The sequence below is a fragment of the Perna viridis genome, chromosome 4, assembly GCF_037379345.1.
Source record: "Perna viridis isolate PV_CMFRI_1.1 ecotype Kerala chromosome 4, ASM3737934v1, whole genome shotgun sequence".
Lineage (NCBI taxonomy): Eukaryota > Metazoa > Mollusca > Bivalvia > Mytilida > Mytilidae > Perna > Perna viridis.
The window spans coordinates 9,224,247-9,348,919 of record NC_142448.1 but is presented as its reverse complement, the minus strand read 5'-3'; the positions used below and the strand labels follow the sequence as shown (position 1 = coordinate 9,348,919).

The window sequence follows — 124,673 nt, the reverse complement described above, 5'->3', positions numbered from 1 at the left end:
AGCCAAAAAGACCAATTTTCCATAATTTGGACCTATAACTTAACAAAATGCATATTTTGAAGGATTTTTGTAGTGTTTTCCTCTCATGGCAAAGTTAACAAGATCTTCAAGTAGTTTAAAGCTATTTCAAGAAACTTTTCATTTTGCCATGGCTTCAGCTTAAGGCTAAAAACCACTAATTCCACTTCCCATAGGCTTCTATGCTAATTTCACAATATTCAATGGCTTCTCTGGACTTTACCTTAACTTTAACCTGCAGAGGACTATATATCAGCATGATTCTACATATGTCAGCTCACAATCCTCAGAATGGCATGTGGGGTTAGCAGACTTGCAGTACAGTACTGACCACCGGAAGTGAAGGGTCTATAAATAGCATGGGAAATCCCAGTGTTTTCACAAGATAGGGGTATATTTAAAAATCATTATGGAGATTAGGCTTCACATCACAAGAAGCAAAATGCACCTATAAAATGTACAGAAATGTTTTTCCTTTCAGAAACTGTTTAAATTTTTTAAATAAGATGAGAACTTTTTTCACAGCACTATGAGGAACAGGGGTAATTTCTGCGTAGGACTATTTTTGCGTACATTCCAAATGCTCATTGGTTGAATTGGTGGTCTGTAACCTATAGAGGTCTAAGGCGTTGGACTTAGTTCAGGCGATGTTGCCATAGATGTCGAAGCGTTCGAATCCCGAGGAAGTTACGACCGAAAATTTGCGTTCGCAAATTTGACATATCTAACATCGATGAAAATTTTTTAGGCCCATATACGCTTACATTATCTTCCCTGTACCAAACAGGATCTGAAATGTTTACTTACGGGGAGTAAAGGCTTGTTTGTAAGGTCGCTACTGTGCTCTTTCTAAACGTTTGTGAAAAAATTTGTTTGGATTCGCCAACAAATTTTAGGTCAAAGACGGAACAACAGAACAGTTATATCACATTTGCATTCTTGTGGTACACGTTACAAAATATTTTGTAACGTTTCCCCTTGACCGTACTGGTGAATTTTGACGACTGGTTCATCTGTTTGCAGCATTTGTCACACCTGTTGTCACCACAGGAAAGACTCGTATCTTGGGTGAAGCTAGGTTAAGATATTTTTGCCCGTACTACATGTAACAGATAATTTAAAATGTCTGGCTGTCTGAAAGCAATCATAAGTGGCCCAGGAAAGATTTTGGATGTGGAGTTTTTGTCCAATGGTACTCTGTTGTTTAACCAAGGTAGCAATGTTATTACACAATGAGTTCTTTTTTGTATACTTTGGATTTGTCTAGTACTGTTTAACAGGCTACTCCTAGGAATATTGTGATTTTTTTTTGGAAACCTTTGATGGTATTGTTACTTTCTTAAATTGTTTTAGTTCACCCAATTGTTTTTAAAGAATGTTCATTTGGATAAATGCGCCTTAAGTCTAAGAGCTTGACTAAATAATGGTTATAGTCTTAGTCAAGTGGGTGGAGGACAACTCTTTGGCATAAGGTATTGGTTGGTGTCTGTTGGTTTTGAATATAGGTCTGTGGACTACTCACCCTCTAATAATGTTCTTAAAGTATCGAGAAATGAGATGGCTGTCATAGATGTTTCATGAATGAACCTGATAGAAGAATGTTGATTTTTGGCACGCGTGAAATAATTATTTAGTTCTACTTTGTCATTGGTCTACTTCATCAATAAAACTATACCAGGACAGAGGTTTTTCTATTGAAGATTCAAGAAATTCCTTTTTCCAAAGTTCCCATGAAAATATATGAATAAGATGGAGTCGTTTTGATACCATAAACTGTGCCATTTATTTGTAAATAATGGTCTTCATTTAAAGTTGTTCCTTTTGGGAACCATTGTCAGCAAAGAGACTAGGCAGTCGATAGGTGGAAGTTTTACCTACCGAGAATCCAACGCCTCTCCACAAGGGTGCACTATACAGTAATATTTACACGCATTGTTTCACACACAAAGTTGATAAGGTCTAATTTGTTAAACTTAAAATTAAGTGGATATATTAAATAAATGTAGTTAAGCTTTTATACGTAGATAGATGTATTATATGTAATGGTAAATAGGTGTATTTAAATGTATCCGGAACGTTTGCCTCCCCTGCCGTATTAGGTTCTCTACCCAGCATTACCTGGCTGATTTTCAAAATACCTTATTTCGCACGAACTTTAGGAACTAAACTTGCGAGAAAATGAATCGAAGGGTGTCATCATTTTTACGTTTTTCCATCTCCTCTATGTATGCTTTCATCCTGTGTTAGTTTCTAAGTGCTTGATATTTTATGAAACTAGTATTTTTCTGTTATTTTTGAGAAGGCACCCCTGATTTATATTCAAACTCAGTGACGTCTAAGGTGGTGTTAGGAGTAAGAGGACTAGAGTCTGCATCTTTTGTAAATAGTCAGTGCTATCTTTTATTAAGGATAGAAAGTTTTCAACATGTGGATGTAGCTGGCCATTTGCAGACTAAAATAAGCTAATAATACAGAGTGTTGAGTGTTCACAGTATGAGACAGACTCATTCATTCATTATATTATATACCATACGGGTTTACGTTTTCATACTATTTAATGCTGTCTAAGAATGGTCAGTTATGGTATTGATACATCATATAAAGAAATAAGTTTAGTCTTTTCATTGGTTATTAATATGTTTTTCATTGGATGTTTAAATGGATTGAATTTAATAATTATCCAACATTTTTATAAATTTTATTTCATTACTATTTTTTTTTTTTTTTTTTTTTTTTTGGCAATTTGTGATACTTTTGACGAAGACCAAAACTGTGAGTAATTTTCTATATCAGCTTTTTGGTTTTTTGTTTTTTGTTTTTGTTTTGTTTTTGTTTTTGTTTTTTTTTACGGGGAACTTAAACATGATTGTCTACACTTAGCTCACTAACACAACTATGTACACTGCATGATAGTTGATTTGGTACAGACACGATGATTGAAAATATGGGAAGCAAATAAATAGAACAATTTTCTTATCATTCCAATAATTGCATGAACATTGTAGCTTTAATTATATGAAGGGGTTCAGTTTACACACTACTAATTCAACCTATAAGATTTTAAAACGTACGCAATAAAGAGCTTCACAAGGGCAAGTGTGGATAGTTTTTAAGTAAAAGGACTTCTAGTTCATTATGGATATAAAACCTGGTTTGGACACAAAATAGCACAACAATTAAAATTCAATTAAATATGAGAAAGTTCAGCTTAAAGAGTGCTCCTCAAACACCTTTGCCTTTCACTGCTATAAATGGAAAACCTGTAAGAGATGTAAATCTATTAGAAAAACAAGGCAGGGATTCTCATGAATAAAAATAAAAATAATTCTAAATCGGACCAAATGTTGTTTTTAAAGTTGACTTTTGGTGTGACCCTATTTCGTCCCTTTTTACTCGAAAAATGTAAGTAGATACATGTATAGCCGAAATCTCATTTAAAACGCAGGCATAAACGCAGGCATGGATTTAAATAAAGAATCAAATCAACAGACATTTCAAAATAAGACAAAAAAAGACAATAAGTTGGGACGTGGTCCCCTTTAGTTCTCTTGTATCTCGAAATCCGTAAGAGAAATCTGAATATTGACTAAAAAACGCAGGCGAGAATTTTCATGAGAAATCTAATAAAAAATCAAAAACTGAAACACTTCGCAGAGGTCGAATCTTGAACAGCTGGGGCAAGTATGGATACGTTACACAACTCTGAATGTTGATTGGGATTAAGACAGACCATGTTATTTTCCAATCAGCATAATCAACCCAAGCCTTCCTTCAGTCGTATAGCACCTTGATACAATTACAATGAGACCATTTACTTTCACTCGTTATTATCAGTACATCACAAAATGATTTTCTTGTCCTTATTTTATATTTTTTTGGGGGGCTTTTCATTCTTAATCGGTTAAAGTAAAAACACCAGAAATCCAATTTCAAAGAGGTCCATTCACTCAGAGTCAAGTTACTGTCCCGATATCGCTTGTTTCTGCCCACTTTCGGGGCCATAATTTATAAACGTTTCAGGTAATAGCCTTAAAAATCACATTCTTCCCTTAATCGTATGATACGATGTCAAAGATAGGAAAGTTATTGTTTCTAGCCCATTTTTGGACCTTTATTTCTTAAGTCCCAAAATCAATCCTTTTACGAGAATAGGTATGGTGTATATGTCAACAAGACAACAACCCCACCGGGATGGAAATGTCAGTCCACGGCCACCCATCGGTCTTCAATAATCGACGAGGAAGTCCTCATACAACAGGGCAGGCTGCAACTGACCCTAGGCTTCCTTGACCTTTTGTGGTACAATTTAAAAGAGATCCATTCACATTTACCCAAATTAGTTTCTGGGCATCATGAAAATGCTTGTTTTATGGTGGTTTTTTTTTCGCCCTTCTTCCCGCTTCGACGCTAATTCCTAAACAAGTTTCCTTTAGCACCTTGTGGTATAATTTCATGAAGATCTACACACTTATACTCAAGTTATTTTCCCGACATGAAATATCTGATATCTAATTGAATAAAAAGCTTCGCCGAGTGCATCATGATACATGTTCACTTGAGTAGAGTGTGGACGTAAACGTACTTCTGCAAGCTTTTTTTATTATGGCTGGGATATTTATATGAGATCCAATAAAAAGTCTCAAAAGTGCACCAAAAAATAAAAAAAAGTCCATTTTGGACGTGGTCATCTTTGGCTCGTTAACTCGAATACAGTAAGAGATATCTGAAATCTGATTGAAAAACGCTAGAAAGATTTTCATGAGGAATCTTATGATTTAATATTCAAAATTTGACCTTAAAAATAAGCTATCAAGAAATCAGAAAAAAATACTTGTTTCTGGCCCCTTTGTGGCAAGCCCCATATTCTTACTTGGTTCAAGTCACAACCCCAAAAATAATCCAAGTCTTCCTTTTGTGGTGTTACCTTGTAAAACATTAAAAAAGAATCATTCACTAATAGTCAAGCGATTGTCTTGGTATCAGGAAAATGTATATTCCCGGTCCCTTATTTCTGAAAAGTTCAAGCCTTTACCCAAAATTCAATCTAAGTCTGACCATCGTGGTATAGAATTTCGTGGAACAATATCATTGACATGCCTATATTTTTATTGGAGTTATAAAGTTAAATTCTATAAAAAAAAAAATCTTGTTTTAGGCCCCTTGTTGTTCCCAAATTATAAAACGGTTGGGGCCATAAATCTACCGAAAATCAATACCAACCATCTTTTTGTGGTTTCGAAACTCGTTACAAAATTTTATAAAGACCAACCAATAATCAAGTTACAATGTATTGCATGGAAAACAACGGATGACGACGACAGCGCCATACCAATATAGAACCGCATTTTTTCCGGTCGTATAAGAACACAGGCAGTGAATTTCATGAGGAATTCAAGAAACAAATCAAATTTGGACCACAAATAAAATTTCGATTTTTTTTGGGGTATGGCCCCTTATAACTTGAAAAAAGTAAGAGATATTTGAATTGAACGCGAGTAAGGATTTCACATGGAATCGAACAAAACAAATATTTAAAATTGGACCCCAAAATACCAAGAGGCTCCCAGAAGCCTGAATCGCTCACCTGGTTATTTGTTTGCCTTTCAAGGGCCATTATTCTATCAAGGAGTTGTCCGACAATTTTGACTCAAAGAAGACTTTGGTAAGACTTATCATAAGGATCATTTCATCAAATTTGAAGGTTTCATTCCATCTATTATAGTTTTCAAGATATTGAGTGAAAATTGCTCAAAACATGTAATTTTTTTTGCCTGTCAAGGGCAATAACTCTAACAAGGAGTCATCCGAAAACTTTGATCCCCACAAACTTTTGTAGGCCTTATCATAAGAACCATTTCAGCAACTTAAAGTTTTTCTTTCTATCATAGTTTTCAAGATATTGGCTGAAAACTGAAAAAAAAACGTGATTTTTCATCTTTCAACTTTGATCCCTAGACACTTTTGTTGGCATTATAATAAGGATCATTACAGCAATTGAATGATATTGGCCAAACTTAATGGTTTTGGAGATATATCCGAAAAAGTACTGTCTGACCCCATCTTCTATTTTTAGTAACAGCGGCCATGTTTTTGACTCATCATAAATCCCCACATTAGTTCTATACAAGATAGCCCAGGGAACATTCATACCAAGTTTGGTTCCAATTAGTCAAATAGTGTCAGAAGAGAAGATTTTTGAAGGAGACAACATTAAAAATAGCAAAAAAACATAAAAAGGACAATAACTCCAACATGGCTAAACAGAATAAAACACAAATTTCAACACAGATAGATCTCTTTTACTCCAACAGTTTTGGAGATATAAGCAAAAAATTACTGCCTGACCCGTTTTATTTTTAGTAACAGCGGCAATGTTTTTTTAGCAGATAAAAAAATCCCCACATCAGTTATATGCAGGATATCCCAAGGAACATACATACAAAGTTTGGTTCCAATTGGTCAAGTAGTGTCAGAGGAGAAAAGTTTTAAAAAATTGTTAACGACGACGACGGACGACGAGCGATGGCAATAGCTTACATGGCCTTTGACAAGGTGAGCTAATAAATCGATTATTTGGAGTATAGTCTCTTTGGTCTCATCTGACTCGAAAAAACGTTAGGTATCTGAAATATGCTTGAAAATTTTTATGAGAAATATTTTTTAAAATCAAAATCCGAACAAATATGTAAAAAAAAAAAACACTTTTGGCATGGCCAAATATCATATAGAAAAAAAATATGACCAGAATGGAAGTGGCCACTATGTGGACCCCTAGCTTCTTAATGGTTCCAGTCAAAACCTCCAAAACAAATCTGGACCTTCTTTTGTGAGAATGGCACCTTGTACAATTTAAAAAGGGTTCATTACCTTTTACTCAAGTTGTCATCCTCAAATCAGAAAAAATAAATTGCTTCTTGCTCCTTACTCTTGGCTCGGGTCACAACCCCAATTACAGACACCTTTAGTGGTATGGCAACTTGTAGTAAAATCTTAAAGAGGTGCATTCACTTTTACTAAAGTTAATATCGGGACACTCGGAAAATGCTGGTTTCTTGCCCTTTAATCCTAATATTTTGAACCCTCTAAATCAATCCAATTTTGCGATATGACACCTTGTATTTCAGTTAAGTTTCAAAAAGATCAATTCACGTATAGTCAAGTTATTTTATGGACATAAGTAAAATGATGCATGTTTCTGGTCCCTAATTTCGAAAATGTCCAAGTCTTCATCCAAAATCAATTTTCACAGAATATTGTGGATAACATAAAAAAACATCCATAAGCTTTACTGGAGTTACATGCATATAGTTAAATTCTTTGAAATGCTTGTTTTTGGCCCCTTTGGGTCATAACCCCGAAAATCAATACCGATCGTGTTTATCAGGTTTTGAACCATGTTTTAAAATTTTATAAAGATCAACTAATATCAAAATTATTGCATGAAAACCCGCACCATTATATCACAGCAAAATAGTTCCGACCATGTGAAAACTGTAAAAAAAAAACATAATTCCAAAAGGAACACATTGACAATTGGATAAACAATAAACCTTTTTTCTTACTATTCTAATTAGAACACCTACTTCCCTTTCTTTAAATGATTTGGGTAAAAACCTCCATGAACTGTAGTGCTCATGACCCTTCGCCATACCCTTAGGAAGAGTCTCGTCAAGATTCCAAAAAAATTGGATAAGTTTACTCAATTTATCATAAATAAATGCAGTATTTTGCATAATGTTTTTGATATGTTGAGTGAATTTTACTCATTTGACCAATATTTGTGAGTGAATCTCAGGAAAAGATGAAAAAAAAACCAATCAACAGCTACTGACGAGTGACATTACAGTAATTTGCACACTTTTGCTAGAAGCATGCTATAAATATAAAATATTTAGGTTTTTTTGTAGTATGGTTAATTTTCTGTTAAGTGTTGTATTTGTCTTGATCCTTTAACATGAATATTTAGTGTAAAGTTCCTTCCATTATTGCTTTGATTAGTTTTACTTCAAGTTCCAATTAAGTTAACAGACTCCACGACGACAGGGTGACACCATTATAAGGCCCAATTTTGTTTGCGATCGTAAAATATATTTCTACACAATGTCTGAAACATATATAATACCAACTGTATTATATGTCCCCGTCAATGTTAAGAGCACTTGTGTTATGTCAGTGTGGAAAAAGTCCACAATCATTTTTTGTCTAATTTGTACATAAAGTGGTCAGTGACTGAATTTATTTTTTAATATATTTTCAGATTTTAAGTGTATACATATGGCATTTTAATGATGCATAGATTGATTCAGGTTAAACTTAAGGAGACGATCATAATACATGTATGTTGAAGTTGAAAAAAATGGAATTTGAGCCTATGCAAAATGACACAAGTAGTATGTGGTGTGCAGATTAGTGTCTAATCATCATGTGCACACCGTAATTCTAATTTGGATACACCGAGGGAGTTTGTATCACATCCTGTATGTGGAGAAAGGGTAATACTGTTACTCATACATATCAGTTTAGTCAGATCCACACTTTTGTTAGATAAGGATATGAAGTACAGGTTTATAATATTGTGTAAAAATCTAACCAAGCTATTCTAACAAAAAGAGGAAAAATATTGGTTCTGAAAAATGAACTACTACTCTTTATCATCTACATGTAGTTTGCATGCAAAAGAGTACGTCTTCACAGATACATGTTCCCATGATAAAGGACCGAGCATTTGAAACTGATGAGGACCTGGTACACATTTACTTGAAAGTTTTTGCCTACCAAGATAAGATAAGTATGAACAAAACATTAAATACTTGATATTTTCCGTAACTTGGATTGTGATAAGGTGTTTGACATAGTATATAATTTATATCAATCGGTCTTAATCCAGGAAAATGGTCCAAATGTAAATACATGTACCATTAATATTACATTTAGCCTTAAATTTATGATATGGAACACTGTGGTACAAAATCTTAAAGAAATCAACACACTTCTACTCAAGTTAATGTACAAAAACCAGAAAAATGACTGTTTAATGATAGGTAATTGACCAACCTGACAAATGCAATAGGAAAGCTTGTAATACAATTTCATAGAGATTCTTACTAAATGTGCGTCAGCTAAAATAGAATTGTGTGCACATTCCAGCCACTCATTCTTAAACATTTAGAATTATAACCCCTAAAACCAAAATTCAATTGGCGTTTATTCAATGGGATCGAATTGTGCTCCTTTACTTGCTGACCTATTCCTTCACTCTTATGAGGCTGACTTTATAGCTGATCTGATTAGAAAGAGATACCGTTTGGCTAGATCCTTCAATCTCAGTTTCCGCCATATACATGACGTATTATCTTTAAACAATCCTAATTTCGGGGATTTGATACATCGCATCTACCCAAAAGAACTTGAGATAAAGGATACTACAGACAGCCTCATATATTGACCTACACTTAGAAATCGATGGTAATGGAAAACTATTGACCAAACTTTACGACAAACGTGATGACTTTTCATTCAGAATTGTCAATTTTCATTTCATCTGTGACAACATCCCTTCGGCACCTGCGTATGGAGTGTTCATATCACAACTCATACGTTATGCCAGAGCTTGCCGAAACTACGCAGACTTTTTGTATCGCGCTAGATAACAAGTATTTTAACAAATTTTAACAAATAGGCTTCTGGAACAGGGTTATGTTGCTACAAGATTGAAGTCATCACTACAGAAGTTCTATGGTCGTCATCATGAACTCGTGGATCGTTATGGTGTATCCATCTGTACCATGAAAACTGATTTATTCAACGAGTCATAGTTTTCCTTTCCTCTTTTGTCTACCCCGGACTTGACTTTTTATGAGCAACTCGGCGGGTGTTTCTAGAAAAGCTGAGGACGCTTACCCTACCGGTGCACCTGGTCCATGCTCCCAGTTTTTAGTGGAGTCCGAGTTGCTCATTTGCTTTTGTTACTTTGTATGTATGATTTTAGTTACTTTATGTTCTTTGTTGTGTATGACTGTTTTCCATGTCTGGTCTTTGTCCCTGGATTACATTCTTTCAATTACCGCTATAACCTTGGTTCCCTTGATTACTCTTTCAAACATTTAGTTTTAAAATTATAACCCTAAACCCAATCATAGTCTGACTTTTGTGGTTTGGATACTTGTACTATTTAATTAGAGATTCATTCACTTATTTATTTATAGGCAAACCAAATTTCTACAATCAATGATGATAGCTTCAGCACTTAGAAGATTGTTGAATGTTGTGTTTGTATGAAATTTCAAATACAGAAGTTACAACAATAGCATGTGGATTATGAAATTTATGAAATTTCTCAATATGTAAGAAATTTAGTAATCAATGAACTAAAGACATAGATTCTGTTTCTCTTAATTTTTCAAAACAAAAACAGAGGCATAATTCAGCATCTTGTCATGGCAGAAATTCTTGCTATCATCTGTCTATGACATCACAAGTTGTTATGGGAGAGCAATGTCAGAACCATCAAAATGTTGCTTTCCATGAAAGAGATTTCATAAACAACAACAGACAGCATCTGAGAACTCATATTTCCCTGGAGCCTAGAAGTATTTTTCCAACATTGTTTAGGAGGTATAAAAATCCATTTAAAATCAGAGAGCATAATTTACTGTTATCTGATTTGCATCAGAGAAAACAAACAGGCACTGCCAGGAAAAAATAAAAATAAACACATTACAAAATAGGTGAATACAGTTTAAAACTGGATATGCACAAGAAACAAGAAAATGAAAGCTTAATTAATAACAAAATACATTGAACTCAATTATACATGTACATATCCAAGTTTATCAATTATTAGTCTAGAATATGAATCAATATTTTCTCCAATTCTAAGAAGCTGATTAAAAATGCATACATGTGACTTTTTAAACACAGGACAGTGATTAAATTTCTGTGAGACTTTTCCTGCCATTCTCCATAAAAAATGCATGTTTTCTACAGATTTCACGGTGGAAAACAATTCTGCTTCAGCCTATTCTTTAATTTTTTTTTCACTCTTTATGGTAAAATTATGATTTTAACATACTCTCCAAAGCTTGGATGTTGAAAATCTTCATTTTACCAAATCCAGAGGAGAAATATTTTACACTTATGACTGAAGAAGAATTTATATAAATCTTTTTAAACATGACTATTTAGCATAAAAAGGTAATTATGAGATGACTAAAACAGTGCAAAGATTAACAATCAGTATTCATTGCTTAACATCGAATTTGAACAAACATTATGATTCTTTACATTAGGCACTGACCATTTTCTTCTCAAGGCGGCCTGAGATGCTTTTCTTTTCAAAAAGAATTTTTTTCACTCAAGCAGCAGTTTGAGTTCAAATTTTATTAAAAGTTTACATTGTCAAGTAATGAAGGCAATATTGAATTATTTTTTTATCCATAGTTGATTTACAAAAAATCCCAGGCTCCTTGGTAAGAAAATGATTAGTGTCCATGTACATGGTGTAAAACTATTTTATCTAAAATTTATCTAATTTTATTTGAGAAAAAAACGTCTAATTGCCATAAAACACATGTACATGTATGTTCTGTTATTCAAAGAACTGTTTTATCTAAACACATTTCAATCCACAGTGTACTTGAAGTCTTAAGTTAAGCAGTTATTTTGGCAAACATTTTAACCCTATTTAAACATGTAAAAAGTTATACATTTACCTTATGATACTAACTGAGAAGTAAGTATTACTTAAAAGTAATGATGCAACTTTATTGACATTCCATTTAAGGACTTAAAGCTATCATAGGGTAAAGTTGGAAAAGAGAGACATGGAGCACTGTAAAACAAAAGCAAATCACATATAAAAATATTAAAACACAGTTACTTCCCCTTCACCCAAGCTCTCAGTCCAGGTCCTCCTCCTCCACTCAGCGAAGGAAAGTCTGATGTGTTATCATGTACAATTGTATGCTCAGATACATCTGAAGAAAGGAGCACCTGTCGACATGTCGGACATGATTGAAATGTAGAACTCCATGGAGCTTGAGCACTTTTACCACTAATTCTGATTACTTTATCACTTTTTGATTTGTCCTGATGTGTCCTGTATGTAGATAATAGTTCTTGCTGTTTATTGATGTTAGGAAGAAGGACTAGAAGTTCTGGGAATATATTGTTGAAATTATCTTTCCCAATGAGCTTCTCACATGTATTATAATAAGTCATGGCATCAGTGTCTCCTTGTCGGAATGCTGCTGAGACTGACTTAAATTCATCAAAACTTTCCTGACTATCACCAAGGTGGCTTAAAATGTCTTGAATTAGCTGTTTATTTCTTACATTTGAATTCTGAACAGACACATATTCAAAATTATTTATTTCACTCATCATTGGCATAATATTCTTCAAAGTAAAGGTACATTTCTTCTCTTCAGGATCCACATGACCATTTTCCTGAGAAGTCTGAGGCATGCTGCTGAAGCCAGGAGGAGGTCTCTTCCCTGATGATCCATCAGGAAAACCTGGGGGATTTTTAGTGTCAGATGTAACAACTAAAGGCTTAGCAAACCCAGGAGGTGGTGCTTGGCTAGACTTGGTTGAACCTAAGGCAGGGAAATCATCAGGTTTTAATGTCATGCTTTTCTTTTTAGAAGGTTTAAAGTGCTCTGGTTCTGGTACCAAGCAAGTTTCGGTTTCAACATCATCATTGAGCACTGAAAATTTGTTATCTATTGATGGTACAGGACAAGATTTTGCCTTTTTGTCAACAGTCTGAAATGTGACAGGACTCTCAGTCCTTTCTACCACTACTTTCTTTTCAGGTTTTGGACTGTCTACTTTAACAGGTTTCTTGTCAGAATTGTTACCCAACAAACTACTAGCAATACTATCTAAACTAGAACCACTGACTAATGATATTGTTGGTGATGAGTTATCAGACGATTTATTTGTGTCTTTCTTCTTCTTTTTCTTTTTACTATCATTATTATTACTTGTTTTTTTCTCATCCTTAGACTTATTTTGAGATATTTTAGTCACATTGTCAATACTATACTTAAAGCCATCATCAGCATCAAACCAATCAATAGACTTCTTCTCGGATTTAGATTTTCCCTTTTCTTTAGCAGACTTCTGTAACCAATTAATATTAGTGTCTAGAGGTTGAGTAGGCTTACCTCCTAAAGCAGGGAAATCATTGGTGTCATTAAAGGCCTTTAATATCTTACTACCTTTAGTTTTTGTATTGTTATTGGTTTTATTGACAGTAGCTTGTATAGGCATTGCAGCAGCTTGTTTAGATTCTTTCTTTGGTTGTTTTGAAACCCATGAAGCAGAACCAATAGCAGGTTGTGTTGATGATTTTGTAGGTAAACCAGGAAAATCTTCACTGTGCAATGAACCTTTACTAACAGTGCTGGTATACTTAGGTGTTGGCTTTGTTGTAGTTTTTGATACTACCTGTGAGCTTGTAACAGGAACAGAGGATGGTTTGTCTTTTTGATCTTTTATTTCTGTAGGCCTTGACATTGATGGAGTATCCCCGGATAATGTTGGGAATTCATTTGATATCAATCTACCATACTGAACAGACCTCTTGTTTTTCAGAGCTATTTGCTTTGCCATATTGAAGTCTTCTTGTCCTGAACCTCCATCTTTATACTCAGACTCAGCAGGGCAGTTGGAGCATTGTTCAGGTTTGACTGCACCTAAAGATGGAAAATTATCCTGATCTCGAACCACTTTGTCTACTGTTTTTTCTTCTTTTAAAGCCTTGTCCTCTTTTTCTTTTTCTTTCATAACATCCAGTGAAGCATTAATTGCTCTGTTCATATCTTCTTCACTGCAAAAAGTTATAACTGATTCATTAATTCATATATAATTTAAATTAATGTGCAATTAAAAAAAAATTATGTGTAATTTCAAAAATCCTATTTTAGTGTAATAAAAAGCATTTTTTGAAAAAGAAAATTGTAAACATTGATAGTTCAGGGCTGTTCCAGCAAAACATACATGGGACAAGAGCAAGACAAATCAAAAATAAAATGCTTCATGGGCATTGAACAGTTGGTGAGTGAAACACCTTTCAATTTGTTATTTGACATAGTATAAGAATTATTTTATTTTATTTTTTTTTTTTTTTTTTGGGGGGGGGGGGGGGGGGGGGGATAACACGTTGTGGTAGAATTTCAAAGTGATACGTTCCCTTTTACTCTAGTTTTCACCAAGAAATCAAAATAAATTTTTGTTTCTGGTCCAATTGTACTCCTCGATTCCAATTAGCTCAAAAACAATCCCAGTCTCCTTCTAAGGTATGACATCTTGCAAGTAATATAATTTAAGATATCCATTTTTTTAACTAACTTATAGTCCGGACATCTGGAAAACACTTGTAAAATGCTTTGCGGGCGCAGCCTGACATGACCGCAGATGTCAAGCCCTGAACAGTTGGGGCCCCATGCGGGTCTGAGTGTCAAAAGAATAGGCCTGCAGCAGCGCTAAGCTTCTTGTAAAAGGTGACTAAATAGTGCTCAGAACCCTGGCCAGGGGCTAGGGTGCACTGCCCATAGAGCAACTGGGTTGTGTGCCTCAGGTGGTAGAATGGGGTAACCCTGGCATGTTACATGCTGGAGTCGTCAGGCCATAATATGGAAAACCTGACCGCAAACTGTGGTGGTGCACGTGTTGGGAAACATGCCAGGTTCCTCGCACATTAAAAAACCCTTCTGTGGTATTCTCCAGGAGTAGAAACCATAGGGCTCTGTCACTGGAGGCTAAATTGCCGGATTCTACCCACCGCTCTATTTCCAGTGGCAATCAAAATTTTGTCGACCCCATTATCCTTGTGTCCCATCCCATATTTCATTTCATCATCATTTGTTCGTTTTATCATCTATTTCATGTTCATTGCCTAAATGTAGCTGAAATACTGCTGCTCAGGCGTTAAACCCCAACAATTAATCAATCTGAACAGTTGGGACAAGTGACAAAGACAACAACACCATATCAATATACAACAACAAAAAACTTAACAAGTTATGACATTGTTTACTATTGCAAATAGATATTGCTTAAGTCTAGTACTAAATTTACCATCTTTAAGTTTGATTAATATTACCTAAAGTTGGCTTTACTAAATCCCCTCTTATCATCTGATCTTTGTCTTCCTCCACGACTATTGTGATACACCTGAGTTTGTACTGGTCTAACATCTTCATAATCACCAGCATTTATTACTCCTGTGACAAAAATGTATAACTATCAGACAAAACAAAACAAAATTTGCACAAACATTATTAGGTATACATGGTACATTGTGCAGGCCTTTCATTAAGAGGCAGTACATTTTTATTAAACAAAATGAAGAAAAGTACCTCCTACAAAAACCAAAGGTACCTGCACTGCAAACAAATAATGAAATCCCTGATTGTGATTGTATTGAATAGTGAACAATGATTAACTTCTTAAGGTACAAAATATGCTCTGAATCATTCTTCAGGATTTCAGGATAAAGCACCTGGCAAATAAATTACAGTTATACAAATGTACCGAGTTATACTGCAGACCTGTTTATGCTACTTCAAAACCAACCATACTTTTAGTCATAATTTATGAAGATGAATCATAATATCTAGAACTTTGTGTCATTTTTTCATGAGTGTTATGGAAGAGTAATCAAGGGAACCAATGTTATAGCCATGGAGAGATTAACAATCTATAGATCGTAATTTGCAGTTTAATTTCGTAATTCTAAATGATGTGAAATCTTCATGGTAAACACTTCTGATACTGCAATCTTTCTATTTGAGCAACCAAACTGCATTGACAGTATATTCACTGAAGAGATACAGTCACTGACAGTATAATACACTTTGGTTGCGCCTACTTTCATACCCTTGCATGAACTACCTTTTCTCTCTTTAAGGGTGGTAACAGACTTTTATTGTGACAAATTTACAAATCTTTTAGGTACATGTGAGATGACAGTCATGTTCATTTCTATCTTAATTAAAAAAAAATACATAATACTGTCTGATCCATTTTCTAAACAAACATATCTCTACCTCTATCCCTGCGTCTATCTCTTCTTGGCAGTTGATAGTCAATATCAATAGTTCTAAGTTGTTTAGCCTGGGCTTTAGTTAGATTACTAGCATGTTCAGCTGTAGTATGGGCCTGAAGATCTATCTTGGAACGAAAAGCATGGGTCAGGCGAATTTCTGGTCCAGAACAAGCTCCTTCCTGGCATAGGTAATGTTTTTCTCGGAAATGATTCTTCAAATCTGGATAGTCGCTGTAGATAGATGTAAGTAAAAACTTTTATCATGATACAATGTAGTTCCTTTCAAACTGAAATAAAATCCATTACAATTTTATTTGTTTTTTCATAATTTCCTTAATAACATCATTAAAAAGACTAACAAGGGGTGTTTAAATCAATCGATTGGACCGTGATTTTAAGTTTTTTTCTAAAGATTGTAGCATTATTTAAAATTAAGTACACAATTTGTATTAGAAATGCATATCATTATATAAGTCTTAACATGAAAACTGATTTTTTATCATTAAACCTATATGGTTTTAATAAATTCTACATACAGTTACATGTACATATTTTTATTGTATTTGTCAGTTAAGAGAAGTCCTTTGGTGACTACAATGTACAATTCCGTCACACGTTTCACAACAATAAAAGCAAGCAATTACCTCTTATTTTACAGTAGTGAAATAGTGTTAAACGTGTATTTGACACACTAAACATAGGGACTTACAGTACATCATGGACACAACAATTCATTGGATACAATATTGCACAATTTTTTTAAAGTCATTCTAAGTACAAAATTCCGTTCAGACTGCGTTCATGGATCACTTTGCACCTTATTTTTTTTTCAAAAACACTAAATGATAGAGTAAATTTTCTATTGAAAGCATACTTCTTACAGTCCTTGTCTTCAGTATGGGACTTCCATCAGGAATCCAGTAAAAACAGATTGTTCGTGGGGTATTTAATAAAAAAAAAAAAAAAAAAAAAAAATCAAAATCAGACCAAACATAAAAGAGACAATTTTTTTTTTTTTATTTATTTTATTTTTATTTTTTTTTGTGAGGCCCCCTTCGGATCCTTATAACTCAAAGACTGTAACAGACACCAAAAATCTGTTTGATGACTCTTAAAAAAATCAGACAAGAAATAAAAAAGTTAATTTTCTTAAGGTGTAGCCCCATTTTGGACCCCACAGACTGACAATGTTACATGTAAATGCTATTTAAACTGTTAATTATTATTAAAAAAATAATAAACAAATGATTCTCATGATTGAATGAAAATAAACCTTCTGCATCAATTCTAAATGAACACCTATTTTACCCCTTTTGGCTCTATCTTTGCATATCGCATCAACTCCATTTTAAGTAGCAAGTTTTCTCAAGCAGCAAGTAACAATATATCAACATTCAATGACATCTGGTTCACTACAACTAATGTTACCACACAGACAAAAAAATTTTACGAACAACAACTGACGATGACAACATCATAACATATCATGACCACATTTTTTTGCATTTGTAAGAATAGAACATGAAATACCGTATTTTGGTATGTACAAATGTATATTACGCATTTATGCATTAAATGCAGTGCAATTTTGAAGCTCAATGTGTGTGAAAACTAGTTTTTTTAGACTTACAAAAATACATACTGCAGTAAAATTTTGTAAGTCTTTAAAAGATCTATATTTTGCACTTGATTGGTCGATTGTTTCACCTTGAGGCGGCATTTTCTACAGTCAATGTGAAGGAAAGAAACTAATATTCAGACTTAAACAAAGTGAAAGATCAGTAGCTACATAAATTGGATAATTTTAATTTTGAAGCATGATAAAATTGGACACAGGATAAATGAAATGGCTTATAAAGCAAAATCAAAAGTCAGGCCTAAAAAAAATATGTGTTGCCAGTAACTCAACCAACCTTAACTTTTTTATGGCGTCGGCAAAAGAAAAAACAATATCCAGAATTTCGTCGCTGATTTGCATTTTATTGTATTTCAACAACTCTTCGGTGTGGAGACCCATTATCACAGTAAGAATGCTATGGCAAACGCCAGTGCGAGTTCAGTTTTGCAATCAAAATTGCCAAAAGTCAGCACTTGGAGAGTAAAAACCTACTACACATCACATTTTTTAAGTTCTCATTTGACATTTCTACTTTCGGTTGTACGTGTAACTCAAATTTCACAATTTTTCATATTAAAACATACTTTTAAGGAGGAAAATTGTAAGAAGCAATCAGAAAAAGTTTCAAAATAATAATTTTCAGCTGCAAAAGCATTTAATAAGGAGGGTTTGACAAAAATGTTACTTTTTGGTTTTTAGATGTTTTATTTTAATCTCTGTGTTTTTATACAAAAATATTGAAAACCTTTCTCTGAAACATGTATTAAGACATCTGAACATGATTTGAAGAAAATATCGTTGAAAATTCAATACTAAGATGTATTTGATGGTAAGATAAACTTTCTTTCAGTAACATTTCACTTTCAGTTTGTTTACATTACAACTCTTTTATTTTGTGGCCAATTCTTATGTATTGATGCATAATATGCACCCCTATAATCTGGAAATGATGTCAATGTAAAAATGTGCACATAAATTAATACATTCCAAAATACGGTAGGTCTTGGTCTCTTGGAAAATAAAACATGTCAATTTAATAATAAAATGCACTTGCTTCTTCAATTTAAGATTCCCATACAAAATGTTCAGTAATACCTCAACCAGACTGGTTTTTTCAAGTAATAATTTTGCAATATATTTACTAGTCAACCGAAACTTCATAAACCTATTTGAACTGCAGTATTCTCTTTTTTGATTAAATGTATCTAATTGAATTTTAGTAACTTACTTGTAGAACTCACTGGAACCTTCAGGATCACAGAAATGGCAAAAAAAGTGTTCTTTTCTTAAATGTCTATACAACTCATCCTTGTCCAGGAATCTATCATCACAAAATTCACACAATGGGTGACCTTTATATGAACTGTCATCTTTATCTCCCTGACGGCGATGCTGTGCCAAATCATGTCGGTTATAATATTTGCGTTCAGAAGGGAATAACTGCAGTAGAAATTCAACAATATCAATATCTTGTAATGGCAAGATGCATACATGTACATACAGCATTTGTACAATGTATATACAAAATATACAATGTAATGCATAATATTATCAATTCATGACCTCAAATTTTATAAATGCTAACAAAAATAATCTAGTAAGGAGAAGAATACACCTAATACTTGGAATTACTAAAGGCAACAACATTACTAGCTAAAATTGAAAATTACATGTACATGTACAGTACGTTGTACAATGTATAACAGTATAAAAAAAACATGAAGACAGGTTTTGTCTATAAAAGTGAAAGTTGAAATTATCTTGAACTTGTCAAATGACCACCTCCTGACATGATGTTTGTTTTTTATTTTTAAGACTGCACAGAAGTAACAACCTATGATCAAATTAAATATACACATGTAAGCCTTTTTTTTTTAATTTGTTTTTATTTCAATACAAATACAAAAAATGTACATGTAGAAGAATAAAATCAGTACACTGTACATGTTAGTCATTTGGTTCCTTCTTACCTTCAAGTGTTCTACACATAGATTACAGTAAAAAAGAGTGTGCTCTTTTCTCATGTGCTTTTCCAAATCCTTAAATGTTCGCTCTGGTCTAGCATGGGTACACAACTTACATCGATTCTCCAATAGTTTATCAAACGCATGCTTGATTGTATCATTCTCATAAAAAACTTTGTTTTTCCTATTTGCAATGTACCCATACCTAGGAATATCTTCAAATTTCTTGGTCTGTTTCACAAAATAGACCTATAATTATAACAAAAAGTTAAAGAGATTGGATAATTGTAATCATTAACTGCAAACTCCAAGTAATCAATGTAATCATTAATCACCCCACAATCTGATTACATGTAATTAAATTTAATAAATTACTTTTCAAAATACCCTGTCAACCCTATTACACGTACTTAATATGACTACATTCTGAACACAACAGAAATAAATATAAGCAATGCATTAATACTGAGTAAAACTTCGTTAAAGCTTATTTTTATGAATTTTCTATGATTTCATTGTCGCATTGCCACATGTACGTGTACAATGTATAATGTTCATTATATAGTATACTCAATGATATTTAATGCTACTAATTAATTCACCACTTAATTTTGTCTTAACCTTTAAACATTCAATAACAGACTAGTTTTGCACATGTCAAATGTACATTATGTAGTTTACCCCTGATGACCATCATTATCTGCTAAAAGCAAATTGATCTTCTTTACCAAAATGCACATCAATATTTTTTTGTGAATGCGCTACATGTCAATGAAAAATAGCATGCATGTACATGTATGCAGTTACAGGACATGTAAAATAAATGTCACATACATGTACTTGTACAGATGTACATATCCATCCTCACAGTGACTGCTGTCACTCGGAAAGATTACGTGTGACTGTCTTCTGTCAACAAATTGACTGTATATGCACTTAAGATTAGCCATACTTGTATATGTACATTATTTAACCCAACAGAGAAGATGGTTAAACCACAGAAATTCGGAATTTCACCCTTACGGCTTGGTGACTGCTCTCGCAAAATCACTTCAAACAGTGACAGCTGTTTATTATTACACTCAATATCATTTGGACTGACCTGTGGAAGATCTGTACGACAAATCGGACAGTAAAATTGTTCACACAATACTCGCATCCGACATGAACACTTGTAACAGATGACATGGTCACAACAACCCACGGCATATATTTCGATGCCCTCGTGGCAGACTGGACAGGAATTGTTTGACTCCATTTCTCATCAGATTAAAAAGGACTCAGATATCAATGCAATATTTTATCAAATAATTCTAATTTCTGTTTCGATTTCTTAAAAAGAACATGAGTTCAGGGTAGAAGTTGCGTAACTTTATAGAAAACTGGAATCCAAAAATAGAATTTGTCGGTCCATATCTCAGTCGCTTGTGCAATATCCCTTCTACGTCATCAAAGTTTGTGTTCCTTGCTTAATCTCGACCGAAGAAATGTTACAATCTTTGAAAACAAAGACGTTAAAGGCAACCTCAACCAGTCAGTGAAATGCATAAAATTGAGTAGAAATTAATTCTACACACATTTATCCATTGAACATCTCGGCACCAAAGTTAGTTTTGAGACTAAATACCTAAGATAATGAAATCAGTCCCGAGACAAAATTTTGTTTTTGTTTTTTATTTTGTTCAAGGATCTTTATATATTTAACTCCTTGTTTTGTTGCTTGTTTGCCGTGTTTTTTTATCCAGTAGGTTTCTGCTATTTTGCCGGCTATAAAAAATTTACATAAAATGAAGAATGTCCAGGACTTTCAGGAAGTTGAATCCCATAAATATCTTGGTATCATTTTTTCAAATAATGGTTCTTGGCATGACCACATTGACTACATAGTTAAAAAGTCTCATAGTAGGATTAATATTTTACGAAAGATGCGTTTCATTCTTGACAGAATCACCTTAGAGAAAATGTATTTTTCATTTATTCGGCCAATTTTAGAATATGGTGATGTTATTTGGGACAATTCGACAATGTCTTTAGTTAACAAGCTAGAAAATGTTCAGATAGAAGCTATGCGAATTGTGACCAAATTAACATCTATCAAGGAACTGTATAAGGAAACGGGATGGGAAAAACTTTCGGACAGAAGGGAAAAACATATTATTATATCAGATTATCAACAAGGAAACTCCAGAGTATTTGCAATCGTTAATTCCTAACTCGGTTGATTCCTTGCATGAACATTATACTAGACAATCACAAAATATTTTAGAAATTCGCACGAGAACTAACTTCTATTCTGAATACTTTCTGCCATCAACAGTTAAACTGTGGGACAAACTTCCTCAGAATACCAGGAGTTCTAGTTCCACTAACATTTTTAGAAATAAGATTAAGGAACATTTGATAGAATGTCCGAATCTTTACTTTATTGGTACACGACTAGGGCAAATATAACATTTTTTTATACTTTATTACGAAATCAAATCACATTTTCTATGGCACTTGATGTACCTATTACTGTAAATGTATTGTTGTATGGCTCAAATATTCTAAATGCTGAACAAAATGTAGAAGTTTTTCTTAAAGTTCAGAAGTTTATTATCAAAAGTAAAAGGTTTATAAATGCATGACTTCCATATACTGCATCTCTACACTAATTTTGTAATTCCATTTTTGTTTTTCTATTCGTTTGTCTTATTTACTAGTCAATTATGAAAATCATTCCACATGCATCTTATTTATAGGAATATTCCTGCAAGTTTACTCTTAAGGACACGGAACTTTGTATAAGCTATCTAGCTTCTTTCCGAATCCTACCATGATTTTGTATGTAAATGTGTATACAGTATTTGCTTGTGCTTATATTTGAATAAATATGTTTAAACTAAAATAAAGATCAATAATTTATTTTAAGTAATTACTTTTTATGATAAAATACACAATTAAATCATAGTTACACACTAATTTACTTTTTATTTTAACTTTCAAATCGATATGTCAGTTTAATAGGCCTTATTATTCATAATTGTTATCAATGATTTTTATAGTAGATTAAACTCCTAGATACAGATAATACCAAAGTGTGGGGGAGGGCAATGAAAATGGGGGTATCATATTGTAAATCCATGGACAAACAACGTTCGAGAACATACATTTATAAATTGACAAAGACAAAAACAAAATAGACACCCTCAAAAAAATATAACAAGTACTCACGGGCATGTAGGACGTTTAGGTTATCGGTGTAGTGACCGGTTATTGGATACTTGAATGGCCGTTGAAACACCGAGTATGCCTTCAAGATCGTGTTTTTAGTTATATATATAGATATATCTGTTTTATAAAATAGCCAAGATAAAAAATATTATTTCAGGTACAAGTATAATATATAGAAATATAGTGAATGTACCCCCATGATTCTCGAACTACACATTTGGGTATGACTTTTCACTATACATATTAGCTCAAGTGTATTTCTTTATACTATTAATGCTGCTTTGATTTGAACATGTATACATTGTACATTGTGCTTTTAACTGTTTGAAATTCTGTGCACGTGTATTTTTGCTTGTTGTGATTAAAGCGTATTTCAATAATCATTGATGGAAGTTTTATTTATCATGTTATCTACTTTGCATGACTTTTAATTAATTGCTGCTGAAAAATGCTGGTTTTTTTTTCATTCGGGTAATTCTCACACATAGCTTTCATCAAATTCGAACTACCAAAATTTATCCATTCTTCAAGGTCAAATCAATACCGATTATTTCATATTCCTATACTTCACCTAATGCATCCAAAATTTTCAATTATAAAAGGCTACTGCAGACCCTCGAGATGGAGGACGTCAAGGCTAAACCACCTGACTGTTCTTGTAAAAACTCCATTCAAATATGGTCCTTACGGGAGATTTAAGCATCATCGAAAACGAATCTCTGCGTAAGGTCCTTTATAAAGGTCCCAAGTACCGTGAACCACGCTCCATGAATTGAAATTATAATTTTAAAGTTCTTATGGATGCCGTTGAGCACTACGCAAGAAAACGGATAAAACGAGAACAAGAAGACATGGATTCTCTGTCAGAGTGGGTTAAGGCCGTGAGGTCTTAATTTTTAAACGAATGAAAGTTTTAAGTAGGTCAATGAGTGTCAATGTTATATATAAATCAGTTTTCAAAGACCCCGATGTAGCAAAAACGTTGTCTATTATACATGACAAATATGTTGTCGTACCAGCAGACAAAGCCCAAAACAACATTGTTAATGTCTGCAGAACGTATTACATCCAATGTTTTCAGAGGAAGACGTGGAAAATAATAGCAGTGATAAGATCTATACTGCCACTACACTCTCCAAAAAAGAGATAGTGGAAAACCATAGATCTGTGCTATCCTCTTTTGGTCATTCTACCAAGGACGATTATTATGATTTACTGTCTATGTACTGGATTCCTAAACTTCGCAAGAATCCATACCAACAACGTTACATAGCTGGAGCTGCAAAATGTACCACCAAACTTCTTTCAAAACTTTTAACGTCTATACTCACAGCTGTCAGAGAGGGTCTCCAGTACGTCCTACCACAACACTTGTTACTCCCGTAGTGGTATTAATTCAAAGTAGATCCTGGAAAATTCGAAAGATCTTCTGGAGACCCTCAATTCAAGATTATTATCAGAATTCAATAGCATTAAAACTTATGATCTTTCAACACTGTATACTTCTATTCCCCATGCATACTCAGTTAAAACTCCGACTCAAAAACATTATATATACATCGTCCAAAAAAGATGGTACACCTAGATACAAATATACAGTTCTTGGTAGAAATTCCCCATACTTTGCAAAAAATAATTCAAAATCATCTTCCAAATATACAAAAGAATATGTTTTCAAAATGATGGAATTTTTTATCGACAACATATTTGTCCAATATGATGGACGCGTTTTTCAACAAACGGTCGGCATTCCAATGGAAACAAATTGTGCTCCTCTACTTGCTGACCTATTCCTTCACTTTTATAAGGCTGACTTTATAAATGATCGGATCCGAAAGAAAGAACATCGTTTAGCTAGATCCTTAAATCTCAGTTTCCGCCATATACATGACGTATTATCTTTAAACAATACTAGTTTCGGGGATTTGATACATCGCATCTACCCCAAAGAACTTGAGATAATGGATACTACAGACACTCTAGAGGCAGCCTCATATCTAGACCTACACTTAGAGATCGATGGTAAAGGAAAACTATCGACAACACTTTACGACAAACGTAATGACTTTTCATTTAGAATTGTCAACTTTCCTTTCATCTATGGCAACATCCCTTCAGCACTTTTTCATATCACAACTTATACGTTATACGTTGGTACGTTATACCAGAGCTTGCTGTAACTGAGCAGACTTATTGTATCGCGCTAGACTTCTTACAATTGGGCTTCTTGAACAGGGTTATGTTGCTACAACATTGAAGTCGTTACTACAGAAGCTTTATCGTCGTCATCATGAACTCGTGGATCGTTACAGTGTATCCATCTGCACAATGAAAACTGATTTATTCAACGTGTTATAATTTTTCTTTCCTCTTTCATCTAACCCAGACTTGACTATATATGAACAGCTCAGCGGTTGTTTCTATAAAAGCAGAGGACGCTTACCCGACCGGTGCACCTGGTCCATGCTCCCAGTTTTTAGTTGAGTCCAAGTTGCTCATTTGCTTTTGTTACTTTGTATGTATAATTTTAGTTACTTTATGTTCTTTGTTGTGTATATCTGTTTTCCATGTCTGGTCTTTGTCCCTGGATTACATTCTTTTGATTTCCGCTAGAATCTTGGTTCTCTTGATTACTCTTTCATAATATTTCCCTTCTATTTCAAATAGATGTATATATATTTTATTCCAGGACAATAATATCAGAACAACTTTTTTCATATCCCAACCTTTTGGTGAGGAAAATTTTAAATACTACAAGCCTTCATTCAAAGCAAATGTTTCGTTACGGAAGAATCAAGCATTGAAAATACCATACTATTTCCTTTCCTCAAACATTCATAACCATATCAGATTTGATAGGAATATTTTGCACACAATTATTCATTCAATTAGAAATGAATTTATTTTTTTCACACAAAAAATAGCTTCTAATGCCAAACTTAAATGAGATTGGCCGACAAGCATGTTTGTCCTGAATGCATAATATAACACATTTAGTAATAAACAGTTCTTTACCATGTCAATATTTTCGTTGATTTTCAACAGAGACACATATTATGTATGTCCAGTCTCTGATTTCAACAAGTATAGTTTTATAGTCTATAAAAATCCTTTGATTTCAACATCGATTAAAATAAGAGATTCCTTCGATTATTTGGTTTTAGTTGGCAAAAAAAATCCACGCAGTGACATATATATTGGGCATCAACTTTTAAAATTTTGAAATAAATAAATACTTTGAAAAAATGGATCTCTAAATTATCCATGGAATTTTTTTTTTCTGTGGTTGGTCTTTATGAACTCAAATTTGAACAAAATGTTAGATGAAAATAGAGGTTTAAATTTTGATTTTACCACTGACACATTTAGTAATACCAAGGATTTATATATATTTAACTCCTTGGTAACGCAAAGTGATAACAATATCGGAATGCCATCTAGGTTTTGTCTTTAATCCTTCTATTTATGCCGGTGACGTCATTTCCTCGTGATATTGTGTAGACTTTTCAAGGGAGATGTCGTCGGCACAGGGAAGCGGGGGTGCGTATGGTGCTGGAAAGGCTGGGACCCCCTTTGATCCAGTTGAATTTATCAAAAAACCTCAAGTCATTTTACGTGCTGTCAGTTTGGTACGGTGAATTTATATCAAGTATCTCTATTTTTGCACAAGTAGGACCAGATTTTTACAGGATTCTGAAACAAGTCGTTCCCAAAGGGCAAACTATTCTGTAAGACATGTTAGGGTTCAGTCAATCAGATCAAATGGTTGAATCATTCTAACCTAATGTGATATAAGGATTTGCATATAAGGAGTGGATGTATAATGCACTCATTTATTTAGGACTTGCATGTGGTTGATCATTGAGTTGTCTCATTATCATGGGTGATACGTGCATCTCGACCAAGGGGAAATGTTAAACTACATTGGAGTCCCACTCTGCACTTGCATTAAACATTCAAACAATCACTTCCAAATCACCAGTCATTTCCTACAAGAATAATAAACCATGTATGATGCCACTGATGCTCCATCCCTATCAATTTTCAAAATTGGACAGAAGCCCGACGCCTATGGCTATTAAATAAGGCTGTAAAGGCCTGTAAAATGTATTCTGTTGAAGCCTGGTGGGCTTGTTAAAAGTTCTAGTAATTTAAAATTGTTTATTGCGAGATTTCAGCAATTGGTGGAAACACGTGTACTATGGAAAGCTAAAGGGGTCAAAATTCTTGATGCTTACATGTACATGTTGTATTTGTTTATTTTTAATACTTATTTCTAAATTCTTAATGCTTAATTGTTAATTGTTAATGCTTTCTTCTAAATTCTACATGCTTAGTTCCAAACTATTAATTCCATAATCTGATTTGTACATCAGAGTCCACGAAAACTTTTTTTGCGTTGTCGGTCTGATTGGATAGATTGTTCTGTAAGTCCCACAGATATTTAGCCAGTTCCACTCTTTTTGGTTAATTTCACTGTTAGCGAATCAAAGTTCTTAATTGGACACCAAGTTGCTTTTCATTTTTAGAGTATTGACTTAGTTGTGGAGTTTTTTCTCAATCTACTTTAAAAATTTCTATTAATACAGTTTGATTTATTTCCCATTTTGCATGTGATTAGTTTAGTAACTTTAGTTTGTATCAATATGATTGTCTGAATATCAATAATTTTACTTTATCATAATCATTCATCAGCAGCATATTTTATAATCAAAGAAAAATTGTCTTCTTCAGTCTGCTCAAAGTTAAACTCATCACCACTGTATTTCCCCATTAGCTGCGAAGTCATATCTCTCGATCTTTTCTTTTTTTCTGATTTTACAATCTAACGTTAAAATCACAAAAAAATATCTACCTTTCGCAGCTATTTCCCCATCATCATCTTTTATAGCAGCAGTCTATACGAAATTCGTCGGACCTTCGGTCAAATCCGATAAAATTGCTGCCGGTCCGATAAAGATCGCTCCGCTATCCGGACCAAAAGTCCGACATCGTTTTCGAGTTTTATTGTACATTCGTCATGGAGTTGTTTCCCCTGAAAAATACAAATGGCCGGTCATGTACGAAACTGTTGAAAAATGTCCTTTTTAAGGTAAACAGAGGGTGCAGTACCCGGCAAAGCAGTTAAGATTAAAAGAAAATTGACTGAGAAGCAGAAACAGTATGAGGAAAACGTGTTCAGACTTTCAACAAAAAATATATCAGCACATTTCAAAGTTATTTTAGATAAAACAATCAATGTGTAAAAATCTATTTTATTTATATTGCTAAAAGACTGGAATATGTGCCTTCTCTCATCCCCATGAATCATTACATATAGACTAGAACAGTTCAGCTTAAAACTTTCTGTGGAACTTCATCTCATGATCGGACATCACAGACACTACTAGTACAAAAAATGTACATGTCAAAGGCTTAAAAATAAAACACACATATTGGGATATATCTTTTCAATTTTTTACTAATCATCACAAAAGCTTAAACAAAACGTTAAAGACTATTAAAGGAGAATATTCAGTAACCATGAAATAACCAATTTCTTATCACTTAAATGAATAAAAGTTTTTTTGGACCAGAAAAACTTCATGCTGTCCAGTAAAACATTAAGCTTTACAGGTCCGAATGACCAGTAAAAAAAGTTTCGCATAGACTCTAGCAGTTGTATTCATTAGTCTGAACATACATGTAGAACAGTTCTGTCACACTATTATCATGAACCTGATTCAGATTCATTTTTTGCCTCTTGCTTAGCTGGCCTTTGCCAAGAACAGCACCATTAAAGTGTTGAATAGGCCACATCAACATGTCAAAAATACGGTACCCAATGTTAAACCAGAAATGGAATTCAGGGCTGAAGCTAGTGCTACTTGAGGATAACAGGGAGAAGTGACTTCTCTATCAAAGAGACACTAAGGGGGAAGTGGGGAGTGGTCAGGGAGAAGTGAATGTGTATGCACAGTATTCACTAATGATTTTTTTAATTATATGCATTATACTTACATGCACTTTATGCACTTTATGGATCATGGGGGATGTCTGAAAATGAGAGGGCAAATTCACTTCGCTTTTTGTGTTGTCTGAGGGTGAAGTAAGCGACCCCAGCGCTACTATTTCACCTGAATCGTCCTGTAGCATGAGCCCTGGGAATTACGCAAACCAGTCAACATCTAATAACCAAAAATCAAACCAACAAAACACCATGATGGCCATTTTTTAACGGTGGTCCTCAGACTGTCACTCCTGATAAAAACATTGGACAAACCTGTTTTTTAACGGGCAGGACCAGCAGGACTGACAAATTTCGCGAACTCTGCTACATTTGAAATTCATAAATGTTCCTCCTTATTTCGAAATTTGTAATTTTGTATCCCTTCTTCATTCTTCTTGTGATTTTTTTTCATTTTGAATTCTTATTTAATGCTTTCATAGTTTGGAAGTTATAATTCCTAAATTATAGTTTTGGAAATAGAATTCAGAAATAAAAAAAAATAGAAGCTACATATACATAGAATAATGAAACAAGCATAATATGTCATAGTAACCTGAATATTTTCTGTTTTGATCGCAAAGGCACTTGAAACATGATTGAAAAGAAAGGGTTGTAGGTGAAGAGCTTACCGAAAAGGTCTCTCAAAAAGGAAAAGATTTGTACATTGTAGTAGGGCATTGTTTAAGTTTTAGCCTTGTTCATGGAAGATATAAATGACAAGTATGCTCAACATTTCTCGTTAGCCTCTCTCATTTCCCAAAGACAATATTCTGTAACCAGTGTTCTCTTTAATGGTAATGTAAACAAAAAGCAGCCATTTCCTTTTTCTTTTTAAAGTATTTAGAAAGTGTCTGATTTTTATTTTGGAATTTTATACGTTTTTTTTATAAACCAGTTTCTAAATATTGAAAACATCTTGTGATTGTGCAACATTCAACTTTTAAGTTAATGGTAGAATTAAATTCATACAACCATTTGATGTATCAGACAAAATTTGTTATGAATCTGACCAACAGACATTTTCATTTATGATTAGAAAACACTTAAGCAGTCTTAGATAATTTTTTGTGCATGGTCTAGCCAAGCAGCATTGAGTATCATGACTCAAAATTACTTGTACCAGTTTGGCTCTAACTGGTCCCCCTTAGAAAGATTACAGTGCTGTACAAAGTTATTAATCATACATGAAAAACTCAATATAATTAAAATAAAACTAAAGCAGTGTTGAGATTTTTACCCTGTTTATCGCCAAGACTACACATGTACTTTATAGCACTCAAAAATTAGTTTGTGACTAACTTGGTTTGAATATCACATTTGACTTACATGTATTGTGCTGTTTGTGAAATACATTTTATTTTTCAGATATGGTCAATTATTGTATTTGGATGTATTATAGCAGAGGGTTGGCATGGTGACCAATGTCAGATGCATGGAGATAATAATGCATGTGGTTATGGTACAGGAATTGGTATCCTGGCTTTCATATTCTGTCTGGTGTTCCTTGTTTTAGATGCTATGTTTGAGAATATCAGCAGTATTCAACATAGAAAATATGTAGTTCTAGCTGACCTTGGGATCTCAGGTATGTTTATCAATAACAGAGTAAAGTAAACTTCATAGCCACATATCAACAATACAGTGTACATGTATGTCCATACTTTGTCAACAAGTTGGCCATTACATAATATCTTAGATTGGTATTCTGAAATAAAGTGGTGGTTTTTTTATTGCCTACAAGGTCTCAGTGATAGGGGTTGAATCACATTATTTTATTTGTAAAAAAAGGGTCAAAATACAAAAAAATAGTCCAAACTTATCCCTGAAGCCACAAGAAAAAATCCCACCAATGCATATTTGGAAATCCAGATAATGTGCATGTATCATTTTTTTGCTTATAGAAGGAAACAGAACTTTTTTTGGCTTAGATATATTAAAGGTAAATGTTGATATGATAACCAGTCTATCTTGTTCCAAATTATTTGAATGCAGTTTCAAAACAAACCACAATTGATTTTTCCTACATATATAAATTATTTTATAAAAGTAGTGTACACAGTTCATGAATTCCCATTTCCTAGGACCCAAGGCTATTGAAATTTTGTTAATTTAACCCACATTTGACAAGTGGGAAACTTCAATTTATTATATATACTGATTGGTTTGACATCAAGGAAAGTTTCTGATTTGATTTTGGGAGAACTGATTTTTGTATGTCTGTCTTCTAGACTGGTCATATTATGATAAATTGGTGCCTGTCCATTCTTTGTTCCCACTTCACATACTTGCTATAATGCTGCCGCCAATTTCTGTGAAACTTTGGTACCTTGATTTTTTTTCTATTGCTGTGAGCTTTCCTTAGGTCTTACAGGCTTGAAAAATATTTTTGTAACATTTTCTCAGCCACTAGATATTTGTTATGCATCTTCAATATGGGGTCCAACATACATTGTTATGGGATGGGATTTCATTTCTGTCGTACATCTACTTCCTGTTTACCAACTGTAAGGCAACTTGTCAATTTCTGTCTTGTACCCATTTTTAAACATTTTTAATTACTTGTTTTTGAGTAAAAGTCTACACTGTATAGTGTAAACAACTGAGTACGAAAATGGTGTATTTTTTGTTTTGGGGCTAGTATGATTTTAGGCTTTGTCTATTAGGGACAGAGCTTTTATTTTTCTCAAATAGCATTGCTAATATATTTTATTGCTGATTCCTTGACCAATGGGAATATGTAATACTTCCTGTAACACACTCTGTATGTCTGTGTTCAAAGTTCTGTTTAAACTGTCACTTTCAGATTCTAACTGCATATGTCACTTCTGAAAACAATATTTTGAACCATTCACGTCTCAGAGTGTCTACAGGATATATTTATAACTCAAAACTCCCTGCAGCAATGTCCACGAAATGTTGGTGAATAATGATGGTAGCTTCCTTTTCATTTTTATAAATTTTGAATTTTATAATTTAGAGTTTTGGGGTTTTATTCATAAAAATGGGGAGACTTTGCAGTTTTGTACTACATGTATAAATTAGTCATTGGTTTCATCCATTTTCATAAAAATAGTTTAGTTCTGTTGGTGTAAATGTACATGTAACCTCCCATTTTTATATGGCTGCAAAACAATTTGCAGTCATATAATGTCAACGGCAGCATCATTGTCTTCATGAGGGGACACTTCGTGTATTGTATCAGCGGCAGCTTCACTGTCTTCATCAGGGGACACTTTGATTGCTGTTCAGTAACTTAAGTTGTGGTTGATTGTTCTGAAACTGTTATTAGTTGAACCAACCCCTAAAGGAAAGTTCCTAAATAATTTGAACTTTGAGGTCCCTACTGTTTTAGAAAAAGGGACCGAAAAGGGTAAAAATAGGTGTTTAATTAAACCCCATGGAGAATGTTTCGGTTTTTTTTTTTTTTTTTTTTTTTTTTTTTTTTTTATTTTAATTATTCTTTTTTTTTTATTGTGCTCCTTATTTTATTCTTGTGAAGAAATGTATCAGCAGATTTATCTGATTTGGACCATTTTCAAGTTATAGCAGTCAAAGATGGGCAACGCCCAAAAAATCAACTTTTTTATATTTGGTCTGATTTTAAAAAAATATATATTGGATTCCTCTTAAAAATTCCTACCTTCATGTTTCTATCATATTTCAGATATCTCTTACGGTTTTCAAGTTATAAGGGGCAACATCTGAAAAAATCAACTTGTTTATTTTTTTGTCCTATTTATTTAATGGATTCCTGTTAAAAATCCTTGCTTGTATCTTTCAATCCAATTTCAGGTATTTCATACGGTTTTTGAGTTATAAGCAGATAAGCATATCCAAAGTGGGGTTGGGTGTTATCTGTTTGCAAAATTTATGAAAATAGTGTATTTTTGTGTGTAAATTTCAAGAATTTTTTTTTGTGGGGCCCCTGGTACACCCGCCCTTTTTAGGTGACTCTCTGGATCCTCCACTGATGATATGTATCCTCCATGCAATACACTTATTAACACATATCCTGGTACTGTTTCAGTTTAGAGTGATAATCAGATCAATAAGTAGTTGACCATGATTTGATGTTTTTTTTTTCTCTATTACATAGTGGAATAAAGGTCGATCATTAACATTGTTTTTTTTTTTGTATAAAGGTCATTCATTGAATTCTGTAGTCTGAAGGTTAGTGGGAAATACCAAAATTTGTCAATATTTGCCATAATTTGGATTTAGATATGAGTATCTTGGTCAGAATCTTTACAAACATATTGATTTTGTTTATTGACGAGGTTGTACTACCATTGATTTTCTTCCTGACGTTAGTTACAGATATTCTTTTCTGTCTATCATTTCTGATTGATTGCTATGCTTTATGCATCTCTCAGGAAACATTGGATATCAATACTACATTAATTGTTGAAGCATTTACTTTGAATAAAAATTACTGTTTATTCAATCCAGTGTGTGTGTGTTTTAAGATACATTGTACTCCGTAAAGATTTTTTTTTTTTTCAATTAAAAACCATTCAATGTAATTTAGTAAATATAATTAAATATGGTGTGCTACTATATGTACATGTATCTTATTCTATCCATAATTCCATATATACATGTATTTATGAAAAGTATCTTGATGATAAAAGGGGTAAAGCCCATTACTACATGTAGTTTTATCATAAATCTAACCAACTTAGATTAGAAATGTTCAGGTCTTTTATCAGTTAACAAACTTACTCTTGTATAATGGGCCTTGAGAATAAAGGTACATATAGATCATACCTATTGAATGCAACATCTTTTTTTTGTCATCTTACACAATCATAGAGAAGGACATATTTTCATTGAGAAGATAGCAATTTATAACATTGAAACAAATTTCATAAAATTGTTTAAGAAGAATTATAATTATAAAACTATGTATAAAGTAAAATCATTAACATTTACTTGTTAAAAAATCTGTTTCAAGGGAAGGTACATTGTAATTGGCAGGAAAATATCGAATAAAATGTAGTTTTATTTTAAATATTCATTTGTATAACAGTATCATGTTGTTGCTGACCAGTGTCTGTAGACAATTTGGTTTCCAGACAATAAAGTGACATTTAGTATGGATGCCTTTGGAATTGTACAGTTAGGTGCAATACTACATTTGAAACTGCATCAAAGAATTCCATATCCAAAAGGAAGATAAGGATTGATTTTCGAGGTAGTGATGGAAATGAGTAAAAAAGTGTCCAGTTCTATTCTGGTCATATTCTATTCTGTGTCAAATATATGAACACAATCAAAATTCAGACCTGTATAAAGCTTGAATGATGTGTCCATACTTGCTTTAACTGTTTGGTCTCTACAGCCATATCAAGCTGCACCTTATGAAGCATGTTATTGAAAAGTGTGATAATTTATGTACCCATACAGTTGTGTATTGCCATCACATGGCGTCTGTTGTTATCTGATTCGTTGTTTTAAAAACTCTTCTCCTCTGACACTACTTGACCAATTGGAACCAAACTTGCTATGTGTGTTCCTTGGGGTATCCTGCATAGAACTGATGTAGGGATTTTTGGTTTGTTGAATAAAAATGGCTGCCGTTGCAGTCCTTTCCTTCAAAAATTCTCTACAACTAGCCCAAAAAATAGAGGACTGTATAGGATTTAACACTAGCCTGGAATAAGAAAAGTACACATCATTTCACTTGCCCGAATCATTTTTAACTAGCTTCGGGCTAGTGGCTAAAGGCAAGCACTGCTGTTACTAAAAATAGAACATAGGGGTCAGATAGTAGTTTTTCACATATATCTCCAAAACCATTAGGTTAAGCCAAATTCTGACATGGGTAAAAGTGTTCAGCATGACGAGATCTATCGTGGTTAAATTTTTATCTGTTAAGCCATGTTGGAGTTATTGCCCTTTTTCGGCATTTTTTTTTTTGCTATTTTTAATGTTATTTCTTTCAAAAATCTTCTCTGACACCCTGATCAATTTGAACCAAACTTGGTATGAATGTTCCTTGGCGTATCCTACATTGTACATAGACCTGATGTAGGGATTTTTGATCCATTGAAAAAACATGGTCGCCAATACTAAAAATAGAACAAACTTTGCCATTTGAACCTATGTTGGGATTCAATATTTTTTTTGTACTTTCAAAGATTTCAGGTGATGAAATGAGACTCGATTATTTTCGTCATTCTGAAAAATCCTTTGTCATTGGCGAAAATGACGAGTGCTAGAAAAATCACTGACAAAGGGTTCAGATAGTAGTTTTTAGCATATTTCTCCAAAACCGTTAGGTTTAGCCAAATTCTTTCAATCGTTGAAATGATCCTTATGATAAGCCCTCCCAAAGTCTTCTCGAGTCAAAATTGTTGGACAACTCCTTGTTAAATTTATTGCCTTTGAAAGACAAACTTCAGCAAGGTGAGCGATTCAGGCTCCTTGGAGCCTCTTGTTTAATGAGCTAATTGTGGTAAATTGGAGTCCATATGTACACAATTACATTGTGTAATCAAAAATGCTTTTCTGTTGGTCATATTGTATATAGCTGTTGAAAGTTATATTTTTCACTCACAAACCAATTTAGCATATCAATAACTTTTTTTGATTTAGGACTGTGGACATTTCTTTGGTTTGTTGGATTCTGTTATATGACAGACGCATGGAGAAAAACACCAGTCGTAGCACCATATCTAGCACCAGGAGGTCATGGGAAGGATCATATTCAAGCGGCTATAGCATTCTCTTTCTTCTCAATCATAACTTGGGCAAGTTTTTTAATCAAAACTTCAGAGAAAGATTTTTTTTTATCAGGGTGTTATTAAAGGTATTATTATGAAGTTGTTTAAGAAATCATGATGAATTTAATTAACACAATCCAAGGGAGACAACTAGACCAGAAAAATAGATTACAAATGTACTAACAACAAAGAACACTAAAATGGTAACTTCTGCCACTTGAAGCATTTGAGGGCCTACAGGCATAAACATTTCTGTACTTTCAAAAAAGTGTCTGTCAGTAACAAATCATGTTCTGGTTGGAACAATTTTGTCTTTTCATGTAAGATTTTGATATTTGGAATGTGGGTAGATAAGCCCTAGACAGTGTATAGAACACTACGGTTGGTGACCTTTGACCTTGTACTTTGACTTCAATGTAAATCAATTATTTTTGTTTGACTAATTTGTGTCCAGGCAGTAACTTTTTTTGTCTTTTGATGTATGCTTTTTATATTTTGCATGAGAGTAGGTCAGTTTACAGCAATATGTCCCATATCATGGTTGTTGTAATCTTACAAAAACATATATATCTTCAATTAACTTAATTAAGTGTTTAAAATGATGTGAAAATGATATGTTATGTTAAGCTAAAATTGGTTTTATTAGAGTATAATTCTTTGTAAGAATTGGGCAATTAGATCTTTCTTGCCTCAAATACATTCAATACACCAGAAAAACAACCAAAAAAAAAACATTTATATTCATCCTGAAGCATCTGTGATGAAGATATTGTTTGACTGCTTAGGCCACATTTACTTAATTTGTAGATTTTCATGTGCATGTTTACAGAATATCTTGATATTTTTTGGTAGATCTCAGGATGGTTTTCCTTTGTTTGTCACATTATCAGGGGAATTAAAGAAGTAAAGCCTTGGTGTGGCACAAACATCACTGAAAGTACACATTTCCAGGATTTCTTTATAGAATTTGTCAGCAGAAATAAGATTTTACAAATCTTGGAAAAATAAGAAATACAATCCTCCCATCCCCATTTTTTTTTAGTTGCTGGTGGGTGAGAATCTACAAATTAATATGATGTGGCCTTATATAAGGGAAATGTGAGGGGAAATTTTCCCACCATTTTCCATAATGCATTTCAACTAAATTTGACCAATATCTTAAGAGGCAAACTTAACAAACATGGTTAATTCTGGATGTTATTTGGTAAAAATACTTGGAGAAGGCAACAAAATCTTTGCATTTTTTCTTTATGTGCCACACCTTTATACACATTTTGCCAGATCTTAAACAAAGAAGTACTTAAAATAGTTTTTGAATGCAAATTAACTTTTGGACAGGTTTAATGATTGGGAAATAGGTGAAATGGAACAAAATTTGTAAATTTGTGTGAATACTGTCTAACTTTCATTTAGAATTTATACTTCAGAGATTAGTTGTAATGATTGACATTCAATTTATTCATAAATGAAAACAGTTCTAGATAACATGGGAAATGCAAATGTTTATATAATTACAGTTTTATTTTACATCATGTAATTTTTAAATTTTTTTTTAAAGCTTTAATTTTCACAAGAAAAAGAAACCTGCAGTGCAAACAGCTTTTTGATTTAATAATACATGTATATGAAAAAGAGTTCAGTGACCCCAAATTTTTTTTTTTTTTGAAATATTAAAGAATATCAGTTTAGTGTTCTTTATATACATGTAAATTAATAAGAAATTCTATATACATTTTTTTTTATAGTTTGCAAAATAATGAAAATTCTCTACAGGGTCCATATAAAATGTAATAATTTGCCTTATTAAAGCTCAGTTGTCTTGGAATGAAGTTCAAGTTCAAATCAAGTTATATTTTTATGCCCGCACAACAAACTGTTGTAGGGCATATTAATTTACTCCTGTCCGTCCGTCCATCCGGATTACACATGATCATGGCTTCTCCAGCTATCTCCTCGTACGGTTTTTGAACTACATCTTAAATATTTTACAGGATATTTCTACACATGATGAAGGTGTGCAGGGCCAAAGGATTTTGATTTTCATGAAATATTACAGAAATTGGTGAAAGTTAACTTACTTATTTTGGTCAAAAATAGGGCTATATGGCTTGTATGGCTATCTCTTTCTGTAGTTTTTGAACTACATCTAAAATATTTTTTGCAGGATGTTTGTACACATAATGATGGTGTGTGCAAGGTCATAGGATGTCGATTTTTCATGAAATATTATGGAAATTGGTGAAAGTTAGACTTTGTCATTTTCATCAGAAATAGGGCTATATGGCTTGTATGGCTATCTCTTCATCTAAAATATTTTTTGCAGATGTTTCTACACATAATGATGGTGTGCAAGGTCGTAGGATTTTGATTTTCATGAAATATTATGGAACTGGGTGATAATTTAGACTGTTATTTTTGTCAGAAATATATCCCAAGCAACGAAGGTCGGGATTTGTTATGGGGGTGTTAACATTTTTTATGTGTCCATTAATACGTCCATCGGTCCTCTTTCTCATCGCAACTAGTCTGACACTACCAAACAGAATTTTATGACACTACAATAATGTATGTGGCCAGGATACAATATGTAGATATGCATATATTTAGGAATTTCTGATCCTCACATTGATCCCCAGACCATGAGTAACACAAGTCTTGGAAGGATTTCTGAATCTGCAAACCATGTCTTCATACGAAAATAAACATGTTCCAAATTTGGCAATCTAGTGAGTGGGGCCATCATCTTACAGACACATTTGATTTACTAAAAAAAAAAATCACTACATGTACTAGCAAATGAGGCGGAAGCTCTTGTAATATACAGGGCTTCTAGTTTTATATTAAAAATCTGAAGTATGTTCATAGAAGGTCATCATAGAGAAAAGCAAGAAAATCTATGTATTTGAAATACATGGAATGATCTACCTTGATATTTTTTTCTTTCAAAGTTCTGGGAAAATTGGGTCAACTGATATGTAAACCATCAAACTGAAATACTACAATCTGATTGGTTCTTTGTTACATGTGTCATTTAGGTCATGTTTCTTGATTTTGATGTATTGGAATCATACTGCTGAGGCTTTAGAATTTTTTTTTTTTTTTTTTTTTTTTTTGCCAACATTTGAAAATCAAAACTAACATTTATAGTAAAACCCTAAAAGTACAATTTATTCCTTTTTCCAAATTATTACTATTTTTTTTTTCCATAGGCTGCATTGACTTTCTTTGCTGTGAGGAGATACCGATCAGGCATATCTGAAAACTTCCAAGGGGAGGCCTTTCCCCAAGATGTTAACCAATCATCTCCATACTCATCTTTCCCTGGAAGTGACACTGGGGATCCTTACCAAGCTCCATTTGGTGGCCAAAAAGATGTTCCTGAATACCAAGCTCCAACTTATTAGTACAATATAGACCTTAGTAATGATTGTAGTGCACCAGATTATATAAATGTATGCAATGGTTCTAACAGGGATCACCACAGGCTATGACAGTACTCCCTTACTGGCAGAGATTATTATATTATAGACTCCAAAATCATCATTCTTTTTTCAAATAATTTCCCACTTACTTCTGTTTGGTATCCTGCATTTTTTGTTTCTAAGTATAATCATGAGGTTGGCATAAAGATTAGGAAAATTTTTGAATATCATTTCTTCGGTGGAACCATTTAAAAATTGATGAAATCAAATCTTTGTGAATGCATTATTTTTTTATTTTTTTTTCATTTGAAAGAAGAGTTTTTTTTTCAGTTTTGTACTTCTTCTATTGTACTTAAGCACTTATATTGTGTTCTGTGGTGAACCATGTCTTATCATGTATGATTTGGTGCTGTTGTATTCTTATTTATTTGTGTGTAAGTTAGGTTGTGAAGAGTTATTTACCTTAGAGACTGAAAATTTGAAATCTATTTGTGGTCATTGGTGTGAAAAACCACTCTTTAAAAGCCACCAAAACATGTTAAAAAGATCAAATACATCACAGACCATAGCTTTCAGTTTTAGATAGAACATGTAGTTGTTTATTTGTTTTCTTACTCTGTTGAACAATACTAGGATGATTAATAATTCTTGAAATATCTACATTCACACCTAGAAACTTAAATGATAACGTGTACAAATGAAATTGCCAATTGGTACTCTTATATTATTATACGGCTTGGCAGTGGATTATTTATGATAACACAGTACAAGACAAAGACTGTCATACTAGAGAAGTGATATTAGTGAAATTAGTAAAGACCTATATGTTATAAAAAAAAAATTAACATTCAATGCAGAAAATCAGCTATATGTGTAGTATGTCCATTTGTATATAGTGGTAGAATCATTACTATAGAAAAGTCAGCTTATGTTTTGTGATCACTTACTGTGCAATATGTACCACATAGCAGTGTTGTATTTAGAACAGATGCATGATTGTAGGGTAAAGGTTAAACCATGATACGTAGCATATTATCTTGACAATACATTCATAAAATATTCTTATAAGCACCAACAGCTTTACTGTGTTTTAAACTGTGCTAAAATTCAGAGAGAAAAAAATGGCTTGTAGTTATAGCCTTTTAATGTAACATTAACTCATTAGAAAAAATGCATTTATGAACAGATGAATCATGTGGTATGCTTTTGAAATTTAATAGTGATATGTGTTGAGATTTAGAATATTATCAAAGGTGTTTCAGATCAAAGATGCAACTGCTGGCCAGAAAAAGAGGAAATCCCAATTTACAACATTGTTAACATTTTTTTTTTATTTACCATAGAGGGTTTGTTTGTTGGGTTTTGAGTATGAAGTGAACCATATTTTTGTAGATAAAGCATTCCATTTTTTTTCTTTTTTTGGTGAGATTGACATTCCATTATGTGAATTGTTTCTGTTAGTGTCTGTTGTTTCTCACTTTTTTCAAAAGTTATGTATAGAGAAGTATGTACATGAAAGTTTTTTATTGACTTACAACTAGAATTTAAGTTAATATGGACAAAAATCCTTCAATATTTTTCACACCATTATAAACTGCACCAAATGCATAATATTTGTTTGCAAAGAAGTATCATTGATGAAATATTTTATAGTTTTAGAAAAGAAAGCAATTTTTCCAAAGATGAAAACAGTGCATTTAAATATTATCATCTAGTATGACTTGCATTACTTGATTTAACAGTCTTTGCCAAAAAGGTAATGTAAATGTCTGAAAACTTTCATCAGTGTTTGGTTTATTGGAAGTCTTAGTTTTCAGTTCCATTTTTTTTTGCTTTCTTTTTACATTGAGCAATGAAGAAATGAAAAAAATAAATGTTCATTATTAAATAGAATCCTCTCCATTTATCAACAAGAAGTTTACAAAGCTTAAACATGGCATAATTTTCATTTACTTAAACTTACTTAAATGTACTGCATATTTGTGAATTATTTTTATGTTTATAGATATACCATATCTAAACTTAATATTGATATCACCTCATAATTGTTGTCTCCCAAATATTTAAGGACATTTTTTTTCATTTCTGTATGGCTTTTCTTGTTTAGAAAAGGAATCAATACTTCATAAACTGAACAGGTACAATCTTTTTGTTCTTTTTACTTACCTACATTTCATTAAAAAATTATCCATCAGAAGACACAACTTTAATTTTTGATGCAGTTTTTTTAACAGCACTTAGTTATCAGTATTTTGACCAATTGGGAAACAGAACTACAATCAGTTGACTTGCAGTTCCATAGAAGAGTATTTAAGGTCAAAGGGTAAAAAGTAAAACTATACCAGCTATATTAGAAAAAGTATTACCTAATATGGTAAATCATTTTTTATAAATTGAGGTGAATCATTTGATAATATATGTGAACATTTACCTTGAAAAAAAATGGTATCACGAAGTAAACGTGGGGAGAGTTTCTTAAACTTACCTTGATTAGTTTCTAATATTATTTATGTTTATTTTTTTCTTTGTTTTTGTTTTGTGAAATCATAGCATATTTATTATCATAGGTTTTCTATGTCTACTAAGTTTGCTAATAAAAAGTTAGACTATTTGTTGTTTTTGTTTCTCCAACGTTTATTTTTACCACTTAATGTATTTTTTCCCTTACAAGTGGTAACATGACTTAATTCTTCAGGGCAAAGGTCTTGAAACTTTAATTATCAGCTCAGAATAAGATTATTGTTAATGACATTATATCAAGCTAAAATTCTTTTAGCATTTATTTCTGAACAAATGTATTGAAGTAGAGTTTATTTGCAAGGATGTTTCCCAATCCTGTTTATTAAACAGTACATAGATCTGCCTTTTGAACATAATATTGTGTGTAAGTATTAATAGTCCTTATTCATATGTTGTTTTACTGTTTGTTACATTCGTATAAATATATACATAAATATACACGGTAAATATGCAGCGTTTTGTTAAGTGTGCCATGTCAGTTTTTTGAGCAAGCATTTAGAGAAAGAGTCCTTTTAAGGCTTATGACAATGTCAAAAGATTATTGGAGTTGCATGAAACATTAACATGATTCGCAACCTGTCAAAACTTTCACTTCCATATCAAACAAAATGGTCCAGAAAACTCATTAAAGTTCTAGCAGACTTCTGAAATAAAAATCACAAATAAAGTGTGTCAATTTACAGTACGAGCATAAACACGGAAAGTTATTAGATTTCAAGAGGGTTCACAGTGTAATGAAAAGGAGGAACTTTATAAAATAAAGAAATGATAAGGCACCTACCATTTTAATCCCGAAGGAGGCCTGGAATTCGATGTCAAATTAAGAATTTTTTTTTCGAGCAACGGAAAGAGCGATCAAGGGACCAAGATTCAATGTTGTAGCAATATAACCCTGTTTCAGAAGCCTAACTAAGAAGTTTAGAGGATACAAAAAGTTACGGTAAGCTTTGGCATAACGTACAAGTTGTGATATGAAAACTCCATACGCAGATGTTGAAAGGATGTTGCCACAGATGAAAGGAGTTGACAATTCTGAATGAAACGTCATCACGTTTGTCGTAAAGTTTGGTCAATAGTTTTCTTTTACCATCGATCTCTAAGTGTAGATCAAGATACGAGGCTGACTTTACAGTGTCTGTACTATCTTTTACCTCAAGTTCTTCGGGTAAATGCGATGTATCAAATTCCCGACACTTAGGATTGTTTAACAATAATACGTCATTTATATAGCGGAAACTGAGATTAAAGGATTTAGCTAAACGGTGTTCTTTCTTTCGGATCAGATCAGCTATAAAGTCAGCCTAATTAGAGTGAAGGAATAGATGGGCAAGTAGGGGAGCCCTATTTGTTCCCATTGGAATGCCGACCGTTTGTTGAAAAACGCGTCCACCACACTGGACAAATATGTTGTCGATAAAAAATTTCAGCATTGTGAAAACACCTGTATATTTGGCAGATAGTTTGGAATTATTTTTTTACAAAGTATGAAACCAATATTGTTATTTGAAAGTATGCCTTCCTAAGTAATGTGGAAAATATAGACTCATTATTTTATTTTAGTTCTTGAAATTTTGGACTTTTTAAAAAATGAATCTATTAATCTATTATTTGCCAGAGAACTTAACTACAAACAATCATATACTGATATATTGTATTGTTAGTTTACAATCCTAGGGTCGAAGCTGTTGGTATTGGGACTTCATGAAAGGCTATCATTAACTCTCTAATGTGGAGTTTGTGTAAAATTTGTTCGCCTTGTGGAAGAGGAGGTGCATGCAAGGTTTTGGCATAACAGAACAGGGGACGGAAACATTTCCTTTTATCAAAACATCTGCATGTAGTGTGTTTGGAAACTACACAGCCAATTACTTTTGTCCAGCATATTTTTCTCTCATTTATGACCTCCATATAAATTATTTAAAAAATATAAAAAAATGTACATAATATGTGTTTGAAATACTTTTGGATTTGGTGTATTAGTACGGACTTATTGGGGGCGGAGGGGTCCGAGAACAATAATTTTATTACATTCCTTGAAATCCAAGACAACTCACTATAACATAAATACTACATTTTGTATTGACTATTATTGTCTTTTTTTAATGATGTGCAAGAAAGACAAGGGGACCTGCTGCCAATACCAGTCATTCCGATATAAGATAGATTTATTATGGTTTAACGAACCTATGGGAGAAATTTTATGACCCTGCTTTGTTCCAGTCTGACATGCTTAGCTGGAATTTTATTCTAACTCACAAATAATAGTCTACAGGTAGAGGTAGGCATGCAACCCCTCTCGGACCCATTATTCTGACCGAGCCTACCAGCAGGTTTAGCAGTGACCAATTTTAAGTCTTTGGTGTAATCCGGCGTGATCGATCCCGCGAAACAAGTCTCAAATTCGCAGTGATTGTGAGAAATTATTTGATACATCTCCAAGAATACTTAGTTACAGCATAAGTACATTAACAAAATGACCGAACTCATAATCATTCCGAGTATGAGAGGGAAGGGAGATACTTAATGGTACATGAACTGGTAAGTAAAATCAGGGATAAACTGGAGAAATGAAATTAATTAATGTCCGGACTTGGTACAGGCATTTTAAAATGAACAGGTTTTATGTCTGGCCAAACCCCTGCTTCCGTAATGTAAAATAGTTTGTGTTGTGTGCAGATGATTCAAAATGGGTGAAAGAGTAGTCAACTTAGCGTTATACGGTATCAGACGACTGGTCTGCAATTACTTATTAAGTATATGTTTTTACGAAGTACATTTTACATCGATAGATTTTTTATAGGAGAGGAGAAGGCCATTTTCGTGAATTTTTTTATTTCCGATGGATTAAACCAAGTTTGTTATTAACATCATCCTTTCAATATGACCAATTACTTCCCGTATATAACAATATAAAACGGCAGCCTAAAACTGCCATCTGTAAAATCGGTAAAATTAGTATTCAAAGTAACCGTACTTAAGATTTAATAAACAAATGAGTTAACATAAAAGGTACCAGATAAATTAAAATACAAGTAATGCATAGGGGACACCAACTGCCGACGCAGCAGAAGAAAAATAATGCCTTCAAAATTAATCCTGAACGTTTTGGGGGAAGCGCGCCTTTAGTTCAAGATGAAAATGTATTTGTTAATATTGAAAAAGTTAACAATCAAAGTACTGTTTGTTATAAATAGTATATTTCTCAATAAGATCATGATACCGGTATTTTTAAACACTGATCCAAATGCCCGTCTTTTATAATATGAAAATCGTCTCGTTTGTCCTATATTTTATAACTATATAACTTCTGTCGTCGCGAGGTGAAGGTGTAACAATGACACAGAGGAAAAGTTTCAGATGTCTCCTAAGTTTATAGTATTGGTGAATGAATTAACAGTAGCCATTCTCCAAATTTAAGATAATTACTAGAGAGAACATTGTCAGTATTTCGATGTATGAAAATATAAGTCTTCTGTAACCTACTTGCCTTTCACAAGATTTTGAAGAAACCACTATTCATATGAATGAATGAAACAGATTTGCTAAGAGAGTGCCACAACTAAAATCCATTGATTTGCCGATGATATGTTGAAAAGGGGCAAGTATTTTTAAAGGAGAAACTTGATTACACTGATCACCTGTTCTACGGTATAGCCACTTTTGTCTTGATAAAATATGGGGAATCGTAGCCAAAAAAAATAATAATAATTAATAGTTCTATAAACCTGTACAACAATTGAAGATGCTCATCTTAAATGAAAACAAAATTGTTGTTCTATTTTAGAACAGAATTAGAACAAAACACACAGTTTACAGCAGTATAATATTGTAAGATAATAGGAATAAAATATAGTTAAACTAAAGTAAATGTATAACAATAGACGCACAACTAATGAAGAAATAACTGAATAAAAGATATATCATTGATATCTTGTATTTTACCTACCTTTATGTACAAAACTTTATTGTTTATATATATCAAGGATACAACATAGTATTATTTACGTATACTTATAGTAAAGGTTATCAAAAAGTATCAGCTAATCTATTAACTATTGTCGCAGGAAGAAAACGTCAACAGTCGTATCACACACAAAGTGGACGGAATACAACATATCTCTACAGTGTTAGTGAACGGAATACAACATATCTCTACAGCTTTAGTTTACAGGTAATACGTTATTAAATAACCAAGCAAAGAATCAAACATCAAAGAAACATATTAAATAATAATTATCATATTACACTCATACCATATACTAGATACACATAGCATATATTAAATTGCTTAAAACAATCTTCTAACGGTATTCAGTATGTTTATGTAAGTTGTAGAAAATGATATAGACAGAATATATGCATTTAAAAAAAATCATATTTGAAGATTTTAATCCTAATGTAAACATTTGCATGTCTGTGTCATCAATTTCAAACAAAACTACGGTACCAATCATAAATATTGCAAATTTCGATGTGCTGTACACTTGCTTCAAGGAGTGACATCTCATCAAAGAGAAAACAATTCACAGTTTCACGCATAGAGTAGAAAGCAGCGATTTGTTTATAGAGACACGTTATCATTCAGAGTAGAAAATAAACCACTGTCACTGATAGCTCTTATATAAATATAAAACTTCAGAGTAGACTTTGTCTTCAGTTTTTCTGTGACCTTTACATCAATAAAATGATTGGTTGTTTCCTGCCACTGTATGACATCAGCTCCGCCCAGAAACGTTCCAACCGATACTTCATACACCAAACGTCCGCTGTGTGTAAAACAGCCCTGCCAGTCAACATTTATTACATCACCTGATCTTTCAATTTTCATTGATGACTCTTGAAAAAATAAATATTGCAATATTAAGTCGAGCATGAGTGGAAACCAATACACTCAAGAAACTGCTCATGTGACAACTTTTATGAAACCAATACACTCAAGAAACTGCTCATGTGACAACTTTTATTTCGATAAAGGGATAGGAAGCATATAATTAGAAATCATCAGCTACCTCTAAATTGCCAGAATAAACGTTTAGAAATGAATTTCAGTTTAAAGGGAGAACGATGACAAAAGAAAAACATTGATTTTTGGTATGTAAACTTCAAAATCAGAGTACTAGAATACAAGTACAGACTGTAAAGTTCTTCTATTAAGAAATCAACACAAACTCGCCATTAACCATTGCCCACATCACAATGACCTATTCTTTTTTATATTCTTTCCTTCACATTGATGCAAGCTTTTCAATGGATGTAAGGGCAGAACACTTGCACAACAAGATATAATTGTGTTTCATCCATTGTACATTAGCAGCCACATTATTTTTTCTTTTAGCTTAATTGGTGTGGTACAAATGGGCTTCTTGGTTTTCTTTTTCAATAACGATAAAGGAAAGAGTAAACAAGGGAACCAAGGTTACAGCGGTTATCAAAAGAATGTAATCCAGGGACAAAGACCCGAAATGGAAAACAGACATACACAACAAAGTAACTAAAATCATACATACAAAGTAACAAAAGCAAATGGGCAACTCGGACTCCACTAAAAACTGGGAGCATGGACCAGGTGCACCGGGGGGGGGGTAAGCGTCCACTGCTTTTCTCCTACCACAACACTTGTTATTCCCGTAGTGTTATTAATTCAATGTGGATCCTGAAAAATTCGAAAGATCTTTTGGAGACAATCAGTTCAAGACTATTATCTGAATATAATAGCATTAAAACCTATGATTTTTCAACATGTATACTTCTATTCCCCATACTCAGTTAAAATCCCGACTTCAAAACATCATACATCGTTGTTTTTCCAAAAAAGATGGTACACCTAGATACAAATATATAGTTCTTGGTAGAGATTCCTCATACTTTGTAAGAAATAATTCTAAATCATCTTCCAAATATACAGAGCAGGTGCACCGGTAGGGTAAGCGTCCTCTGCTTTTCTAGAAACACCCACCGAGTTGCTCATAAAAAGTCAAGTCCGGGCTAGACAAACGAGGAAAGGTGCAGATGGATACACCATAACAATCCACGAGTTCATGATGACGACCATAAAACTTCTGTAGTGATGTCTTCAATCTTGTAGCAACATAACCCTGTTCCAGAAGCTTATTTGTTAGATGTAGTATAAAAAAACAGTTTTCATGGAACATTACAAAACTATTTTGTTTCTCAACAACACCATAAAGAACAGTTAAACGAATAAAATTAAGAAGTAGAGTAAAGAAATTTGAAAACATCAAAGAATAATTTTTGATTCAATCTATTGAAATATGCATTACAGGAACACAAATGTAAAAGTATAACCTTTTCCCCTAGGGAGCGGGGGAACACAAATAAAGAATGAAGAATAACAACAACGATATATCCCTTATACAATTAATGTTAATTGATTTTTATTGATAACATACAATTTCATGTATTTTTTAATATATAATTTTAATAACCTTTAACTGAAGGTGACGATTGGTTGACAGTAATATTAGTATAGACTTGGCTACTTCTGATGTACATATAGTTGGTTGCAGCAACGCTCGCTGTATAAACATCATTCGTCAGCTGTAATCCCTGGACGGACATGTATGTTACACCTTCATTTACATTTAAGATATTATTCTTGAAATGAAGACCTCCGCCATCCAATTTAACCTCAAAATACAAAACTAATTGTACTTGTAAAAACCAAAATTAATGTATTGTTTTGTATTTTCAGCTGTTTATACATGTACAGTTAAGAATTTCAACTTGTTAAGAGAAATATAAAACAAAAAACAAGAGCAAAAACAAGACTATTTTAATTAATGCATTTAGTAAAATGAATAATTCCATAAAGATGACATTCTGACCAAACATGTACGAAGATCTAGGATATTTACCACAAATGACAGTATTTTAAATTGGTCGGTAAAACCAGTCCATTTCATTCTAATTGTAGCAGTATCTCCTTGGTCAAAATCACCCGGACTGTATTCCGTCACATGTAACGGAACTATAGTTATCTCAGCATTGTCAATAGATGGCGGTTTTTCTGATACAGCCACACCGTCAGATGTCGATGTAGTGTATAACCCTCCTTTGTTATGACATCTGATGGTAGAGTAAATAGTTTTTTGTGAAACTGATGCTACTTCTAAGTCAACAGATGCAGAATCGAGATCAGTGGTCCGTGTGAAAGATTGAAGCTCATTACCAAGTGGTTGTAGACCTTAAATAGAATTATATGTACTCAAATCTTGATCCACTAAAAAAACATGTACTCCAAATGATAGTTCATTTAATTTTTCATCACCAGTTGTAAATAGAAATAGAAGCGGTTTTCCGGTTAACCATTACAACCTTATATGTTGTTTAAATACTTATTAAAATCGATTATTCAGATTGGTTATCAGAATTGTCGTTATACTCTTTTTGGGCTCTTAAATGGCCAAAGCAACTAGACGTGAAAATACCGCCGTTTAAAGCTTGGTCTTAATTTAAGAACAAATGAAAAACACGTTAAATGCTACTATGTGACTTGGGAAATATCCGTGTTGCATTGGTAACAAAATCTAACGGTTAACCGGTTAACCGATCAAAAATTCTAACGTTTAACCGATTATAAATTTCAGATGATTTTGACAAACCGCAGTACAATTCAATGCTTTTTTAATTAAACTATCCTTAGATAAAACATAACATCATATGATCATCCAAGGACATGTCTGACACTGTACGTTAGAGCTAAGAATCTTAAAGCTATCTGGGTAAAGATGGTCTCCAAGCCAACAGAATATTTTTCATTCACTTATATATATATAGCATGTAAAATGTATTGTATATCACTTATGGCATCACTGCTTTTGACAATAAAAAAGAAATTTAATTTACAAAAGTTAAAGACACTGCAAAAGTAATTATTTAAACGTTTAAACACAGGAAGGTAGATCATTCAAATTGCAGGCCCGGGTGTCACAAGAATAGTACTGCAGCAGCGATATGCTTGTTGTATAAGACGAATAAATAATGCTCAGAACCCACGGAACAATTGGGTTGTCCGCCCCAAGTGGTGGAATTGGGTACCCCTGTCATGTTACATGTTGGGAAAACCTGATCACAAACCATAATGGAGCAACTTGTTGGGAAAGATGCGAAGTTCATCGCACTTTAAAGAACCCTTCTGTGGTATTTTATCGGAGTAGGAGGCTAAATTGCCCGACCCCACCCACCTCTCCCTATTTCCAGTGGCAATCCATATTTGTCAACCCATACTTGTTTCCAATCCTTTTATTTTTATTTCATCGTCATTTCAGGTCCATCGCCTGAATATAGCTGAACTATGGCTGCTCGGGCGTTAAACCTAAGCAATCAATTAATCAACCAATCGATTTCACATTTTTTTTTTTGTTTCATCTTGTAAATTCATAAAAGAGTTTGTATTTCAATAATTAGACTGTTTATTAATGTTGTACAACGTTTGTACATAAACTATTTCATAGAATGTCTGACATAACTCTAAATATAGTAAAAGAACAAACCTTTCATCTTTACATCTTTATTTACCCTAGAAAGCTGTCAAACTCAAACTGTTTATATATTAGGAAATACCCTTAATTTTGTAATACGCCATAAGTGAAATCTATGTCCTTCGAACTTCGTAATTTTCCCAAATATACTACGTTAAAGTAGTCTGTTCATGGAAAATCTCTTCAGATCTTGTCATTACACTGTCTGTATTCATGTAGTCAGTACAGAATATATAATTGAAAAGGTTTACTCAGTCATTTTTTAGAATAGTGTCACGAGTTGAGGAGTAGGATAAGATAGCTTCGTTTAACAGTCCCCTGAATTATAACTTTTCGACACAAAAATAACATAACTAATTCTCAGGGAATAAGCTTACTACTGTACTTACTATAATACATCCTTCGGGTTAAGTTTATCATACATAATTTAATTTGCAGTATTATGAAATTCTCTGTGTATGCTTCATTAGACTAGCCGATCTGGTTTGATTTGGTACGGGATGGAATAGAATTTCACTTACATTAGTATTTTCCTTTTCATTGGCTATACGCTATTTTGTTTATTTTTTTTTTATTAAATTGGGACTTTATTTATAATTAATATTTACTGTCTTCACATTTCATCCCTGATAATTTTACTTTCTAGCAGGTATGACAACGTAAATTAGTAAGATATAATTTTGTCGGTTAGGATAAGTTTATGTGCCTAAACATGATCAATCCATTTAAACTAAAAAAAATACTTATGATTTCTCAATAAATAGTTCGTATATACTAATACAGATTCCCTCACCTATTGACCATTCACAGAAGCTTATTCCTGATTCTGGGTCCGACACTTTCCAGTTAACAGCTATAGTGTTAGTTGTCTGACCATCTATATCAACACCTAATAAAATAATATATAGTTTCATCACTCGTATGGGAGTAGTTGCTTGCGTTGATCGTCAGCTAATCATGTAAATGTTTTGTTTTTTTTATATTATTTAACGTGCTTCGATAAATACTGACTGAGGTAAAGATTTTTTAAATACAGTTTTGTTGAGAAGTATAAATGAAATATATCATTTAGTGTTTAAAATGTCTTTCATTACTGAACTCCCTGCCAATGTATACATTCTCCAGTAAAACTACATACAAATAATCAAATTGACAGCATTAGGTGTATTTCAAAAAATTACATTGTAAAATTTAAATATTGGTTTGTTCTAAAGAATGACTTTTCAGTGCCACAGACCTGTTCCATCATGAACCTCCTCCAGAACTGGTGGAGTTTTGTCTATGTCTATTGCTGTTGAGTACGCTACATTTGTCAAACCAGCACCGTTGATAGCTACTACTGTTACGTATACTTGTGAAGCATGGACTAATGTCAGGTCATAATTATAGGCAAATGTATTAACACCAACACTCACAAAATCTTGTAATTCTGCACTTCCCTCTGTGTTTCCTAAATCGAATTAAGGAATATAGCAATTTATTTTGCCAAAATTTTTTAACTTCCAATGTAATAACTTGATAGGTTTTTGGACAAAAATAGAAGACAATGCAAAACAATGAATCAAACTTGATAGTAGAACAACAACTATTGGTAATCTTTTTGTTTGTAGGAGAGCCTTTTCCATAATTCATGTCGGTAAAATTTGAGTATTCGTAGCTCAATCCCTCAAAAGAAAAGCCTAAAATCATATTACACATTTTGCAGTCGAAAATATCTTAGCTTACCAATTGCCCAAAGATATTCCTTAATGGAACTCTCGGGATCTACAAAAAGCCAGGATGCGTGAATAGAAGACCATCTGTGTAGTTCTACTGTATGGACCTTTATAGCTGTATCATCGCCGGACTTTCTTTTAACTTCCTCTATCCGGATGTCATCAACCAGAAAACCCACGTGATTATCTAAACTACTGAATTTGATCAATGACATATTCTCTTCTAATTTCGTATAGAACACGTGCCGATGCCATACTATATCAGACTGGTTTGACTTGGTGTACATTTGAAACACGTTTTCCCCTTGACCAAAGCTGACTGATCCTTCTAAATTAGAGATCAGAGCTTCTTGGATTGGTAGGTGTGCTGTCACGAACGAAAGTCTGTAAATAGATCCGATATTCAGTTGTGTAACATTCTGTTGAATCACGCCTTTTAGAAATATCAAGGACCGTCCTTCATATGCTGCATTGACGTCAGAACGGATAATGATAGCACATCCCTCTAACGACCATGAAACAGGATGATAACAATTGTCGAATCCACAAATGTTTGTTGATGACATATCTGTTATGTTCATGAAACATCCATTATTATCTTCAAATGATGGATTGTTTACATAATTATGGTCTTTATGTATAAAGTTGACGGGTATTGGAGCTGTTGTGTCTACCTCAACTCCATTTGATGTCATGACATCTGACACGTGACCGACACCATCAGTTGCCTTGACTTTGCAGTATACAGTTGCTCCTGTACATAATAAAAACAAGTACTCAAGTCAAAATCTAATTATTATACATGTGAAATACCTATGGATGAAATAAGATTGTTTGCTTTACAACGATTTTTTAATTTTGATTCAACTCTTTAAATAGGAGAGAAAAATACAATTTCAATACAAAAAAATATTGAAAATTAATTTAAGAGGTTTTTTTCAAGCTAATTTCCTTACCATTTTTCAAAGGTGTCTGTAAATTGAATGAAACAGAAGTCTGCATTCCATTATTTTTCCAGGCAGAAATATCACAGTTGTCGGCATTCGTATTGCTACCAGTGCACCAGGAGTATTTTATGATGCCAGATTCCAGGTCCGTGTATCCGTGCCATCGAGATGCTGTTATATCTGATCTATTTTGGTATTCCACATCATTTAAACCTGTTGTTTTGATAAAGATTGTTATTACCTATAGTCACTTTTACGTTTTTTTTTAGTGAATCATACAATAGACATTTGAATAACAAGGTTCGTATAGTAGAAGATAATTTATTTGATTTTTGAAGACAATAAATATGGTAATTTGTTTATTCATGACATTCATTAATTAAATATGAAACAATAACAAGCTTTAATGCTTATATGTTACGTTTTTATCTTACCGATTCCATCATAAACTAAACCACACACAGGTTTATTAACATCCACCATTACACCATCGGAAGACGCTGTTGTCTGGAGTCCCGAGTGTGTTCTAGCAACAACATTACTATAGTAACGCACACTAGGGATCATGGCAAGGCGGCTGATGTTTAAAGCTGTTATTGAAGGGTCTAGATTTACATTTACGGTGTGTAAATCTGTACCTTTATAAATAATATATTATAACAAACAAATTAGAATGTTATCAATTCTTATATGAAGCAAATACGTAATTACTAAAGAGTACATAAATCATTCTTAATTCAACATTGTTCATATAAGGTGGAACCATATCAATCACAATAAAAATAAATAAAAATCGAATACTAGTATTATGATAAAACACATTTAAGCAATAAAGTCATTCTTACTTTTTACCTTACAGTATACATAATTTTTTAATTAAAACGGAATAAAAACAGCATTGAACGATCGGTATTCAAAACGATTTAAATATGAATTGAGTTTTTCCTTGTCTGAGATTTCGACATTTTAAAGAAAAATAGTTACCCTCGGGGTAGGAACTCAGGTACACGTTGAACATTTTTATACTTCCAGGTGATGACACGAAAACGTTCTTCCAATCAACCGTGTATAAAGATCCTTGTTTAATGAAATCTATATCTGTCTTCCAAAAGTTTGGAATCTTTTCTGAGACCTTCATTAAAAAGGGAAATCAAGGCAAACATAATTCGAAGGGTAATTGAAAATAGAATAATCAAACAATAACTACTAGGCAAGGGAGATGGACACTCACAACAAAGAACATGCATCACTAAATTTAACCGTCACTAGAAACAAAGTAAATCCGGACTCCACTGGGACCGATAAAAACATGAACCAATATTTACTTGTAAAAGTATTTTGATAGATACTTTTAACAATTCTTAGAATCGTAAATGATAAATGATTTCTAGATATTTGATAATAAAGGTCGCTTGGTATGTTTGTTATTACACAATGAAGAGCTTCGCAAAGCGCAGCGTGATACGACCACAGCATGTCGAACACTGTTGACCCGGAGTAAGTGTGGACACAATATTAGTTACTGACACACTAAAGCATAGGGATACCAACAACAATTTTGTTTCGATATTGGACAAACAATTTTTTTAAAAGTCGATTTTTGGAGTTGTGGCGCCTTAGAACCTTTATAACTCAAAAACCGTAGGACACAACTGAAATTTGATTTAAAAATGCAGACAGGGATTTTCAAAGGAAACTCAATACAAAACACTTTTGAAATCGGACCAAAAACCTTTTTTGGGGGGTGGGGAGGGATGGCCCCTTCCGCGCCTTATAACTCACAAACCGTATGATATATCTGAAATCTGATTGAAAAATGCAAGCATTAATTATTATTATAGACATAGAACGGATATGGTGAAGACCAGACATGGAAAAAGACACACACAACAAAGAATATAAAATAACCAAAATAATACATACAAAGTAACAAAATTGAATGAACAACATGGACTCCACTAAAACCTGGCAGCATGAATCAGGTGCACCGGTAGGGTAAGCGTCCTCTGCTTTTCAAAAGACATCCGCCAAGTGGTTCATAAAAATAAAGTCCAGGGTAGCCGATAGAGTAAAGGAAAACTATGACAAGTTGAAAAAATCATTTTCTATGATGCAGATGGATACACAATAACGATCAACGAGTTCATGATAACAACCATGCAACTAGTGAAGCCTACCCTGTAAGAGTTTTTAAAACATAATTTCAAAAAGAACAGATTGACAATCGGATCAACAATACGCTTATTCTATAAATTCTAGTGGTAACACCCATTTTCCATTTTTAATTCCCTAATTTCCAAAAAGGTTTTGGGGAAAAAATCAAACAACTAAAAAAATATCAAAAAACTATAGGGTCTTCCGCGATGTATTAAAATTTTAAAAAAAACATCTGATAAGTTATCAAAAATAAACTGAAGTTATCGGACGATGAAGACCACCACGACAGGGCGGTAACATTGTACGGCCGAAACAAAATTGTGGTCGTATAAAAAAGGCGGCATCATAAAATAAAATGATGATTATAGACCATTGGACAGCATGAGCCCCCGTTTCCCCTCTCTCCTAGAGGGATTTTTGTATACCGAATAACATCCCCACGGGACAGGATACACCAACAACTCCTTAAGATATTTTTCGCAAGCAAGCAATGTATTTACGCGTGATTGCAGTGGAACAAAGTCGTACTTATTTGCCCAAATATAACAGCAGCGTTCCACTTTTAATGGAGGTTGACACCCCCCCCCCCATTTCAGGAAATATGAGCGTATCGTATATATATTTTTAGTTATTTATTTAAGACGCTGAAGAAGGTCATTTGTTGACTGAAAATTTTGCCCATTATATATTTTATTGTAGTGTGTTAACATCTTTATCGGTATCGCTGTACAATCCTGTAGACTTATATGTATATCATATATATATAAATGTAATTCGCCAATGTTTTAATGTTTATCATGATAAGACTATAAAACACATTTCGGTACGTGTGTATTTAAAATGTAATCCGTTTGCCTAATAGGTTTTTTTTAGAAAAAGGTATGCTAGAAACATATGGGATTGAAGACCTGAGCCCTTCAATTTTTCACCTAATAACAGTTAAGCCGTTACAAATTCCCATGAATATACTATAATCGCAAAATCATTAATTGTTAGGATAAACTTGGCATGCAATTACAATTACAAAGAGAGGTTAAACTAATATTTCATTCGAAATGAGAACTTGATGACGAAAAATGGGAAATTTGAAAGTTTTACTTTTCAATCTTTTTAGTTATGTTATGTTACTGTATGCATATTGAATCCATCAAGTCAATTCTTTTCCCAAAATATACATAGTGTTGGTTGTAATAAAATATTTTAAACTATTTCTAATCATGAATACAGACGAATACGAGACAACATTCCAGTAGACTTTCAGTAGGGTAAGATCAACTAAAATATGTTGCCACTTTTAGGACAGCTTAATTACATATAATCAAAGGCATCTGAAACTGAACTAACGTAAAATAGTCTAGCAAATATTTATGACTAAAATAAATCCCACATGTATGCTAACAGCAACATTTCCTTTATATTTTACATTTCAATATAATTGGTCTATTGGTTTTCATTGTATTATTGTTAAATGTTATTTAATGCCTACATATTTTGAGCTTGTACTCAATGATATGACGATATGACAAATATTAAACAAAGAGGTATTACTCATCATTGTGGTTTGCTAGTAATGATACACAGCTTATTAAGTTATGTTTTATTTCAAATTTTCTCAGTTTTCAATCTGAAACGCAGGGAAATGTTGTTTGAAATAGATGATATATTGTTACAGCTATGATGCTTTTATTTTTTTTATTTCCTGAACTTATATTAGTGATTTTATCAATTACATTCAAGGACAACGTATTTAGATCTTTGCAGTATTCCTCCCTTTCATTTGTTTTTTAATTTGCAAGAAACCAAATTATTTTTGTAAATTGTTTCTTTAAGATGAACAATGTTGAGATAAAAATCAATTATTTAATATGAATGTTATAATTTTTATCACTTATTTAATTTTTCAACATGAAGCTTGGTTGTTTCTTCTGGACTACAGTTTAGTATGCACATAAGAAGTCAGTAGAATATTGTTTACTTTTCATATACAAATAGGAAAGCTTTATTTAATGTCGATCGTTTAAGCAGTACAACAAAAGCTCCTTGGATCAAAGGAGCTTTTAAAATCGACATACATGCATTATATAAATAACATTTACATCATAAGCACAATACATGCCATCAATCTAGCTAAAGTCGTGGACATCTACACAAATTATAAGTCAACATATAAAGCAATATGGAAACAAATGCCGATAAAAGCAAAATTGAGAACCAACACTAAGAATAGTCAACAATGTAAAAGCATATACGAAAAACTGTTATCAACAACAAGCAGAACAATGGCATGACTTGCCTTTACATGAGTTCATAATATTCTTAAATTGAGTAGAACAGGATTTTTGTCTAGTAATTCTTGATAAGTCGATGTTTTTTTTTATATAAAAAAAATCACAGTAACACATTTTGCAGTTATAATTAAAAAATTCAAATACTGCTGTTTTATCAATTGGTAACACAGAAACCTTCAAAACTTGCTCCAATGTTTTGTCTTATAAAGGATGACTGCATATCCAATATTGGAATCTGCCTTGTGGCGAAAATGTGAAGATTAGTGTTATGCAATTTAGAAGTCTAAGTGTTGGGGAACAAATACTTATTATAACATGCAACGTTTTGTGATCATTTCTCAATATTTTGATAGTAACGTACGATGAGCTTATGAACTGTTAATTTTTCATTGTTTTGTTTTTAAAGTTTGTGTTTATCTCGAAAATGAGGGAAAACTATAACGATAATGACTAATCAATATATGAGATATTTATATGCGTGTCAGGACTATCATTTAAACAGGTATTCAAGTGAGTTTCAGGAGAAGAAGACAAAATCATTTCGTGGATACCATATTTTTAAAAATATGTCGCTTAAAAAAACAGAAATATTTGTGTCAAAAAAACGAGTGTCGGCTGTATATGGTAAAGGTTATCATATAAGACTGAAATGGGTTGATTATTGTATGCTTCATAATCATTTATGGAGATAAATTGATTGTTTTGTTGCAACAGATGGATGCAAAGAAAAACGTTCACTAATTATAGGATTTTGACAGACGTTCTCCCTTCTTTTATTTGTTTTAATACCTTCCAGAGTATTTAGAATTCACTGCAGATGCTCCTGGATGGAACCTGGTGATTATCAATCATGTTTCCTCAATTATTTGCATTGAAATATGTTAACCAACAGAGAAATTTTATTTTGGAGAATTTCAGAAAATTTATAAAATCCGAAATTTCCTATTCGATGAGGATTCCTTAAAAACCGAAAAATAACAAGAACCTTATGGCAAATTTTAAAGGTTCAAATTGATAGCTGTATAAAAATAAACTTAAAACCTTTAATAAAGGAGTTGGATTACATTGTCGTGTATATTTGAGACAGTCAATAATGTTGTGTAGAAAAAATAATGTTATCGTCAGATATTTATCAAAAATGAGTGATGAAATTTGTACTGTTGTATCAAAATATATATGTTTATAGTGTATTTTGTGCTTTTTGTTCATTGTAAAAAAAATTAACAAAATTGGCGGCAAAACAAAGAAAATAAGCCATTTCATTGAAAAATTTTAAAATCTGAAAATTTTTCAGGTTTTTTACTACAAATAAATTCAACGGGAAATAAGGTATTTTCTGCCTTCGCAACATTTTTATTAAACCTGACTGTATCATAATCATTAATTTTTGTTCACTTTTAGCATACAGTACCCAAATAAACCAGGCTGTTTGGTCTCTGCTAGTCGACGTTCCATTTTTTTAAAGGAATAACAACTTTTTTTATATCCTTATAGTAAATAAGAATGTTTTGGCTTTCTTTAGATGCCTTTGGAATTACCAAAAAGAAATTGTTTTACTTGAATGGAAGCAAAATGTTTCAAAGACGAATACTCTGAAATGACCTTGTGGCTCATTCTAGACTATGGTTGCCATGACAACACTGCACTTATTTTTTTGGCAAAAGGCGGTTTACGTTTCTAATTAGCCTATATATGTCTGCAAAACTCCCTCCAAGGGGGTCGTTAACTGGCCTATGGACTATTATGTATTGTGACTCACTGCGGATCCACGTTGGTCATTTACAAGTATAGAGCGAGATTGAACTGTGATACCATTGGATTTAAACACAGCATATACACTATCACTATACCAAACTCTAACGAAGACGGAATATGTATATAATTCTGCTAATTTTTGTCCTGAAAAAAAAAAAAACGATTCAGTAATACAGTTAACATTCATGTAGTTTCGTCGAATGAATTAGCAAGCGGAATCGGAAGCAGAATTAAAGTTTAACTACGTTTTATACTTCTGTGTCAGCCAAAGATAAATTACTGGATTGAGTCCTCGGTACCTAATATCCTAATAAGATATTATTGGTCTTTACTTAAAGTGCTATTATCATTATGAAAATTTATTTACGTGAGCAAATTTGCACAAGTGCAGATTTACCTGAAATTTTCATTTGTGTGTAAAAGTAAGTTTGCTTTGCAAATTTATTGATGATCTTATGTGTTTTATGGTTTACAAGTGAGTTATTTAGAGAGGACCCTCAACTCTGTTATACTACTATAATATTATCTTTCATTAGGTTACTATTCATATATTGGTTAGTTATAGTTAATATCCGTAAACGTAGCGAGTATTAATTATCTTCAATGCTTACCCCAGTTAACAGACCCCAAGAAATGATTAAATTTTGAAGAAAGGAAAATTTTAACGTTTAACGGCTTATGCAATGTACAATATCTACAGCTATAAAATAAAACCTACGTTTTTAAATGTACACATATGGCGTATCCAGGTAAAAGTTCCAGGTTTGGAACCCTTCCATTTTGTTGGAAAACTTCGTTAATTTTGTGATATATCTTGGCAAAACTGCAACCCCGGAGTCTTTATTCTAATATACCTTCTTATAACGAGTTCAAATTTGTTCGTTTGAATGGTAACAGCATTTACTTGTACATGTTTCAACCGCAACATATGTACACGCAGAAAAAAAATCTTTCAATTGCACATAGCAGGCATATGTTTGGTATTTATATAATCACAACACAAGATGATAAATGTATACGTGTAAATGTACTTATATGCAACTTGATTAACTCTTGTGCTTTAAAACAGGGATTGCTGATTTTTAATATAAAAAAACACCTTGTTCGGACATAATTTAAAAACTTAATTACTTAGAAAACCAAACCTGGCTTTAAATAGAATATTGCTTCTGTTTTCTGTCCCGAATGTCTCCACAGTGGATCGGTTGATGTATCTATAACACCTTCTGGAGAACCTTGAGAAGACAGTCCAACACTCCACTCATACCTTTGGAAGAATGAAAGTTTACAAAAGACAATTACTTCGATATAGTTTTTATGCTACAAGTTTATATTTCCATAAATATGTGTAAATTTGATTTGGGAGATATTGTCTACAATATCATTGTTAGCGAGCAATAAAACGTGGTTTAAACCGCTTTTTAATTGAAAATGCCTGCAGAAAGTCAGATCGAACCATTGGATTCATTTAACATACTGTTTTAGACTTAACATTGTCATGTGTTATATTCTTTTGACTTTTGTCTGGATTTTGCATATCAGTTTGATAATATTATTATTCCTTTTTGTATGTTTTCCCATAGATACTTTATTCAAATGATTCTATCTTTACCATTGAGGTACCAAGCCTTTCTGTTTTGTGATCTTCCATTTCGCTGCCAGTAAAGAATTGCTAGGTGTAAACTTTACATCAGATTGAGGAGATCCAGACAGATCTAGAATGTCACTGACAGTAATCATTGTGTTCTTGTTGTCTAACAACAAAAAAGCAAATTATGTAACATCGTACACGACATAGTAAAAGTAATAGAAGGGTTGTCTTTTTTTCTAATTCAAGTTTTAAGATTCATGACATCTTGTGAAAACAGTTTTTCCCTATGAATACCTTTATATAATGAGGGAAAAATATGCCAGGAAAATGTAAATCACATTTTAATTGTTGTAAAATCTTTGAATCGCAAGCTGCCATTGTAATGTATTTACATGAACAGATAAAACGATGTCGTTATAATTCTACAGCAGTGCGTCATATAAAAAAATATGAAATTGATAATTTCAACAGATAAACAGTTTAACTAACAAACTTCGATCGGTCTCACATATATGTAGTAATAAATTTACAATTATTGAAACCACTGACCTACAGTTACATCTCTGCAGCTCTGTCCATTTATATGACAACGTTGGTCTTTTGGAGAACAAACACAATGTCCTAAACAAGTTAGAGAATCACATCTTCTGATCAGATCCAAATATCCTCCCAATATTAAACGAAATTGATAATGAATCATGTGACTTCTCAGACCAACCTAGGTGGCGTATATTAAATAAAAATAATAAGATTTGTTAGCTTTTACAGTTTAAGTTGAAGAAAATTTATAAGGAAAGGTTTTTTGTTAATGATCACATTATTTTATTTTTAATTGAAGTGACCTTCCATGAATAAAGTCTTGAGAAGAGTGTAGTGTAATCTTTTTATACAACTTTAAAGAGAGTGAATCGGTATGTGTATTTTCACACTTTTCTATAGTTGTCACTAATGCAGAGTCATAAGCAAGATGTTATGGGGGTTTTAAGATAGAAAATAAATTCTGCAGAGATATGTGTTCATGTGTAGATGTACCTTCATTGAGGTGTTTTTTTTATATTTTAGTTGTTTTTTTTTATTAAGAACGATTTCGTACATGTTAACAAAAGTAAATTTCACATTTTATAGTCAATTTAAATCTGTGCCAACTTATCTTAAAATGCTTCCTGACAAAAATTTTACTATACGTTTAGCTAAAAAAAGGAATTCAGTTTGTACCATTCGTCAACTTTTTGATAGAATAATTCGATATTTACCAATATATCATTATCATCTATGGTCAATATTAGGCTTAAAAAACTACTCAAAGTCGTGCAGAAGGTTGAAAATTTAGGGGTATTGTTTATGAAATGATCTGTGGTGGGAAAAATAAATAAAGAAAATAAATTTCCATGAATGTGAACCAACTATTTTGACTTCAATTTTACTTTCTCAATTTTCGATAAAATTCACAGTTTGTGTTTTTGTCATAAATGTGATTCTTTCAGATTCCAGATTGATAAGAAGGAAACTAAATGTTGAACTCGTTTTCAAGAATTATGGGTGAACTCGTGAAAATGATGGTGATTTCAATGCGCTCTCAACTTTGTGTTAAATGGTATTGAATAAAATTACCTTATTATATATGATTACCTTGTTGGTTGCCCATACACTAATGAAAACATGTTCATAATTAACTAGATGCTGAGTTGAGACTACAAAATACTGTAAAGGGCCTTCGTCTTTATATTCTACAGAAGAATCATTATGCGACAGTTCTGTAGGGATTCCTGGTACCTATTACAACAAAATAATACTACATATTCTGACATAATTTCATATTAATCCGACATTTCATCCAGCTACCAACACATAACAAAAATGACTTAATTGTATGGAAGTCTTTTATTAGTTTGCTTCTGTACTCAACATGACTGTAAAAAATCAATGAAACTTGTTCTAATAATACGTATTGACAATAACCATAAAAAAGTTGAATAAATCTTACAATATGTGATGCATTGAGTGATATACAATTTTGTGCACACAAATGTACATGTGTTTCACATTATACCTTGTTCAAGTAATTTCTCATGAATTGACTGCCAACAAATAAAATGTATGTCTATTCAATTGTGTATATCATACCTTGTTTAAATCAGTTCCCATGTTCTGACTTCAAACAGATACATAGTATTTATCTATACCAGTATGTATATCATACCTTGTTTAAGTCATTTCACATTGCCTGACTTCCAACAGATATATAGTATTTGTCTATAGCAGTGTGTATGTTATGCCTTGTTTAAATCAATTCCCATTAACTGACTCCCAAAAGATAGATATTATGTCTATACCAGTATGCATATCACACCTTGTTCAAGTCATTTCCCATGTTCTGACTTTCAACAGATATATAGTATTTGTCTATACCAGGGTGTATATCATACCTTGTTTACAACACTTCCCATGAATCCCAATAGATACATAATATGCAAGTGTGTTTAGATCATACCTTGTATACATAAGTTTCCATGAATTGACTCTCAACAGGTACATAGTATTTTTCTATACCAGTGTGTATATTATACCTGAATTATGTCACTTCCCCCGAACTGACTCCCAACAGATTCATAGTATTTGTCTATACCAGGGTGTATTTCATACCTTGTTTAAGTCATTTTCCATGCATTGACTTTCAAAAGGTACATAGTATTTGCCTATACCAGTGTGTATGTCATACCTTGTTTAAGTCATTTCCCATGAACTGACTCCCAACAGATACATAGTATTTGTCTATACCAGTATGAAGATCAGAAAATCCAACCCAGGATAAGTTCAGTCTATAGTCAGACCAAGTCATCCATCCTTCTGTATGTCTCGTGAGTTCAGCAGCGTGATAAGTACCAATAGCAAACATACCTTGAAACAAAATGATAAAAAAGATATTTTTTTATTTATCTGTTTAAATTTCAACCGTAAAGTTAACATGGTGCAGATCACATTCGGGAAAAAAACATAAATTTATATTTCATGCAAGCAAAAATAGACAAAGAGAAAAAAAGAGAAACTGTTGTTGAAAGAACAAATTTAAACAAATGACACTTTGACAATCCCAGTTTTTCTGTTATATACTGAATATTACATGTCAAAATCTATATCACATGCAGTTTTAACCCGAGACTTCTATGTCAAACCAAGGGCCACCATCCCGAGGGATGATATAGGTCGAGGGTTGATATATCATGTGATACCGATTTTGAAATATCATGTTCATTATATCCTACATATTAACCATACTTCAGGTATGCGATACAGTGTAGACGATAGAATAAACAAATTCTTATAACTTACTGTATATACAAAACAGTTATATTTTAATCTGAATATATGATATATTGTGATATCAACTATTCGATGTTGATCGTTTTAAAATAGTTTACCTGACGTAGGTGGGGTTGTATCTATCAGTATTCCTTCAGATTCTGTCTCTATACAGATCTTAGCTCCGTTACAAACTATCAGTTTGAAGTAGTAGGTTCCTCCGTCATGTAAATCTAGATCAGTCAGTGTATATTCTCTAAGTATTCCATTTATCTAAAATAATTTGACATGCACAATGTGTTAGGGAGATACCATTTGATTTTTAGGATGAAACTTTATATTCTGTTTTTCCATTTTTATTTGTAATGCCAATTTCCTCTTGGAGTAGAGCATGCTTATCTTCATAATAAACGACATAAGGCTCATTTGTTTTGTACTCGTGTTAATCCCAAAAATGTCACAATTCGTGTTAATTATTTTCATATATTACAGCACGTACTACGAAATAAAAATTACCATCTTTGACGACGAATTAAATTCTCCATTTTGGTGTGAAACAAAAGATATATATTGTCTGAGTATAGATGATTGTTTATCTTCAACATCCCATTTGAACCTAATTGCAGATCGCAAGACCGACGTGTCTTCGGTTATTGAGCCAATATCACGTGACAGTTTTGGATACTCCAAAGCATCTGGGGGTGAAACATCAACAATAAATCCATTTGATGTAGATTCTGTGTATATACCTGAGGTCAGAAACATGACTATATAAACTGAATTGAATATTTTATGTCAAAATGAAATTTATTCATTTAAAAAAAATAGGCAACACCAAATTTATTTTGTCATTGAATCAAGCCAAAATACTCAACACCAAGAATATGAATATTTTTAAATAAATACTTTATTAATGTGTTATTGCTTTGTTTGTTCTGTTTTTATTTTTATTTTTGGGGGAATTTCTTTAGCTGTTTTGAAGAAAGTTTTGTATGAAAAGATGGTTGTATTTATATGTCTCGAGTTACCTGCTTTGTTGTAAGCACGGACGGTGGTATAAATACGTCTCCCAGGTGGTAGAGGTGTTGGCAGGTCTGTTATAATCACCATATCTGTTTCACTGATAATACGTGGGGGATAAATATCAGCTGATCCTGGAGACGTACCAACTCGAACCACAATGTAATCTATATTAGACTGCACATCATTAAACCCAAACCATTTCGCCGGTATATAATCCCTGGAATATATTGAAAAGATATACACGAAATAAACCTTTAAGACGGAATCTTTTAGAGATATTATTACATAATTCTCCTGTTTAAAATATATTCACACATTTTTAATTATATCTGAACAAAAAGTAACTATCTACTACAACGTAGAATGACCGTCCAGCCACAAATGTAACACAATTTTTAAAATATCGGAAGTTTAATAAATACAAAGAAAAGGTTATTCACCTTACTGAGAGAAATTCAATGTCATAATCACCAGAACCATCTTGAACAATACCTGGTACAGGTGGGCTATTGTCAATGGTAACACCGTCTGATGTAACGCATGTACACATATTTCCGGTATTACATGCTGTTATTGTAGAAAAATATCTACGACCAGCCTCCAGATCCACATTAGACAAGGTAAAATCTGCAAACAGTTTTGAAAACCATTGCTAAATCTGTACTTAAAATACAGAACTTTTTTGTCTCGCTTAAACTATAAAAGTCCATGTTTTGACATTTTTCAACCAAATTTGAGATAGAAACATTCTTTTTTTTTGGTGTGAATTCACTCGTACGATCAATTATTTTACACATGACAACTCACTGTGAAATTCTTGAACGGGATGGAAATACTCACATGTATGAGCACCTACAACTTGTTCATCTATGATGTCATAACACCCAGCACAAGTTCCGATATAAACGCGATAATATTTAATAACTGAATGAGGATCATGAAAGCCTTCCCAGTAAACAGAGAGTTGTGTTGTATCTGCTTGGTAATCAATGTCTTTAGCGTGTGGCGGAGCAGTGTGTGATCTTCCATCATAGACATGACCAGCAACAGGAGATGAAATGTCAAAAATGTGCGCAAGTGATGATTTACTGGCCGAAAGTCCGGCCCTGTTGTATGCCTAAATTTAATATAAACAATATCATATTATATCCATATTACCAGGAAGTTGTCTTGTTATTCAATCATCAAAAATAGCGCATTGTTACGTACAGACAGTAGTTCCAAACGAAAGTAATTCTTATGTAGTAATCTACGTATTATTTTACATTATTACTACATGCCTTTGATATATTCACACTGAACATTGAACATATAAAATATGAGAAGTAAATACGAATTCTAGTTGAGTTTAATAATAGTGCTTACATGTCGATTTATTTAAACAATGTTTCATGTCATGTGGTATTATCTCTAACATCAAACCGTCGATGTGAACAAAGAAAACGACCATTGTTTAATTCAGTTGTATGGTTGACATACTGCTTTTATGACTCATGTATTACCTTCACAGTAACAAAATAAGGATGGCCTTCCATCAGTTGATGATTATGGTCTGGTTTCAAGTTGCCACATTCCTGGTCGATTCTAGAAAATTCTATTTGATCATCCTGGCCGGATAATGAACCTAATCCAACCATGTAATGGTCGATACCACTTTCAATATCAAAGAATATATTTTTCCAACTACAAAATAAAAGAAAACATAATTCCTATTTTTTCTTAGATATTTTAAATAGTTCGTTTCAAGAATGAAATTACAATTGCAATGTTACTAGGCTCATCTTGGGCATTCTTGAGAGCTCAATTATTGTGCATTAAAAACATTTCCATTACTTGCAGTACAGTATCGTTCAAAAGCAAAGTACAAAGAAACATGATCAGCATATATAATATAACAGCCGTCTTTTGATTATAGTTTGCAATACAATTTCCACTAGTTTTAAAGTATAGTAAAGGAGCTAGTTAATAATGACATTTTGATCCATTTGTCAACATCTGTGATTGATACGGTTATGGAAATGAGTAAAGAATAGCCAAAGCAACAAAAGATGTCGGATAGTCCTGACAAAAAACAATTTGTAGTGTTCTTAAATACAGAAGCTCCTGATCTTATCTAAATAGACAAAAATATAAAAGAATATACATCTTTAATTTTGGATCTCCATAATGTTAGGAATTGACAAATGTTTACTTTTTGCATGAACAATTTGTTGAATGTGCTTGCTTTCGTGTTTCAATAAAGCAATATTTCAACAAATTGTCATACAATTATCTGCAGTGATCTATCTATAGAGTGGGACATGAGACACAACATAATATAAGGCCACGGAAACTACACATCGAGAAAAAAAATACGGAAGTTCGTTCAACTATGATCTGAATAGAGATGTTGCAAAAACATTTCTATTTATTTCTTTCTGTAATATAATTATCCGTTTAGTTTGTTTAACCGAGTAACGTTAGTAATCGCCGTTTAACGCAATAGTCGATGATACGCTGATTTCCTATATGATATTATGTATTGAACGTTGAACAAGGTATTAAGGTAAAACAAAAAACGTGAAACTGAAAAAATGTCTTCAACGATTTTATTCAACATAAATTCGTAACAGAGCAATTATCAAATCTTGAAAACTGATTTATTCAACGGGTCATGGTTTTCCTTTCTTCGTTTGTCTACCCCGGACTTGATTTTTTATGAGCAACTCGGTGAGTTTTTCTAGAAAAGCAAAGGACGCTTACCCTACCGGTGCACCTGGTCCAAGCTCCCAGTTCTTAGTGGAGTCCGAGTTGCTCATTTGCTTTTGTTACTTTGTATGTATGAATTTAGTTACTTTATGTTCTTTGTTGTGTGTGTCTGTTTTCCATGTCTGGTCTTTGTCCCCGGATTGCATTCTTTTGATTACCGCTATAACGTTGGTTCCCTTGATTACTCCTTCATATTAATGATTAAGATAGATACCATCTTTTTAATGTTCTTTTGTTATAATTATATTTCAATCACATAGACTGGCTACCCGAAACCAATATCCATTTGAAAACACTTTATTCATGAACTATTAAACTGTCATATGATAAAAACTATTTCATATTCATTTACTGAAGTTTTCTGCACCTTCTGGAACCTTATAAAGTTATGTTTAGATGTATGTATGTATGTATATTTTGTACTGAGGAGGGGACTTCATATCTTGTGTTATATTACTAGTAAAATAGTTTTAAAGCAACGTGGTCTATGTAATCGCAGTAGACACTTGAAATAAATTTACCAAATCTCAGTCTGACTTAAATTTGTAAATATTCTTCCACCAATATATATGGACTCTGATGACACTTCCGGGGGTGTTGTATCTACTGTTACGGGATCTGCATGGACTTTCGTGTTTCGACTGATAAAATCTACACCTGTTGAAAAAAATGTGCGAATTAAGTGGAAGCATATTATATTAAACAATTTGATATTTATTTAACCATTAGAACCAGCTACTTACATGAACTTGAGTACTTTAGTTACTGAAATGACAGTTTTACCTCATCGCAATTAAATATTTAATTCCATACAAGTAGCTGTTATGCGGAGATTTATTCTGATTAATTTAAGACTGTGCAATCGAATTAATAATCTGTTGATTCAACATCACCTGATACAGAAACGTAATATGTATGTCCGTCTTGCAAGGTAAGGTCATGGAAAGACACGTGATTGGTAACGCCAACGTTTCGTTTGTCAATTACATCAACTCCATCTTCGACAGAACCTTCAAACATAATATAAAAATCGATATATGTTTTTGCGTTTGTTTTATTGTTTAAATATCGGCAGAAAAAAATGCAGACTCGTGCGAAAGGGGTTCTTCCCGCTTTCTTCTCTTTAATTTTATCTTTTGTATTGATTTTGTTTTCTTTGTTTCTGTTGTTTGATGCTTGTTTGTTTTTTTTTCAGTTTTTTTAAGGGATTTTACTTATCCAAATGCATGACCGTGGTTCTGATGGTAATGTTTATACAAAATAATTTTGAAAAACATAGCGCTCTTAACCTTTTCTGAAAATATATGTGCTAAGTATTATAACATTTAATTGTATAATGGTGTTCGATACATTTACATTTACATTAACCAATTATTGACAAACTTTTTTTCTTCGTCTGCATCGTTTATATATCATTTCTTAAAAAAACAGACATTAATAAAACGAGCTCCAGATTTCAATGAAAAAGACTTCGATGAAAAATAATTATGACGATAAAAAGATACATAGCATTTTAATATAATTTTGTCTTAATTTCTGCATTAAACGATACTTGCCAACAGACACCAGGTAATGAGATATTCCGGATGAGTGCATGGAATACCCTTCTTCTTCAACATCAACAAAAGAATCCCATGTAACGTAAATATCTGAGGAGGATGTCTGCGACAAAAATGAAAACTCTTTACAACATGTGATATTCGTTGTAAAGACAAATAAAAGGGGTATGGTTATGCGTGCATATGATTACAATACGACACTGATATGACAATGTAACCATTAACCAGATCAATGCTCCTAGTCTTTCGGAAAAGTCTCGTCACTCACACGAGTTAAGGATCCCCTTTTTTCACCTTTTAATTGCAAAACATTTCGTTTGATATTTCGTTTTATTCTCTTTTACAAAAAAAAATACGATTTCCGACGATTACATTTCTAAGTGAATTCGCATTAATTGTGATATAGGATGCTTAGGTTTTACGTTTTTAAGAAATATAATTTGTAAATGTTTTGATTTTATTAGGAACATCGTAACGACCTACGACTGATGCACTGGAGTATTAGAGTAATCAAGGGAACCAAGGTTATAGCGGTAATCAAAAGAACGTAATCCAGGGACAAAGACCAGACATGGAAAACAGACATTCACAACAAATAACATAAAGTAACCAAAATAATACATACAAAGTAAAAAAGCAAATGAGCAACTCGGACTGATTTGTATGTTATCCAAAGCCAGGGCTGGGTAACTTGAGTTTGATCACAAAGCAATTCAATATATGTCATGATGTTTCTCTCTGTGATGGGTACATTGAGTTTTACTATCAAGATAGTTACCAGATGTAGAGATCTATAAGTTATTCCACGTGAGACTCCGTTTTTGGTGTTGTTTTATGAGTTCAATTATCAAGCTTTTTACCTGATATAACAATTTCGTTGTTGTTCCAACCCAGACATTGCCTCCTATTGGAGCTGTAAGATCAACTACTACACCATCACTGCAGGATGATACTGCAGTCAATACTTCAGTCCATTTTTCATGTTGAATTTCTTTCCTTTCAGAATGGACACATACAGAGTATCTTTTCCCATGAATTAGTTCCTCAGAATCATTGAAATGAACATTGATGTATCTGTTTTCTTAAATGTATATGTATTTTACATCAAAACTAAGATGCTTGGATTGTAATGAGGAAATTTTACATTCCAGACGTTCTTACAATCTTGTGGCTTTATTATTATTTTTTTTAACGAAAGATTATGAACATATTAATATATGATTCAAATAAGACAATTAATATGAAAAGTACGTTTTTCATTATCATCTTAACACTGGCTTCTCTTTTAGGGTAAAAACTGTCAAATAGCCAAAATGACTTAAAGGAATATAGGTTTTACGTTTGATTTAAAATCATAACAACCTTGACAAGTTATTTTTATTACTATACATATAACAATAATATCACACAATCTTAAACTAGAGAGGCCAGGATTCTAAACCAAAACAATTTAGACAGTAAAATGTACCTTTATGAACACTTTGATTATTTGTTTATACAATTGTATCATTAAATTTACCCAAATTTTTCCAATACTGTGAGTAACATTTTAGGTCTCATCTGATAAGCAACTCAGTATCACTACATTTAATGATACTACTTGTAGTACTTGTAATAACGTTTGACTATTCTTTAACCCGAGTTTAATCTTATTGAACAAATTTAATGAAGATGCCTAGTGCCAGTAACCTGTTCTGTTACAATTATGGCCTCGTTAGATCAACGAATACTATCATTAAACCTATATAATAATTTGTGATGACACACGCAGTATTGAATATGGCTTTATTTGAGTGTTATTTTTCACTTGTTGATATCATATTGACTTAATGACCATACGAGATGATACTTCAGATATCACTGTACCATGTTTACCACACTTGATGAATTTTATCTCCATGACCACATTAGATAATACTTCTGGTAGCATTTAACTTTATGATCACAATACTATTCTTATAGTAATAACTTACCTGTATGACCACATTTGATGATATCTGGATGAGAGCAAGGATCGGTGATAACAAGATCAGTATAGTTTCTGTAAAATGTCAGAGCATCGTTTGGTCGAACTTCTAAAACACCCCATTGATATGAATCATGGCGTAAAGATGGCCATACTGCCGACAATACATGTTTCGTTGGTATATAGTCTACATCAGGTAAAGTCCATGGTGTGTTTAGTTCTAACAAAACATCTTCTGAGGATCCGTCTTCTTTGGAAGACATTATAAAATACATTAACATGACTTAAATGAAGTACAAATGTGCCTCTATATTAAATGTATTGATCATTGATATACTTTCTCTTATTTTCATCCATCTAAAGTTTAAAATAAGATACAGTTATTTTTTTTACAACTAACAGTACTTGTTTATTAGGATACATGAAGGTTTTTGACACAATGGAATACATAAAAACATCATTCACTTTTCTTTTTCGTGCAGACGCGAGTATCACTTTGAAGAAATTTATGTATCTTTTAACGAATTGCAACGTCCTTTTATCAACAAATGTGTCTATATATATATCCTATAATGCAGAAAACTTATGGTTTCTTATCTAGTTTTTAACTTTCTTTTTTAGTTACTTTCTGTTTTGTTTTTCTTCTAAGTACCCTGTCATTACTTTGTATTTAAATAGTTCTAACTACTAATTACAATTTTGTCAAAATTTTAGTTATACCTACCATTTCTATTTGTAGTGTCAATAACTGCCCTTGGGATGACCTGGCTATGTCCATCTTCGACGTTACATTTCTTTATTTCTGTCTGAACTTCACTGCATACGGCAACTTTATTGTATCCTCGTAAAGCAATTCTTTTACACTTGGTTAAATCTATATTATCTTCGAGAATGACGTCAAACTTAAACTAGATATTTAAACCGTTAATGTGTATTTTTTTATGATAAATCTAAATGTCAGACATTTCTTTTTACTTTGGCTTTTGATTATTTAAATGCAAATATATAGCTACTTTGACCTTCATTAATAACGGAAAAGAGTTATTGATTGAATGATAAACACATGTTTACACTTAAAACCAGCTATAAATATCTATTTTTAACACCCCCGAGTTGTCCATAAAACGTCAGGTCTTGGGTAGACGAAGAAATCGTTTTCAAAATGCTGAAATTTTTTATGTGTTGGAAACATTTTTTCAACAAATGGTCGACATTGGCATTCCAATAGGAACATATTGTAATCCTCTATTTGCTGACCAATTCCTTCACTCTTATGAGGCTGACTTTATAGCTAATCTGATCCAAAAGAAGTAACAATGTTTAGCTAGATCCTTTAATCTCAGTTTCCATTATACAGATGACGTATTATCTTTAAACAATCCTGATTTCGGGGATTTTACACATCCTATCTACCCCAAAGAACTTGAGATATAGGATATAACAGACACTGTGAAGTCAGCCTCATAGCTTGACCTACACTTAAAGACCGATAGTAAAGAAAAACTATTGACCAAACTATACGACAAACGCGATGACTTTTCATTCCGTATTGTCGACTTTCCTTTCATCTGTGGCAACAACCCTTTAGCACCTGTGTATGGAGTCTTTCATATCACAACTCATACGTTATGCCAAAGGTTGCTGTAACTACTCAGACTTCTTACAATTAGGCTACTGGAACAGATTTATGTTGCTACAAGATTGAATACATCACTACAGAAGTTTTAAGTTCGTCATCGATAACTCGTGGATCGTTACTATGTATCCATCTGCAACATGATAACACTTTTGTTCAATAAGTCATAGTTTTTCTTTCCTCTTTCGTCTACCCTGGACTTGACTTTTTATGAGCTACACAGCGATGTTTCTTGAAAAGCATAGGATGCTCACCCTACCGGTGCATCTAGTTCATGCTCCAGATTTGTAGTGGAGTCCGAGATGCTCATTCAACTTTGTTTCTTTGTATGTATTATTTTGATTATTTCATGTTCTTTGTTTTGTTTGTCTATTTTCCGTGTCTTGTATTTGTTCCAAGATTACATTCTTTAGATTTCCCCTAGAATCTTGGTTCCTTTTACAACGACGAAGATGATAAACCATGAAACAATAATTTTACAGAAATTAAAACATAACAACTCAGGACTTATTTAACTCACGTGAGTGCTATTTATCATTTGAACTGTTGAAACCTTTTCCCACTTTGTATAAACACCCGCTTCTCTTGAACCGTCGACAATGGCCCATTCAAAGAAGTCGATAGCTTCTTTGGCTTCCGTTGTGTCTTTTATATCAGGGTCATACATTTGTTTAGTAATGATAGTTATCTACAACACAAGGAAAAATGCACAAACTGAATACTAAAAATTTGGTAACTGAAAAAAAAATAAAACAAACAAAATCAAGCTACCAGGATCGATATAATACTAACAGGGTAGTTAAGTGGCTTACTCATTTGTTTATTTTGCAGAAATACGTTGGTTTCTTTATTCAAAATTATCAGAAATGTGAGGCAAAATAACAAAGAAGGAAACAGAGTGGTATAATAAGAACTTACAGAACAGTCTCCTGCAAAATATCAAACCTTATGGAGCACTATATGCGTATAATTTCCCAGTAGTTATATTGATCAGTATTACCTTCAACTTATCAAGTTGAACTTCTATTGAGCCTGTAACTGGAGCAGTAGGTATAATAGTAACACCATCACTTTTCAATGGAGGAAAGCAAAGATTGTCGGCACATAATTTTATATTAAACCGGTATGTTCTTCCCGGCTGAAGATCTAAATTCCCCATTTCTGCCACATGATGACTCCCAATGTATCTATACTCAATAAATGTACTCCAAAAATCTGTGTAAAACAACTTAAAGTATAAAATGTAGGTGGGAAAATATTTTTGGGAATATTAATTAAACCCAGTTTTAATGGTTTTGTTACTGATAATTACTACTTGTATGAGAGGAAAGACAATAGTTGATATATTATGGGCGGCTATAGTTCCCCTCCCACATGAAAATCCTGCACATATATAAGTTAATTGAAATGTAAGGCGCACCATTTGCAAATAATCATTTACGTCTTTTGAATTGCTTAAACAAGTTACCAATATATTCATTCAAAGATAAACAGTATGTGCGTGTATATTGTGTTATTTTCCTAACCTCCAACAGGTGATCGTATATCTACTGATATCCAGGAGCTTCTGATAACATCGTGTAAACCTGTTGGAATATCCCACTTAGCATACAACGTAGTCGTTGAAGTTTGGTAGTCAATATCTGGTAGACAGTGCTTCAAAATATCCTACAATCAAATAGTTATAATACTCATATGGAAGTGTATACACTTTCATTATTATATAGCAGTGTTTAATCGAATGTTCACAGTGTAATAAATTTCGATAATTCACACTGTGAAATAAATTCTTGAATTTCACTCTCGGACTTCTCCCGTCAAAATGCCACAACTTTGATATCAATCCGCCAATCACAAAATTTAAATTCATGTTGAACATATCGTTAAAATATGAAGAAAATCTATATAATAAATAGGATAATCAATTGGTTATCGTGAATAACCAAAACATGATCACTCGTGCCAAGAACGATTAACTTGTGCGCGGAAATATTTTGGTTATTCACTCTTTCCAATTAATTATCCTATTAAACCTATAATTAATAGGGGTTTATAAGGTGTTTGTGAAAGTAAAACGGATACGAATACAAAAAATCTGTATCGCAAACTTCGGAAGTAGTAATATTTATTGGAACTAAGGTAATCTAGAGCCTGAAACGTTTTCAGTACTTACATTAGTATGGTGACTTGCATTAACACTAGTTTCATCTACAATAAAACGACAGTTGGAATAAACAGTAGAACTAAGTTTAATCATTGAACTTTGTCAAAATTTGCATATTATTATACTAACTGTGTGTGTGTGCCCTTTTTTTCAAAATGGAATGCTAATTCTATTTTTTGTAATAATTCATATTATCATTATACCTTACGAACCCGAATTTCTGGTTTAATTTTATTGTATAGACGTTTAAATTATGCATCATAACGGAGCTTTCTGGTGGGTATAAACAAAAACGAGTCAGTGGCTGGTGACATCGTGCTTCAAGATTCTTTAGATAACAGTTGACCACAGCCGTGGTAAAAACAAGCTGATAAATAAATGACAAAATAAGTCTTATTTCCGACGCCATAGAAAAATTTTACCCAATTTTAACGACGTCACAACATACTTTTGCCCAATAGAGTCGCCATTTCGTGCAAGATATAGGCTGTATCTTTTTAAAAATGTGAAGAAATTAAACACTACAACTTATCGTTTGTTCTTTACTTTCATAACGTGGCTGTTTAAGGTTCATTAAATTGAAGTTAGAAACGAAAGTCGATGAAAAAACCATGTTTTTGGATGATTAATTGAATTATCAACAAAATATCTATCAGACTCGATTCGGAAGAGTTACAACTTCGAAATTTATTTGAGATGAAATCTACTAAAGCAATTTCTTTATTATCTTCCATACAATACCAATATAACATGTTTCCACATACCAGTGCAAACGGGACCATCGTGTATTAAAACTCCTGATAGTTGAGTATTGCTGTCAACAACCATTACTCCATCAGAAAATGACTCGACAGTACCAGCTGAAGTAATGGCTTTCACAGTGAAAAAGTATTTCTGAAACAATTTTTGAAATAAATATTTAACATTACCTAGTTGACTTTACTTCTTATTACACCTAATTTGAACAAAATTGGAGAATTTAATGTTAACACTAATGTTGTTCGAAATGCAGTCAGACTTCATATTGAAAGAAGTATATAAGTGTTGAATTTCACTTCACTTTTTTTGTGTTATGAATCATCGTAATACAGTTCAACTGGCTTAACATACTTCAACGTTAGATAAAGTTTCGAACATGCAAGTTAAAGTGAAGTCATCACAAATCGCATTCAAAGTTTCACAGCATTATGCAGCTTATACAATTTGTCAACTTATTAGAAGCAACTAGTTCTAACTGGCAGTCTAAAGATAACAAATTGTTCTATAATTAACAAATATAAGACAATGTAACAAAACACAAATACATCGACAAATACTTATTTCGAAATATTTCTGAATAAACTTATTTGAATTTTAAGTTGTAAGTCTTAAGAGAACAGACAAACAGACGTTAATTTATTATACATTATACCGTATTTGCTCATTTAACATGGGTTCAGTGTGTTGTGTGTATAATCTATGAATGTTGTACTTTACTGTACAGTTCGTAAATGGTCCAAACTTCTTCCTTACACCATATTGCACCAGTTCTCATACCAAAGAAAACACCCGTTCCATTCCCTGGACCAAAATTTATCATAGAATGGATAGATTACCCTAATAAAAAATAGTCATGTGAACATACCTGAAAGGAGACAAGCGGCAAATTTGTAAATGCTATTTGATTGACTGAATTGTCAATGTTATCTCTTTTCTTGACATCACAGCTTCCATGAGTTGTTCCTAAACAGACCGAGTACTTAACAGGAAGATGAGGATGATGGAAGCCTTTCCATCGTACAGCCAAAGAATCAGATTCTTCCGTGAAATCAACATCTATTATATCCTGTAAGATAATTCCTGTTTTCATTGGTTCTGCTCTGTTGACGAACTAACGAATAGATATTACTACACTTCATATTATGGTGAATCAAAAATACGAAATAACCTTTCAAAAGAGGTAAAACGGTTCATTTTACTTTCTTTAAAAACATGTGGAAATCTAAAATAATTCATAAATAAAATATGTTTGATTTGTAACTGACACGTTTATGGTTCAATGCAGTAAAACATACCTTAACATCTTTATTGTCAACATCGTTTGGATTAATATCATAAACTACACCCACTGAAGGCACCTGGACATCATGCATATAACCTTCAGACGTTTTTGACGTGCTTAACCCTGCTAGGTTGGTTACTTTAATTGTCACATAGTACATGTGATGAGCGTGTAACTCATAATCTAACACAGATAGATCGATTGCTGTACACTCTGGTGGACGTGTAGGCGTACATTTAGAGTTATAATTCAATGCTCGGTATTCTGCAACATCTGTTCGGTCCTTACTTTGTCCTTAAATTAGATTACATTAAATTATTAATCAAGTCGTTACAAAAGTATTAATATCATTCTATAAACTTTTTTCAAGCCTTAAAAAAGAACCTACGTTTTTCTTTAACTATGTCAGTGTTTTTTTATGTACCTACTGTGAAAGATATATTATAACAATCTTTCCTTATTATCTACTGCTTATCTAACGACCTGGTCAGTAAGAAAGTCAGAGTGATGTTGTTAACAATGTAAAAAAAATGTAATTTCTGAATGAAACCATTGGTGTGATGTACTAATAAAATGATATCTTGCTTGATTTAGTTAACATATGTTTAACAGTATGCGTCCCATGTCCAATAAATATCATCTTGGTCAAAACAAATTATGATATATATACAGGCTACGCTCACAATTAAAGTGGACTACTTTTATTGATTCATGTGTGTTGCATATTGTCTATATATTTAAAATCAAAATAAAAAGGAGAAAAGAGAAATACATGAAAAGTACATTTCAGAATTGGAAATTACATTTTTTGATATTTAATCTGCAAATGAAAGCGTTGACTCGCATATTCTAGACGTTTTTCATTAAAAATAAAATAAGGCATTAAAAACAGACACACAAAAATTAAAGCACTTACAATTTGATCTAATAAAACGGCTGGAGTGACATTTGGAGCTCAAAAACGATAAGCATGTATTGATCGACAACAGGCATCCGTCATATTGCAAGTGAGTAAAATATGTTATTAGTTTAAGACAACTAGAAATACTGAAGCGTCAGCAATGGAATGATATTAAAATCCAAAAATATGGCCTTAACATAAACAAATGAACCAGAGACAATCTATATGCACAATGTAGCGAATTTAATAAAAAAAAGTTCACACATAAAAACTTAAGATTAGACGTCACATAAACAATCTGAAGCACTTGCAGTATAACCCCACCCCAGAAAAAAAAAGCTAAAAACAAACAACAAACCAATTACAAAAACGCGTAAGTAAAATCAGGTGCACCAGAAGGGTTAGTATGTCCCGCTCCGCCGGCCGCACCTGCCATATTTCATGTAAGGCTGCACTATACAAATGTGATTTCGGTACACTATTTCGTACACAAAACTGACCCGGTCTAATTTTGTAAAATTTAAAAATAAGAGGTGAAACTGTGTGGAAATATTGATTGTGGGTAGTAGAGCAATCGTACATAAATATATGCAATACTTGTGAAGGTAAAGAGGTGTAAAATACATGCTTTTTAAGCTATCCGGGAAGATTCAACGGATTGGATTCTCTTCCCTGCACCAACAGACAGTTTTTCAAAAATGCAAAATTTCGAAAGAACTTTAAGAATTAAAATCATGAACAAATGAGCAGAAAAAAGTATACTTTTTATTTGTTTTTTTTTACAATAATACCATGCCAACTTACTTTTTTGGCAGTTTTTAAGTTCCAGATATTTTAGAAAACCTGTTTTTTGACCCAAAATTTCTTATGAAAACTGATGTATATTTTTATTACGTTTATTATTACAAGGTTATAATATTATAATATTATTGTAAGGTTTTGAAAAATATATACTTTTTTCAGGAAAAAAATGTTGGATATGCTTGTTTAAGTGTCTCTATATAGCTTTATTTCCACAAATTGTCATCAAGTTATCTGCAGTGACCTATCTATATAGTGGAACCTAAGTATAAACCGGTAATTATCAACAACATTACAGCTTCGGGACAAAAGCTATTCAAACCCGGGCAAATCATTTATTTCAACTATAGTCGGCGTCACATAAATAACATACTGTTAAAATTTGAATAAAAATATTTTCTACGACTTTATTGACACCTACCGTCGTTTAAATTGTCTTAAATGACTTGCTCATTCGTTTAGCCAAACGGCTTCTCCCTAAACATTGAACCGTTAAATTCCGGTCAGATTTTAATTCTAGGTGCCAATATTTACATTGTAAAGAGTCGGCCATGTTTACAGTGATCGGGTTGCTAGGAGATGTTGTTTACGTTTAAATGGTTTGTCCAAAAACCGAAGAACCCAGAATGCACTTCGGCGTTATTTCGGATATCTCGGATTTATTTTACGCGAACAACGTACAATACCGAGAAGTTGATCAAGCAGACGATTGTCACCGGAGTTCGGCGGGAACGAATTTCGTTTGTTGAACCAAGGTTATAGCGGTAATCAAAAGAATGTAATCCAAGGACAAAGACCAGACATGGAAAACAGATATACACAGCAAAGAACATAAAGTAACTAAAATCATATATACAAAGTAACAAAATCAAATGAGCACCTCGGACTCCACTAAAAACTGGAAGCATGGACCAGTTGCACCGGTAGGGTAAGCGTCCTCTGCTTTTCTAGAAACACCCGCCGAGTTGCTCATAAAAAGTCAAGTCCGGGGTAGACAAACGAAGAAAGGAAACCTATGACCCGTTGAATAAATCAGTTTTCGTGGTGCGGATGGATACACCATAACGATCCACCGGTTCATGACGACGACCATAAAACTTCTGTAGTGATGACTTCAGTCCTGTAGCAACATAATCCTGTTCCAGAAGCCTATTTGTTAGAGTTCTTGCGCGGTACAAAAAGTTTGTGTATTTTCGGCAAGCTCTGGCATAACATACGAGTTGTGATATGAACACTCCATACGCAGGTGCTGAAGGGATGTTGCCACAGATGAGAGGAAAGTTGACAATTTTGAATGAAAAGTCATCATGTTTGTCGTAAAGTTTGGTCAAAAGTTTTCCTTTACCATCGATTTCTAAATGTAGGTCAAGATATGAGGGTGCCTTCACAGTGTCTGTAGTATCCTTTATCTCAAATTCTTTGGGGTAGATGCGAATTATCAAATCCCCGAAATTAGGATTGTTTAAAGATAATACGTCATCTATATAGCGGAAACTGAAATTAAAGAATCTACCTAAACGATATTCTTTCTTTCGGATCAGATCAGCTACAAAGTCAGCCTCATAATAGTGAAGGGAAAGGTCAGCAAGTAATGGAGCACAATTTGTTCCCATTGGAATGCCGACCGTTTTTTTAAAAAAAAAACATGTCCACCACACTGGACGAATATGTTGTCGATTAAAAATTCCAGCATTTTGGAAACATCTTCCTCTGTATATTTGGAAGATGATTTAGAATTATTTCTTACAAAGTATAAGGAATCTCTGCAAAGAACTATATATTTGTATCTAGGTATACCATCTTTTTTTGTAAAAACAACGATGTATAATGTTTTAAGTCGGGACTTTAACTGAGTATGGGGAATAGAAGTATACAGTGTTGAAAAATTAAAGGTTTTAAAGTATTATATTCAGATAATAGTCTTGAAGTCTTGAACTGGTTGTCTCCAAAAGATCTTTCGACTTTGTTAGGATCCACATTGAATACAACTACGGGAGTAACAAGTATTGTGGTAGGACTGTAGACCCTTTTTGACAGTTGTCAGTATATCAGTTAAAAGTTTTGAAAGAGGTTTGGTGGTACATATTGCAGCAGATCCAGCTAAGAAACGTTGTTTGTATGGATTCTTGTGGAGTTTAGTACATAGTACATAGACAGTAAATCACAATCATCGTCCTTGGTAGAGAGACCAAAAGAGGATAGCACAGATTTATGGTTTTCCAAAATCTCTTCTTATGGACAGTGTGGTAGCAGTATAGGTCTTATCACTGCTATTATTCTCTACGTCTACTTCTGATAATAAACATTGGATGTGAAACGTTTTGCAGACAAAAACAATGTTGTTGTGGGCTTTGTCTGCTGGTACGACAACATATTTGTCATGTATACAGGAGTCGCGCTGGGCTTCGCCAATGTCGTAATTTGCAATTTTTTATTTTATCTGGCGAAAAAAATAGCCAGTTGGCGATTTTCTTGGCGCCTAGGTTTTGTGTATTAAAATTGACAGCTAGTTTATCAGCAACGGATATTCTCTCTAATAGACTAATTTTGTGTTGACACCTGGTCTGAGTTAATTGGCTATGACCAATTTACGACTGAATGCAATTAAAGGTAATTAGACTAGGCGAATATATTCATAGGAGGTGTCAATCAAATGTAAATATATTATTGAGCCAATCAAAACTCATATGGTCAAAGGTAAACACAATTACGGCCATGTGCACGTGGCTACATGCAAGTTTCACAGCCCTGTTTAACCATGTGATACATCCAGAAACAGATTTACCTAACAACAGAGTAAATTAAATCCAATTAACAATGATTATCCCATCAGGAAGTGTCTAAATACTTCGAAATGAAAGAATTGGTAAAAGAAAATGAATGACATTTGTTTACACTTTTGCTATGCGACTTTTTTGGCGGGAAAATTGGTAAACAAATAGAATGGGGATCCCAAAATCTAATCAAAGAAATGCTATTCAGATATCAGACCCGTGAAGGTTCGGGTGTTAAAAGAATAGGCCTGCAGCAGCGCTAAGCTTGTCGTAAAAGGCGACTAAATAGTGCTCAGAACCTTAGCCGGGGGCTAGGGCGCTCTGCCCACAGACCAACTGGGATGTGTGCCCCAGGTGGTGGAATGGGGTACCCCTGGCGTGTTACATGCTGGGGTTGTCAGGCTATAATACGGAAAACCTGACCGCAAACCATACTGGTGCACCGTGTTGGGAAAGATGCCACGTTCCTCGCACGTTAAAGAACCCTACTGTGGTATTCTCCCGAAGTAGGAACCATAGGGCTCCGCCACAGGAGGCTAAATTGCCCGACCCTACCCATCTCTCCCTATTTCCAGTGGAAATCAAAGTTTGTCGACCCCATTGTCCTTGTGTCCAATCCCTTTTTCATTTCGTTATCGTTTCATGTTCATTTTGTCATCAATTTCATGTTCATCGTCTGAATATAGCTGAAATATTGCTGCTCGGACGTTAAAACCCAACAAACAAACAAACTATTCAGATATCAAGATAATTAAACATGGACACAGTTAATGGTCCATGGCACAAAATGTAGTTTGATAGAAATTTTATCCCTTGAGAAAAAGAATCAAGTTTGTTAAAAATAAAAAAATAAATCATATTGTATTAGATAAATTAGCCCATCAATGACAAAGATGAACATGTTTTAAATCAATGACTATATGAGAATAGTAATATAAAGTCTTTGATAGAAGTAAAATACCTGTTTCTGAAGTAGTACTTTTTTATTTTATGCATATGAAAGTGACAGACTAGAGCAAAAAACCTGCTTTAAACATGCATCAAGAGTGAATCTTGGGTACATGTTTACACGTCATGAATGGAGAGGTTATTTTGATGAATTGATAAAGATAATTCATCTGTGGACTTATACTGTCTTTTTTTTAAAAAAAAGTTGTTTTTTTTTGGCACCCTTTGGCTCTAATTTCTGAAAACTGGCGAAAAAAAATGGCAGCTGGCGATTTTTCTGGCGATAGAATTTTGGAAGCCAGAGCAGCCCCTGTGTATAGTAGACAATCTTTTTGCTACATCGGGGTCTTTGAAAACCAATGTAGCCTTGGCATTCATTGACCTACATAAAACTTTCATTCGTTTCAAAATTAAAGACCTCACAGCCTTTAACCACTCTGATAGAGAATCAATGTCTTTTTGTTCTTATTTTATCCATTTTCTTGCGTAGTCCTCGTCGGCATCCATAAGATTTGATTCTGACTACAAAATAAAAAGATAAACCACAAAGCACCAGGTTTTAAATATCATTTCAGTTACATACATACGACTGTGTCTTATCCAATTCATTCAGGGTTTATCATCTTGGAAATTTCTTTGTTAAATGATATTTGTCCATAACATGTATAATTATTTAAATTGTGTCAAAGTGAGACAAGTTGAATTTCTAGTGAAATGTGATTTCAAAGCATATGTATATGTACCCGGGAAAAAGCATACTTTCCAATTTCCGAAAATCCACAAAGCTATCTTGTATATGTACTTATACAGTGTTAGAAATTGATTTTTTTTTGTCAACAAAGACCCATCATAAACTTACATAGACAGCACTGTACATTTTATTGCAACTTGAGCCAATTTCATCATAGACCTGCTTAATTTTCCATACACTCGGTCCGTAGGTCTATTGACAATTTCTTCCAATGCTTTTAATAAAACACTAGTACCGGTAAGGCTGTATACAAATGTTTTGTGAGTACAAAAAAACGTGGCGTTTTCTGTGTTTCATGCGATATAAAAAATGCAGTCTCAAATTCTTCGGTTAACAAATAAAATAATGAAAATACTTATCTGACTAAATGTTGGTCATTTTCTTAGGCAAGAAAGTCTGCAGTTCACAACTCGTTCACAACACAATTCGTCCGTGCACATTAACTGGTGCCGTATTTCGGAAACCAGGTTAGTACCAACTATTAGTTCGTCCCCAGTAAATTTCGTCCCTTTTCAAGTTCGTACCAATTTCAAATTCGAAAACGTATTTTATATAAATACTCGATCCTTTATAAATGCCCACTAAAATTTATGTTTTTAATAATTATATCTCAACAATACTTTAGACAGAGTAAATGAACTATGATATAAACTGACCAGAAAATTTATCTTTCTGAGTGGACAATGAAAGAATAAAGCCAAATTTTGTTTCAGTTTTCTTAAAATATAAGGTGTATACTTTTGAATTTTAGTGACCAGTGTTTCCGAAAGAAGGATGTTTAAAGTTACACGATTTAAATTCATTGTACAATAATTTCACCAAGTGGCCAGTTAATTTTTAACTGGTTTCAATTAGAATAACCTACTAGCGGATGATATTCATGAACAAGTTATGCTATGAAGAATGCTTTCCATTTTCTTTGGCTTTTCTTGTAATTTAGTCCTTTCCGTTCCTGGCATGACTTCTCGGAACTTATTGTAAAGTATCTTAAGAACACGTGAAACCGGTACCTTTTTCATATCTTTACTTCCGAACTGTGCGAAAATCTACTAGTAGCTTAAATCTATAAGACGGCTTTAAATAGTAATGGGTTATTTAACTTCTATTGCATCTTGAAAATATGTCTTCAAGACATGGCATAGTCCAATTCACTGAAATAAGTTTAAAATCCATTTTGGAGGCTCCCGATCATTTTTTGACATCATGTCTTCAAGGCATGAAAAAAAATTTTTCCGTGTGTCACGAAGACATTTTTCATTCCAGAGATGTCTTCAAGACATGTGTCTTGAGACATTTCAAGACACAAAATAATCGAAACCATGTCTTAGGACGTTCCACTTGTGTGTCAAGACGTATGTTAATGTCTTAAGACGCCTCAAGATGTCTCAAGACACTGAGGTCTATTTGCTAATAATGAATAATGGATTCAAACCCTTACTATACCTTTGGCAAATGCATTAGTAGCACTATCTGGTTGAACTTAAATATTTAACATATCATGCAGAATAAGTATTGTTTTTTTTCTTAATGTACTTTTGATAATATTAACGATAGAAAATAAAGAAATTAGTTATCCTTACCTATTGCAAATTGAAAATTTAGGAGATGAGGGTCCTCGGTGTCTTGAAAGGCTCCTTTTGACCAATTTGCAATAAGTATTCCGTCCTTGTATTTAATATCTATGGATGATCCATGATATGTTGGAGGTGTCACGTCTATTATAATTGGTCCAATACTCTAAAAAAAAACATACACACATGGACGGTGACATTCACCTCAATGCAAATACGACTTTCGACATTACTGATCCTACAAAACGTATTCCTTAAATAATTTCATTGGAAAAATTTGTTATTCTATTATCAGCCTCATAGTTTCTAAACAGTGTATTACAATAAGTTACAAAGAATTTAATACGTAACTATAGAAAGTTATGAATACATGTATAGCTCCATAAGATAATGATATGACTTAAGTGAAACCTTTAACGCTCCTGAAAAAAACATGAATTCAAACACCTAAGTCCTTCCATAAATTTTGTAACTGGTCAAATGTGTAATAATATACGATTTTTGTTGTCGTTATGCATTTTCCCATTCTCATGGTCTAAAATAGGTATGGGCCGTAATGTCCAGCTTTGATAAGGAACTGTGGGTTGTCATGGTCGGAAATATCTTTGGGTCAATTTTCCGGTATTGATTACGTAATTTTCGTAAACATTCGAGTGTCATGATTTGACCATCCCTATCTTAGAAACAGCTCAGATTCGGTTTGGATTAAATCATCGAATCTACTTTCTGTTTCCTAGACTGGTGTGGTCCTCAATTGCTTTTACCAAGTATACGAAAATGAAGCTGTCAATTTTACATGGAAAAACCGGATATTGATGCTTTTTTCCCGTAAGTAAGTAGGATCCAGTTGATTATACAGCCATGTATGCTCCCTTTGGGAGCGTATCAACTGTAGATAGGTCCAAGATTAATACCTGAAAACACAGAAATATCCACTGATTTTTTGGCAAAATTGTAAATCATTCATTAACTCATTTATATTGTACCTGATATCCTGTAACTCCACTTTTACTAATACTTTTTATAACAATATAAAATAAAGTTCCCTCTGTTAGATCTGGATTATCTATTCTGATGTGACGATGATGTTTGGTTGATCTGAAGGGTAAAATATCAGGGGCAAGACTCTGTCTGGTGGATGCATATCCTATTTCATAGTCAAACACAATTCTCTCATCATCCACTGAGTCCCAGGTAATAACCATCTACATACGATTTCAATATAATTCATAGTTGTTACAGTAATATTTATCAAGTTTGATAAAAAAATCATTTTACTAGTGATCATAAAAAAACTAACAAATAGTTTCAAGTTAAAGAAATCTGAATATTATTGGAAGCTACATATATATATTCTTAAACGAACGAATGATATAAGACTTGATTGGAAAATTTTGATTATCAGTCTGTCTACATGTTATGATAAATTGTCGGAAATGTATTTATTTAGTTTTTTAATTAAGTTATTATGAGGTATACATCTGTTTGAATCCTTATACGTTTTGAAGATATCATACAAACTTGAGACGTTTGGGGTACAATCTGTAACAAGTTAGTACTGGATGTCTGAAGCTGGTTACATGTCACCGAAGATGGATGTGTCTCTGGAATCAGTTTAATATCATCTATTATCGAAGGACTTGCGCTACAAAAAAAATAATTTTATCAAAATTAAATGTAAGGAATAAAATATAGTTTAAAGTTAGATTGACGAACATTTTACAATATGTAAAAACCAACACAAAATATAACCGTTGAAAACTGGGAAAATATTCCATCATAATGAGGAAAATATTCCATCATAATGTATATACCTGCAGCCTAAAGATTTATTATATGGTGCTCGTGTCATATTTTCTGCCATAATCCACAGAATGCCATTCGTGTCTTCAATGAGTTGCTGGGCTGTTCTTGATCCCTCAATAACGACATTTTTTACCGATGGTGTAATTGTTACTATTGTGACACCGTCTGAACACACAGCATACGAAGCATCGTTTGCTTTGTTCAAAGCCACTACAGTAATAAAGTATGTACCCTCTACAGTAGTTCTATGGCTGACGGACGTCACTGTGGTTTCTTTCATCTAAAAATAACAGTTTGAAACAGAAAAGGAAAGTATGAGTTGCAAGTATTAAAATAAATGCATGTGTATGGTTTCTTTGCAATCATAAATTCTTTATAGGCTAATCATACAGACATTATCAACAAAGTGAATCAATGATGTATAAAACCAATGACTTGTAAAAATCATATCAAAAGTCTAGTAAATATCTATCAAAGCTTGAGAATAAGGCTGAAATATTACTACAGAAATGTCAAACATAAGACAAGAGGATACATTGTCAAAAAAATCATGCCTTTCATGATACCTGATCGCTAGTTAAAATATCATCTTTGTTCTGACAATGGTCCGAAATTATGTATTTGTAGTACTTTACTCCACTCTCCGGATCAAAGAACCCGTCCCAGTGAAAGTTTAATGTTAAATCCTGCTGATAATCAACCTCTGGACTTCCTGTTACACCATCATGTACACTGCCTGGTTGTGGTGGACTAATATCAATAGTAATCTGTAATAAAATGGTTTGTCTTCCAAAGAAATTGACATAATCTTGGTCAATTAACCTAGAATACGTTTATATCATAATAAACTAAAATTTCTTGATTTACTAATAATTTGCACGTTTATATTTCCTTCAAATACACTTGAAATTGAAAATAATCAATGGCAAAATGAAAAGAGGATTAAGTTATACATGCAAAAGAACTTCTCTTTACTGAATTTGTACACTTGTATAGATTTCCGATCCATAAATTCAGATAAACTATATCAAAGTTATTAAAACGCTTGCTGCCAAGGAATCCTGTTACTTCTTAGAGTTTTATTTCTAATATAAGTACATAATTAACTAATTTATATATATTAAAAGCATGCTTCGGTAACATGTTGTTTTAGAATATATATTGTAATGTGTATCAAATTATTTACCTTTCGAGTAAGTACTGAAGTCAACATTGCCTGGTTAACTACTGTGATTTCTATGAAATAATCTGATTCGTGCAGGCCCTTGTCTTTTCCTGGATCAAGACCAGCTCCGAATACTATTTCCGGTTTAATATAAAAATGTCGATGGAAACATCCATGATATAATGTACAGTAACATACAGGTCCACGAGGAGCAGTCTCGTAGAGATCTTCACACAAAGTTATATTCTTTAAAAAAAAATGTCACAGTTCTTATCATGAGAATGAAATAAAAACAGAAATAAAACTGCTGATTTAAGTCAAAACAAGTCAAATCAACATCTGTACATACAATGAAAAATATGTTAATTCCGACAATCTAAAATTGACGTTATTTACGGACTTTCCTCTTGAAAGACTTGTTTATTTATCATATTTGACCTTTCAAAAATCTATTTCTACGCTGAACATGACAATTTTAATTTATAATTCATATCCTTTGTTTTGCTATCAAATTATATAAGAGTCATGAAGAGAACACATTTTACTAATTTTAAATTTCTTCAACTTTTTACCCAACATTTTTTTATCTGGAAGGAATAGGTATGTTAGGAAGTTAACAGTTTAATTCAGTTTCAAATGAATTTTCAAACTTAAAAACAAAATAAACTAATTAGAAAATTCGAAAGCTCTGAACTTGGGAACATGTCATCCTAATATGTTGTTTAATTTATCAATTTTTCAATATGAAGATTAATTAACACTTCAGTAGAAAATACATACTTGTGCATTGCCCTGAGCAAGGATGTGAGAACTTCCATGGAGAACTTCACTTCCAGTAAAATTATCATACAATTTCCAATGAACATTATGTAGACCGCTGTGGTAATCAAAAGCATCGAATTCAAACCTGTTGTTTTAGAAAGAAGAACAATGAAAACTGAAGTGTCACATCAGACACAAATTTCGGCATTTACAAGATTTTATTTTAAGATTGAGATTGAACTTTACAAATTATGTGACTTAAGTTTGTTTTTAAATCAGGATCAAAATAATAAAAATCCCCTCAATCGAGCGCTTTGTTTACATTGGATTCAGTCCACTTTTCACTGATTTTTTTCTCGTGTTTTATTATGTATTTTGTTGTCTGCATATTGAAAAAAGAACTGGGAGGTTTACGGCCCATCAAGTTTGTTTTACCCCGTCCCATCTTTAGCACCTGCCTGTTGTTTTGCCACGATTTTCTTCGAAGTTAATGAATAGCATGATTCAACTCTGCATCCTGCAAAACATCCAGTCAAATAACATATCTCTTTGTTTTGAAAATCAAGACAAAAAAAAACATAAATTAAGATATATATAACACGTATTGGCAGTATATTGTTTTGAGAAAACTTACAAAGTTATGATACATGTACATTAAATTCCTTACGTCATTTCTGTAAATTCCTCCAAGCGGTGTACAAATATTTTTGTTTCATTCCCATATGACAGCCATAAATTTTCTATTACTGGATAGGTTACATCCCGATACACTGTTATAAAATCTTCAGTATACTTTCCAATAATGTCTGTTGCTTTTACAAAGATGTCCAGTTTCTCGCCATCTTCCCAAACGACGTTAAGTACTTCCGTTTCCTGTAAAATATCTATCACGTTGGTGTAGGCTTTGTACGACTTGACATCTTGACCGGATACTGTATAGTTAACGTCGAATTTAACAACTCCTACAACCGAAGAATAATTTACAAGCTATATTATAATTTTTTTTTTTTTTTTTTTATAAATTTTGGTTCTAAATTCAGTTTCAGAAGATATGATACTTTGGTCTCGCTTCTTCACGATATGCTAAACAAACATTGTGTTCTAAAATCATTTAACACATTATTTTGTAAGATTTGTTTCAGGAGATTTAAAATAAACCATAATCTCTGAAATATGGTTTTACCACTTATTAGAGAATACTCCATACAATTTAAAATTTGTATAAAATAATAAATGTACAAAACAGATACAAGAAAAAAGATAACATTTTTTTTGTATCTCAATTATTGTTTTCTATTACCTTAAATTATTACAGTGAGAATGCTTAAGTCAAAGTTAAGTGAAAGTACTGGCGAACTGATACCTTTGACATTAGTAAACCAGTTAACAGTTCTTCTTTGAAAGTAGTCGTCATACAAATCATCCACGTGACTGTTGTTATCGACTGGAAATAACCATTTATTCAAATCATGTCTTTCATTTATAAATCTGCCAGGCCACGTGACATGAAGTAGATTTGTTCCTGAGACTACCCATGTCCGGTTGGTATCCATGGTGCTCTCCTTGACTACCGTTCTAGTTCCCTCTATTTTTTCTACCACTGACTGATCGTCAAAGAACAATAATGATCTTGTTGACTTATAGTTACCAGCCTTATCGAAAGCTGTGAGGATGATGGAGTACATGCCTGGCTGTGTTACATTAAATTTACCCTGAGGGAAAAATGTACCATTAGAAACGAACATTTATTATATTTGATTTTTAGGGAAAGATACAAAATATGTATTCCGTTCCCGTACCAAATTTCTCTGTACTACAATCACATTTTAATAGATTTAACATTATAATCATTAAATTTTATTCTTAGTATTAATTAATAAATTATCTACAAAATGACATGTAAGTTTAATTGAAAGTTTGAATGTTTGTTATATCCCTTCGTTCCTAACCAGGTTGTGCTCTTTCAAGATGTTTTAAAGTGTAACCAACGATTTCTGTTTGATTAATTTTTACATTGGTACAAAATGATGAAGCCATGGTATTTGCCAATGTTGATATTATTAACAATTTAGCTCACCTTACGCAAAAACTATTTGACAAAACATAGTTTCTTACCATCCCTGTGCTCTATTAGTACTTTAAAAGGTTATTAAACAATAAATGCTTAACGCTTGCTTCAATACTTAAGTACAGCTCTACCTTAAAACCAGGCAGATGGTTATTAAGGGTGATTCATGCATTTTTTAATACAAAACTTTTTTCATTGCACGTCTCTCTTTAGGCCCAATAGAAACTGTATTAAGAAATAAAAGTGCTAATAAAAGTAGTCCACTGGAGATATTGAAACTTAAATTTTGGTTATGTGCTACTACAGAAAAAGTACGGGAATATTTCCCGACAGAATTTTTACACTATAACCAGTCAAAATGTATTTCAAGATACATAGGAAAACCCAAATATTTTTTTATTGGAAATCGTTCAGTAGGCCTCATAGTAACTGTATTCAAAAATATAAGTGCAAATGAAAGTTGCCCACTGGAGATATTTAAAACACGTAAATTGTGGTTATGTTCTACTACAGAAAAAGTACAAGAAAACTTCACACCAGAATGTTTACATTATAACCAGTCAAAAAATATTTCACAATAAGTATCAGATCCGAGGATATGAACGTAGGAAGAGTTGTTGTTAGGACATAACAAATGTATTTATACAGTTAAATTGATTATCTTAAGACATGATGAATCACTACCTGCCTTGTTTTTAGGTAGAACCATACTTAATTTCAATATGAAGAATCTCTCGCGATAGAAACTTTAGAATAGAAGTTAAAATGCAAATGCAGCTTTCCAAGATCATTTGTGACCGCGCATGTCAAGAAGGGTAGTGTAAAAATCTGATCATCACTTTTTAATTTTGATGTGGTAATAGGCAGTGATATGTTTGTTAATCTTTCGATACTCTGTTTTCATACTTGTACCTCTTTAAAATTTGTCTCATTGGAATGAAATAGCTTGTTTGCTTCTCTAAGAACAGAACCATAATCAGCCATGCGATGAATTTCATACTCATAGAAATCTACTCCAGCTAAATCGTCTGACCATGCTTTCCATGTAAACATTGTCAATTTCTGTAGAATTTAAAGATTCCATTTTGAATTTTTTTTAAAAATTGGAAATCTTATATCTCAAATAAGGATATTTAGAAAATATGTATAATTGTATTTTGTTGAAAAAATGACCAAATACTGTAGTAAATCACTTTAAAATACCAAAGACAATGTTCAAAAATGTATTCCTAGACAAATAAGGTGGACTCACTGTGGAAAAGTATTCTAAAACGTTAACATTGCAAATAATTCCTTATGTTATTTAATGATATGTATACGGGGAGAAAAATGAAAGACAACTTTTAAATGATCAAAAACTAATAACCCTATTTATTGCTCACCCTCAATGCCTTAATGCCTTAAAAAACTGTTAGCAAAGTTAACTAAATTAATACCCCACTCCCAACGTGATAGCACGCGCATTGTAACCTCCAAATTAATTTAGGCCAAAACCTTAAATAGGAGGTTCACAATAGGAATTTGTAATAAAGGATTAAACTCCGTTCAGCGGTGTAGGAGATTTAGGCTAAAAACCACTAATTCCGCTTCCCATAGGCTTCTATGCTAATTTCACAATATTCAATGGCTTCTCTGGACTTAACCTTAATTTTAACCTGCAGAGGACTATATATCAGCATGATTCTACATATGTCAGCTCACAATCCTCAGAATGGCATGTGGGGTTAGCAGACTTGCAGCGCAGTACTGGTCACCGGAAGTGAAGTGTCTATAAATAGCATGGGAAATCCCAGTGTTTTCACAAGACAGGGGTATATTAGAAATCATTATGGAGATTAGGCTTCACATCGCAAGAAGCAAAATGCACCTATAAAATGAACAGAAATGTTTTTCCTTTCAGAAACTGTTTAAATTTTTTAAATGAGATGAGAACTTTTTTCACAGCACTATGAGGAACAGGGGTAATTTCTGCGTAGGACTATTTTTGCCTACGTTCCAAATGCTCATTGGTTGAATTGGTGGTCTGTAACCTAAATTTAACAGATAAGAAACGAGTACACATTTGTGTAACGGAGAGAAGGGCAAATGGACGGACACCCATATCACTATGTATCCTCACTTTACAGTACTTGGGGTATAACGAAAGTAAAAAAACGACATGAAATCCACTATAGGTAGAATTATTTCTAGATCAGAGGGCTTTAGTTTGTTGCAATTTGAAAAAAAAATCAAGCAACCATTTAGATCAAAATATGAGTCGTAGAAATGTTTACGTTGTTTTATGATGTCCAACACCCATCAAAAGTTTGTATTTAAGGGTTAGTACAATGTATATTTGAATCTCGAACCTTCCTGAAAATGCAAGAAGTTCTTATTTGATATACACTTAACATGAACACTTAGTACAATTAACTTTTGAAAAGTAATAATTACCTGATCGGTAATATCCGTTACATCTATTGGTGAGTCGGAACAACTTCTGCCAAAGTTCTTTAGACAGGTATAATAAGGAGTAATATAATCCCATTGTACAGTGTAACTCCTTGTTGTTGTAATACCCGTGAGTGATGTTCTGATTGTTGATGTCAAAGAGTTTTCTCTGTTCAGGTATCTTAAGTAACCTCCATTACGGGCTTGTATTGTAAAAACAAGCCTTCAAAACAAAAAAGAAAAAATGTTCGCATTATAAGTACTTTTTAAAAAAGTAGCTAATGAATTAAGAGAACATTCAAAGAAAAATCCAAAGTCACTTTGGAAAATCATGAATAGTCTAAATAATAACGAAAAACAAAATTCAATGATATTTCTATAAAAACCCTGTATCATCACTTCAAAAGTCTTAATGAGAGTAATGATGTATGTACTGATCAAGGTTCCGAATTCGACGATAACGTGGAAAGTATTTCCTCTGCGATATCTTAACCAAAAAATGGAAAAAGCGTTTGGATTGGACGAAACTTTGAATGAATATATCAAAAGTACTATTGAATGCCTCATGCCAATTTATCTAAAAGTATTCAATTTAATATTGTTCCGGAAAGCTTGCAAACGGGAATAAAAATAACAACATATAGAAATAGCATTCAAAATCTGACCCTGATATTATTGGGGCATTACGCTAAATTCGTGCTTCAGTAAAGTTTCTGTCTGCTGTTCTGAATAAAAGGTTGAATGAGTACGCAAATCATGCCAATTTGATTACAAAATTACAAGCTGGATTTGGAAAGGGGCATTCCACTTTCGATAATAGTTTTGTTCTGTATGCACAATTTATTTTTTAAGATATTTCGGACTTTTTTACGTCAGACATTGGAGTAAAGCAAGGAGAAAATTTGTCTTCTTCTTCATTGTCCCTATTTCTGAATGATTTGGAAGATTTTTTTCAGAAAACAGTATCGAATGTCTTCGGACCTTTTCTGATGTATGTCAAGAATCTATAGGAATATTTGTAAAATTGTTTGCTATTCTTTATGCTGATGATACAGCATTATTATCAAAGAGCGTAAATGATATGCAGAAAGAGTTTGACATGCTTTGAAAGATACAGTGAGCTTTGAAAATTAAGAGTGAACACTAGTCAAACAAAAGTTGAAAGATATTGATATTGTAGAAACTTATTCATACTTAGGTGTGTTATTTAGTTATAATGAAAGTTTTCACAAAGCAAAGAAAAAGCTGTGTTATCAAAGCCAAAAGGCCCTTTATGCTTTGTATGCAAAAAATAAAAAATTAAGCATACCAATTGATTTATTGCTTAACCTTTTTGACTCATTGATAAGTCCAATACTGTTAAATGCATTTGAAGTTTTGGGTTTCGACAAAAAAGAAGAAATGGAAAGTATTCATTTACAATTTTGTAAGAAAATTTTGAGAGTTCGAAATACCACGCCAAACTATATGATCTATGGAGAATTGGGTTGATTTACTTCAAATATTAGTATCAAATGTAGAATGGTAATGTTTTGGAACAACCTTCTATTAAACAATACAAATCTACCCCAAATCATGTACCAAGTTATGTTAAAATTACATTTTTTAGACCCAGACAAATTCAAGTGAACTTCCCATGTTAAATCGATTTTTTATGATACTGGATCATCGTTGATCTGGAATGACCAAATACCATAAGAAAAGCAAGTATTTGAGTCAATGCTTTCGGTGCAATTGAGTTTATACAACACTGGCAGTTTAACATGTCTAACTCAAGTCGTGGCGACTTCTATTTAAAATATAACACTACCTTTGGCCTAGAAAATTATCTGCTACGTTTACAACAAACAGATAGACTGTTTATATCTAAATTCAGACACTAAAATTTAAAGATCCATATTGAAACCGGGAGATGATCAAGAATTTCACGAGATGAACGAACATGCCAATTATGTAGAAATGGAACGGACGATGAATTTCATCAGAAAAGAGAAATACTAGAACTTAGATAAAAATATTATTTACAATAATCAACTGAACAAACAAATTTTGATTTATTTAAACTATGTCATACTGAACTGTACAAAGACCTCGCTCATTTCATTAAAAAAATTCAAAGTTTTTTGTAGTGAAATGTTATGTATTTGTAAAAAAATTGGGAATGTATTGAATGTGGTTTATAAAATAGTTGTCTGTGTTAGTTGTGACTATGTTTGAATGTGTATATGTCCTCTTGTTCATTTGTGTTTCTGAGGTTTATCAAATTAAGTATTGTCTTATTGTCTTATTATTGTATTCAGGATAATTAAGCATTTGGATTTCTCACAGAAATGAATTGTCTACATCCTCACAATGTCATTTATTCATTGACACTGGTATTGTCGAAAGCCAGTATTCGCACTGAAAATTGTCCACATAGTCTGATCAAAATTAGGGCATCAAAAAGTTTCATTTCTTTTTTGCCATACTTACTTGTCACTGTGACCGAATGTGGGTAGAGATATTGCACTATTGTTAGTGTTTGTTCTTGAACATACATAACTTGTTGTAATAGGGTAATCTTCGGTGGCAGGACAACTAAATGTGCTAAAATTGCTGGATGATCCTGTAATTCAAACAAAAAACTTGGATTTTACATGATGCAATTTGGTTTTCACTTATAATGATATCTCAAATACTGGCCTTAGGTTCAGGTGACAGGCTCTATCAAAACGAAATAAATAAATAAAAAAAAATCAATTTGACCTACAAAGAAAGAAATTTGCAATATATTTGCATGGCGAAGGGTGAAAAGTTCACTTTATGAAGTGTACTCAATCAATTTATCAAAAAATCAGGTTTTAATTATTGTATGCAATTGATCAAAATTACTTCATTATTTTTGTCGTAGTGTTATTTATTTAGAAAAGGGAAATTCTTATTTATACAAAAACAAAAAACTAACCTATTGCATATTCCAATATCATCTGCCCATAAACAATGCCATGAGTAAAATACGTCACAAAATGTTCAGGATCCAGAGGTGGAGGTATACCAGAAGCGACAAACTTTGCATGAAATTCTATTTCTGCTTTATTTAAATCCCCTTTGTTTGTAAATTTGATCGGCTGTGCACCGGTCTCACTTGGATCTGTCGGTGTCGTCACAGTTTCATGAGAAGGATTATGTAACTTTATCTCAGCAAACAGGATCGACGTTTCTTCCGTAACTGTAATGTAATATTAAATAAAATTATAATGGGAATGCATTAGACTTTTCATTCATACCTTCATTTCCTCGAATACATAAGATATATGAACAGTTTATATATAGCAAATAACAAAACATTATTACATGTAAAAATGGAGAAAGATATCAAATATTTACAATTATTTCATGAAACATGCATTTCAATCGGGGATATCTGTATTAGTACAATCCACGTTAACGTTATCACAAACAAGCCTAAATCGGCGGTTGTATTCTGCGGCGCATTGTACAACATGAGCGTGGCACAATTTAGTGAAGTTAATTGCGTCATCATCGCTGCTTTAAATAGTGTTCGGTATTTTCCCAAGTAGAATAATAAAAAAGATCATCCTAGGAGTATGAGTCAAGTTCTGTAAACAGTTCTAGGTCGAAGTTTTCGATTATAAAGTCCCGCCAGATTTGTCTCAAGACGTTGGTTGCAGAACATGTACAAGAAATATGGCAAAAAAGTCTACGTATTGTCTATTACATATTAAACATATAATTAGTGAACCACTGGGAACGTCCGTCAATAGTTTTGTTATAAAGTATGACCTTTTTATTTCATGTTCTGTTTCTGAGTTTCTCCAATATTTTGCAAAGTATTATGTATTTCGCGAAATTTAACAAAGTCACTATCGTTATTTATGCGAGTAGACCATTCGCTGGCTTGTACATTAGACACTTTCTGTTTAATGATTCTTTTCCATTCTTGTTTTGAGGGGAAGTGTCCATCTTGAATAAATCCAAGTAAATATTCATGTAAACTATATTTATGAAGTAAGGTTACTACATCTGGAACATAACCAAGATGTTTACGACTGGGGTCCATCAAATATGAATATAATCGATTCAAGAAGATTGCTTTAGATAAATGTTTGTTGTCCAAAGTGCACGGCTTTTGAAGAAAGAATAATTTGCGTTCATAAATCTCACTTGTGATAGGATGGAAGCCTAGTTTCCATTCTTATTTCATGACTATCTTTTTGGTACACTTTCTTTTGTTTTCTCTTCACCGTTTCATGCATGGATTTTTGTCATAATCTAAACACGAGAAATTTTTAAAGTATAAAATTATGGTAATAAACACAAATTTAAACAATAAGAAAGAGCTTACTTGTATCACATTGAGTTCCGCCAAATCCAGAGGTACAAGAGCAAGACTCTACTACTTCATTTGTACAGTTTCCTGGATAACATCGGGTGCTATCTGATCGCCATGAACACGCCTCTGAATTAAGATGTAAATATAGTGAATAAGTGTATTCAGATATATGAGGCTAAGAATCGGAATAAACTGAATTGTAAAAGCTTAAGACGATTATATTAATCGATCAAAAAAGCCGCACTGGAAGAAGGATTCTTCGTGGTGCGCCACCCTAACATAAGCTAGAGAAAGAAACCTCTTTTGATTTTATGGCCTTTATTAATCGGAAAGAGGAAATACAGTGTATCACAACAACAAAGTAGAAGCGCTGGATTAATGTCCTTCACCAGGCGTTCATACAATTTTACTTCAAAATTAATGATTTTTTACAGAGGTTGTAAAATCGATTGTGTTCAGATGGATTTGAGGGGCATGTGGTGAGAGCGTTGAGAGATGATAATTTAGCATAATTTTTTCAAGATTTTCATTACTAATTGCATGGGTTATGCATTTATTGAATGACATAATGTACCGTGATGGGAAGAATTGGAATTGATTTTACATACGATGGAGACATAACTTTTTGCAGATTGAAACTGGTCTAGAGCTGACATGTCCGTTCACTGCTGGTAGTCCTTAGTTGGTAGATATGTGTAATTTAAATTCAGTTTTTTTATTTCCGTAGTAACAAGGGACTGAGAAATTTTTGAATATATTTTTCCCCACAGTGGCCAGATTTTAAAGGGGGGTTGTGATCACGCCAAAGTACTTTAACCCCGCCGCATTTTTTGCGCCTCTCCCAAGTCAGGAATTTCTGGCCTCTGCATGTCTTAGTTCGGTTTTTATCTTCAGTTTATTTTTTCACGTTACTTGAGTATACAAGAGCAACTCTTTCGCTGAACATGTGTATACTGATGTTTTGGGGCCAGCTGCAGCAAAACCCTGTGGTATAAGGATTCCTAGTCGTTCATTGAAGACCAATGTGAGGCCTTGGGCTAGCATTTTCATCACAATGGGTTTTTTTTTGTTTCGTTGACATATACACCATATACACCACTTTACTTATGTTATCTTGAATACTAAAGCCCCATTTTCAAAACGAAAATTTAAATACTTGAGCAGATGGCATATGTGCAAATTTACCCAAAATTTGCATACGTGTGTAAAAGTAAATGCGCAACGCGTTCATATGTTGGTTCATATTATTATATATATCCGTAACAGCAGCGTGGATTGTAATACCTTAAAATGAATTCAATTGACTGTCTCGTGTAAATACACTAAAAAAACTTCCATACACTAGAAAAAATAATTCCTTTGCTTAGACCTCGAGAACCGCGTTACTAAGTGTGTGGGTGAACATTTTCATTCATTGTACTGCCTTGAAACAAGAACAATTCAGTGTTTTACAGATTATACCAGCTACAGCTATAATACATAGCTCCAATATAGTTCCAAATACATTATTATATGTAGATGGAAGGTGTATCCAGGTGAATGTTCTGAGTTTGAAACCCCTTTATTTTTATCAAAATAATTAATGTATTTTTTGTGCAATTGTTTTGGTAGAAAGTGGCAAATTGTAGCTTTGGACCCCCTTTTATAAATCTTTGGATCGGACTCCCTCTTTCTGTTTCCACCTTGAGTCACGACAATAGAAAATTTTCTGCTATACTATCTACTTATGAGCTCAATTCTAAGAATAATAACAGCATGTATTGTACCTCTGTCAACCGCAATATTTATGCACCATCTGTCTATCTAAAGAGGAAACATATCCATATTACCTAAGATAACTGAAATGCGCAACCGAAAATAACACTGAAATGCATGTGAACATATTTTCATGTTACATGAGTTTTTCTGACGGCTTATTTATGCAAAGAATTTGAAATAATATATATTACTAAGATATAAAATTCTTAATTGTTAAGTGTCTCATCCATATGCTTTCTATTTTACAAATAGCTAAATGTTACCAAACTCTCGCTTAAGTAACGCCAGAGGTGTCAAAAGGCGTCATTGGGAAAAACGTGAAAAGGATCCTATATTATCATTTGATATTTTGATTTATTTTGTGGTGTAGATTAATGGCAGAAGAGGTTATGGCGAAGAAAAAAAAGTCGGTCACGGTAACAGTTTCCCTTAGACCGGAACTTCCAAGTCTCCTAATCGTACTTGGTTTTGCTTCCAGTTTCACTTGGTACCTAATTTCCGAAAGAACAATAACAACTTAAGTTACAAAAGAATAAAATCAATAGGCTTTATTGCAATTTGCAATACTTTTTTTTCAAATCACTTTCACGCATTTTAGACCTTTGCTTCCTGTGGTTGTTCGTAGTTTCTAATACACGATGTGGTAAAGAACAAGAATTTTGCATTTTAGGAAAGCAGGTTTCCTGACTAATTACTTAAAAGTAATAGGCTTTCAATTTGTTACTGTGAATTTCTCATGACAGAATTCACTAAAACTCTTGAACGTGTTTTCATTCCAATTTCCTGTATTGAATATTTATAAATACCTTATTTAAGGAACACACTTAGATTTGCTGCCTATACAGCACGGAACAACTTTTTTTAATGAAATGAAGTAACCAAACGATATCTTTTAACAAGACTATGGTTAATTTAGGATTCGACATGAAAAAAATGTTCCAATTGCGTATTATTTTTGTATGGGTTCTTTTTATTATAGTTACGATTCTGTTTGTTTTTTGTGAACGACTTCTATTTTTTAATATATGTGTCTCTTTAGTACAAGAAAAATCATAAAACCGTCTAAAAGGGGAGATTTTTTTTTTTTTTTTTTTGATAATTGAAAAATGCAAATGCAAATGCAATAATCTAATTTGAATATTGATTCCAATTTATCGATTTTTTATGGCCAAATATTCAAATTTTAAAAAAAAGAAAAAAAAAGAAGTTTGACATTCTTTTAGACAGATAATGGGCCTCAATGGTTTTTCATTTTTAGAGCAAAAAAGGAAGGGTTAAAAGCTGTACAACATATATCAACATAAAGAAAATTAAATTCGGACTTCTTAAATGACGAAGCCACCTCAGCATTTTCTACTTACTTCTACATTGTTTCATGGCACCATCATAATGGCGTGTGTACCCTCTGAAGTACCTCTGGTCCATTACTTCGTACTGACACCATTCACAATAGTTATCACTGGGCGTGGAACATCTTCGGTGGTTACAGTTAGCAATCGATGGACAAACTATAGGGTTATAACAATATCAACTTCTCTTTTGTGTATACAAAAACAAATACTTAGATAAAATTGAATTATTTAAACGAAAACTTTTTATTGACTGAGGTAAGCAACAGAAATGGCCTAAAAGTGACACTGAATGTTATCAAAATAGAAACAGAAATGATTACATTGCACAAAACTGTTCTTGGTTCATCAACCACTGACAAATCCCTTTTCATTATACTGAAAATATATATACTTACTGAGACATAGACCTCCAGATGGGTAAAAGCCATCCTTACAATCGATACAACTATTCGGTGAAGAGCATGTCCCCCCACCACTATTTCGTGAAATGCCTCCACGGTAGTAAATCCTGTCTGATGAATATGGTTCGTTACATGCGTTATTTAAAATCGTTCGACCATGGCAAACAGCTGCAAAAATAATTTACTTGTATTTACAATATTACGAATGCCTGCCTGATTTTAATTGAAATAGAATCTTCAAGACAGAATTAGAGTTAAATCAAAACAGACGAAAAATGGAAATACGCGAGAACCTGTTGTGTTAAACTAGTATTTCTTTAGTTTTTAGATTTCATTACTTTAAGTGATTTCAAGGTAGCCTCGCTGTCATGTGGGTCAGATCATCATTTCGAGAGTGTCTTTTCCTAAATAAAAAAATAGCACCAAAACAGATGCTATTATATCGGATTAATAATTTTGTTTCGGATTGGTTTTATCAAACTATCATCTAATTACACAAGTTATTCATTCTGCATACGTAAATTTTTAAACACATCTTTCGTATAGATGTAACCGAAAACTACATAATCGTTAAAGTTATTCACAATCAGTGAAATATAAATTGAAAAGGAGTTATGAATCATTTTTTAGTTTTAAAGGTGGAGGATGGAAGGCATAAAATTGTGTCAGACAGGTGATTTGATTTAAACATGAACAGTGCTTATGTATATCTTGGTTATCATCTTAAAATTTTACAGTGACGTTAAATGTGACAGGCGTAGCCAGCTAGTTCTAAGCCCAGATAAAGTAGGAAGAAGTCCTTTCTCCGACTATATATAAACCTTTTTTGATTTGCTCAAGTGAAATACAAAAAAAATATTTTTCCACCCAAAGGAAAACTGCGATTCAACGTTGACACACTCGAAAGAATCGCATCTCAAATGACTCTTTTAGTTTTTATTTCTATTTAAGGCATTTTCCCAATATGATTGACATTATTGAAGTATATATATATAATCGCCAATTTTTATTGATTGGTTAAAAACTACGTTATTGACATTATACGTTTTATACATAGTATTAAAAAACTAAACAATGATGAAATTATTCCAAATGTCCTTCAAATACGATTAACTCGCTTGTGTCGTGAACAATGAAATGAAATAACAATGAATTTATCTAACAAATAATCTGATTTCACATCAGCGGTTGCCGCGTTTTTCTAATGTACAATGTTATGCGTTTAACCTTTTCTATTGAATAGGATGATTTCGTTTTTTATGAATATTTTCACAGGATTTATTTTGGGGCCTTTTACAGGTTGCTTAATGGTATGGGTTTTGCTTATTTTTGAAGACCGCGTGGTGTCCTGTAGAAGTTTAAACATTCGCATTTGGTAATCATGCCAGATCTCCTATCAAGACTGTTAGGTCTTTAATTTAGAAATCTATAAAAGTGTTAAGTAGGTCAATGAGTGTTAATGGCATATCAGTTTTCAAAGACCCCGATGTAACAAAAACATTGTTTTGACAAATATGTTGTCGTACCAGCCCAAAACAACATTGTTTTCTGTCCGCAAAACATATAACATCCAATGCTTATTATCAGAGTTAGACATAGAAATTAATGCCAGTAATACTGCCAGTAAGACCTACACTGCCATTACACTCTCCAAAGAAGAGATAGTGGAAAACCATAATTCTATGTTATCCTCTTTAAAGGAGAAGATCATGTTATTGTGCAAGTCATAAATATCGAAACTAATCTGTTAAATATTCATGAAAATTAAATTTAAACAAATTTATTTCCTTTTCTTAATTGATAAGTCGAGATTTATAATTAGGAAATTTGAATTTCCCGCGCCTATGGGGCCACCATGACCGGTTGAACTGTGACGTCACGAAGTCAGTTTGTAAAGTGAAAGTAAATAGATAATTGATTACGATGTCCGAAGAAATCGCAAATTTGGGACTTTCCCCCTATAATTTCAACCCAAAATAAATAGAAGAAGAGATTGGGGCACAACTTATATAAGCAAATTTCAGACATCGTTGACTAACAACGGGATTTGCTGCCAGATGACTAGTATTTGTAAGGAAAATCGTATGGCTACTTCCGTTGAATGTGCGCGTTGCTGGTAAAAAAAACTTTTGGAACATTTCTCTTTTATCATTCGTAAGCTTGACAAATCATCGCGTTTTGGTGATTAGATAAACATGATGGTAGAAATATTTACGGAATGTTCTTTGTTTACATATTATTTGTAGTACTTGTGTCAGTACCAAACCGACTTAGTGACGTCATGAGCCAATCGGAAGCTTTCAGTGTAAATCAATAAAGTCTGGTTATGATCTTCCTTCAAATAGGAGAGTTCTGCTAGATGGCTATCCACTTATATTTCAAGGATTTCGTACTTTGCATAGCCTTGAGCATTTTATAAAAGCGCATTTAGCATTAAAGCTTATTTATTTTTGTTTACGTGGGTATGATTTATCATAAGAGCCCAACTTAATGCAAAGGTGGTCTTTCCCTTTAAGTCTCTCTGCCAAAGACGATGATTGTGATCTACCGTCTATGTACTAGATTCCTAAACATCACAAGAATTCATATAAACAATGCTATTTAGCTGGATCTTCAAAATGTAACACCAAAGTTATTTCAAAACTTTTAACATCTATACTCACAGCTTTCAAAGAGGGTCTTAACTCCAATCACGACACTTGTTACTTCCGTAGTGGTATTAATTCAATGTGGATCCTAAAGAATTCGAAAGATTTCCTGGAAACCCTTAATCCAAGATTATTATCAGAATATAACAGCATTAAAACCTATGTTTTTTCAACTCTCTATACTTCTACTCCCATACTCACTTATGATTCCCGACTCAAAAACATTACGCATCATTTTTACTCCAAAAAAGATGGTACACCTAGATACAAATATGTAGTTCTTGGTAGATATTCCTCTTACTTTGTAAAAAAATATTTCTAAATCAACTACCGAAAATACCAGAGTAGATGTTTTCAAAATGCTAGAATTTTTTATCGACAACATATTTATCCAGTGTTGTGAACGCGTTTTTCAACAAAAGGTCAGCTTTTCAATGGGAACAAATTGTGCTCTTCTACCTACTGACCTATTCCTTTACTTTTATGAGAATAACTTTATAACTGATCTGATCCGAAAGAAAGAATATCGTTTAACTTAATCATTAAATTTCAGTTTCCGCTATATAGATTACGTATCATCGTCAAACAATCCTAGTTTCGTGGATCTGATACATCGTATCTACCCCCAAAGAACTTCAGTTAAAAAGATACTACAGACACAGTGAAGTCAGCCTCATATCTTGATCTTTACACTTAGAGGTCGATGGAAAAGAAAAACTATTGGCCAACCTTCACGATAAATGCAATAACTTTTCACTCCTTATTGTCAACGTTCCTTTCATCTGTGGCAACATCCCTTCAGCACCTACGTATGGAGTTTTCATATCACAACTCATTCGTTAGAACAGAGCTTGTCGTTACTACACATACTTTTTGTTTTGCGCTAGACTTCTTAAAATTAGTCCTCTGGAACAGGGTTATTTATGTTGCTACAAGATTGAAGTCATCACTACAGACGTTTCATGGTCGTCACCACGAACTCGTTGATCGTTACGGTTTATCCATCTGCACCATGAAAACTGATTTGTTCAACGTGTCATTGTTAAGTCGCCGACCACGAAGTGGCAGTGACTTATTGCTTTTAATGTGTTTATTATTATTATTATTAAGTCGCCGACCACGAAGTGTCGGGGACTCATTGTTTTTGCACCGTTTCTTATTATTATTAAGTCGCCAAAACGAAGTTTTGCGACTTATTATTTTTGCTCCGTTTCTTATTTTTATCATTATTATTATTATTATTATTATTATTATTATTATTATTATTATGTCGCCATAGACGAATGTCGGGGCGACATATTGTTATTGTACTGTTTATTATTATTATTATTATTATTATTTTTTTTTTTTTTTTTTTCTTCCAATGATTTTTGTCCGGAGTTTTTAGAGAGCATCACTGAAGGGAATGAATTGGAACTTGGTATGGAGATAGATGGTATTGAGAAGGGGTGCACCAGAACTTTTGGCGGAAGAAATTGGCTACCGTTTCCATGAAAACGTGAAAAGTTTACACTCTAGGACATTGCAATATCTCGGAAACCTAGGTGGCTAGAAACTTGAAATTTGGTGTGGTGGTAGAACTCAATGTGCCTAATAAAATTCAGCAAAAAAGTGAATCGATATGTTGTCTGTTACCTTGGCAACGAAAAAACTGAAAATTTCATGGATACCAAAATCCACTCACACCTACAACTTTTTTATTTAGTAGGCAATTTCAATGAAACTTTTTGTATGCTGCGTCTCATTTATATCTCGGAATTCGCATAAAAATTTGTCGCCAATATGCCGCCATTTTCAAAATGGTTACCAAAGTTCATAATCTAGGACATTGCAATATCTCGGAAACCTAGGTGGTTAGACACTTGAAATTTGGTATGGTGGTACAGTATAGAGCCTAATAAAATAAAGCAAAAAAAATCGATATTTTGTGAGTTGCCATGGCAATAAACAACTGAAAATTTCATGGATCCCAAAATCCACTTTTTTCCCACGGCCATACGTTTTTTATTCATTGAACAAATTTGATGAAACTTAGTAATATAATGCGTACAAGTCAGACCTCTGAATCCAAATAAAAATTCTGACGAAAAGTCGCCATTTTCAAAATGGCTGCAGTCGTAGGTCACAATCTAGGACATTGCATTATCTCAACAACATAATTAGCTACAAATTTGAAAATAGGTCTGTCAAAGGGGTTGAATAGGCATAACAATACAATATTAAAATTGGGAACTTAAATGGTTGCCGGGGGTGACATTCGCTATTACTTGCAATGGCAATTCTAGTTAAATCGCCGACCACGAAATGGCGATGACTTATTGTTTTTACTGTGTTTATTATTATTATTATTATTATTATTTTAATTCTCCTCTCATTAAAAATGTTGAAAGTGTCAGCCCTTTTTCTCAAAGGTGGCCGGTCCGATTGAGATGAAACTTTTCAAGATGTTAGAACTACTCTTCGAAGGATTCTGCAAAACCTCAAAAAAAATTTCCAGCTGCCGGCATTTTTTCAAAATGGCCGCCGGACTAAAGGTACCATTTGTTTACACCGGAAATTGGAACATCATATATCTCGAAAACCGCTGATCAGAATTTGACGAAACTTGGTGTATACATTATGCTCAATAGTCCAAACAAAATCGCGTGCGCCTCGGCCGTCATTTTCAAAATGGCTGCAAACGCAGTCGAAAATTCAAATTTGTCAGCTTTTGATGAAAATTGATGTCTATGTTCTTTAAGACGTCCCGATTAATAATCTGATATTCACGTTGTTTACGCTGCCTCGATTAATAATCAGCAGTTCAATTGACGATACGTTTCTCAAAAGACAGATCAGGAAACGGGAGGCGATTTCTACACGTTTCACGGAAACATTAATTTTAATTATTATGATTATTATTATTATTATGCTTCTTCTTCTGCACGTAAAGATGTCCTGGCGATTTCTCGGAGACCGTTTATTCGATTCATACTAAACTTGGCTCAAAAATCAAGCAGGCTCAGGGGGTGTGCATTCCACTTCCGGAATTTCCAAAGCAAAACCCGGAAAAATAAAAAACAAATCTATAAAATTAGCGGAACTAGTTAATCAAATGAAAATAACTCAGAAGGTTGTTCTTGAAAGGCGTAAAAAGATTTTTTTAGAAAGCCGAAAATCGCCAAAATCGGCAAAATTTCAACATTCTTGGATTTCAATGAAATTTGATTCATTCCTAGGGTAAACATTTCATCCTGAATTCAATGGCGGCTTCAGAATTTGTCAGAAAGCCGCCATTTTTTTTCAAAAAGGCCGCCAAAATAGGCAAAATGTCAACATTCTGGGATTTCAATGAAAATTGATATCTAGGGTGAACATGACATTCTAAATTCAATGGCGGCTTCAAATGTGGTCTAAATTCGAATATTTGCCAGTTTTGGCGACTTTTCTGTTTTGCTTGTAAACACAGTATCACTCGTTATTAAGTCACCAAAACGAAGTTTTTCGACTTATTGTTTTTGCTCCGTTTCTTATTAATATTAATATTATTATTATTATTATTATTATTATTATTATTATTAAGTCGCCGACCACGAAGTGGCGGAGACTTATTGCCTTTACTGTGTTTCTTTTTATTATAATTATTATTTTAATTATCACAGGAAGTTAGAACTATTCTTCAAAGGATGCAGAACACCAAAAATTTGATTCCAGTATCCGCCATTTTTTCAAAATGGCCGCCGGACAGGACGTACCCATTTTTTTACACAGGAAATTGGAACATCAGATATCTCGAAAACTGCTAATCAGAATTTAACGAAACTTGATGTATATATTGAGCTCACTAGTTTAAAGAAAATCACGAAAAAATCGCGTGCGTCTCCGCCGCCATTTGCAAAATGGCCACCAACGCTGTCGAAAATTTGAACTTGTCAGATTTCGATGAAAATTGATATCTAGGGTCTTTGAGCCGTCCCATGTAATAATCTTTGGCTCAATTTACAATCGGAGCTACGTATCGGCCGCCAATTTCAAAATGTCCGCCACCGCGCTCGAAAATTCAGAGTTATCCGATTTTTATGAAAATTGATATCTAGGTTTTTTACGCTGCCACAATTAATTATAAGCAGTTCCATTGATAGTATGTTTCTCAGAAGACTGATCAGGAAAAGGGAGGCGACTTCTACACGTGTCTTGGAAACGTAAATTTTAATTATTAAGTCCCCGACCACGAAGTGGCGGACACTTTTTGTTTTTACCGTGTTTCTTATTATTATCAAGTCGCCAAAACGAATTTTTGCGGCTAATTGTTTTTCCTCCGTTTCTTATTATTAAGTCGTCGACTACGAAGTGGCGGTGATTTATTGCTTCTTCTTATTATTGTTATTATTATTATGTCGCCCTAGACGAATGTCGGGGCGACATATTGTTATTGACTGTTTTTTATTATAATTGTTATTATTATTATTCCAATGATTTTTATCCGGAGTTTTTAGAGAGCACCACTGAAAGGAATTAATTCAAACTTGGTATGGAGGTAGACGGTATTGAGAAGTGGTGCACCAGATCTATTGGCGAAAAAAATGGCTACCGTTACCATGGAAACGTGAAAAGCTCATAATCTAGGACATTACAATATCTCGTAAACCTTGGTGGCTAGAAACTTGAAATTTGGTATGGTGGTACAACTCAATGTGACTAATAAAATTAAACAAAAAAGTGAATCGATACATTGCCAGTTGCCATGGCAACAAAAAAACTTTCAAAGAAAAAAAAAGAAAATTTCATGGATACCAAAATCCACTTTTTTCTCACACCTTTAACTGTTTTCTTTAGTAAGCAATTTTAATAAAACTTTGTTGTAATACCGCGTCTCATTAATATCTTTGAGTTCGCATAAAAATTTTTTTGCAAAAATGCCTACCGTTTCCAAGTTGAAATTTAGTATGGTGGTACAGTTTAAAGAGCCTAATAAAATGAAACAAAACAAAGTCAATCGATATGTTGTCAGTTGCCATGGCAACGAAAAACTGAAAATCTCATGGTTCCCCAAAAACCCCTTTTTTTCACGGCCATACGTTTTTTATTCATTGAACAAATTTGATGAAACTTAATGTAAACAATATTTATTCATGAAAACATACAAAATCCACTATTAATTTACATAAATTGAAAATTAGGATTCAGAGACAAACTCAAAGCTTTTATAAATCTGTCTCCTATTAAGATAAGCATACAAAAATTAAACACAAGTATGACACATGCTCAGATTGTTTCGTAGAACAAATATATAGTATTAAGTGTCATAATTTATAATTATTATGATCAAACAATAAGTAGTAAAGTGTAAATAATATATGATATTTAAAGTTAGATGATGAAATGCAGAATATACTTGCAGATTAATAGGATGTGAAACGTTTTGTCTTAATTATGAAATATTGCACCAACAGAAATATATCACTATTTTTTTTGTCGGTTAATTCATTTGAACCATGTAATAGGAGCTTTTCGTCGACAGTAACAGATAATTGTGTTAAAAGGATCCAGCAATCTCTTCTTTGATTTCTGTATAAGGGACAAGTTAGTAAGAAATGACTATTAGTTTCAGGCGAACTGCAGCGACAGTTGGGTGAATCAGTTAAATTCCTTACAAATAAATGGGAATTTGTGTTCATGCGCATGCTGGCGTGTAACATTTGACGGAGACGACACTCGATGTAGAAATAGACTGGGACTTAGTTGTTAAAAAGCGAAATTGAATTACATGTCCTTATCTCAGGTTGAAGCTAATTCTAGAGTTTGATAGATGAAGGTAGGAAATAGGCCGCATAAAGACTGATTCTAGTGTTTATATTTAATAAATTTTCCGTCTGTCGAGTATTATGCTCGAGTCTACTACCGACACAGTTGGGCACTAAATTAACAAGATATTGTGGGGCCGTATTGTTGACCATTTTATGAAAATATAATAATTTGTGTCTCTTACGTCTGTCTGTCAGTTTTTCCCATCTGGTTTCGTCATAGAGTTTTAGAATACTGGTTAATTTTGTTCCACCTGTTACAATACGAGCAGCGTCTAATTGTACATTTTCAATTTTATCAATAATAGTTTGGTTTTGATTATCCCAGGTTATATCTGCATATTCCAAAATCGGACGTATAAAAGACAAGTATAATTTTTCAAGACTAAATCTATCTAAAATGATTTTAATTTTCTGACAATGTTGATTCTTTTGTTCGATTTATCAATTATGTAATTGCAATGGTCAATCCATTTACCATCACTCGATAAATAAACACCTAGGTGCTTGTGATTTTCAACAGATGCAATTTCGCGACTGTTCATTTCTAGTGAAGGGTGAATAGGTTTATTTACTTTACGAGACACACTTATTGTTTCACTTTTTTTGTGGATTGAATTTCGCTAGCCAATCTAGAGACCTTTTATAAATTTTTGAGATATCACTATTTAAAGTTTCAGCCGCGCTGATAGGATTGTCAACAATAACATATAGGCTTGTGTCATCAGCAAATAGTTTGATTGTTGCTTGAATTTCGTCAACAATGTCGTTTGTAAATATTAGGAACAACAAGGGTCCAAGAATAGACCCCTGTGTTACTCCAGCATTTATAAACAACCAATCCGAATGTGACCCATTTAAAACAACCCTTTGAGCCCTACCCGATAAATAGTTACGAAACCACTCTAATAGAGTACCCGATATCCCTGATTTTGTAAGCTTCAACACTTGTTACTCCCGTAGTGGTATTAATTCAATGTGGATCCTGAAAAATTCGAAAGATCTTTTAGAGACAATCAGTTCAAGACTACTATCTGAATATCATAGCATTAAAACCTATGATTTTTCAACACTGTATACTTCTATTACCCATACTCAGTTAAAATCCCGACTTAAAAACATTATGCATCGTTGTTTTTTCCAAAAAAGATGGTACACCTAGATACAAATATATAGTTCTTGGTAGAGATTCCTCATACTTTGTAAGAAATAATTCCAAATCATCTTCCAAATATACAGAGGAAGATGTTTACAAAATGCTGGAATTTTTGTCCATATTTGTCCAGTGTAGTGGACGTGTTTTTCAACAAACGGTCGGCATTCAAATGGGAAAAATTGTGCTCCTTTACTTGCTGACCTATTCATTCACTCTTATGAGGCTGACTCTATAGCTGATGTGATCAGAAAGAAAGAATATCGTTTGGCTAGATCCTTCAATCTCAGTTTCCGCCATATACATGACGTATTATCTTTAAACAATCCTAACTTCGGGGATTTGATACATCGCATCTACCTAAAAGAACTTGAGATAAAGGATACTACAGACACTGTGAAGTCAGTCTCATATCTTGACCTACACTTAGAAATCGATATGCCGGAGCTTGCCGAAACTACGTAGAAAAAAAATTAAAAAATTCTATAAAATTAGTGGAACTCATTATATGTATGAAAATAACTCAAAATGCTGTTTCTGACTTGTCGACATCATAGGCGGAAAAAAAATTTCAGAAAGCCGCCATTTCTTGTTCAAAATGGCCGCCAAAATCAGCAAAATTTCAATATTGTTCGATTTCAATGAAATTTTATTTCTAGGGTAAACATTACGTCCTAAATACAATGGCGGTTTCAGAATTTGTCAAAAAAGCCACCATTGTTTCAAAATGGCCGTCAAAATAGGCGAAATGTCAACATTGTTCAATTTCAATGAAATTATTATTATTATTATTATTATTAAATCGTCAAAACGAAGTTTTGCGACTTAATATATTTGCTCCGTTTCTTATTATTATTAAGTCGCCAAAACGAAGTCAATTGACGATATGTTTCTCAAAAGACAGAAAAGGAAACAGGAGACGACTTCTACTCGTTTCGTGGACACGTGAATGTTATTATCCTTTCCTCTTTCGTCTACTCCGGACTTGACTTTTTATGGGAAACTCGGCAGGTGTTTCTAGAAAAGCAGAGGACGCTTACCCAACCGGTGCTCCTGGTTCATGCATTTTTAGTTGGGCCGAGTTGCTCATTTACTTTTGTTACTTTGTATGTATTATTTTGGTCATTTTATGTTCTTTGCTGTGTTTGTCTTTTTCCATGTCTGGTTTTTGTCCCTGAATAACATTTTTTTTATTTCCGCCAGAATAATTAATCTTAGTTTCCTTCATTTCTCTTATAGGGGAGTTCTTTGTGATGTCATCACTAACCTGTCATTTGATTTTGGTTGGCAAAAAATTCATTGCGAGGCATGGGGCATCAAGTTTAAATCATCATATCTTTTTTCATATTTATAGATAACTGAAAAATTATTTTGGTTACCAACATTGCAAATAATTTTTTTTCTATCCATTTAATTTGTAAATAAATATTCAGTAATTAGACTACATGTGCATAAGATTTAATTTACAAATTCATACAAAAATAGAGGTTTACATGTACATATAAATATCACTACAAATTTATTTTTCAAGTAAAAGAGCTATGAATTCACATACGTAATATGAATTATTTTATCTAAAAGAAACATTTTACAGAACTAAAATTTGATATAAAATAACAAAGTTATAAAGTTTTGAAAATTTGAAAAGTTTGCAACTTCACTTTCAGGAGCTGAAACACACCATCATGGCAGCTTCATTTGAGTAATCTTGTAAACCGGTCTCGGAAAATATTCGCAAGTTTCAATGATTAAATACCAATCTTAGTTTTTCCAACATAGAGTTAGCCATAACAGTTTGTACCCCAGATATTCACGAAAATTACGTAATCAATGTTACAAATAATTCTAGGGTACTTCAAAATTGCAAAATGATAACGAAACTAAACGAAACGAAGAAAATCGATAAAAGAAGGAATCGAAACGAAGCAATTCGAGAAAAATGAATCAAAACGAAATACAAATAAAATTCAACGATACAAATCGAAACAGAATGATACGAAACTAAATTAAATAAAAGAAATATTTTAAGACGTTTCGCAATTTTCAAAAACTATAATGTGTACCTGTATCGGACAATTCCACCCAAAGACATTTCGGACCATTACAATCCATAAACCCTTATGAATGCCGGACAAATCGGCCGATAGACATATCAGACCACGACAATTAGTATAATGTTTTAGAACAATTAAAACCACATATCATTACAAAATTTATCATTTTGGAATGTTGTAAGCATAATATATCAAATCAGAGCTGACAAAATTATCAAAGTTTTTTTTTAATTAATGTATGTTTGGGAGCGTTAAAAGATTTCACCTTCATAATATTAAGTTTGATTACCAGGACGCTTTCTATCACACTGAATAGAAACGTTATTAAAGACTTATAATGCTTAATGTTAATAAGTGTGAATTATTTTTTCTTATTTCAATAAGAAAAGTGGCACCATATTTGCTATATCTATATTTGCTTTCACTTTATTTTCGTTAAATATTGCCCAATTAGATAAATCAATTCCATATAAAAATATACCATCTTACATGAATCGTACTCAAACCGTTTTTTATATAATATGGACGAAGCGTCAGAGATGTGCTATAAATGTAAAATTTAAGACCAGAACTATGAATGACTTAAAAATATTCTGACAGAAGTCGAAAGAAGACGATCGATTACGCAAGAACAGAAGCACTCTTTTGTCTTTCAATAGACATATTTACACTTGTGAAAGCTATTGTCGAAAATAATATATTTTCCCGTTGTTTTCGCACTGAATTCTCCTTCAACTTAATAATTAATGATGTAACAATTCAAAGTCACATTGTTTCATTAACGTCAAAAGGTTATTCGCAGATAAATCTTTGGTCATTGGAAGCAAAATGACAAGTGTGAATTCATGTTTACACCGATAGATACTATTTCAAATTTACTTACTAGTACCTATTTAATAATAATTTGGAAATGATTGGCTGTGTAGAAATGTATTAAGCTTTCCCAGAGAAAGTCTCACACATTCTCCTCACCGAATAAGACTTTACCCATAGCAACATTCAGCGGGTAGAAATAAATCTCAAAAAGACCAGAATAGACCAGAAAAATCAGAAGTCAAAATAGGAGAAAATGGTCTGTCTTTATCTCCACCCATTCTAGCGACATGGTGATGCACCGTAAGCAAATAATGAACTCTGTCCATCATAGCTAACGCATAAAATCATATCAATGTAAAAAAATATCATTTTTGTATGAATGGTACGTACGATAACAGGCAGGATAGTGTTCATAGCCGGTACAGCAATACTCAGAGTACTTAGTGCTGAAATATAAAGATGCATTATTACCATATATTAAACCATATGCTGATTTTTTTTAAAGCAATTAGTTGTGTTAACTATAGCATTTATTACAGCAGTTTCCCTTGAACATCGATCTGTCAGAAATGTAATAGATTTTGCTTGAACAAAAAGTGACCTGTAAATATATTTACTTGACGGTTTTTTCTATATTGTGTGATTATTTTGTTTTTCTATTTTTCTTTTTAAAGATAAAAAAACTTTACAAACGTAGTTTTTGTCATAATTTATACTTATATTCAAGTAGTTTTTCAACGTGAAGGTTTTGGTGTAAGAATGGTTTGTATCAATACCAGGTATGATATCGCCGGTTCAACCAACCGCAACTATGGTACCCATCCCAATACTGATACGTCTGATAATAGTGTCCACATACTCTGTAAAGACATACTATACTCATAAAAGACATTTCACTAAGAGATTATTGATATAAAATAAAAGTAAAGTAGATCCATTTCTTTTGTTAGTACAAAATTGTTTTGAAGAATTTCTTACACAACTTTGAAACAATACCTGTATTTACCTGTATATAATTAACGAACACAAACATGTAAGTAGCCTTAGAGAAAAGTTATTCAGCCTTTACAGTTGAGAAAAAAACAAAAAAAAAAGGAAAATCAATAGTTAGTAATTAAAAGAACCACTACTCGTATGTTATAATGTTATGGATAGAATTAAAGGTCACAAAAAACGAAACAGTTCAAATTTAGTTCAATCTGTATTATGCCTTTACAAATTGTGTGGTAAAATGTAAGACACGTAAACGTAAAAAAATAAATTGTGTTTGGCGCGAGTTCAACATAATGAGAAAGGTGTAAATATGGATAGAATTAAATGTCATCAAAAGCGAAACAGTTCAAATTTAAGTCAATCTGTATTATGCCTTTACATATTGTGTGGTAAAATATAAGACACGCAAAAGTAAAAAAAATAAATTGTGTTTGGAACGAGTTCAACATAATGAGAAAGGTGTAAATATGTTTTAATGTAACTAGATAGCTGAAAAGCATAATTAAGCATGAATTCAATTGATAAAAAATATTATTTTTTTTTTACACGTTTAGTTGTGTAATTAGTCAATTACTCAATGTCCTGACATAATAGTCTTTGCACAGTCGATCTAAAACGTAGAACCGGGTTTCAAAGCAGAAGATAAAGCTGCTTTTCCATGGTATAACAACATTGTTACTAACAAAATAATTGACATTTCCTTAATTGAATCAACGTTTTGAGCTGATAAGTCGTCTTCTACAAAAGTGTCCTGTAAATTTTATACCTTTATTTACACGCTGAAATACTTTTGAACTCAATCTTTCTTACGTTCTGTTTTATTATTATTATTATTATTATTATTATTTTATATTTTACCATGTATTTTTTAAGAATTCGGATTTAAGAATACTTTTCTAGATTTATGGGATTTTGGTATTATAGAACAATGATTATTTTTTTAAATTTTTTTTAGTCTTCAATTACCTATGTTTAAGGTGATGAATAATTCGTTAAAAAAAGAAAGTAAAAACGGACCCTATGCTGATGCCAAGTGAATATTTGCATTTGTAATTTGCAATTAGTCAATTCCAGAACATTGACCTCCAAGTCTCTAACAACACTTAAAAAAATCTTGGTTCATCCCGTGAAAACTACGGCTAATTAAAATTTAGCTCATACTCCATACTAAAGTCCGTAAGTTCGGTAAAATCTTCAAGAACAACTACATTCTAAGGTATCAAGAGTAGGACATTCAAAGACTTACTATATGCAAACAAAGAATCATAGGAAAAACAGTTAAAAAGAAAACACGCAGTTTTTGTTTTGCTTTGTTCTTGTTTTTGTGTATTTGTTTCTCTGTTTGTTTGTTTGGTTTGTTTTTTAACAGCATTAAATTGCTTGCTTTATGGTTGTTGAAAACACTTTATGTGTATGAAATGGAAATTTTCATTAATTTACTATATTCACTTGATTTTTTGGTTTTATTTTCGCGATAAAATAATATCACAAAGTCAAAAATTCATTTCAATACAAAAATCCAACTACACTTCTTTCATTGAAAAATGGAATGTTCCATTTTGCATGTTTCATCGGTGTGTGAAACCTTTGGCCGAAACAATTTTCAATGAAGAAAACACGTATTGTCTTTTATTGTTCTCATTTTGTGTCTATATAAACAGCTGCTAAATACATATATTTATTTTATTAATGATAAAAACGCACTGAAAAATCAGTTAGACACATAGTATTAACAGTCCTATTTTCAATTGTGGTAGACTCCTCCCAATATCACATTAAACGGCATCAAATTCAGTTTCATGAGTTCACGTTTAGGCCATGTTTTTTGGGGGGTTTTTAAGTGCGTTTTTATCATAAATAATTAATCCCTTTATTATTCAATAATTTTAATGGATCTTAAGGCTATAAGACTTTACGGTTCTTCCAAATTCAAAACCATCCAGTCGCACAAACATACAATGTACAGATAAAATTGTTATATTTAGAATAATTAGGGATTTAAACCTTTTAAAACGCTTGTATACAATGAATTGTTCTCAACGTATTTCTTCTTTTATCACAATATATGAAAATATTGGTTTGGGGTTCATTTAGATTGCCAGTGTTGATTTGATAAACAATTTGCATACATATATATATAAAAATCCAAAACGATCAGATTTTCACGATATATTTATGTATTCACATCACTAGCGCTTCTATGACTGCTGCCGATCTTAAGGTGACATTACATAACGACAACGTAGTTAATGGTAACGTTATACATATAGTGACGTTATAATAGTATAAAGGGAGTTAAACATGAAAAATGTTAACGTCCATTCAATTTCGATTTAAATTTACGAATAAACATCATTTCTTTGGCTTCACGTAAATCTTTATCATTGTCTCTCAGTTTGTAAAATGGGAAAATTTTAAATCGTCCATCGCTGCATGAAATTAAAAATGACCAAAATTTGCAGGAGATGACACAATAAACAAACTGCTTAATTCAATAGATACGGTCTAAATATTTACAAAGTTTAAATCACCTATTGTGTATTTGTGTCTGTCGTTTTTCTATTGAAATCTCAGGAATTTTAATATGGTTTACGTTTAATATGTGCTGAATATCTCAAAACATTTCCTCAACATAGTTTATTTTCGCATACTGTAGAATTGATAAAAGGTGAACAGTGATATCAAGTTGGGATTTTTATACTTTTAAACAGAAAATCAATTTTTATTATTGACAATTATTTATGCCCAACCATGCTTTCAACCATTTTATCAAGTGCACTGGTGTGTCTGTATTAGAGGGAAATTATGGCGAAATAAAGCCCATATTTGTCAGAAAGTGATGATCAGAAAAAGGCGGAATTAAAAGGTATAAAACTGATGCATGTGTAGTGTGGCCAAATTTGGACCTTATTGATAACATATAAGTATAACTGAGTTATAACATACGAAAATAATGGATTGTTATTTAGCTTGCTGTACTTAAAAAAGGAAGTATTTATTTCCCTATATTTGGTTGACAAATCGTTTACCTATTCAGACGAACGATGAGATTAAATTGAACTTAAATGGACGGATTGGCGTATTGACAATATTTGTAATGAAGAAGTTAAAAGTATAAAGGTATTTAAAGAGAAATCAAAGGAGCCAAGGTTATAGCGGTAATCAAAAGAATGTAATCCAAGGACAAATACCAGACATGGAAAAGAGACATACACAACAAAGAACATAAAGTAACTAAAATCATACATACAAAGTAACAAAAGCAAATGAGCAACTCGGACTCCACTAAAAACTGGAAGTATGGACCAGGTGCACCGGTAAGGTAAGTGTCCTCTGCTTTTCTAGAAACACCCACCGAGTTGTCAAAAAGTCAAGTCCGGGGTAGACAAACGAGGAAAGGAAAACTATGACCCGTTGAATAAATCAGTTTTCATGGTGCAGATGGATACACCATAACGATCCACCAGTTCATGATGACGACCATAAAACTTATGTAGTGATGACTTCAATCTTGTAGCAACATAACCCTGTTCCAGAAGCCTATTTATTAGAGTTCTAGCGCGATACAAAAAGTCGTTTCGGCAAGCTCTGGCATAACGTATGAATTGTGATATGAACACTCCATACGCAGGTGCTGAAGGGATGTTAAAAAAGTTATTTTTTCAACCTTAAAAATAATTCTTTTATGAAATTTAAAAAAAGACTTTTTATTATACTTGGGCATGTTTTATTTTAATAACAGCTACTCAAAACAAATTATAATAATTACGATATATCACAACAGATCATATGTAGTATATTACAGTTTATATTATACAATTATCCACACCACAAGTGCAACAAGGTTGGATCGTGGCAGATAATCTGGATTTTCAGATAATTTTTTTTTTCAGATAAATAACATTTATCACTCCAACTTTATTATTCTACACGCAAAATTACTGGTGCATTTCAATAGTCGTTTCCTCATCGGGTGAAGATTTGTATTTAAAATCCAATATATTGTTATATGAACGGTTTTTTTTTAAATTTCGTACTTACTTTGAATAGGCCTCCGATACAGTTAAGCTCAGTATAACATAAACAAAAACCTTCTTTGTCATTCTCTGTAAATAAATGGATGAACATTTCTTTGACCAAACACTTGGAAAATTTGAAAAAAAAGTGTTTGAATAAAAATAAATGGCGTATAAAACTTAAAGTTATTTCTATATTATGGTTAGATTTGATTCTGTTATTTCGAAATCGGGTATTCGTTTATGTATGATTGAACATATTGCTCATCCGTCTAAACGATTTTCTAATTCTATGGCAGAAAACAGTATCACTAGAAGTGTTTTGCCAGATGATTTGACTATGAGCGGAGTATCGAGTATATGACGGATCTTTAAATTGATTGAAAAACTTAATTGTGTATTGATGGCAACATTCTACAATATTACGAGTATTAACTTTAACTACGTTAGATTTTGATGATGATTTCAAATATTTATCATGAATACTGATCAGCTCGGCGGGTGTTTCTAGAAAAGCACAGGACGCGTACCCTACCGGTGCACCTAATCCATGCTCCCAGTTTTCAGTAGAGTCCGAGTTGCTCATTTACTTTTGTTACTTTGTATGTATTATTTTAGTTACTTTATGTTCTTTGTTGTGTTTGTCTGTTTTCCATGTCTGGTCTGTGTCCCTGGAATACATTCTTTTGATTTCGTTAGAATCTTAGTTCCTTTGATTACTCGTACAAAATAACAATTAGTTTTGATGTATAAATTCTTTTTTTTTTAATTTTTATTTATTTTAATTTTTTTGTTTTTTTATTTTTATTTTATTTATTTTATTTTATTTTATTTTATTTTTGTTTGTTAATATTTGTCTTAAACAGGAAGTTTTGGGTATCTTACCTTAACGAAGTAATATGTCTGTCTCTAGTTGCGAAATGTTATTTAGGATTTATTTAAACTCGTGTCAGCTCTGTTATTGATTGATGACGTGTGAAACTCTGGTCCACATAATGTTAAATCCGTATTAACAATACAAATGTTTATATTCGTTACAATTCTTTTTTGTTGATAACTTTATTAACATATGATAGTGTCAGAAGGCTGATTTTACAGTGTATGTAGTATCCTTTATCTAAAGTTCTTTTGGGTAGATGCTATACATCAAATCCCCAAAATTAGAATTGTTTAAAGATACAACGTCATCTATGTAGCGGAAACTGAGATTAAAGGATCTATCTAAACGGTATTCTTTCTTTCGAATCAGATCAGCTATCCGAAGAAAGTGTCTACTTATTTTCCGGTATCTCATTTATATATTTCAGAAATATGTCGAAATTTGTGACTTGACTATTGTGGTCTAAATATAACAATTGCGGCTATGTCATATGCTTGATTAAAGAAACATAATCGACGCATTTTTAAATACATTTGTAGATACTTCAAGTGTACTGATGATCCAAGTTGCTAACAGTTTATTAAGCGGTTTCAAAGATATACTATTACGACTGACGACAATAGACACAACGTGATGAGTTTATATGACCTTAGGTCTAGATAATTTACCCTGAATTGTCTCTGGTGTTTGATTGTACGGAAGGGAAAAGTATCAGAACTGGAACTTTGTCTGTTGGATTTCAAATCCAATTCAAAGTCAAAAGAGTCCCATGTTATAACCATCTATAGACGACGACAACACAACTCATTGATCAGACACTTGCAAATAAGTCTTATGACTACCAGTAATAAACACAAACAAATGACTGTAGTTCAAAGAAGCAGGCTTTGTAACAAAACTTACATCAGTGTATATATACCTCCCAATTTTCTAAATAAATCTTTACAGAAAGATCATGGTAAATGTTGTGTTTTAAGTTGTTTGTTATTTATTTTTATTTTTATTTTATTTATTTATTTTTTTTTTTTTTTTTTTTTTGGTTATAATTACATGGATGTATTTTTAAACGAAGGATATTGGATAATATTCAGAAAATACGATAATCATTCTGTCTACATATATGATAAAATTCTTTTTAATTCATTTATCATTTTTTAATCGCAGTTACCATTAGACTTATGTCTATGTGAATATATTTAAGGAATGTTCCAATTTTTTTAACAGAGTATGCGAAATCGCATATGTAAACTGGCCAAAATCTGGTTATTGAGTATATGTCATTAAAAGAAGATAAATGAATAAGAAACATTGCTTATAAATTGATTTCTTATGGATGACTAATCAAAGGAGTCAAGATCATAGCGGAAATCAACAGAACGTTGTTCAGGGACAAAGACCGGACAGGAAAACAAGCAACATAAAATAACCAAAATGATACGTGCAAAGAAACAAAAGTAAATCAACAACTCGGACTCTTTGAGCAGGAACCAGGTGCACCGGTAGGGTAAGCGTTCTCTGCTTTTCTATAAACACGGGCACCAAAACTAGGAGCATGGCCCAGGTGCACCGATAGGGTAAAGGACCTCTGCTTTTTTTCTAGAAACACCTGCCGAGTTGTCCATAAAAAGTCAAGTCCAGGGTAAACTTAAATAGGTAGGTCAAAATATAAGGCTTATTTCACTGCATCATCTATATATTGGAAACTGAGATTAAAGGATGTGACTAAACGATGTTCCTTACTTTGTATCAGATCAGCTATAAAATCAGCCTCATAACATTGAAAAAAAATCGGCCAGCTAATAGAGGAGCACAATTTGTTCTCATTGGAATACCGACTGTTTGTTGAAAAGATTACAGTCCAAATATTAATAATTGATTTGTAACCAAAACGTTATTTTGTTTTGGATTATTTTAATCGCGGAATGTGCACCGTAACACATATGACGGTATACAACATAACATAACCTGAATTGCTCAAAGAAAAACAGCCAATCAGAAAGCTTGTTACAAAGCAAAGTAAATCATATAAGTATTAAAGTTGTAGTACAATCGTGAGGTCTTTAGAAAATAATTTGCAATATATAAGTACTGGATGTCTGAAACTGGTTTCATGTCATTAAAGATGAACGAGTTTCGGGAATCAGTTTTAAATAATCTATTATCAAAGAACTGGGGCTGAAAAAATTAAGTTTAACTAAGTTACCTATCAGGAGTACACTACAGTTCAATGTAAAATACAGTTAGATAGACGAACACTTTACGACAAATGTGTTAACTCTATGCAAAAGATTTGTCTTTTAAAATCTAATCGTTGAATATTAGGAAAATTATTATATCACACTCTGAACACTTGCAGATTAAAGAATCATTTAATGGTGCTTGTGTCATATTTTCTTTCAAAATCCACAGTTCACCACCCATGTCATCAATAATTTGCGAGACATTTCTTGCTTCCATTACAATGGCAATTTTAAAAATGGTATAGTTATTACTATGGTTATACCATCTGAGTCAGTGTGTGACTGACGGGCGTAAATGTGATTACTTTCATCAGCATATAACTATTTTAAACATATAAGGAAAACTGTGAGTGACTAGTGCTACGTGCACGTCGAGTCTGATGTAGTTAAAAGGTTTGATTTCTGAATGACATTTCAATGCTTAGACTTTCAAACAGACCATCAGACTACATGTGGGAATGGACTGTGTGCCACTCTTGATCGGTCTGTTCCTATATTCGTATGAGAAGGATTTCTATAAGGCTAGAATAGAAAAAAAGTGTTAAATATACAAGTCCTCAAATTTTATTTTCCGTTATGTAGATTATGTATTATCTCTTATAATTTCTAGTTTTAAGGACTACCTAAATATAATCTACTAGAATAAACTTGAAAATAAGAGTAACAACAAAATTACTGAACACTTATCCGATCCATTTTCAACTCAAATCCAAATTAAATCTAACAAAATAAATATTAAATCATCGGAGTAGCTGGTACTATAATGAAACTTACTTGGTGCAGGCCTTTCAAACGAATTGGTGAACTAATCAAGGTTTTACAATGCACAAAACAACCCCCTCTTCCATTGGAGCGTGAAAAACCCGGTGGTGATTAAATAGTATTCGCATGCTATTGTATCATAATCGGTTTATCAGTGGTCATATTAGTTCAAAGAATAATCTACAAAAGCAACTATTACTCATTGTTTTAGATAAATTGAGTAATTTCAACCAAGGACTGATATCAGATAAATAATTTATTAAGAGATCTTTTGAGACGTATCCCTGATTAAGGAGTATATTACGCAGATATTTTTGGTGTTCAAGGCAATCAGAGTAGTAAGTACTTCCACTAGTGTAACGAATCAATTGTGAAATTCAAACAGCATATGCAGGAGATGACGGTTCGTTGCGGTGCAAGAAAGGAAACTTTATGACTTTAAAACTAAAGTTGTCTCTTTTATTATTTATCTTAGTACAGATATGACCACTGTAGTCGAATTGAAGAGGCTAAAATAACTGTTTCGGTAGTCTCATTATATCAAGTTCTGCTGGATATATTGAAGATAACAATTTACAAAAAGAAGGGTTGTTAATGGACAATACATACATCAATATATCTGTATATGAAATTTAAAGGATTTCGCATCTTTTATATTTTTATTCTTTACGTGATTCTGAAAAAATCAGTCTCATTTTAATACCATTACAAGTCGACTAGGAGAGGCGCACAATTAGTACCAATTTGAATGCTAACTTTTTACTGAAAAATATATCCTCCAAACATGAAAAATATGTTATCAGTGATAAAGTCAAGCACACTTTTTCTGAGATGTTAAAAATAAATATGTGGATTTGTAACCAAGAACAACATAATTTGTCTAATCAGCAAAAGAGTAACAAATAAATCCATTAAAACGAGTTTTCAATTTATCATGTGGCAACGTAGTGTAAAGTGTAGAAAACTCAAAAGTTTGAAGAGAACTAATTTCCGAAAACCTGCTGGATTTTATATTTTTTTTTTCTAAAACTTTAAAATTTTTAAGTATCCACATATGATTAATGCCACTAAGAAAGTAGATGGTCTTAATATTTCAACTAGCTTGTTGTGCATCTTTCACTGTGGACAATATCTTTGTAAGGTGAATTGGTATCTCTTTCGTGAAGCAAGATGAAGAACAATTTATGTACCTTTCTTTGGATGGATTCTAATGAAGTTTGAGAATCCAATACAAGTGATTCAAGTTCTCACATTTTGTTTTGATGTTTCGTGAAGGAAGACATGAAGGACTTATGGTTGTTTAGGATTTCATCTTTGTCAAAAGTAGTATGTTTGTATGTGGCATTATTTGAGGTGTTAGTATCAGTGCCCAATTACTTTATGAGGTAGCTGAGGTAATGAGCTTTACAAACAAATACAATGTTTTTTAAGCTTTATCCACAGGGACGATAACTAATTTATCATGTAGTGTTGTTTACAGAGACCAGTTTCTTGAAAGTTTCAATACGATTCCGTACTTACAATCGGATGGTACGTATTTAATCTGGCAAGTACTTGACTTCTGGTTCTTGGTCCTTTTCTTTCTTTATCCACGATCTGGCATAATCTTTAACAGCATCCATTATGATTTTGAAATTATATTTCCAATTGAGATGCTGTCGTTTTCTGAATTTTGGACTATTTCCTCTTCATTTAACTTCATTTACAACGCGATTCATCTTTCTATTGTTTTTCGATGTCTTTTGCACTATGGGTCTCTAGAAAACAAATGGCCCGTAAATTTTTCTCAATAATTAATTTAAATAGATTTATTCTGATCAGAAAATAAACCCTTTACATTTAAATGAATATCGGTAATTTTTAAAAATCATGGATGAGAAAATAAAAAAAAATATTTCTAAGAGAAGTGAATGAGTAATAATTTTTCATATATGTCATTTATTCTGGGGAACCTATGTTGTGCAAAGGTATACAAAAAACATTATTTTATATATTAACATATTTGTATAATTGTTGAGGAAGGCACATTAAAAGACGACATTTGCGAACAAATATTTTTAACAAGATAACAAAGTGTAAGACAGAATCCAGCTTATCATATCATTTACAATGTTGACGTACTGACACATTATGATAATCTTGTTTATTAATCCATTTTCATTGAATTAACGAGTTCCATAAGCATAATTAATACCATAAATTGTTTTAAAAAGCATAGTTTTAAAAAAAATCAAAAATTGTGATTGGTGTTGGTTAAAAAACATACTTCCCTTTTAATCGTCAAAATGGTTCGCTCCTTGCGAGATCCATCAGGGTAGACAAGGATGTTAAAATACCCTTCATTCAGTTAGTTTTAAATAAAACAAAATATGCTACTAGAAAACAGGGACTTTACATTATACATATATATATTCCCGGTAGAAAATAAATGACAAAAATCTTTTTTTTTTTGCATTTATAACTTCAAGTAAATATGAATACTACTTATATATTCATTGCAAAGCTAGTAAAAATTCTTTTTTTAATCGCGTATCCTTAAATAATGAGCAGGCATAAAAATTAAATATGTTGGTCCGATTCCACTATGGTCCGG

General features: G+C 32.7%; 3 protein-coding genes and 1 long non-coding RNA gene across 5 annotated transcripts; 2 read left to right on the top strand and 2 right to left on the bottom strand.

Moving 5' to 3' along the window:
• Positions 1-10,327: 10,327 nt before the first annotated feature.
• LOC148618758 (E3 ubiquitin-protein ligase ZNF598-like) lies at positions 10,328-21,118 on the bottom strand. The gene is made up of 6 exons (XM_088577939.1): positions 20,757-21,118; positions 19,661-19,903; positions 18,919-19,130; positions 16,074-16,303; positions 15,128-15,248; positions 10,328-13,852 (listed from the first exon to the last, which is right to left on the bottom strand). The coding sequence occupies exons 1-6, from the start codon at positions 20,910-20,912 to the stop codon at positions 11,893-11,895; spliced, it is 2,922 nt and encodes a 973-aa protein (XP_088434065.1). The 5' UTR covers positions 20,913-21,118; the 3' UTR covers positions 10,328-11,892.
• A 5,238-nt stretch (positions 21,119-26,356) lies between these two features.
• On the top strand, positions 26,357-41,614 carry LOC148618757 (synaptogyrin-1-like). Its single transcript, XM_088577937.1, has 4 exons — positions 26,357-26,496; positions 30,222-30,441; positions 35,454-35,608; positions 38,791-41,614. Exons 1-4 carry the CDS (start codon positions 26,383-26,385, stop codon positions 38,983-38,985), a joined length of 684 nt encoding a protein of 227 aa, XP_088434063.1. The 5' UTR covers positions 26,357-26,382; the 3' UTR covers positions 38,986-41,614.
• A 3,715-nt stretch (positions 41,615-45,329) lies between these two features.
• LOC148618755 (uncharacterized) lies at positions 45,330-119,180 on the bottom strand. The gene is made up of 54 exons (XM_088577936.1): positions 119,084-119,180; positions 118,224-118,288; positions 113,966-114,049; positions 113,580-113,635; positions 100,730-100,903; positions 100,344-100,490; positions 97,237-97,350; positions 95,836-96,099; positions 95,364-95,496; positions 92,895-93,114; positions 91,374-91,523; positions 89,757-90,105; positions 89,061-89,355; positions 88,412-88,538; positions 87,653-87,877; positions 87,033-87,233; positions 86,475-86,746; positions 86,182-86,305; positions 85,647-85,865; positions 84,670-84,826; positions 76,928-77,208; positions 76,498-76,698; positions 75,638-75,767; positions 74,883-74,917; positions 74,236-74,377; positions 73,710-73,924; positions 73,230-73,397; positions 71,798-71,981; positions 71,081-71,323; positions 69,968-70,188; positions 69,105-69,210; positions 68,442-68,558; positions 68,070-68,205; positions 66,303-66,483; positions 65,641-65,917; positions 65,241-65,427; positions 64,806-65,017; positions 64,294-64,526; positions 63,897-64,050; positions 63,197-63,375; positions 62,107-62,250; positions 61,027-61,195; positions 60,499-60,640; positions 60,032-60,153; positions 58,891-59,030; positions 53,671-53,818; positions 53,121-53,324; positions 52,696-52,899; positions 51,750-52,493; positions 51,262-51,474; positions 50,818-50,913; positions 48,399-48,727; positions 47,970-48,171; positions 45,330-46,359 (listed from the first exon to the last, which is right to left on the bottom strand). The coding sequence occupies exons 2-54, from the start codon at positions 118,283-118,285 to the stop codon at positions 46,085-46,087; spliced, it is 10,107 nt and encodes a 3,368-aa protein (XP_088434062.1). The 5' UTR covers positions 118,286-118,288; positions 119,084-119,180; the 3' UTR covers positions 45,330-46,084.
• Positions 45,562-53,858, top strand: LOC148618756 (uncharacterized). 2 transcript variants are annotated; one of them, XR_015921438.1, is made up of 5 exons: positions 45,562-45,694; positions 47,982-48,102; positions 48,458-52,512; positions 52,758-52,879; positions 53,719-53,858. It is a non-coding gene; the product is annotated as an uncharacterized LOC148618756 (long non-coding RNA). The 2 variants fall into 2 exon arrangements; XR_015921437.1 differs by having other exon boundaries at positions 52,758-52,986; positions 53,719-53,855.
• Positions 119,181-124,673: the final 5,493 nt, after the last annotated feature.

Coding starts and splice junctions, on each gene's coding strand:
- LOC148618757 (XM_088577937.1), top strand. CDS start 26,383: ATGTCGTCGGCACAGGGAAGCGGGGGTGCGTATGGTGCTGGAAAGGCT. Junction 26,497..30,221: donor TTTTACGTGCTGTCAGTTTG/GTACGGTGAATT, acceptor TTTATTTTTCAG/ATATGGTCAATTATTGTATT. Junction 30,442..35,453: donor AGCTGACCTTGGGATCTCAG/GTATGTTTATCA, acceptor TTTTTGATTTAG/GACTGTGGACATTTCTTTGG.
- LOC148618758 (XM_088577939.1), bottom strand. CDS start 20,912: ATGGAGTCAAACAATTCCTGTCCAGTCTGCCACGAGGGCATCGAAATA. Junction 19,131..19,660: donor TATGTGTAGAACACTTGAAG/GTAAGAAGGAAC, acceptor TTTCTACTGCAG/TTATTCCCTTCTGAACGCAA. Junction 16,304..18,918: donor GGTTCCAGTGAGTTCTACAA/GTAAGTTACTAA, acceptor ATCTATCTACAG/CGACTATCCAGATTTGAAGA.
- LOC148618755 (XM_088577936.1), bottom strand. CDS start 118,285: ATGACAAAGAAGGTTTTTGTTTATGTTATACTGAGCTTAACTGTATCG. Junction 96,100..97,236: donor CGGAACTCAATGTGATACAA/GTAAGCTCTTTC, acceptor ATTACATTACAG/TTACGGAAGAAACGTCGATC. Junction 91,524..92,894: donor TAACGGATATTACCGATCAG/GTAATTATTACT, acceptor TAAATTCTACAG/AAATTGACAATGTTTACATG.